Source organism: Dipteris shenzhenensis, chromosome 5 (genome assembly GCF_047967505.1).
Source record: "Dipteris shenzhenensis isolate YYH24624 ecotype China chromosome 5, Dip_SZ_1.0, whole genome shotgun sequence".
Classification (NCBI taxonomy): domain Eukaryota; kingdom Viridiplantae; phylum Streptophyta; class Polypodiopsida; order Gleicheniales; family Dipteridaceae; genus Dipteris; species Dipteris shenzhenensis.
The window spans coordinates 3419539-3562059 of record NC_141600.1 but is presented as its reverse complement, the minus strand read 5'-3'; the positions used below and the strand labels follow the sequence as shown (position 1 = coordinate 3562059).

At 42.0% G+C, this 142521-nt stretch overlaps 4 protein-coding genes, 1 long non-coding RNA gene and 1 pseudogene across 12 annotated transcripts; 3 read left to right on the top strand and 3 right to left on the bottom strand.

Annotated features, from left to right (window-relative positions):
* Positions 1 to 14090: 14090 nt before the first annotated feature.
* On the bottom strand, positions 14091 to 15096 carry LOC147901511 (uncharacterized). Its single transcript, XR_015540964.1, has 5 exons — positions 15034 to 15096; positions 14820 to 14882; positions 14596 to 14725; positions 14397 to 14489; positions 14091 to 14308 (listed from the first exon to the last, which is right to left on the bottom strand). It is a non-coding gene; the product is annotated as an uncharacterized LOC147901511 (long non-coding RNA).
* A 12082-nt stretch (positions 15097 to 27178) lies between these two features.
* On the bottom strand, positions 27179 to 76149 carry LOC147901509 (E3 ubiquitin-protein ligase RGLG3-like). 8 transcript variants are annotated; one of them, XR_015541049.1, is made up of 16 exons: positions 75939 to 76147; positions 75697 to 75819; positions 58033 to 58239; positions 39165 to 39249; positions 38553 to 38693; positions 38289 to 38402; positions 37971 to 38068; positions 37795 to 37874; positions 37458 to 37563; positions 37244 to 37371; positions 36875 to 37091; positions 36694 to 36753; positions 36453 to 36553; positions 32891 to 32944; positions 30993 to 31175; positions 27179 to 28052 (listed from the first exon to the last, which is right to left on the bottom strand). XR_015541049.1 is itself a non-coding variant. In XM_087375324.1 (14 exons), the coding sequence occupies exons 3-13, from the start codon at positions 58183 to 58185 to the stop codon at positions 36473 to 36475; spliced, it is 1263 nt and encodes a 420-aa protein (XP_087231450.1). In that variant the 5' UTR covers positions 58186 to 58239; positions 75697 to 75819; positions 75939 to 76147; the 3' UTR covers positions 27179 to 28052; positions 36453 to 36472. The 8 variants fall into 8 exon arrangements, 4 of the variants coding, with proteins under 4 accessions (XP_087231450.1, XP_087231449.1, XP_087231451.1 ...); XR_015541052.1 differs by lacking the exon at positions 30993 to 31175; XR_015541050.1 differs by lacking the exon at positions 32891 to 32944.
* Positions 73608 to 74081, top strand: LOC147901510 (secreted RxLR effector protein 161 pseudogene; annotated as a pseudogene).
* Positions 76150 to 92873: 16724 nt separating the features above from the next.
* Positions 92874 to 96172, bottom strand: LOC147901508 (uncharacterized). Its single transcript, XM_087374309.1, has 5 exons — positions 94535 to 96172; positions 94292 to 94354; positions 93563 to 93724; positions 93334 to 93442; positions 92874 to 93233 (listed from the first exon to the last, which is right to left on the bottom strand). The coding sequence occupies exons 1-5, from the start codon at positions 95891 to 95893 to the stop codon at positions 93118 to 93120; spliced, it is 1809 nt and encodes a 602-aa protein (XP_087230435.1). The 5' UTR covers positions 95894 to 96172; the 3' UTR covers positions 92874 to 93117.
* A 25245-nt stretch (positions 96173 to 121417) lies between these two features.
* Positions 121418 to 122627, top strand: LOC147901507 (heme oxygenase 1, chloroplastic-like). The gene is made up of 4 exons (XM_087375156.1): positions 121418 to 121511; positions 121978 to 122156; positions 122269 to 122349; positions 122454 to 122627. The coding sequence occupies exons 1-4, from the start codon at positions 121418 to 121420 to the stop codon at positions 122625 to 122627; spliced, it is 528 nt and encodes a 175-aa protein (XP_087231282.1).
* A 6252-nt stretch (positions 122628 to 128879) lies between these two features.
* On the top strand, positions 128880 to 134507 carry LOC147901506 (pentatricopeptide repeat-containing protein At3g02330, mitochondrial-like). Its single transcript, XM_087375155.1, has one exon. It carries the CDS (start codon positions 128880 to 128882, stop codon positions 133140 to 133142), a length of 4263 nt encoding a protein of 1420 aa, XP_087231281.1. The 3' UTR covers positions 133143 to 134507.
* Positions 134508 to 142521: the final 8014 nt, after the last annotated feature.

Sequence of the window (142521 nt, the reverse complement as noted above, 5' to 3'; positions counted from 1 at the left end):
ATCCCAAACAATGTATTCAAAATATTTTGGACTTTTTCTCTTATTTTGGACTTTCTTCCAAATCAGTCAACTTCACATCATCTTCACCTAGTACACTCAAAAAATGCAAAGGAGATGCTTGGAGCTTGAGATATTATAGGTGTAAGCTATGAAACTAACACAATTATATGAAAATTTCTTAAGTCCACAAAGTGTTGCTTAAACTTTTTAGTACCACTACCAAGAGCTTGTACTGTGAAGCTTGCCGAACAAGAAATAAATTACCATGCTAAAGGAATGCTTGAAGGATACTACTCTGTATGACTTAACATAGTCAAAGCTACTTGGTATTCATGATATGAATGTGACTAATAATGTTTACTTGGATAATTGAAAGGTGCATGGTGCCTGAGGCATAATACATGGTCAAATTCTATAGACTAAGAGAGATGGTAATAATAGTTTTGTATAATTTTCAAATTATGCCTTATCCTAACAAGCTCATCCTTTATGTGATTTAGTGAAATGGTAAGCTAGCTTTTATAAACAAATTTATAAACAAAGTAGACAAATTTATTTGGTCAAAGGGTTAAGCCAAAGAGATTAAGCATTTGCATCATGAACAATTGTTTGAGGGATATACACGACTTCTTGATCCCACATATGGTGGCTTGTTGCATTTGAGACTCTAGAAAGTTTGGTCTCAGAATGCGCATGCATCCCAAACAATGTATTCACGAAATTTTGGACTTTTCTCTTATTTTCAACTTTTTTTCCAAACCAGTCACCTTGACATCATATTCACCTAGTACACTCAAAAAATGCAAAGGAGATGTTTCGAGCTTGAGATGTTGTAGGCGTAAGCTATGAAACTGACACAATTATATACAAAATTTTGAAGTTCACAAAGTGTTGTTTAAACTTTCTAGTACCACTACCAACAACTTGTGCTGTGAAGCTTGCCAAACAAGAAATAAATTGCCATGCTGAAGGAATGCTTGAAGAATACTACTTTGTATGACTTGACGTAGTCAAAAGCTACTTGGTATTTATGATATGAGTGTGACTTATAATGTTCACTTGGATGTTTGAAAGGTGCATGGTGCCAGAGGAAAAGTACATTGTCAAATTCTATAGATTGAGAGAGATGGTAATAATAGTTTTGTATTATTTTCAAATTATGTCTTATTCTAACAAGCTCATCCTTTATGCGATTTAGTGAAATGGTAAGCTAATTTTTTAAATCAAAGTAGACAAATCTATTCCGTCGAAGGATTAAACCAGAGAGATTAAGCATTTGCATGATGAACAATTGTTTTCAGGGATATGTAGGACTTTTGATCCCACATATGGTGGCTTATTGCATTTGAGACTCTCGAAGAGTGTCTCAAGACATCAGTGTGGGTTGCAGAATGAGCGTGCATCCCAAACAATGTATTCAAAATATTTTGGACTTGTTCTCCAAACCAGTCACCTTCACATCATCTTCACCTAGTACACTCAAAAAATGCAAAGGAGATGATTGGAGCTTGAGATGTTGTAGGTGTAAGCTATGAAACTCACATAATTAAATGCAAATTCCTAAAGTCCACAAAGTGTTGCTTAAACTTTCTAGTACCACTACCAACAGCTTGTACTGTGAAGCTTGCCGAACAAGAAATAAATTAACATGCTAAAGGAATGCTTGAAGGATACTACTATGTATGACTTGACATAGTCAAAAGCTACTTGGTATTCATGATATGAATGTGACTAATAATGTTTACTTGGATAATTAAAAGGTGCATGGTGCCAAAGGCATAATACATGGTCAAATTCTATAGACTAAGAGAGACGCTAATAATAGTTTTGTATAATTTTCAAATTATGCCTTATCCTAACAAACTCATCCTTTATGTGATTTAGTGAAATGGTAAGCTAATTTTTATAAACAAAGTAGACAAATTTATTTGGTCAAATGCTTAAGCCAAAGAGATTAAGCATTTGCATCATGAACAATTGTTAGAGGGATATACAGGACTTCTCGATCCCACATATGGTGGCTTGTTGCATTTGAGACTCTAGAAGAGTGTCTCAAGACATTAGTGTTGGTCTCAGAATGAGCATGCATCCCAAACAATGAATTCAAAAAATTTTGGACTTATTTTTCAAACCAGTCACCTTCACATCAGTAGTACACTCGAAAAATGCAATGGAGATACTTAGAGCTTCAGATGTTGGAGGTGTAAGCTATGAAACTCACACAATTATATGCAAATTTCTGAAGTCCACAAAGTGTTGCTTAAATTTCTAGTACCACTACCAACAGCTTGTACTATGAAGCTTGCCAGAAAAGAAATAAATTACCATGCTAAAGGAGTGCTTGAAGGATACTACTATGTATGACTTGACATAGTCAAAAGCTACTTGGTATTCATAATATGAATGTTACTAATAGTGTTTACTTGGATGCTAAAAAGGTGCATGTTGCCACTGGCATAGTACATGGTGAAATTCTATAGACTAAGAGAGATGGTAATAGTAGGTTTTTAATGAATTTTTTATTATGCCTTATCCTAACAAGCTCATCCTTTATGTGATTCAGTGAAATGGTAAGCTAATTTCTGTTATCAAAGGAGACAAATTTATTTGGTCAAAGTGTTAAGCCAAAGAGATTAAGCATTTGCATCATGAACAATTGCTTTGAGGGATATGCAGGACTTCTTGATCCCACATATGGTGGCTTGTTGCATTTGAGACTCTAGAAGATTGTCTCAAAACATTAGTGTGGGTTTCATAATTAGCATGCATCCCAAACAATGTATTTTGGACTTTTTCTCTTATTTTCCACTTCTTTCCAAAGCAGTAACCTTCACATCATATACACCTAGTACACTCAAAAAATGCAAAGGAGATGCTAGGAGCTTGAGATGTTGTAGGCGTAAGCTATGAAACTGACACAATTATATGCAAATTCCTGAAGTCCACAAAGTGTTGCTTAAACTTTCTAGTACCACTACCAATAGCTTGTATTGTGAAGCTTGCCAAACAAGAAATAAATTGCCATGCTAAAGGAATGCTTGAAGAATACTACTATGTATGACTTGACGTAGTCAAAAGCTACTTGGTATTCATGATATGAATGTGACTAATAATGTTCACTTGGATGTTTGAAAGGTGCACGGTGCTAGAGGAATAGTACATTGTTAGATTCTATAGACTAAGAGAGATGGTAATAATAGTTTTATAATATTTCCAAATTATGCCTTATTCTAACAAGCTCATCCTTTATGCGATTTACTGAAATGGTAAGCTAATTTTTGTTATCAAAGTAGACAAATATATTTGGTCTAAGGATTAAGCCAAAGAGATTAAGCATTTGCATCATGAACAATTGTTGTCAGGGATATGCAGGACTTTTGATCCCACATATGGTGGCTTGTTGCATTTGAGACTCTCGAAGAGTGTCTCAAGACATTAGTGTGGGTTTCAGAATGAGCATGCATCCCAAACAATGTATTCAAAATATTTTGGACTTTTTCTCCAAACCAGTCACCTTCACATCATCTTCACCTAGTACACTCAAAAAATGCAAAGGAGATGCTTGGAGCTTGAGATGTTGGTGTAAGCTATGAAACTCACACAATTATATGCAAATTTCTGAAGTCCACAAAGTGTTGCCTAAACTTTCTAGTACCACTACCAACAGCTTGTTTAGTGAAGCTTGCCAAAGAAAGAAATAAATTACCATGCTAAAGGAATGCTTGAAGGATACTACTATGTATGAATTGACACAGTCAAAAGCTACTTGGTATTCATGATATGAATGTTACTAATAGTGTTTACTTGGATGTTAAAAGGTGCATGTTGCCAGAGGCATAGTACATGGTCAAATTCTATAGACTAAGAGAGATGGTAATAATAGGTTTTTTATAAATTTTTTATTATGCCTTATCCTAGCAAGCTCATCCTTTATGTGATTTAGTGAAATGGTAAGCTAATTTTTGTTATCAAAGGAGACAAATTTATTTTTTCAAAGGGTTAAGCAAAGAGATTAAGCATTTGCATCATGAACAATTGTTTTGAGGGATATGCAGGACTTTTCAATCCCACATATGGTGGCTTGTTGCATTTGAGACTCTAGAAGAGTGTCTCAAGACATTAATGTGAGTTTCAGAATCAGCATGCATCCCAAACAATGTATTCAAAAAATTCTGGACTTTTGTTCCAAACCAATCACCTTCACATCACTAGTACACTCAAAAATTGCAATGGAGATGCTTGGAGCTTGAGATGTTGGAGGTGTAAGCTATGAAACTCACACAATTATATGCAAATTTCTCAAGTCCACAAAGTGTTGCTTAAACTTTCTAGTACCACTTCCAACAGCTTGTATTGTGAAGGTTGCCAAAAAAGAAATAAATTACCATGCTAAAGGAATGCTTGAAGGATACTACTATGTATGACTTGACATAGTCAAGCGCTACTTGGTATTCATGATATGAATGCTACTAATAGTGTTTACTTGGATGCTTAAAAGGTGCATGTTGCCAGACGCATAGGACATGGTGAAATTCTATAGACTAAGAGAGATGGTAATGATAGGTTTTTAATAAATTTTTTATTATGCCTTATCCTAACAAGCTCATCCTTTATGCGATTCAGTGAAATGGTAAGCTAATTTTTATTATCAAAGGAGACAAATTAATTTGATCAAAGGCTTAAGCCAAAGAGATTAAGCATTTGCATCATGAACAATTGTTTTGATGGATGTGGAGGACTTCTCGATCCCACATATGGTGGCGTGTGGCATTTGAGACTCTAGAAGAGTGTCTCAAGACATTTTAGAATGAGCATGCATCCCAAACAATGTATTCAGAAAATTTTGGCCTTTTTCTCTTATTTTATACTTTTTTTCCAAACGAATCACCTTCACATCATATTCACCTAGTACACTCAAAAAATGCAACAGAGATGCTTGGAGCTTGAGATGTTGTAGGCGTAAGCTATTAAATTAACACAATTATATGCAAATTTGTGAAGTCCACAAAGTGTTGCTTAAACTTTCTAGTACCACTACCAACAACTTGTTTAGTGAAGCTTGCCAAACAAGAAATAAATTGCCCTGCTAAAGGAATGCTTGAAGGATACTAAGATGTATGACTTGACATAGTCAAAAGCTACTTGGTATTCATGATATGAATGTTACTTATAGTTTTTACTTGGATGCTTAAAAGGTGCATGTTTCCAGAGGCATAGTACATGGTCAAATTCTATAGACTAAGAGAGATGGTAATAATAGGTTTTTTATAAATTTTTTATTATGCCTTATCCTAACAAGCTCATCCTTTATGTGAATTAGTGAAATGGTAAGCAAATTTTTGTTATCAAAGTAGATAAATTTATTTGGTGAAAGGGTTAAGCCAAAGAGATTAAGCATTTGCATCATGAACAATTGTTTTGAAGGATATGCAGGACTTTTCGATCCCACATATTTGGTTTGTTGCATTTGAGACTCTTGAAGAGTGTCTCGAGACATTAGTGTGGGTTTCAGAATGAGCATGCATCCCAAACAATGTATTCAAAACATTTTGGAACTTTTCTGTTATTTTGGACTTTTTTTCCAAACCAATCACCTTCACATCATATTCACCTAGTACACTCAAAAAATGCAAAGGAGATGCTTGGAGCTTGAGATGTGGTAGGCGTAAGCTATGAAACTGACACAATTATATGCAAATTTGTGAAGTCCACAAAGTGTTTTCTAGTACCACTACCAACAGCTTGTACTGTGAAGCTTACCAAATAAGAAATATATTGCCATGCTAAAGGAATGCTTGAAGGATACTACTATGTATGACTTGATGTAGTCAAAAGCTACTTGGTATTCATGATATGAATGTGACTAATAATGTTTACTTGGATGTTTAAAAGCTGCATGGTGCCAGAGGCATAGTACATGGTCATTCTTTATAGACTAAGAGAGATGGTAATAATAGTTTTGTATAATTTTCAAATTATCCCTTATCCTAACAAGCTCATCCTTTATGCGACTTAGTGAAATGGTAAGCTAATTTTTGTTATCAAAGCGGACAAATTTATTTGGTCAAAGGGTTAAGCCAAAGAGATTAAGCATTTGCATCATGAACAATTGTTTTGAGGGATATGCATGACTTGTCGATCCCATGTATGGTGGCTTATTGCATTTGAGACTCTAGAAGAGTGTCTCAAGACATTAGTGTGTGCTTCAGAATGAGCATGCATCCCAAACAATGTATTTAGAAAATTTTGGACTTTTTCTCGTATTTTGGACTTTTTTCCCAAACCAGTCACCTTCACATCATATTCACCTCGTACACTCAAAAAATGCAAAGGAGATGCTTAGAGCTTGAACTGGTTTAAGTGTAAGCTATGAAACTCACACAATTATATGCAAATTTCTCAAGTCCACCAAGTGTTGCTAAACTTTCTAGCACAACTACCAACAGCTTCTACTATGAAGCTTACCAAACAAGAAATAAATTACCATGCTAAAGGAATGCTTGAAGGATACTACTATGTATGATGACTTGATATAGTCAAAAGCTACTTGATATTCATGATATGAATGTTACTAATAATGTTTACTTGGATGTTTAAAAGGTGCATGTTGCCAGAGGCATAGTACATGGTCAAATTCTATAGACTAAGAGAGACGATAATAATAGTTTTGTATAATTTTCAAATTATGCCTTATCCTAACAAGCTCATCCTTTATGCGATTTAGTCACATGGTAAGCTAATTTTTGTTATCAAAGCAGTCAAGTTTCTTTGGTCAAAGGGTTGAGCCAAAGAGATTAAGCATTCACATCATGAATTGTTTTTAGGGATATGGAGGACTTCTCGATCCCACATATGGTGGCTTGTTGCATTTGAGACTCTAGAAGAGTGTCTTAAGACATTAGTGTGTGTTTCAGAATGAGCATGCATCCCAAACAATGTATTAAAAAAAATTTGGCCTTTTTCTCTTATTTTGGACTTTTTTTCCAAACCCATCACCTTCACATCATATTCACCTAGTACACTCAAAAAATGCAAAGGAGAGCTTGAGATGTAGGTGTAAGCTATGAAACTCACACAATTATATGCAAATTTTTTACATCCACAAAGTGTTGCTTAAAATTTCTAGTACCACTACCAATAGCTTGTACTGTGAAGCTTGCCAAACAAGAAATGCTAAACAAGAAATAATTTTTTATGCTAAAGGAATGCTTGAAGGATACTACTATGTATAACTTTACATAGGCAAAAGCTACTTGGTATTCATGATATGAATGTTACTAATAATGTTTACTTGGATGTTTAAAAGGTGCATGGTGCTAGAGGCATAGTACATGGTCAAATTCTATAAACTAAGAGAGATGGTAATAATAGTTTTGTATAATTTTCAAATTACACCTTATCGTAACAAGATGAACAAAGTTCATGTGGCCTGTTTTTTTGGGGGTTTGCATATTGGAGGGAAGTATAAATTATTGAGTGGTCTGGGAGATCCATTTAGTATAATATACAAGCAGGGCACTGTTTCATCATAAAACGGATACCATCTTGAAGATGGGTATGTTTCCAAGTCGATTTAGTAGAGAGGCCATCTCGAAGATGGGCAAGATGGACACGAAGCCTTCTTTTTTGTGTGGGTGGATTATTAGAGGGAAGTATAAATTATTGAGTGGTCTGACCAACATGCGTAGTACGTTCCGTGTGTGTTGTTGTTTATTGTTGCCCTTGCCCATATGTGGTCAAGAGTGGATCCATAAATTGTTGTTGGTTCAGTAATAAGTTGTATCATATTGTTTTGTTGCATTAAATTCACCAATTAGGTTTTGTTATGGTTGTTTAAGTTGTAGTCAATATTGAAGTCGCCTACAATGTATGTTTCTATGTTTGTTGGAATGTTGTTATATAATTCTTGCAACATATTTATTAGGGCACTTGTTTTTACATGCGGTGGTTTGTAAATGTTTATGATAATGAGTTTTTTTGTTGATCACACTTGCAGAGTCGTGACTAGGCATGCGCATGCGTTACTATAAATTGTTTGTGTTTGAATGGGTTGGTACTTTTTTGTGAAATATGTGGTTAGGCTTTGCCCTTGTGTCGAGTTGGTGTTGTTGAACCCTGGCAATTCGATGTTGTCGGAGTTGTTGTTCTTGGTCTCTTGCAGGAAAAGTATGGAGGCTTTCATGATCATGAATGTGCTTACAATGTTTTATTTGTGTTAATGAAAGAGCATGTGTTCAAGCATTGCAATGTCTGTTTGTTGTTCTGTTGAATTGTGGTTATTCCATTTTCAAAAACCCATGCTCTTTTTGTTCGTAGCCTTTCAATCTCCTCCAAGACGATGGTGTCAACTTTTATCATGTTTCTCTCTATTTTGCATGGCAAATATAAATTGTTTGCACTCTTGATATGTGAGAGGGCTGTGTAAATGAGGCCATGTGCTCGCATGTTAGAAGGATCAAATGCTAGTGCATCCATGGTGAGGCCTTGTGCACGATGGATTGTTCTAGCCGATGCTAGTTGTACCGAGAATTGCAGTTTACAGGCGCTGTTCAAATGGTTTTTTCCTATTCGAAACTCTCTTGTTATTTGCATTATTGGTGTCCAAGTTTGTCCACAGTCACACTACTGTATAAATCTGTGTTTTCTTTGTGAGTTCTTTCCCCTGTTTTTTTGTTCGCGAATTCGATCCACATTATTTGCAGTTTTTGTTCCATGTTTATACCTTTGAAAGTTCCATCTGCCCCATTGACGATGCCATCATCAATGTCCAGGTTCCCCGAGCATATTTTGCCACCAATCATATCTGCGCTTGTACTATCAGTAGTGTCGTAAAAGTTTTCCCTGAACCAGTGTTACCAGAGAGGAACAGCTTGATTTTTTTGTATGGATACAACCTTTTTTTTAGCATGGTGTCATCTATGATTTTCCCTTGGTTGTTGTTTATGTGTTGCAACATGTTGTAGTATACCTCATTTTGTAGCAATTGGTTGCTTTGATGTTGTAGAACTGGCAACTTTGTTTTTGTGTTTCTTTCTGTCATCTCTTTTGCAAGGTCGAACTTTTGTGGTTCTGATGTGGTCATTGAAGTGGTTGTTGTTGCAATCGTTTTGCTAGAGATAGCTGCTTTTGAATACTGTTAGTGATAGCTGCTTTGACTGCCTCATTTGTCTCTTTGTCAATTTTGGTTATGTAGGATGTGCAGTACGATGCTACCCTGTGTGGGTTTAGCACAAACTAGATATCTGTGTTTGCTTCCCAGAGTTTTGTAATTGAGGGGTTAAAATTGTTTGTGTACAGATCTTTTGGTTGCCTTTTCAAGAACACCATTGGTTTAGATATGTTTGATCTGAGAGCAAGAATATAATCTTCTTCATGCATTTTTATACGCTCCGAGAACATGTTGTAGGTTAGTCCTAGTGTTTCTTGTTCTAGTAGTATGGATGACAATGCTTTAAAAGCTAATCTATGTTTTGCTTTCTGCACTTCTTTTCTAAGTGGTAGTAGTATTTTTGTTTCCCTCATTGGAGGATGTGGGAAGCCAAAACGGCAGGTCTTGCTCTTCTTTGTGCATGTCTTCTTGTGGCCATGGTACTGGATATCTTGAAGTGGTACTATAATAAGTTGTGAGCTATCTGTAGTTATGTACTTGTCTACTTAATATTGTACTTCTTTGATGGTTGAGTGCCCATATGTCGGTGCTTCGTCTGTCCATAGCAACCCATGATTGTGCTGGCTTCCATGATTTTGGAATTCAGTAAAATGAAGAAAAAGTTATTGATTTTGCCAAGGATGTCCTTGTCTTGTCTGGCAACTGGGATTTAAGTGCTTGAAATTTGTGTGTGTAGTACCTTGTTGTTGTCATGGGGTCCGAGCTTGGGCAGGTTTGCATTGTTCTTTGGTAGTTTTTTGTCATTGTTGTTGCTACTTTTGGCTTGTAGCTTTTGTAGACATTGTAGTAATGGCTGTCATCGTTTCTCTGCTACCGAGAATGTGACGAAGAAGGTGGGTGCCTCGAGTTGTCTCAGCATTGCAAAAGCGTTTCTTTTAAGTTTTTGCTTGTAGTCTGTTGATGTGCGCAATGTGGTGAAGTTGTGATAAACTATTTTCGAATGCAATAGTTGTTCGATGTTCATGTCCAAACACCAAGGCTGTTCTTGCTTGCAAGCACATTCCTTGGATCTGTTCTTTTTGCATCATCACCCAGCTCGAGCCAATAACTTTCTTTACAAGTACTTTCATTGTCTTGAAGAATAAAATTTCGATTGAGAGTGTGAAATGATGATCTTTATGCTTTAGCTCCCACTTCACTATGTCTTGGTATGTTCGTGCACGTGTTGTCTCGTACATGCATTTCTGCCCATAAAAAAGTATCGGGAAAGAAAGTTCTTCGCAATGCTTGTCATAGAAAAGGCTTAGATGACTGAATCCTTCAGACGGTGCCATAGCCATTAATTTATCATTGAAATCGACAACTTGTTGTGAAGTGTATATCCCATGTACAAGTGTGTCAGTTGGATTTTCCTCATCATTGGCTTTGGCTGCACAATTGCTATCTAATCCATCGTTGGGTGCACCGGTTTCTTTGGCTTATTGCAACTAGGTGATATGTTGAACCCATAGCTCGTTTAATTGCACGTTGTTATCCTTGTATAGAGGTGTTTCCAACATTTTTTTTAGTGCCTTTATTGTCGTTGTTGGACAGACCAACCCGTCAGTTGCATTTTCCTCATCATTGGTTTTGGCTGCACAATTGCTATCTAATCCATCGTTGGGTGCACCGGTTTCGTTGGCTTATTGCAACTAGGTGATATGTTGAACCCATAGCTCGTTTAATTGCACGTTGTTATCCTTGTATAGAGGTGTTTCCAACATTTTTTTTAGTGCCTTTATTGTCGTTGTTGGACAGACCAACCCGGTAATGAAGTTATGTTTGTATTGCATTTTCCTATTTATTGCCACCATAACCGTTGCGCTGTCATCAATAAAACGCGACAATATTTTTTGGGCTCTTTCAATGTCTGTGAATACATGGACAACACTACCGTGGAGGCCTAGCTGGCCTTTGTATGTCAACTCATGGATTTGAGCAAATGGGATTATGACTGAGATTAGTCTTTGCTCAACTTTGTTTAGGCTTGAAGTGTGGCATGTTGGAGTTGTGAATGGCATACTTGGTTCTAAGAATTTATGCATGGTGTGCCTTGCCAAGTGCCTGTGACATAACAAGCATAGGGAGATATTCTCGAAAGGGAGATTGTCATCCTGTAGCAGTTGATCTTTCATGAATTCTTCATGTTGTTTTGTGGCTACTCTCAGTTTGTTGCAGAATGTCAGGCATCCGCAACAACCACATTCATAGCATGGAGTGTCGTTTATTATTAGAGGTATTTTATTTGGGCTCTTGATGAAGGAAATGTTGTGTCCGCAAACTGTTGCCCCCTTCTTTCTTTGCCTTTTTTCATTTCTTGTGTGGTTTGGGGATTGGGCATGGGGCTTTGCGTTTGAGTGGGCACCTAGCCTGGCATTGATGCTGCTTCAGTGTTTGTGTGTTGGGATCAGCAAACCCTATAAATTTTATTGCAAATTGGAATGATGCTAAATTTGTTTCCTTGTTGTTGATTGTTGTAGATGGTTGCTATTGCCATTTCTGCCTTGTCTTTGTTTTCGTTGATAATTTGCAACAATTGTGTTTCCTCTTCTGTTGTCTAGATTTTGTAACTTCTTTTAGTACTTGCTGGGAGAAGTGGTGAAATGGTGTGTGGTTCCAGATATTTATTCAGCAAGAGCCCTTTGCATGCCTTTCTCGAAGGAAGGCCAACATTAAAGAGGGGACCAATATTTCCATCAATAGACACCAAAACTTGAAAAGAGTCATTGAACCTAATGTGGAAGAAATGCAAAACTTCAGAGAGGAGTGTATGCTGAGATTGGGTTTCATATGTTGTGTTAGCATTTGCAATGGCACATTGTACTCATATGTCGGGTAGAAAGTATTTATGCAAGAAATGATATTACTATTGTTTGGGTAAGAATTGTTGAAGTCATTGTCTAACCTAAAATTACCCTCCTCTAGTGTTGCCATTGAACAGTTTTGAAGTTTTTTTTTTCGCAAATACAAGATAGCCTTTTTTACAAAATCAAAGAAAAGCGTGAACAAGAAAGTATATGCAAAGAAAGTACCATCTATATTTACATTGAAAATAAATGCAAGCAAGAGAAGCTTAGCTTTTTATGCGAGCCTTATTTGAAACAAAAATATGTACAAACATGGAAATGACTTGGCTCGTCAAGCGCTTCTCAAAGGAGCATGCAAGGCTTACACGCTCGGAGTGAAAGCAGTGCGAAACCGGCACTATTCACTTTGAACTCTCTAGATGGCTTTTTGTTGTAAAGCATGTTCCGTGTAGCAACAATGCTTCGGCTATGGTATTCCATGAAAGGGCAGTGCAATTTCAAAACTTCATCAACATGTACATCACGTATTTGGAGTGCCACTTGGGAGCCATCGCGAATCAAGAACATAGCCTTTCAAACATGGCACTTGCATGACTAGGTGAGGGCTGGCATGTGTAACAAAATGCGCTATCCCTGCTGACTCGAGGACCACCGCAACTACTATACTAGGATTCGACTAGGGGGTTGTTTAGGCCAACAAAGTGAAGGACTTCTACAACCTATATGCAAAATGGATTATAGTAGATGCATCCTTGCTCTTAAGCGAATTAGAGTGCACGGTGTAGATGTACCTTCTTCCCATAACCAAGTTGCGAGACTTGATGTATGAAGGTATTGTGCGATGTCTTTCATAGGTTTCCTTCTAGTACAGTACCTACAATGGTAAAATCAAATATGCCTAGAGCGTGTCGAGCTCGCATGAAAGATATATTTTTAGCGACGTACATCACAATGCCCTCATCAATGAATTCTTCTACTAGGAGGGCTAGTGTATGCCTTCATTCGGCCATAAATGTTAACTGTTTCAAGGGAGTGAAGAATATTATGTTACATGTGGGGAGTCCCTAAAGTTTAGAGGTGCTTCAAAATTTAATATGTACACAAGCAACTCACCGTAGCACAGTCTTTAGGATTTGGACCGTCTGCAATAATTATTTAGTCTATTGGTGGGCCGTCCAAATCAACTTTGACTATCACAAAAGCAATGGTGTCCATCATAGCCACAAATGAGGCCCTGGTTGTCTCCACTTAGCTCGCGGCCCATGGTGCATATACTCGAATGAATTTCTCTGGCACAAAAGAAATATCTCCCTCAAACGGTTCTCCTTTCAGTATAGTTGTTGTAGCATATACTCTTAGTGAAAGGAATGAAGTCTCGCCTTCACCGGCTACTCTTTTTGTAATTGTGGGGCCCTCAATTCGGTAAAAATCGTCCACTTGCAAGACGTCTTTCAAGTCCAAGACATAAGTGTGGGGGACATGGAGAGTGATGGTCTCACATCACTCTTCGGTGGTGAAGTCTACTCGCATGAAAACGAGGAAAGCGGCATCCTTCACCTTGAAGGTGCCGTACTTTGCAAGGGCTTTTCCGTGGAAAGCAACCTATAGGGAATGTACTCTGACAATGTGCTTATAGGCTGGACAGGTAGGTTGTTTGTAAGAGTGAGAGTCGTGTCCAGAAATCCTATCGCATTTGAGTTGTGCGGTTCAAGCATGATATCACTCGCATGCTCAAGCTTTGCAATTTCTTTATCCTTTGGGCCCTTACAAAGAGTTGCAGAGCTCGCTGGAATCAACAAGGAATGGGGCATGTTCAGTGGAATATCGATTAAGCGTTTACATTATCGGTGGAAACATTGCTACCACGAGAAAATAAAGGAGTTTGGTTTTTTCTTGCAACTTGAAAGTCTAGTGAACGTGTATGTCGAGATCAGACTTTGCATAGAGGGGATGCAAAGTATTTCAATGTCTTGTAATTATGTTTTCGTTGCATCGCTAAATTGAAAATAACAAGTTCTATTGACTTATATAACAAGATATGGAAAATTGAAACAAACACCAAGAGTGGTTGGCTTGAGGACGCAAGTTAAAAAAGAACTAAAATTTGCACTCCCAGGAATGTTCAAGTTATTACTCATGCGAGGAGATTGTTCTTCCATCAAATTCCAAAGTGTGATATATAGTGGCGCAAACTAGATTGACCAAATCAAAGTACTTAATTAGAAAAATTATTCATGCTACACACTTGTTATTTCAAAATCAGATTCATCCTCGACGAACGGGAGCTCAATGTCCATGTCTATCCTGCATCGCATAGTCAAAAGACACCCTTTGCTGCGTACCTCTTTTCGAACTGGCCAAAAGAAAAAAGTGAGTATTTCTTAAGGTAGTGGTGGCTTCTTTACGATGCGGTGGGTCAAAGCGCAAGGAAGGAAAATTACCTTCAGCATAAGCCTGCTCTGCATCGGCTTGGAAAACACCTTTCAAAGTTTTTTTGGTGCTCTTTTGGAACACAGCCAGAGTGGAGTGAAGATCTACGGCGCAACGCGAATTTTAGAATGGCCCAGACAGAGCGATGTGGGAAAGCGAGTAGGCAAGACTAAATAAGAAGTAGGCTAACAATGGAAAATCAAGGAATACCTTCAGCTAGTTCGTGCTGCATATTAGCATTTGCTTGTTTAGTATGGGAAGTGCTCGTTTGAGCAGAGTCACTGACTAATCGTTGGCTACTTGCAGGTTAGCTTGGGACGTTGCCGCACCTCTCGTGCTTCTGGAGAGCGGTCCAACACAGGCGAACATAAATTTTACAAAACATGCTAATTGTGATTAGCCTTACGAGATTGGAAGAAACGAACTCTATTTACCTTCCATACGTGATGTAGCTTCGTCGGCGTATCCAATTTTCAGCTCCGCTATGCTTGTCATATCTACAGAACCAAACAAGAGACGGACGTTTAAAATAATGTAAAGGTGCCAACGTAGAATGGACAAATCAATGAGTAAATGAAATTGGAAATTTAGAATCGAGGAATGAATGTGGAAATGAAAAACGTGACTAGTGAATTGAGAACACCACACCTTTTTCAAATTGCCCGCTGCTTGTGTCCATTTAGTCACCAAAAAAGCTGCTGCTCTTCATCAACGCCTGCCATTAGAGTAAGCACTTTTGCACACAGAATCACGAAAACAAGCGTAGGTTGAAATGGTTGTTTTAAACAAGGCGCAACGCGGCCAACCTGGCAGATTGATTTAGTATAAGATAAAAGCAGGGCACGGTTTGGCCATAAGGGTAATACTATGAAAAAGATGGGCAAGTTTCAAAATGAATTTAGTATTGAAGATGGGCAACATCGACACGGTGCCATGGGTACAATCCAACACGAAGATGGGCATGGTCCCTCAAATTTGATTTCCAAATTCAGCACCTAGGGACTGATCTATCGAAATTTGGGCTGTCGAGGACGTGGCACAACGCAATGTTTTCGCTGTCTAAATTCAAGCGGGAGAACACCAATGAGAAGCACCCACGCGAACCATTGCCAGCATTCAGCACCATGTGCGTGCAAATTGACGTGATGTAAAGATACACCATTTTTTTAAAACGATGCATAAGATGAGAGTGCTCTCAATGGAAGCAAGAACGGAAGAGGGAGAGAGAGAAACAGAGAGCCACACAAGTTTTGGTGGGTGCAGAACCACCCTAATCTTCTTTTTCATTCATTTATATATGTGTTTGAGTATTGTACATAACCAGGGTAAAGGCATAGTAACCTTTAACCCCCACAACTTCCCACTAAAAGGACAATGTGCCTTTAAGGGAGAACAATCAGTGAGCATACTATCCAATGCCCATCAATACACGACAATACTCAAACCGCTAACTAGGTAGACTCTTCGTCAACATATCTACATGGTTATCATTTGTATGAAACTTGACAAGCTCTATGCACTTGTCCTTAGGTACCTCCCTGATGAAATGGTACCTGACCTTAATGTGTTTGGTCTTAGCATGAAAGATCGGATTCTGTGCTAGCTGAAAACCACTCATGGAATCACTATGCAATGTCAGTACACCTGTATGAATCCCCAAATCTCCCACTAGCCGATCAAGCCATATAGCCTCCTTGCAACCCTCTATGGCTGCAACATACTCAGTCTCTGTGGTAGACAAAGCAATGCACTTCTGTGTGCGAGACATCCATGACTCTGCAACACCTGCAAAGGTGAACACATAACCAGAAGTGGATCTCCTACTATCCACATGCCCTGCATAGTCTAAATATGTGTACCCAAGTACATGCATGTCTCCTTTACCAAAGCAGATGCACATCTCCTTGGTACCCTTCATGTACCTCATGATGCACTTAACTGCCTCCCAATGCCTCTTTCTTGGATTAGCCATATACCGGCTAACAACTCCCACTGCAAATGCAATGTGTGGTCTAGTAGCTATCATAGCATACATAAGACTCCCAACTGCTGATGCATAAGGAACCTTGGCCATCATGGCCTTTTCCTCATCTGATTTGGGACTATCTGTATGACTCAGTTTCACATATGGAGGCAATGGAGTACTCACTGCCTTCCCCCCCTCCATATTGAAATGCTGCAATACTTTTGTAACATACTCTTTTTGTGAAAGCCAAAGGAGTTTCCTACTCTGATCACGCGTGATGCGCATACCAAGAATATGACCTGCAAGTCCCAAATCCTTCATATCAAAAGCCTCATACAACTTGGCCTTTAATGCATCTAGCTCATAAGTATTCTTGCTAGCCAATAGCATATCATCCACATATAGTGCCAAGATTATTAGGCTATTATCCTTAGCCCTTTTAGTGTAGAGGTAGTGATCAATTTCACTCCTTCTAAAACCCTGGGACCGAATGAAAGCATCAAACTTCTGATACCATTCTCTAGGCGCTTGCTTAAGACCATAGAGACTCTTCTTCAGCTTGCAAACTAAATGCTCTTTACCCTTTTCTTCAAAGCCTTTCGGTTGCACCATGTAAATTTCCTCATGCAAATTCCCATGCAAGAAAGCTGTCTTGACATCCATCTGCATAAGCTCCATATCCTCTGATGCCACTAGTCCAAGCATGCATCTAAGTGTGGTCATCTTCACAACCGGAGAGAATATCTCATCAAAGTCCACACCCTTCTCTTGCTTGAACCCTTTAGCGACCAAACGGGGCTTGTACCTAGGCACATCATCACCTATGACCTTCATTCTGTAGACCCATTTACATGGCAATGCTTTCTTTCCATGTGGCTAAGAAACCAAGTCCCAAGTCCAAGCATGCATCTAAGTGTGGTCATCTTCACAACCGGAGAGAATATCTCATCAAAGTCCACACCCTTCTCTTGCTTGAACCCTTTAGTGACCAAACGGGACTTGTACCTAGGCACATCATCACCTATGACCTTCATTCTGTAGACCTATTTACATGGCAATGCTTTCTTTCCATGTGGCAAAGAAACCAAGTCCCAAGTCTTATTCTTTATAAGTGAACTCATCTCTAATTGCATAGCATACTCCCACTTGCGTTGATCCTCGCGCATCATAGCGCCTCTGTAGCAAGAAGGCTCCCCGCAATCAGTAAGCATCACATAGTCTACCCCTGGAACAAACCTATCAGGCGGTCTAGACACTCTAGATGATCTTCTCAAGGGCATTTTAGCTTGTTGTCCCACCTGTTTATCAGCCACATTTGGCTCATCATTTCCACCAATAGATGATCCATCATCTACCCTTGATTGTATACCTGTGGGAGTATTTGGTGGTACCATTTCTTGCATATTTGGTGCATGGACAACTTGCTGTCTATCAACATATGCAGGTGGATTCACATCCTGGAAAGTGATCCTCCTCATTTCCACATCCCTCATGTGTGCCTTATGCATCTTCTTCTCATTGAAGACTACATCATGACTGCATATGATCTTCTTTGCTTCTCGATCCCAGAGACGATAGCCCATCTCTCCACTTTTACCATAACCTAGAAAGATGCATTTCCTAGACTTAGGATCTAGCTTCTTTCGAAGCTCTTTTGGCACATGTGCATATGCCTCACACCCAAATATATGCAAATGAGAGTAAGAGGGCTTCTTGCCACTCCATGCCTCTTCAGGAATACCACCATCCAAACTCTTACTAGGTGATCTATTGATCACATGCACTTCAGTCTTCATTGCCTCAGCCCAAAAACCACCAGAAAGACTTGCATTGGAAAGCATGCATTGCAACCTTTCTTGAATGGTACGGTTCATCTTTTCTGCAACTGGATTTTGCTTTAGAGTACGAGGGGATGTGAGCTCCCTCTTAATCCCATGTGTATCACAGAAATGCTGAAAGCCATGAGAGAGAGACTCTCCACCATTGTCAGTCCGTAGGCATTTAAGCGTTCTACCTGACTGATTCTCAACCAAGGCCAGCCATTTCTGAAATACCTGGAACACATCACTCTTCCGAGCTATAGCATAAGCCCACACTTTCCTAGTTGCATCATCAATGAATGTCACATAGTATTCAGCCCCACCTAATGACCGTGTAGGCATGGGACCACATACGTCTGAATGCACCAAATCAAGCTTTTCAAACTCTTTCTTCCCCTTTCTTTTATGGGCTGATTTAGTCTACTTCCGATCGAGATAGTGCTCACAAATTTCAAAATCAAAGAGACTCAAATGCGGTACATAACCCAAACGGCATAAGAGTTTCATTCCATTCTGGCTCATGTGCCCCAACCTGTAATGCCACAAAGAAGTGCTTGGCTGCTCGGTTATTGCAACAACATGATCAAATACCCCTGATACATGTAAGGGATACAAAGTCCCACACTTGGCACCCCTGGCCAAAAGCATAGAGCCCTTCTGAATTTTCCAACTCTGAAAGCCAAAAGTGGTGTGAAAACCAGCATCATCTAGCTGACCCACTGAAATAAGACTCTTGGTCAACTTAGGCCCATGTCTCACATGTTTCAAAATAAATGCAGACCCATTTGCAAAAGAAAACTTTATGTCACCTACTCCCACTATGTCACATGCATAGTCATTTCCAAGATGCACACAACCTATCTTTCCACTGTCATAAGTGGAGAACCATTCCCTATGGGGAGTAACATGCAATGAAGCACCAGAATCCAAAATCTAATCCTGGGAATATGCATCATCTGAAGTGGTAAGCAACTCTGCAGATAAACTAGATATGAAGAGAACGTCATTGTCACTATCATGTGTGACTGCAAAGATCTCCTCGATCTTCACTTTTCCTTTGTCCTCCCTTGGACTCTCTTCCTTTTGATTTGCACCCCAATTTGCATTCTTTTTCTTATCCTTTTGCTCTCTTTTCAGCTTGTAGCAATCCTTTTTCATATGGCCCTTCTTGCCATAGTGGTAACACTCAATGTTCCGTGCTCTGGATTTGCTACGAGACTTCCCTCTTTCTTGGGACTTCCCCCTGAACTGTGATCTACCCCTTTGCACATTTAAGGCTGCATCCTGCTTGTTGCCATCCATAGACTTTCGTATAATCTCCTCAGCCAACAAGCTACCCACAACATCATCAAATTTTAGTACTCCACCAGGTGCAGAGTTACTGACAGCTGTACGGAAGGTATCCCATGAGGATGGCAATGAACATAAGAGAAATATTGCCTTAGTCTCCGCATCAAAATTCATCTTTTGAGCCTGAAGCTGGCTAAAAATAATATTGAATTCATTCAAGTGAGAAGCAATGGAGACCCCTTCCTTCATCTGCAGCTCAAACAACCTCTTCATGAGGTAAACTTTATTAGAGGCAGTTTCCTTTTCATAAGTGGCACACAGTTTCTTCCACAAATCTTCCGTAGTCTGCTCATTTACTACTGTGAAATAAACTGACTCTGCAAGATGAAGTCTAATAGTAAATTTTGCTAATGCATCCAACTCATTCCAATCATCCTCAGACATATTTGCAGGCTTAGCTTCAATCCCTGCCAAGGGTTTAATCTGCTTCTTTTGAATAAGCACATCCCTTATTTGTTCTTTCCACAAAGAAAAGTTTGTCCCATCAAACTTTTTAATGCTAGAAAACTCCTTTTCAGACATGGAAGAGGATGCCATGATGCAAATGAAGCAAAAATCCCAAATGCTAGTTCCTACAAGAGAGAATCACACCAAATACCAGGTGCACCCAAATGTGTATGCCACAATAGAGTGAAATATCACCAAAACTCATGTCTCAAAGCATTTGACTCGTGCATATACTATGCATCCATATGAGCAAATCTGGCCCAAAAGAAAATGCCAACAGCAATGGCAATCCAAAATGCCAATAAGTGCCAAATGACTCAAGCATAAACACCATCCACTGGCATATGCATTAATAATATCTCATCCAAGAGAGCATAGCACTATCAGTGCATCACCTGCAATGTGTCAAAGCTGTCCCTCAGCATAAAATAGCATCCATGTGCAAAGCATCCATAAAAATAGCATCCAACAAGGCAATTTGGGCCTATCAGTGCATCCAATAAGGACCGCAATGCATCCAAATGGCCTATGAATCATCCACTGTAACCCAATGCACACCACGAATGAGTACACTACTCAAACTGCAACCAGAGTGATCTGCATAAGGTATGCTCAAGAAATCATAGTCCCACGGTAATGATCGCTACTGAAAATAGAACTGAGATGCCTCAAAACATGGGCACCATTGCATAATCGGACTCAGTAAAAAAATCTGCAAATATCTCTCTTCTGTCGGAACTCCAAAATCCCAACCGATGAGTGAGAAATGGGAGTCAACACTTATCCACTGCCATGTGGCATAAATCTAAGGTTTCAAAACCTTAGAATGAAAAATGCATAACAGAGAGATGAAATCAAATACACAGAGATCTATAACTTTGAAAATCCTCCACGGAATCGCGTAAGAACTAACAGGTAGGGGTTTTTGGGCATCCGAAACGCAATGGGCCACCGGAGTGCGAATGATGAGCAACATAGAAGTTTTAGGACCTCTCGAGTCCACCGGAACTGGCAGATCTATAAATGGTTGCTCCAAACTTGAGTTCCAACACCCGGGCAGAAAAACGCAGAAACTGACACAGTGAGTCAAAAATCTAATGAAATGATCCCAGATTCAAGAATGAAGGTGTTTCCAAGCTCCTGAAGTGAAGTGGATACCAAAAGCAAGCAATAGTTGCCTCTACAAGTCAATACGGAGTCTTTGTCATCGAACGGAACAGGGAAAAGCTCAAAAAATGACTTTTTCTTTGAAAACACTTAACAGGCTCTCAAAACCACTTCGCAAAACCAAAGTGACTTTTCCAAAGGTTCCTCCAAGGTCTCTACATACTCGGATGCAAGTAAAGTCACCCACAAAGCTTCCCACAGAGCTTCTTCTTCCTCCCACAGAGCTGCTGAGCTTCTAGGCATTCACGCATGCTTAGCTAGATCACCTGGGCTCTGATACCAGTTGAGAGTGCTCTCAATGGAAGCAAGAACGGAAGAGGGAGAGAGAGAAATAGAGAGCCACACAAGTTTTGGTGGGTGCAGAACCACCCTAATCTTCTTTTTCATTCATTTATATATGTGTTTGAGTATTGTACATAACCGGGGTAAAGGCACAGTGACCTTTAACCCCCACATAAGATATCTTCTCTTATGCCTCTAGATCTCTTTCGAAGTCATTAGACTTTGTTGCAACCCATTGATGCACAATTGGAAACTTAATAGCCCATTGATGCACACTTGAACACTGATGTGGAGTTAAATCCTATATTCAAAGAAGCAAAGATTAGCAATGGAAATGCAAGGTAGAATTTAATTGCTTCTAAAATAATTTGCTTGACAAGCAACCATCTCTCAAAATAGGAAATAAAACAAAATATGCATGACTATGCTTCTAGCTTTATGTGTGTGTCTCTAATGGGCATAATACTTTTCGCAAATGTAAGTTAGAATCATAGCTCTATAAAATATCAGATATTTTTTGCATGGTTGGACATGCATATTTCCTGGTTTCTTACCATGAATCATGCATGAGTATAAAAGAATATTCATAAGTATACTTCTAGCCTTTGTTAAAAAATATATATACATAAGTATACATAAGTATAATTCTAGCCTTTGTATCCATCTCTTATGGGCATAATACTTTACACAAGCCTTAATCTAAGCAAGATGAAGGCCTATGCAAAGCATCATATCCTTTGGATATCATTTTCATGGTTGGATATGCATATTTTCTTGTTCTCTTACTGAAACCTAAACCCTAAATCCTAAACCTTAAACCCTAAGCCCAAAATGCCAAACCCTAAATCCTAAATACTAAACCCTAAATCTTAAAAGCTAAACCCTAAACCCTAAAATGTAAAATAAGTTACTTTGTTTAAGATCGGGGGTTTCCATATTTCTAGCAAAAACCCCCGAGCGACGAGCGGACAAAAGGTGGGAGGGGTCAAAATATATAGGCTCAAGTCATTTTTGAAGAGCAAAAAATTTCAAATTATTTTAAGGAATATGTAAGTAAATATGAAACATTGATAAATAGATATAGATATGAATATACCTTTATATAATATACATATATAATATCCAAGTGATGACTTATTTTATGACTTTCAAAAATCCTTTCTTTTCCTTTCACCATTGCTTGGATCATGAAATTTTGAGCAAATATTCTCTTTACGATTCCTCGGGATGACCTAAGAAAAATAAATAGTACCTTTTTAATAGACCCTCTAAGTGTATTTTTCCAGAGGAATATGGTTTGAAGAGCTTGCCCCAACCCTATTCCGCCGGCGAAATACCCTTGGAGAGCCTACGCAGAAGGGGTCATAACTTTTGCTCCTTAGCTCAGATTGAGGAGCTGTAAAAAGGAAAAATGTTCAAAATTTAATGATCTATGCAATGGTAGGCTTAAAACTACACTTTTTATAGTTATAAAAGAGAAAAATTAAAATTTTCAGATGTATATGAGAGTTACAACTTCTCCCTAATTCATATTATGGTAGGAAGGAGTTCAATAGAGACCACATTTCCTTAAAAGTACCTAGGTTTAGAGAATTGGGAATATTTTTAAAATCCCTACCTTGCCTTCCCATATTTGATAATGTATTAGAGATTAATTTATGATCGATTATAATGGCTTCAAGTATGAGGTTTCTAATATCTTTTTCCTACTCATCCAAGGAATATGGTATACATCGTTATATGAGAGCTTCAAATATGGGATTGCTAAAGATTAGGGAAAGTTTTTTAAATTGATTGAATTATCATAATACTCAAAAGACAGTATGGTAAGGAGGCATTTATAGGAGTTTCTAAAGTGTGTACTATTTGTTCATATATAGATGATGTTCTCTAAAATATGGGTTATAATGAAAAATAAGTAAGTATATGGTTCCATAAATGAGAAATTAAGAAAGAATTGTATATTTCTTTGAGAAAAAAAAATACAAGCATGGCTGGTGTCAAAAACTATCGCTCGGACTTTTCTGCTCGTAGGTTTTTGCTCGGAAACTGTGCACATCCATTTAAGATTTAAACCCTAGACCCCGATTTATTAGAAAAAAATCAAATTCTACATGCATTTTTTTTAGAAAGCCCATTTTTTGATATTAATTTGTTAAAAAAATCAAAACGTGAACAATTGTTCCTAAAATCCCTCACTTTGAGGTCCAAATCTTAAAAAATATATCAAATGTGAAAATAAGTTTTTTAGGGAAAAAAGGCAAAAATTTTCAAAATCTAGAAACTTTTTTGAGAATTCAACCCTAATTTTATGCTAATAATTTGAAAAAAAAAATCAAAATGGGACATGGTTTGAAAACTTCATTTTTGGATATAGATTCGATTAAAAGTTAGAAATATGATTTTTTTTTAAAAATTAGAGAGGAGGGGAGGGTAGACGACACATGTAGGTATAATAAGGAGAAGAGGGAGGGAGTGATAGGGGAGTAGGGAGAGAGGGAGAGGGGAAGTGCTAGGGAGCAGGAGATGGAGAGAGAGGAGTGAAGGTGAGGGAGGGGGAAGTAGGGAGAGGGAGGGAGGGAGGGGGGAGTATGGAGAGGGAGAGGGAGAGGGAAGGTGGAGAGGGTGAGGAAGGGGAAAGTAAAAGAGGGGATCTCTCTCTCTCTTCAAGCCCCCCCCTCTCTCCCTACTTCAAGACCCCCCCCTTTCCATCCCTTTCCACCCGACATGTGGCCCACGCCATATGTTGGCCACCCCCACACAAAAAAAAACAAACGTTTTTTTTTTGGTGGGGGGGAGGCCAACATATGGCCTACGCCACATGTTCTTTAGGGGGGGTTATTGAAGTGTGTGTGTGTGTGTGGGGGGGGGGTTGAAGTGATGTGGGGGGGAGGGTCTCTCTCTCTCTCTCTCTCTCTCTGTCCCTACTTCAAGCCCCCTTCCCCCCCCCCCCCCCCCGCCCCCTTCCCACCAATACTCCTCCCTCTCCCCCTCACCCACACCACATGTGGCAAGAGGAGAAGGAGGGAAAGAGAGAGTAGGGGAGGGGAGAGGCAACATGAGAGAGAGAGAGAGAGAGAGAGAGAGAGAGAGAGAGAGAGAGAGAGGAGGGAAAGGAGGGAAGGGGAGAGGCAACATGAGAGAGAGGGGAGGGGAGAGGTGAGCGACATGAGAGAGAGTAGGGGTGGGGCTACGTGAGAGAGAGGAGGGGAGAGGGGAGGGGCGATGTGACAGAGAAGGGGAGAGGTGAGAGACATGAGAGAGAGGAGGGGAGGAGAGGAGAGGCTGGCAGAGGGGAGGGGCGACGTGAGAGAGGAGGGGAGAGGTGAGAGAGATGGGAGAGAGAGCAACAGAGAGGTGAGCGACATGAAAGAGAGGGGAGAGGTGAGCCATATGAGAGAGAGGAAGGGAGGAGAGGAGGGGAGGGGAGAGGTGACATGAGAGAGAGGAGGGGAGAGAAAGGGAGGAGAGGAGGGGAGAGAAAGGGAGGAGAGGAGGGAAGGGGACAGCGAAGGGGCGACATGAGAGAGGAAAGAAGAGGTGAGTGATGAGAGTTGAGAGAGGGGAGGGGAGTTAAGGAGAGGGATGGCGGGAATGTTTTTGAAATATCAAGGAGAGGGATGGCATAAATTTTTTTGAAATTTGTTTTAAAAACTCCAAAAATTTCCCACCATCCCTCTCCTTCCCCTCCACTCTCTCCTCTGTCCTGCCATAAATTTCAAAATAGGAAAGAGAGGGATGACGGGAAATTTTTTTCAAATTTCAAATTAGGGAAGCGAGGAATGACAGGAATGTTTTTACTTTTGAAATCTATATCCTCAAGACACATGTCTTTTGGAGGGGGAACATGTGGCTCATGCCACATGTTTTTTTCCTTTTTTGGGAGGGGGGTCGGAGCACATGTGGTTCATGCCACATCTTGGGGGAGGGGGGGGGGGGGGGGGGGAACATATGACATATTTATGGGGAGGGGGGAAGGAGGTGTGTGTGTGGGAAAGGGGCACATATGGCCACATGTTTGGGGCGAGGGGGGGACAGCACATGTGGCTCAAGCCACATGTTGGGGGGGAGAGGGCACATGTGGCTCAAGCCAATGTTGGGGGGGGGGGGAGGGGACACACAGTAGGAAAAAATGGAGCTCATTTTGGGGCCTTTTAGGTTAGACAAAAAATAGAGATCCTCCAATGAGAGAGACCAATGTTACGTTGGAAATGCCGATCTTTATTTTTTTAAAAAAACTCTCTAGAGATGCTTGACACGCTCTTATTTTCTATTGTCATAAATGCTATACCAAATCCTGAAACAGATAAATTGATATTTTGAAGTTCACGCTCGAGCATTTTTTAGGTCATAAATGTCTTTCCAGTGAGGTCAAAATGATCAAAGTAGGCACCTGACAGGAGTGTGCTTAAGAAAGCGATTTGGGCACTTGGACTTGCATATAGGTGCAAAGATGAAAGCTTATTTATTGAATGGAAAAATAGAATGTCATAGTCCTTTTTATCAATGTCTAAGGTCTTGCATAGAACACTCAAAGGGATATTCGCATTATCATAGTGATTTGAACAACATTGAGGACAAAAGTATGAACATAATAGAGTGGGTTGTACAACATGCATCATGAGATGGGAAATGCAAACTTTTATTAGAAGAAAGAAAACTAGAACACATTACATGAAGGCTTTTTATCATCCACGATGTGTACCACCTTCCTAGATAATTTGTGCCCTTGCTCTAAGGATAACTTGTGGCTACTTGGCATTATTAATTAGTGTCTTGTCATACACACTCTAGGAAAGTGATTTGGGCACTTGGCCAAATCACTAGAACACATTACATGAAGGCTTTTTATCATCCACGATGTGTACCACCTTCCTAGATAATATGTGCTCTTGCTCTAAGGATAACTTATGGCTACTTGGCAATGGCCAAGTGCCCAAATCACTTTCTTAGAGTGTGTATGACAAGACACTAATTAATAATGCCAAGTAGCCACAAGTTATCCTTAGAGCGGTACACATCGTGGATGATAAAAAGCCTTCATGTAATGTGTTCTAGTTTTCTTTCTTCTAATAAAAGTTTGCATTTCCCATCTCATGATGCATGTTGTACAACCCACTCTATTATGTTCATACTTTTGCCCTCAATGTTGTTCAAATCACTATGACAATGCGAATATCCCTTTGAGTGTTCTATGCAAGACCTTAGACATTGATAAAAAGGGCTATGACATGCTATTTTTCCATTCAATAAATAAGCTTTCATCTTTGCACCTATATGCAAGTCTTATTTGAATCTGTGTGTTTTAGAAATTAAGGGTCGCATCTTTCTCATCCTTGTGTAATATGTTATGTTTTCTTTTCTTACAAGCTTAATTCTGTGCCTCCAATGTGCAAGAAAACATCCTCTCCATCAAAGTTCCAACTACAAGCTAAACAGGAGCAATGTAGTCTCTCATATTTGAAAATATTTCCAAAAATAGAAAGTTTCTCAATAGATTCAATAACGTACTAGTGTATCCCAAGATGTGCAAATACATGTCACCTATGCTTGTCTAAAGTGACGAGCAAATTTGCCAAGACAACAATGATTTCTTCTCCTTTCCTCCCAAGTGCGCCAATATCACCTGTGCTCTTGAGCCTTGGCTCAATCTACTCTATATGTGTAGGCCCTACCAATCTCTCAACTCCTCCTTCCTCCTCTTTGTGTCCTTCTAAGTGGTATACCTAATCCAATTTCGCTCCTCTCATAGACAATGGTCTCAAATTCGTATCGACAAGTAAATGTTTGTCATGATAGCTCTATCAAACTATGAAAACAAGGTCTTGGTGATGCCTGTATGGGATAGCCTTAGAGGCTCCACCACTTGGGAGCCTCTATTACTAGCAATCTTGGAAAGGCTCTCAACAATCTGCAAGGCAATATCACATATTTGCTTAATAACATAGTAGAAGTTGACCTTGACAGGCAAGAGGGATGTGTGAAGAGGCAAGCAACATCAGAGAAAGAAGAAACCATTTTAAAAGCTATTGTAAAAGAAATGATGAGGGTTATAGAAGCTCAAAAAGCATTTGTGAAACAACAAGCAATTTTGTGTGTGTGTGTATTTCACAAAAGCACTTTTGCCCAAGCAATTGTTGTCTTTCTAAACTTTTAACATAGTTATTTTCCTAATTGTTCTAGAAAACAAACATTATACATGTGGGAATCTACAATTAGCCCTAAGCATACAACTTACACTCTTCTCCTTTAACTAACACTATTAGAATTTTTCATGAAATCGTTTTTGAAGTTTTCATACTCATCATCAATCTCACCTATGACAATTTGATTTGGTGAGTTCCAAATTGTTGATCTCCCTAGAAATTTTAACATTCTACTAAAGGGGGTATGTCTTGTTTATAGAAGCAAATGGTAACTAAGGAAAGATACCAAACACAGAACTTACACAACAATGTGTAAAGGATCTACTTGCCGACCAATATGCCTTCACTCCTCAAGCATTGCCTTCTTCCCTCTGTAAAACAAAACTATGGAAACTATATACAACAATAACAATACGCAAGCACATATGTACACGTATGTACACATATCACCTTCCCATGTAAACTCAACATAACACCCCTCCATTGAACCTTGCAACCACCAAAAGATAAAAAAATTTCAATTGTTAGTTTGGCATAAATCAAGTATAAAAAACACTAATGAATTTTAAAGAAAGAGCCACTCATCAAGTTGAGTTACCACTTTTCTTTCTTCAACACATATAGCACTAAGGTACATTTTCCTCTTCCTTAAAACAAGATGCCGTTGCCTTCAAAACGTGGACATTACTTGGTTCCTAATATTTATTGCCTTCTTGGAAACAAACTCTACTTCTTTCATTAGTCTTTTCTGCACTTCTAAAACTTGATAAAATGACTATTTTGAAAAGTGCAAGATGATTCCCTGCATTGCAAAATCTTCTATTGAGAGTATCTCCTTACTAACTACTTTTTTTTAAAGTTTACATGTTTCAAACTTAGTTGGTTGAATTGACATCTACGCCACAAATTTGTTTGATTGTACCAAATGCTTTGCAAATAAGAAATAAGAATTTGTTGTAGGTTAACGACTATGACTAAGAGAGGCCACAACTATAGACCACTAAAAGGGACAATTATAGAACAAAATAAAGACGAAAGCAATTGTGCCTTAAGGAAAGAAGGTGGACATCTATTTAAATATTTAAAATTAGCATGCATGATGCAAGACTGCTCGTTAGCTAGCTAGCTAGCTTGCTTGCATGCACTTATCCAATAGATGGTTGGCACTTGGCCTAATTAGTGTACTATTTACTTGAGTAAACAAGTTGGGTGATTTGTGTCGTCAATTGTGTCCGCAAAGAAATAATTGGATAAATGGATCCCTCTAAGTTGAAAAGTGTGAATTTTATACAACACTATTTTGGATATTATAATCTTGTCAACTCATTGGATTATTCTTGCGTGACTTATTAAATTTGACTTTCTTACATTTGATTTCCTATGCTTCTCTCTTGTAAGCCCATTAAAATTTTTTGGGAGACATTTTTCCAAAATTTTGCACCTTTTATCACTTGCCACCTATCTTAGTGCCTAGAATCACTTTAACTTTTATATAAAAAGATTCTAGATGTAACTTCTTCTCCGTTGTAATCATCATAGAGGCACTTTTGATTGTCTAATTTCAATGTGTCTCTATTGATATGTCTTTAAAAGATAATTTTAGCTTATAAGATATTTGAGCCAACACTACAAGAGAGTTGGAGCCCAATGACACCTATGGTAATGGGCATTATACGAGATTTATAAAAGAGCTAAACTAGGAATTTCTTGTATGAGCCTTGCTCCTAACCAAGCGACACGCAACAAAATTCATGCACACTCGCATGCATGCATGCACACACTACGTCAAACCGTCATCATAGTAGCAAGTATGTACCTATGGCTTTTCCACATTGGCCCTTTGATTGACAATCAACTAGATGCCTATGGCTTGCTAACACATATCGTGACTTTCTTATGCATTAAAAAATTTCTAGGTTATAGCTAATGGTGATGAGATCGCTAGGCCACTATTTTTTTAAAAAAAATTGTATTCTTATGTAGGCATCTCAAAGGATTTCAACGGTTATGGAATAAAATGCTTCTTACGAGTTTTATTTGGGTAGCAATATATGTCCTATCAACGAGGCATTGCTTCTATAGCAACAAGTGCACGCACACGCAGAGAGGGAGAGAGAGAGGGATTCCAACCCATAGGACTTAAAGCACCATTGCATCAACTACCACATTATACTTTCCTTTGTGATATCTTAATTGCATATCCGACAGCTACATCAATTCAGCCCATTTGGCACCTTTCGACCTTTTAACACAGTGGTTGCCCAAGCATTTGATGCCTCTTAATTAAAGAGAATCTAAGACTTAGCACCATACAAATAATGCCCCCATGTTTTCAAAGCATGGATAATAGAATAAATTATTTCTCATATGTTGAATGAAGTTTCTGAGCTAGGTTTAGTTTCTTGCTTTCAAAAGCAACCAATCGTCCATTCTAAAACAATGTAGCACCCATAGCTTCACCACTTGCATCACTTTCAAGTATGAAAGGTTCATTAGAATCAACAATTATTTAATAAGCTGAAAACTTATTTCAGCTTTCTTAGTCCATATAAAGGCGCCTCCCTTTCTCTGTCTATCCTTAGCATAATCCTTGACAAATCTTCAGTAGAAACCAGAAAGAACAAGGAAGATGTGAAGTTCTTTCAAAGTAGTCAAACTTGGCCACTCTAGAATAGCTTTGCCTTTATCTGATCCATATGTATCACTTCCATAGATATAATATGACCCATCTACTTGACTTCTTTACAAAAGAAGCCACGCTTATAGTTTGGCATATAACTTACGATGCATGAGCAACTCCAAAACTAATTTCAAGTGCTCCAAATGCTCCATTGTCTTACTACAGATAAGAACATATTCTAGAAAGACAACTACAAGTTTGGGTCTGGGCTCAAGAGCATTAGTTAATGTAAAAGAAATTACTCTAAATTAATAATGATTCTGACGGGTTCTAAAAGCTATTTTGGATACATCATCAAGATGAATCCTTATTTGGTGGTACCCAAAACGGAAGTCCATGTTGCTAAAGTTAGCTCCTTGCAATTGGTCAAAGAGCTCATCAATGCAAGACAACGGATACTTATTTCTAATTGTCACCTTATGAAGGACAGGTACCTCTGCATAAACACATTTATCCGTCTTTCTTTTTAACTGAAAGAATTGAAGCAGCCCATAGAGAATACTGGGCTGAATCCACCATTCCTAAGATACTTTGACAACTACTGCCCTACTTCCATCTCTTTTGTTGCTTAAACAGTAAGGTGCGTTGGAAACAGGAGCACTCCTATGATCTACTGGAGATAAACCATTAGGAGGTCTTCGAAAAAAACATCAATGAGCTCATACAATAGAAATTAAACTTTTTCTTTTTTCTTTTTTAACCAAATGTAAAGAACTTTGAGCAGCAAAGGAATGATCACAAAGAAATACCTTGGGCCTCGTCATGTTCAATTAAGTGCTCCAATTACATACAATAATGAGATGAGCGTCAGGGATACCATGTTTTGGATCCACTATCCATCCTCCTCAAAATCAAGGGCGTTATTTAAATAACTCCTCCACAGGGTATGGCCCAACCCATAGAGCCATTCCTTGCCCAGGACTACATCAGTCCTGTCAACATGCACAATTCGAAAACCATTACCCTTGCAATTCCAAATTCACATTATCAACCATCATATACCTATGTGCACTAGGACTCTCTGGTAGCTTGCATTTCTTAATGAGCAAGTAGTTCAAGAAATTATGAACCTGCTTTCTAATAAGAATTCCATGCATCCAGAACAGATCATGAGGACAAAAAGTGGATTGCCACATAGCCGAAGCAATATAGCAAGCATGCTTTTCTGGCAAGATCTATACAATATGAACTTGCTTCATCGATTGCTTACCGTACTCAAAATAAAAACTAAAATCTCATGTGGTTGATTAGGGCAATTTGCTGCTATGTTGTAACACTTCAAGCATAGCCAATGCTTCATTATAGTGGTCAGGAGGTAACATAAACCTCTTGTTCATAAAGTCCTTCTATACTTTTTGAGGAAGGAAGGCTAAAGATTTGGCTTTTGTTTGAAAGAGGGTTGTTAGCTTGACTAGCTTAAAAGACGTGACTTTCAACTGCGGCTTTATACCTTGCTACACAATCATCATAGATCTAAGAAAATCTAACAGCCTCGTCCATATCCAAGAATTCTCAGACATCTTTATGGACTTCTATTTTGTCATCATCTCTAAGACCACGTAGAAACCCCCTAATTTTGTCAAACTCGATAAGGTGTTCTAACTTAAAAAGAGCCTCACGATACTCGGTGACATGTCTTTAACCTATTAACCATGGACACCCAAAAAAAAAGAGAGGACACGTGGTAGCTTGGAGGAGAAGACCCTGCCACGTGTCACAAAGGAGGAGCTCTTGGATAGAGGCTTGGAGGGGGGAGGAGATGGAAAGACAAAAGGCACCTTTATGGGCAAGGAGGAGATAGAAGATCAATGGAATGGAGGAGATGGAAGGTCACCTTCGGGAGGAAGGAGGAGATGGAAGGTCTCAGAGCCATGGGTTAAGACTTCGCCAGGTGAATTGATTAGCAATTTAAGATTCAAAGATCCACCTTCAAATGGGGAGTTGTTGAGAATGGTCATGCATCTTTGTCCGTGCAAAGCACGGGTTCAGTATTCGTTGATTCAATTGGGAACTTTCCCATACTCAAAAGAATCCCATGCTTGTAAGCACTACTGAGACTAGTCAACACTGAAGTGCTCCCACCATGTGGTACTACTGGCATAGTACTATGTGCAGATGAGGTAGGAGTCATCCTTTGTGTATCCCACCTAGCTTGAGCTTCAAATAACTTATTCAATAACAAAGTTCATTTAGTAACTTAGTAGTCATCTAGCAAGAGACTCAGTTTTTGAGCTCAAGATGGCAGGATTCATTGTAACGAACTGCATAGAACTCCTCAAGAGAGTAGGATCCTCTTGTAAAGGTTCTACACTAGCTCTTAGGATTGGGTCTAGATGGATTATGCTCTAAATGTAGCAAATGGCCACCCTCCTTGAAAGCACGCTCAACACTAACGCGAAGTGGGTGAAAAGATTGGATACATTTAAAAAAAAGAAATTCAGATTTAAAGACAGCTAATAAAATTCAAACAATCATAATTTTTTACCCAAGTTTCTATCCAGATCTAATTTTCAAAAAAATTTCAACTTAACTATGAAGTATTGACAATTATGATTCAATGTATGCCCAAAACAAAGGGCTTCTCGATATGAACAACTTGATTAAATACCAAATTTATTTGTAACAATAACACATTAGATTTACTCACCCCAAATACGTCCACCAACAATAATCCAAACAAAGGGCTTTAGGTAAAATCTACCTGAACAATCACAAGGTAGTTATTAAATGAAAAAACAGCAGGTTTCCAATAAAATCTGCAACCCACTTTAGAACGATTAAACAGCCCCAAACATTGTCAATTAATAGCAATATGGACAGATAGCAACCCTTACTACTTTTTGTCGCTGCAATCTCTATTCAAACAGCTCACTGGCAGGTAACAACAGTCACAAAATACTAGCCTTTGAAATGACTTTGCAGCCTGTTAAACGTCAAAGCCTTACAAGCAGGATCTGCTGTTCAGCAATAACAACTCCCTGCCAGTGACAACTCACAGACTAGCAAATGCAAATAACTCACCTGCCAATGAGAATTACAGATTGCACTCTCCTGACAATTGCAAACCGGAGCTTGGGGATGGTAATCCCATGCAGACAAAGAGGGATTTACAAGCGACGATTTCCCGTGCACATGTGATTATGTTTGTACAATGTAGGCGGCTGTTTGCCAATTGTCAATACTTGCACTGTGACCCTCCAATCATCAACAGATCGTCTTCGTATAATCACATTTACCCATTACAGGTTGCTTTTTGTCATTGGCACATGTACATTAGTGTGGATTCTCTATCTCGCATGCAGACTCAGACAAAAAATTATCATTGATCGCATTCAGCAGATGAAACAGTAACTAAACCAAAGAACAGCCCTCAAACCAATCACAAATTCCTCCTGGGCTCCTGGGCACAGCTTGCACGTGCTTATGAGCTTCAATCCACGCGTAGAAACCAAAATCGCAGCAAAGGGAACACTCTGGCACAGAATCGCAGCAAAGGAAACACTCTCGGGCTCAAGATCCTGGCATGCAATCCAAGACAGGCTCTGTAGAAGAAATCACAATTTGCTCCTACACTAGAATCTGTAACCGGAACTTGAACAAAGTGTGGGAACTTTGAAGAGCTTGTTGAAACGTGATTGCCGACAAGTAGAGTAGCTAGGAGATGAGGGAGAGAAACAAGAACACAGCACTAGGGGCCAGAAAGAAGGGCTGCCCCCCCCCCCCAAAGGTCTTTATTGCAATAGAAAATAGTCTTTGTACAACTGGCTCTTCACAAGAGCATGAACTGAGTACAAAACTGAATGATCTTGAGCTCTTTGGCTCTTCTTTTATAAACTTGGCCTAGCAAAAAGCTAAACCTGCTTTCTAATAGCTATTTCTAGCTTTAGTGCTTTTTAAAAGCTATTTTATGCTTTTGTTCTTCCTAAAAGCTACTTTTATACAAAAACCAAGCTTTCTAGCTTTTTTTGCTGCTTTCAGGATTTTTCTTGAGAATTGCGCTGCTTTTTCTGCTTGTCTGCCTAGCTGGGGCCCCCCTCCATATAAGCGCCCACTTTTTGGATGCTTTTTGCATTTGGTAGGACCTACTTTTTGCACTTTTCCCCTAATTCTAGGGCTTCTTTGCACTTTCCTTGGTCCTACACATTGCCACAAACAACATTCAACACTTTAACCCGTTAAAGGTTAGTCTAATGCATGCATTCTAGTTCTTGGACTATTTCTAGTCCCTTGAGGGCGTCCCCACAGTTCTCTTTTTACTGATGCAAAGCAAAAGTAAAACAATAAAACTTATTCTTGGTTAATTAACTTAACCATTCTTTGACCAAAGTCAATTCTAAAAAAGATTATTCTTTATTTTCTTGGGAGAAGCCCCAACTGGAGACAGCAGACTTCTGCTGCACCACTTAAATCCTGCTCGCTGCAGCATACATCCACTTCCTAGCCACTTGGAACTAGCCCATGCTAGACCGTCATCAACTACCACCAATTGCTATAGATGGTTCTTCACCAATAGGCCAAGTGGTTTGCCGCCAATGCCCTATCACCTGACAACCCCAAATCAAGCTTTGCCGTTCGAAGTTGTCAAAGGCACTGGCAATACTTAGCCAGCCCGTTGTGCTTCATAAGTCTAGCTCGTCATTCTACATAGCCCCTCGTCGAAGTCCTGTAAATTCTCTTGCCAATGAATGACAAGATAGGAGACTCGCCACCTAAGCACGGCTAATCACCCCCAAAGGTTGCACCATTCCTGCCTCTACACTCAGTAATCACTTACTATTTAGTGTGCCAGTCCACGTAGGAAGCTAGAACCCCTTACCATAGTTCAGCATGAAACCGGTAACTCAGGCTAGGCTAGCTACAGGACATGCGTCACTAGCGAGATTGGAGAGACTGTTTCCGGGCACACTTTCAACATGTACACATAAAATCCTTCCTCTTTGACTCCCTAGTCAACTGACAACTTTATATGTGGGAGCCTTTTGGGGAGTGGATTTCAAAGGATTAGATAGGCTAGCTTTGAGAGGCTACAAGTCGTGATCCACGGGAAGAGGTGCACACCAATGACAACACATTGGCTGAGTTCACAGCCTGTCCCATGCTCGCCACCTAACCACGGCTAACCACCCCCAAAGGTTGCACAATTCCCGCCTCTACACTCAGTAACTCAAGTTAGGCTAGCTACATGACATGCGTCACTAGCGAGATTGGAGACTGTTTCTGGGCACACTTTCAGCATGTACACATAAAATCCCTCCTCTTTGACTCCCTAGTCAACCTGCAACTTTATATGTGGGAGCCTTCTGGGGAGTGGATTTCACAGGATTAGATAGGCTAGCTTTGAGAGGCTACAAGTCGGGAAGAGGTGCACACCAATGACAACACATTGGCTAAGTTCACAGCCTGTCCCATGCATACACACCTCTGATTCCACATCATCACATACTTGGACAGGGTCCAAGCATATGGCAAGATTGGGACGGGAAGACAGTGCGGCTACCATGGAGAGCCCTCTCATCCTCTATGTAGCCAACATCCAATGGAGGGTGCTTGTTAGCTTTCTTCTGCTGCTTGTCTTGGGGCTTTAAGATCATGCCCTTGACTTGCTTGTAGATGGCACGAATATCCATGGTGAACTCATTGGCTAGGAAAAGACAATATTTGTCTTTGAGCTATCTCATTAGGAGTTTTGCCTATGGAAGAATAAACAATGCTGTTAAAGGCAAACTCCATCAAAGGAAGATATTGTTCCCATGGGGCGTTCTCTTCACTAACATAGGATCTCAATAAATCCATGTTACAGCAAGTTCTTGAGGTACGGTCGGCCCCAGATGCCTAGGGCTGGACTATGCTCTTAGAAGCTTTCAATTGTTTGCCTCTGAAGAATTAAGTATGAGTTTTAACTCCTAAGTGGCTACCCATGGAATTCAAAGCAACCTTGACATCATAAGCTTTCAAAGATTATATTTTTATGGTTATAGAAATTGCAGCTCTATGAGTTCATTTTACATTTAAAATTGGTACACTTTGTATGGATCTAGAATCATTCGATAGGTGTGACCTAGTCTCTCTCACAAGTATCTCAAGGAGATTTGAAAGATTTGAAACCTTCCCTTTTAGCTTTATTTCCTAATGATAGGCTAGAATTCCCATTCTAACGTAGAACTGATACAGCTTACACAGACGAATGACCTTCCAACCTTTTAGCATACCTGTCAAGTGCTTCATGCATCTAATACAATCGTAACCTAGATGTGATCTGCTGCCGGCACAGTGGGCAAGTTACCAGAGCTTCTGCACATGTTCTGCATGTCTGCAAATACACAAATCCCTTACCACTGTAGTCTCAGAATGGAAATCTTCACTTCTATTGATACAGAGGATTTTGTAAAAAGCATCATAGCTTGCGTATGCTATGATTTGCAGATGTCAGAACAAAAACTTCATACGGACCTGATGACCACAACCAAATGCCATGTCTTTCGGTTGTGTTAGACACACTGGGCAGGACTGCTGAACAAGAAAAAAAGAAAGAAAGACAATAAAAACATCAGAGAAATAAACAATCATCAGCTTGACATGGTCTATTGTTAAGTATCAAGGATACATCGAAATTGTAAGGCCTGAGAAGTACTTGAATATCTGAACTTGCTTGTGCACTAGTCTGTGCTGCGTCTATTGGATTCCAGCTGTTGCCCCTAGCAGTGCCAGAAGCAGTCCCCTGAGGTTGATATGAGCCAGTCAGGTTGAAGCTGGTGGCATGTGGCACTCCTGCCATATAGCTGTCATACTGGGAAACACTTGGTGGAGGTGGCAAAACCAGCTTGTTTGTCTTCCTACCTAAAGGTCGACTGCAAGGCTGACATTGGGTTAAAAAATGTCTTTTGAATGCATATTTCAATTATAGATCCAAAACTGTCAAATCCTTACAGCATGATGCCTACAGGATCAAATCTTTATCAGCTAAGAAAAACAGTATCAAGTGGACCCTTGGAAATCTTACTTTAAAATACCCAGTTCAATTGTGGCTTTGTACTGCGTCGGTATCTCCATAAGTGCAGCAAGTGCAAATGCAGCCTCCTTTTGAGGTGGAGGCATGTTCTTTGACATGATCTGCGTGAAATTTACAAACTGCAGTACCAGGACACAATTACCCATATTCCAGAAGCTTATAACAACTGAAAACATAACATATACTTAAGTAAACCATACAGTACCTGAAAATTGTCAAAGCTACGACGTGGAATATTGTCATCAAATTGTTTCATCATGTCCCAAGGGCCATCACCCACTCCTACTAACACTATTGATAGTGGGTGCTCACTACAATCATCACCACAAGAACAATTAAGCAAGGTCTTGCAAGGTAAATAGTAGAGCTTTGCAGTCTGATGAAGAATAAAAATTCTTTAATAGCAGAAATCTTGAATTTATTCCAACTCAGATCATGCGACCTTGCTGCAACATAAATAAGAGTTTTGCAGTCTGCTGGAAAGTCAAAACTCCATAATAGCAGTACTAATATCTAATATATTTCAACTCAAATTATACTACCTTGCTGCAACAATAGCATCTATAGTCTTCTTTTCTTGTGGACTCTTTTGACCAAGGCCAGTATCGACACTTCTTGTAACCTGTGACAACCAAGTGAAAATTTTGTGTCTTTCTCCTACATAACAAGACATTTTGACTTTCATAACTTAAATCTTATGACCCCAAATAAGTCAAACCTGCCCATCTGCTATTATTAAGAGAACATGGTACTGGCCTCCGCTCGCTTCCACCAGGTCGATTGCAGCTTCTATTATGGGAGCAAAGGAAGTTGGACCTGTAAGAAAATCATTGGACTATGTTATAATTTTCCAAAATCTAGATAAGAGATCACAAACCTAGGCTTTATTTGCATTTCAATTATCCAAAACCAGTCAACATGTTCATGCCTGCATATACTGGAACTAGTTCTGCTAAAATACTAAAATGTCCTCAAAATTCAACACGCACACAGTTATTGCCTCCTAAGATAAAGAAACCAATTACCCTGTTCAAACCTGCAAGACGAATATGTGGAACTATTTCCTTGTAACGTGCCAAAGCCCCTTCAAAGCCCACACAAGGCTGTCCACCCGGATAAAAACTGAACACGTACTGATCGTGTGTAGATACTGTAGGGCCAAATTTGGAATACCAATCAAAAGAAAAAAATAATAATTTTGACTAAGATATGACAAAGCTTTGAACCTTGATCCAGTTTCAACAATATCAGCAAGCTCACGATGAAAGGAAAATGAACTCAGAATAGAAAGGGCAGAAACCATCTCCAAATCCAAAGCAAGGAATCAAATTATCATCATCAAATGCAGACAGAGTCCGTCCAAGTATGGAAATGGCTTGCTCATATGGATTCGTCGTGCTACTGATTGTGTGAAGGCTCTTCCCATTGAAAGAATGTTTTCCTGTAATTGCAAAGGAAGTAAGTGAGTGAAGTCGCAAGTAAGCATACATAGTACATGCACATTCGCTTGAAAGGTACAAGCGTCAAAGACAACAGAGAAGCCCACATGCATCACAAATGTGCACAAACAGTTTTTCCTCTTGCAGATGCAGCTCAGAATAATAAAATTTTATAATTCACATGAGCAATCACCCAGAAGCAGCTCATAGATGATATGAAGCTCCAATAGTTTCTGAATTCAAACGTGATCGAAGGCACATGAATACACATATACAAACAACAACATGAAACATATATACCAAGAAGTGGTAAGTGTGAGGGTGAACAAAAGGGTTCATCAGAAAGTTTCTCTTGATCGGTTTCTAATATTAAAAAAATGCTTATAATATATCCATGGCCGCTTCAAAGGACAAGTCTAACATAACATCGATTAAGGCTAGATGTGAAACAAAAAGTAAGTAATGAAATCAACCTGTCCATTCATTGCTCTTGGTGAAATCAATGCCGACAATCAAGTTTGATGACTCAAGTCCGGCAGTTCTGAGTGCTTCAGTCACCTAAACACAAAAGACAGTTTGTCGTGTGATTCCATATCTGTAATAAGTGGTGCAGCTATTTAAGCTGCGACAAAATTTTAGTATATAGGTCCTGTTGGGTCTACTTAAAAACATTTATAAAACATTTCATTCGCCTCTCTCTCTCTCTCTCTCTCTCTCTCTCTCTCTCTCTCTCTCTCTCTCAGCCCCTCTAGGCCCCTGCAGGCTGCCTCCTACCCTGCGTGATCAACCTCGGCCCCCGTGGGCTGCCTCCTAGCCCCCCAGCGTGGGCTCCCTGCTGTTGCACGTTTGGTAACAGGCCATCGGGCCTGCGTGATCAATCTCAGTCCCTGTGTGGGCCACTTGGAGCTGCTGCACCAACCCCGCCACCTGTTGTGCCACCCCCGCCATCTTCTACGCCTCTCTATCTCGCCACCCCCACCTTCTGTCAGCAATAGCAATGAAGCCCACAAGGGCCTGCGCATGCCGCACGGGCTACTAGGCTCCCCCCGTACCTAGTGTCTAAGCTCAAGCCTGCTCCATGCCCGCCAACGTCAAGGGGCTGCCACCAGTCCCTCTCTAGCCAGGACGAGGTCTCTGACCAAGACAGGGTTCACAGCCCTTACAGCCCTCATGCCTCGACTCCAGCCCTATACCTCTGCTTCAACCAGCTCCTGACCTGCAAAAATCAAGAATCAAATCAAGAAAGACTTGCTATGGGCAGCCCTTAGGTGGTGGGCAGTCCAAAGAGCAGAAAAAATCAGAGAAAAGAAGAGGCCATGGAAAGCTCACCCGATCAGAAAACCAGAGGAGACAAGGACAGAAAATACAGCGTAATTTGGACCAAAGGGCAGAAAGTAGAGGATGGGAATGTCAAAGCGTGCCTATCTACTGAGGCATGTAAGCTACAAGATGCTGAAATTGAATGCCTACAAAAGAAACTGGAAGAGTACAAGAAGGATAAGATTTCAAACATACGTGCTCAAATGAATGACGACATGAAGGGATGGCAAGAAGAAATGCATGCAAAATGGGCAAAACAGATTGGGAAAATGCAGATGGATATGATGCGGGATATGGACGTGAAAACTGCTCCACCTTTGCCTCCATCGGCAATCTGATAACTCATGTCGCCAAACCACACACCGGCTCCTCACGCGTGAAGCTCAGCTGAAAGTTCACCTCCACACCATGGGCGTACCAAAGATCTAGTCCATGTGGTCCCATTCACTCGTCCATCATGAGCATAATCTGATTACCCAATTTAGGATCAAACACCTCCGGGGACCACTTCTCCAACCTTGTGAAGGCAAACGAAAATCTCCAAACGGGGTGTGTCTGAGATCCCACTGCATTGATCAAACTCCCCTTTCGGGGCTGAAGGACCATGAGCGTGACCTCCAATGGTAGAGGGTATGAGTTCGGAATCTCCAGATAGTTCCAGGGTCCTAACCTCCAGAAGTCCCGCGGTAAGGGATGCCCAGGCTAGAGGTTGGGAGCTGCTGGCCGGGAGGATGACCTCGTCCCTCAGGATCCCTCTCTGAGCAGACCTGCTGCTGCAATGAGGAAGCAGAAGGGGGCGTCGTCGTTTCCTTGCCTGATGGTAGGGGTGTCGAAGCGGAAGAAGCTGCTACTTAAGCGAAGAGGGGGGTGGTGGGAGAGGGAGAGGTAGGGACGCGGGGGACAGAGGGTGGGGGGCGGGTGGTGAGAGTGACCATAGAAGGGGGGGCTAAGGGGCGGGGGGAACCTTGGAGGGGGAGGGGGAAGTGAAGAGGAGGAGGGGGAGGGGTCTAGGAGGGAGGGAAGGAGGAGGGAAAAGGACGACCTCAAGCCCCCCCTGCTGATCAGGCTCGTCGGGGCTCTGGATCGGCTCCTCCACGGCCCTCGTCGAGCTAGCGTCTGCGGCTTCCGCCATTACCGCATTTGGAGCTCCTGGGGCTCTCTGCTGCTGCAAGGGTGGGTGCAGAGGCTAAACTTGAGGATCGGCTGGATGGGCAATGGCCCCTGCTGCTGGGGGAGGTGGCTCCTGCTGTTCCTCTTTCGAGGCCTCTCGGTCAACCTTGTCCCTCTCCCTACGGTTGGCCCTATGTCTGCGGTGTTTGCGGACTTGCTTGCTTGGTTTCTTTTTCTTTTTAACCTGTATCCAGTTCCCTTCCGAGGGGGTAACCCATGGGGTCTGAGACTCCTGTTGCTCTTGCCTGAGAGGGTGCTGAAATCGGGCCTGCTGACTCTGCCTACTCTATTGTCATGTGCACGGATTGGTATCTGACGTGTACTAGTTACACAGAACTAGCTCAGGTTAGCCTGGGGAGGCTTAGAGCTAGGCAGGCTTGATTCTCGGGTTGAGTGGCAAGGGTACGAACTATTTATAGGTCTTCGCTATTTTTGGCGCCGGGACCCGAGTCTATAAAAGAGGCCCAGGGGGTTCAGTTCTCAGTGTGCAGTTGGGAGCAAGTCTCGTTCCCAGGTGCTAGGTCTGATCCTGGATTGTGTCGCGGACGCGCGCCTGCATCTTAGCGTAGCCCAAGGCCCAGTGGCAGATCCAGGGCTTCACAGCGCCACCTGGTGGTATGGGACACCAGGCTGGTTTGGATCTGATTGGGGGTTCGTGCCGGTAGCTCAGCTCGTGGCTCGGGGGGACATCTTCTGATTCGGGATCACATCCCGTAGATGTCACGGTTGGGTGGTGAGCAGCCTGCTCAGTTCTGATGTTGTGTGTGGTTATTTTGCAGATCAAGGGTTTCAGGAGTGCTGGGATGTGTCATCTATGGAGGAGGGGGAGGGAGGCGCACTAGGGAGGCCACGGGGGCAATCTCTGGCGAGGTGACCCATCTGTTTGCATCGAAGACACTGGCCTAGTAACCCTGAGATCTTCACCCTCTGGCGAAGTGTGCCCCCTTCTAGGGTCTCGAGAAGGATCAACTCTGGGAGGGACTCCGGGCTCTCCACCACCAGCCTGATCCTGGGGACTCGATCATCTGTTAAAACGGAGGCGGTCGTCTCTGGCAGGGACTCAAGCACTGTGCCAAATGCCCGACCAATGGAAGGGAGGATGGCTCGATACTCCTTGGGCAGCCCTGGGAAGTAGAGTGTAACCAAAAACCGTGGAACATGGTGTGTCGTATCCATGTCCTCCACTGTGAACCCATGATACCAAGGAAAGAGGTAGACAAGGTGTGGACCAAGGAGTATGGGGCTCTACCTTACAAGTGTCGAGGCGGTGTCAGGGGAGCTCAACTAGATGAGAAAAACGCCTCATCCTTAGATGTGGTCGCCCTCCAATGTCAAGCTCGCTTGGATCCACTCTCGCACCTGTCTCCGTGTAGGCGTGAGGCCCACAATTCTTCCCACAAGCACCTTGTCCTGGAGGGACTGAACTACCTGCTGTACATGTTGCTTGTCAGCTGGGGAAAGAAGAACCTTAACGGCTGTGGGAGTCGAGGGTGCTGCCATAGAGCCCCTCTGGCCAGACCAAAGGTCACCACCAAGATTTTCTTTCACCGTAACGAACATGAATGCTCCCGTTGCAGGGAGGTAAATGAAAAAAAGAGAAAAGAAAGAAGGACGGCGAGGCGAGGCGGAGAGGCGAAGGAGAGAGAAGCAGAGGGCGGCAGGGAAAGTAGAGGGGAGGAGAGGAAGGAGGGAGCAAGGGGGAGGAGAAGGAGGAAGGAATGAAGAAGAGGAAGGAGGGTGGGAGAGGCGGGAGGAGGAGAAGAAGAAGGTGGGAGGGAGGCGGCATGACGAGGGGGGTGCGCTGACGGGAGGGCAGAAGGGCGCGAGGAGGTGCGAGGTGGCAAGGAGGGGATTGGGAGGCAAGGAGGCGGAAGGAGGGGTGGAGCGGGGGCAGGGGAGCAGTAAGGGGAGGCGGAGCGGGACGGAGCGGGAGAAGGCAAGGCAGGGACGGAGGTGGAGCAGGGAAGGTAGGGCGGAGTGGAGAGGGAGGAGGGGCGAGGCGGAGCAAGGGCGAGGCAAGGAGGAAGGGCGGCGAGGAGGAGGGGGCAACGGGCGCAGCAAACAGGAGCCGCGAGAAGCCTACAGGCCGCCGCGGGCAGAGGGGGGGGAGCTCACTGAGCAGCTCCTCCATTCCATCCACAACACTTTTTCTCAGCTCTGTCTCTCAACACAACTATTTCCACGAAGTGTTATTGGATAATCATTTGTGGGGTTCTAACATATGATTGATCAAGTAGATGATCAGTCAATTGCCAATTGGTTATCAAATTCGGAGCATTGGTCGAAAAGAAGGGTTAACTCACCAAGGAATCGAATACCTCTCACTAGAAGGGTATCGTAGTAATGATCGATGTAACCCCGGTTGTGTAACCAGTCCCCAATGAGACAGGTAAATGAACCCACAGATTGTTTGGTAAAAGGATCAATAAGGAATTAAATAAATATCGAAAGGGGTGCCAAGATTGTTGGGGCCAATGTGGTGTCTTGCGTTGGATTTCATTGAGCAAGGGCACTCTAGCCTCCATCTAGTTTCTTTTTAAAGTTATTTCTAAGTGGTTGTACTTAATGAAGTAGCTGAAAGATATGCAATATGGTTGTGAATGACATGGATGCTACGCTAGTTACAATTTACTGCCCTTTAGTTTACTGAAGGCCGGTTTCAGTGGTTCCATTGCTGGGATCGTCACCATCTTTCTACAGAGGTGGGCCCTGGTAGTGTTGGGTGAAGAAAGCCCCCATTGCATCCCAGTTACAACCATAGAACCAGCAAGCATGTCACACAATGAGAGGTCATTGACTATCTCAGAGCAGGAGGAAGACAGGTTGTCTTATAGCTTGGAGGAGGACCATAGCATCAGTGGGGGTGATGAGAGTGGGGAACATCATGTTCTTCCTGAGCATGCCACTGAGGAGTCACAAGATGAGGCTGAGGAGTTTGATCCCAATGCCCTTTTTCAGTTGCGAATGCAAAGTGCAGGGGGAGCCTTGTCTCAGCTGCAACAGAGTCTTATGGAGATTATGCAAGCTCCTCCTGGCAGTAATGCTCCTCCTGGAAGCAAAAAGACATCTAAGAAGAAGCGCAGAAAGCAAAAGCTTACACATAATGATGCACCTCCAAGTGGACAGCCACTTGTGACGACTCCTGTAATGCCCTCAATTGCTCCTGGCATGGGGGATGCCCCACAAGGCAACAATTTTCAGTCAGCGAATTATGGACAGCAACCCTTTTCTCCTCCAATGATGCACGTGGGATATTTAGGAGGAGGATCAGTTTTTCAAGCAATGGTGGGACAGCCCACAGAAGGGCTTAGTATGCCTCGTACATACTTGGGCAGTTTTCAGCTAGGAATGCAAAATTTCCATCAACAAATGATGGGGGGTATGCCGGCTGCAAATGCAAACATGATGTATGCAAACATTGGGATGCAGCCCGGAATGCAGATGGGGATGCCAGGAATGATGAGTGGTTCCATGAATGTGCCACAGATGCAGGGAATGGGACCTGGAATGGTCAATCCAGCTATGGGAGTTGACAATAATGCACAGAGTTTGGGCCAGATGATACCACCATCTTATTTGCAGCCACCTTTGTATAACATTGCACCCAAGGACAAATTGAAAGACTACAAAGAGGGTGGGACTGCTGTAAAATTTGAGACATTCAATGGGACTCAAGACAGGCTGAAAGCATTGACTTTTGTGCAACAATTTGATGCTGCCTATGCCAGTGGGAACTTCACGGAGTCATCAAAGGTCAAGAAGGCAGCCACATTCCTCAAGGGCAATGCACTTCAATGGTGGACCAATTTGCTCTTGCAGGGTAAAGCCCCTAACACTTGGGTTGAGTTTAAGCAAGTTTTCTCATCTGCTTGGCTCACCACCACTTTTGAAGTGGATATAATGACAGCATGGCATAAGTTGGATGCCGCAAACTGTAAGAACCTTGAAGAGTATAATAAAAAGTTTTGGGAAGCCTTGCTGCCCGTGAGCTCTTACAAGCATGTGACAGATCAAGAAATATTGTTGTGGGCTGCCAAAGGAGATTTGGGACTACTACACCAAAACCAAAGTTTCCAATATGTCCCAACTGATAGAAAATGCCACGACAGCTTATGCCCTATTACAGGGGAAGACTTTGGGCTTCAAGGGCAGCCACCAGGAAGCACAAAAGTTTAGGGGCAGCAAGCAGGAGGCCATAAGCATTTCAAAAGATTTGAACACCATCAGGTCTAGATTTGTTACAGGACAGAGGCGAGGATCGCCTCGAAGAAGTTCTCAAAGGAAGAGAAGAAGGTCCTCTATGATGACGACAAATGTTTCATATGCAAGGAAGAGGGCCATTGAGCACATGAATGCCCACACAAGAAGAGAAGAGAGTTTCCCTTGTCGGATCAGAGAGAACAAGGAAGAAAAGGGGGATGACCAACAGGGTAAGAAGCCCAAACCTACTGCTGGTCTTATGCCAGATGTCACTGAAGCTATACAAGATGTGGATGCCATGGAGTTAGGCGCCAAAGCCAATTTTATATTGCCAGAGCTGGCCGGAAAATTGGGCATAAGGGCAAAAGAGATGGGGCCACTATGTGACGTAGATATGGCTTGCCCAGGGCATAGCAAGTCAGTTACACGATCATTGGGAAGCTCAGCATGCACATTCAGAGCTACGTGGACACTGAGGAGTTCTACATTATACCACTGAATGGGTGTGATGTTTTGCTAGGTATACCTTGAAACCACAGGAAGGGAGCACTTTTGGATGCCAGAAACATAACTCTAACTTTGACTCACCGAGGGAAGACTTATGTTTTGGATGCTAAATTGAAGGGAGAATCCATTCCAGTTGTATCGGCTTCGGCCATTTCAAATGTAATGAAAAAGCATCTTTCTGCGTACTTGGTTTTTGCAACTGAAAAACAGTAAGCTGAAGAAAATTCTAACTTTTCTAAACTGGATAAAGAGAGGACAGATTTCCTTTTTCAGTTTCACGAATGTTTTCCTGACTCCCTACCACAGGAATTACCCCTAGAATGCCCTGAGGACCATGCCATGGATATAATTCCAGGTAACAGCCCGCCAAACAAACCTCCTTATAGGGTTAGTGCAGCACAACAAGAGGAGATAATGAATAAAGTAAAGGATCTCCTAGAGAAGGGGCTAATTCAGCCCAGCTCCTCGCCCTATTGTTCCCGCTTGTGCAAAAGAAGGATGGCTCGTGGCGGATGTGCAAAGATTATAGGGCTCTGAATAAGATAACCATTAAGAACAGATTCCCAATACCCGAGATTGATGATACCTTGGATAGGTTAGAGGGGTCTGCAATGTTCAGCCGGATAGATTTGAAGAGTGGCTACCATCAGATCAGGATATGACCAGAGGATGTGCACAAGACAGCTTTTATGATCACATTTGGCTTGTATGAGTTTCTCGCAATGTCATTTGGATTCACAAACGCACCTGCCACCTTCAATTAGATGATGGACAGAATCTTCAGAGAGCACAGAGCTTTTGTTGGGACATTCTTTGATGACATCATAGTGTTCTCTAAGAACGAGCACAAAGAGCACTTGGCAATTGTTTTTGCAAAGCTCAGGAAGCATAAGTTGCTGATTAATTCCAAGAAGAGTGAATTTTTCATGCACGAAATCCACTTTTTGGGGCACATAATATCTAAGGAAGGAGTCCAGATGGATCCTGCCAAAATGGAAGCCATACGGAAGAACGAGCACAAAGAGCACTTGGCAATTGTTTTTGCAGAGCTCAAGAAGCATAAGTTGCTGATTAATTCCAAGAAGAGTGAATTTTTCATGCACGAAATCCACTTTTTGGGGCACATAATATCTAAGGAAGGAGTCCAGATGGATCCTGCCAAAATGGAAGCCATATGGAATTGGCCATTGTTGAAAAACATCCATGAAGTACGGAGCTTTCTTGGCTTATGCTGGTACTACAGGCGGTTTATCCGCTATTTTGCTGAAATAGCATCACCTTTGCATGCCCTACAGAAGAAGGGAGTGTCTTTCAGATGGGGTACTAAGGAAATTGCAGCTTTCGAAGAGCTTAGGGAGAAGCTATGCGCCGATCGTGTCATAATCTTGCCAGACTTACGCAAGCCCTTTGCTGTCCAGTGTGATGCCTGTGGGAACAGCATAGGAGGAGCACTTATCTAGGATGGTAGAGTGGTTGCGTATGAGAGCTGAGTGCCTCACCGATGCTGAGATAAATTTTGGGATATATTACTTGGAAACATTACCTCTTAGGTGCTGATTTTTTTGTCTAGACGGATCACCAGTCCTTGAGGTACTTTCTCACTCAGAGAAAGCTGTCAGAAAGTGGGCAAACTTCGATGTTTCATTTTCAGATTTTGCATGTGCCTGGCAAGAAGAATGTTGTTGCAGATTCCTGATGCAGTGTCAAAGAAACCGCAAGCTTCAGCTGTCACCATTGCATACCGCAGTGAATTGATGCCATGAAGGATCAATATGCCAATGATGATGATTTTGCAAGGGTTTATGATCAGCTTAGCTGGTTGAGGGCAATCGACATGAGCACTATATGATGGATTTCTGATGATGCAAGGCAGACTTTGTGTCACAAAGCAGTTGAGGAGAGTCATGCCCCACCATATGCAGGACATCGAGGCATTGAAGCCACACTCAAAGGTGTGGAGCACTTCTTCTACTGGCCGACTCTGAGGAAAGATGTTGAGGCTTATGTGAAGACATGCATCACCTGTCAGAAGGTAAAGTATGGCAGGCAAAAGCCATCTGGAGTGCTACAGCCATTGCCTATTCCGGATAGACCCCGTCAAAGTATTGCCATGGACTTCATCTTCGATCTGCCTCATACACCATCACGACATGATGGAATTTGGACCATAATTTGGAGATTCAACAAGCAGGCCCACTTTATTCCAGTGCGGAAGAAAATTACAGCAGATCAGATGGCGATATTATTTATGTCTCATATTTTCAAGCACCACGGGATGTCTCAATCCATTGTCAGTGATCGGAACCCCCATATGACCAGCCTTTTCTAGAGAGGTTTGTTTGATAACATGGGCAATACGCTGAATTTTTCATCTTCTTTCCACCCACAGTCAGATGGACAGTCAGAAGAGGCAAACTCTACTGTCCTTGATCTTCTCAAATGTTATATTTCAGACCACAATGCATTCTTCCACAGGGAAAGCACCCTTCAAGATTGTGGAAGGCAGAAGAAAGGTACCTCCCATTTTTCACACCAAAGAGAATATCTTCGAAGCGGACAGATTTGTGGAAAGCTTAGATGCAGCCTATCAGAAGGTAAAAACAGCCCTCCAGAAAAGCCAGGTCTACTAAAAGCATCAGCTACTAAATTCTCCTTTCCAAGCTGATATTCAATATTTGGTTGCCCAAAGGATTGAATATTTGATTTGTCTTGAAGAAACACTTGGTTGAGAAAACAAGTGCTTGATACTTTGATGGTCAGTCTTAATCTTGAAAGCAGAACCATATAGATAATGCTTCCATAACTTCAAAGCATGAATGACTGCCAGTAACTCCTTCTCATATGTGATATATTTCAATTCAGACCCTTGAAGCTTTCTACACTCTCATAAGCAATGGGATGTCCTCCTTGCATCAACACTGCACCAATCAAGGTACCACTCGCATCCGTACATACAACAAAGAACTCTTTGTCCATATCCGGAAGTGTTAACACTGGTGCAGTGACCAATGTTCTCTTAAGCTCCTCAAAAGCTACTTGGTGAACCTCTCCCCACTCATACAAGGAATGCTTCTTCAACAAATCTGTTAGTGGAGAAGCAAGACGTGCAAAATTCTTAATGAATCTGCGATAATAACTACACATCCCTAGGAAGGATCTCAACTCATGTATATTTTTGCGTATTGGCCATTCAATTATGGCCTTGACCTTTTTAGGGTCAACCCAAATTCCCTCAGCAAACACAATGTGTCCCAAATACTCTATTTCTGTCTTGAAGAACTCACTATTCTTGGTATTTAGGAACAATCAATCCTTCCTTAGGAGCTCCATCACCTTAGCAAGGTGATCCTTATGCTCTTCCTCAGTCTGGCTGAAAACTAAAATGTCGTCAAAGAAGACTATGACAAATTTTCCCAAGTAGGGTCACAAAACCCTTCTCATCAGCCTACTAAAAGTGGCTGAAGCATTAGTTAGGCCAAAAGGCATGACCAAAAACTCATAATGTCCAATGAGAGTGCGAAAAGCAATCTTATGTTCATCTCCAGCTTTCATCCGAAGTTGATGATAACCAGATTTCAAATCCAATTTGCTAAAAACTTTAGTACCTTTAAGCATATCCAATAAATCGTCCACTCTTGGAATCGGATACCAGTTCTTAATCATAAGTTTATTCAAAGCACACGGTAATCTATACACATACGATATTATCCATCCTTCTTGACCAATAATACAGGTGCTCCAAATGGAGAACTGCTTGGTTGAATCAGGCCTTTTTGCAATAGATAGAAATACCTCCTCTATTTCTATCCTATTCATCCTGTATGGGGATCTATATGGAGGAGAAGCTCCTAGCTCTAAGTCTATGGCATGATCATCTTCTCTCTCCATAGGCAATTCGACTGAGTCATCTCTTGAAAATTGATCCTCATAAGCTCTAAGGAACTCATTTCTCTCCTGATCTTCCTTTGAGATATGAAGATCTCGTGAATCTCGTATATAAACAAGATTACAATCCATCCCTCTTTTTATCTATCTTTGTAGGAAAGAGGGAGAGAGCAAGAGAGTGCTGAACGTAAGTTGCAATAGATGAAGTGAGGAATACAAAAGCAGGGAAAGGTTTTGCCTAAGTGACAAAACCTTATCCTTCACTAACCATAGTTAGTGAACTAACTGGGGTTAGGGGAGCCCCTAACCTACTTATTACATTGCACTGCTAGCTAACCTACTTATTACATTGCATTGGTCACTCCTAGAATATAATAATAATTCTAACACCCCCCTGCAGTGCCAATGTCATGTACAAGGAAATGATCAATCACCAAAAGGAGATAAGTTCAGGGCACTGCGAAATGCCTCAAACTTTTCACGTGGAAGTGCTTTGGTGAAGATGTCTCCAACATTGTCATGTGTTGACACAAAGATCATACTGATCTCTCCTGCATGCAACTTCTCTATGACATAGTGATAGTGAACCTCAATGTGCTTCGTGCGAGCATGAAACACAGGATTCTTTGCCACTGCTATAGCACTCTGACTAAGAAATGAGAATTGGAGAAGGACCCTCCAATGAAAGACGAAGATCAGCAAACAAACGATGCAGCCAAACACATTCAACTGTCGCTGTGAAAGCTGCCATGTACTCAGCTTCACATGAGGAGGTAGCCACTGTAGATTGTTTCTTGCTCAACCAAGAAATGCAAGCATGTCCTAGAAAGAAACAATTCCCACTGGTGGACTGCCTAGTATCATAGTCTCCAGCCCAATCTGAGTCATTGTAAGCATGCCTCTACAAGTCACCCCCCCTGGGAAACATCAAGCCAAAAGACTTTGTACCTTGCAAGTAACGGAAGATGTGTTTTACAGCCTGCCAATGCATAACCTTTGGGCTGTGCATATACCTGCTCAACTAAGAAACTGAAAACTGAATATCAGGTCGTGTATTGTAGAGATAAAAGAGGCATCCAACAGCTTTCTTTTGACTTTGAAAACCCATATGGCTTTCTTTAGACTTTGAAAACCCAACGTGTACCTATGGCATTTTTGCCTAGTGGCAAATCCACGACATCCCAAGTCTGATTTTTATGAATGGACTGCAATTCATCGTGCATGGCATTCATCCAATGCACATTATCCTTTGCTTCTTCAAATGTCTCAAGCTCCTCCTCATCAAGAAGAGTACCTGCATAAGCTAATTCAACTGAAAGAGCCCCCCCCTGCGTGCCTTACTGCACTACGAGTCCTGCCAGGCAATGGAGCCTCAAGCTTACTCTCCCTGAGAGTCTGAAGCAACCAATTCGGGACTGTTTTGGCTGCGTGTATCTCTTGAATTTCTTGCCTGACAACTTCATCCACACCCTGAGGTTGTACTAAATCAGCTAGGGGCTGAATCTGTACATGTGGATCTGGCGGAGGTTGCTGTAAATTCTGAGTTTCAGCAGCTGGGGGAACCAAATGCTATAGGAAGCATATAGTTGGCACACATGAGGCCTTCTAGCCAAAACCTATGAGGCAACTTCTTACTTGTGAGCATGCATCTATCCATTTCCATGACAGTGCGATTCTTCCGCTCAACTTTGCCATTCTGTTGAGGTGTAAGCCTCACTGTAAGCTGATGCATGATGCCTTTTTCTTTCAAAAAAGTCTCAAATTCATGAGACATATACTCCCCCCCTCGATCTATTCAAAGTATCTGCACCTTGAGTCCTATCTCATTCTCAACCATAGCCACAAAGTGTTTGAAATACATAAACACTTTTGATTTTGCCTTCAGACCATAGACCCAAGTGTAGTTGGTAAAGTCATCTATGAATGTAACAAAATAGAGATAACCCCCAAAAGCAGGTGTCCTCATGGGACCGCAGCCATCACTGTGAATAAGCTGTATTTTGCGTGTAGCTTTCACTGCACGCATTCTGCATCGCAACAGTGGGAGTGTTAACTGATAATGCAAGATGGGATCTTCTTTTTTCATATAGATCAAGCTGAAAAAGACCCCGATACAAAGTGCCAGACAACATCAAAGCATAGTCATTCTCTTTGTCTCTAACTGCACACTTGTCATCATCAAAAACAACCTGAAATCCTCCTCTATTGAGTGAGGACACTGAAAGCAAATTCTTCTTTATCCCAGGCACATAGAGAACATCTGAAATTCTGAAATCTGTGCCATCAGTGGATGTGAGAATAATGTCTCCCACTCCACACACTGAATAAGAAGAATTATTCGCACAAGTTACCTTCTTTTTGGTGGGTGGAGAATGCAGAGATACAAACAGACTCTTCTTGGAAGTGATGTGCTTTGAAGCACCACTGTCAAAATACCAAGTATGAAGTGTCTCATTGACTCTAAAAGAGCATGCATCCTTTGAAGGATCATAACTGCAAGTTAAGAAAGCATATGGGTCATCACTATTAGTGGCTGTAATATTAGAACTACCCACTGAAAAATATGAAGTGCAAGACAGAAAGGCATAGTGCTCTTCAATAAAGTTGGCTGCAACATCTCCTCCATCATGAGAATGTGGAACTGATGCATCTGACACAGCCATACCAGAATCCCTTTTCTTCTCTTTGGCTATGCGCTTCTTGCACTCTCCAATATAATGACCTGGCTTCTTGCAATAATGACAGATACCCTTCTTTTTCTGCTTATTTGTATCACCCTTTGCCTTATAAGAAGGCTGTCCAGAATCAGCTTTATGCTGATGTGTGGGCTGATTGACATGTGGCTTTTGCTGCCCTTTACCCTTGGGCTTGAACTCGGAGAGCATAGCATGCTCGCCAGCCCGGGTTGCCATATTTCTGCGAGTTTGTTCCTCCTGCAATAGAAGTCCTACCAACTCGTGAAAAGAGAGAGGATTGCTGCCCCCCCTCAATGACAAATTCAGCGAGGTTTGGAAACCGAGATAGGACTCAGGAAGAGAGTTCAGAGTGGTGGTGATCATCTCTGAATCCGAAATGACTTCATCAATATTCAGCAATTGTTCCCTGAGGTCCTGAAGCTTTGTGAGGTGAGAATTCATGGAATCTTCCTCCTACATATGCATATGGGAAAGTTCTCGCTTCAGAAAGGAAACCTTGGCATCATTTCTTGCTGCAAACATACTCTCTAATATCTCCCAAGCTGCCATAGATGTCTTGCATGACCAAATATGAGGTATAATGAACCTCTTGACAGAAAGAGAAATTACTGAAAGAGCTTGTGCATCTCTAGAGTCCCATCTTTTCTGCTCTGCTGTGGGAGTTCCTGTTCCAACTACTTGTGCTGCATTTGTACCTCTACCCCTGCCTCCAGCTGTAGAAGTGACAGGTGTAGTCACTGTATCTAGTCTTGCTTCATCTCCATTGACATAATCCCAAATATGTCTGCCGACCAAGATATTGCGAACCATGGAACTCCACAAGGAATAGTTGGTGCCATCCAACTTATCTTCTTGTGTGAGAACCCTGAACACCTCATTGGAGTTGTTCTGAGCCATTTTCACCAGATAATCTCAAAAAAATACAGCAGACAGACCAAGTGAAATCCCTTCCTGGGATATAAAATGCACAAGTAAAATCTGCAAAGAAAAATCTGCCTACAGTGACAAATAATGTCACAGCCTGTCAAAGGCTCAGAATGCACTTCAATTATCCTGCAAATGCTCTCCAAAACTGCTTGCAAAACTCTCAAAATGCTTTTACACTGCCAAATTGCATCCGAATGCCAAAAGCCCAAATTTCTTCAGGGAAATTGCATCCAAAAAAGGCAAATTGCTTGAAAGCCACAAAGATGCAAGAAATTGCAGTGCAAAACTAAAAGCCCCAAATTTTGAGCTCAAATTGAGCCAAATTTCACCCAAATAGTAGATCTCCTGCAAAAGTCCCAAATTCTTGGACAACCAGCAAACCAAATGCAATGTCTGTCCACAGATACAAAATGCACCAAGTTTTCTGCAAGATCTGAGCCAAACAATGGCTATCTGCAATCAATGCCTGCAAAAAAAAAACCAACTTCTAGAGTATGCCTGCAAGAATGAAACCTGCACAGAAGGCCTGAGGTGTACGGTCACTGTACGAAATTCGTACAGTGTACGACTGACTGTATGTCAGAATGTACGGAAGCAGCAAGTCAAAATGCAGGACAGTACAGACTGTCAGTCCGTACGTTGTACGGATGTCCTATGGCGATGTACAGAAGCAGTACAGACCTGGAGCTGATGTACTGAATGCAAGCTGTACGGCCGCCACGAGTCTGCTGGCGCATCTGTATGACAGTACGGATGAAAGGTGCATCTGTACAGCAGCGCAGATGTACGGGTTGGCGCAAGTACTGTACGGGCTGGCAACTTGAATGCAGGGCCAAAGTACGGATGTCGTCCAATGTACCGACGGCGTCGTTACAAGTGTACAAATGGAAGGTACGGGCGATGCACAGCAGCTGTACGGACTGCGTTGCAGTGCGTTGCAGGTGTACGGACGAAAATCCATACAGTCGTACGAACTGTACGGACGTGCAAGAGTGGAAGCTGTGAGCAGGGAGCAGGGAGAGCTTGCGGGCAATGGAGTAGTTGAAGCACGAGCTGTTGAGCAAGGAGCGAGCTCTTATACCAAATATAGGAAAGAGGGAGAGAGCAAGAGAGTGCTGAACGTAAGTTGCAATAGATGAAGTGAGGAATACAAAAGCAGGGAAAGGTTTTGCCTAAGTGACAAAACCTTATCCCTTCACTAACCGTAGTTAGTGAACTAACTGGGGTTAGGGGGAAAAACCTCTAAAGAGGGAAAAGTGCCCCTAACCTACTTATTACATTGCATTGGTCACTGCTAGAATATAATAATAATTCTAACAATCTTTTCATTTGGGTAGGAGTAATCAATGGAATCGTATACACGTCTCGATCCCCTATGATCCTTATGTTTTCATCCTTATGTACAAAGCAACAATGATGAGTATGAGGATGAATAGCAGGATTAAAATCATACTGCCATGGTTTACCTAGAATCATGTCAACGTCTTGTAAAGGAGCTACTAGAAAATCCCTTCAATCTCTATATTTTTGCATACGAAAAGGGATATTGCATACTGTGGATGGACTTTGAAATACGTTATCGTAAAGGTTCCTTGAATAGCGTGACTGGTGCTTTAAGTAGAATCAAGTTTGTAAATGTTTTGTCATTTATAGAGATAAGATTGGCGCTCAATGATTGACCAAAACTTAGCAATTCTGCCACCTACTGTACAGGTGGCAGGAGGTCAGTGGATGATTCAGAATGGCTTGTTGTTCCAAAATGATAGAATTTGTGTACTGGATGTGTGGAATCTTCGATCCAAGATTCTCTGGGAATGTCATGATGCACCTAGTGCGGGACATCCTAGAGTACACAGGACTCTGTCTCTTGTGAAACATACTTTTTATTGGACTAAGATGCAAGAATTTGTTCAGAATTATGTAGTAGATTGCCGAACTTGTCAATTGACCAAGGCTGAACGCCTTCAAAGCACGGGGTCATTACAGCCCTTGGAAATCCCTGGTAATAGATGGGAAAGCATTTCCATGGATTTTATCACAGGATTGCCACGAACCTGCAAGGGTCATGATTCCATATGGGTTATAGTGGACCGATTGACAAAGATGGCTAGATTTCTACCTACTAGATCAACCGTTACAGCCAGTCAATTGGCTCAGCAGTTCATTGACCAAATATTTCATCTGTATGGGTTGCCTACTGACATAGTCAGTGATAAGGATTCTAAGTTTACGAGTGAATTCTGGACACTTGTTTTTTACATGTTAGATACCACTCTTAGTTTGAGTTCCTCTGAACATGCGTAGTCTGATGGCCAGACAGAAGTTGTAAACTAACTTCTAGAGGATATGCTTCGTGCATATGTTTCCAAGAGGCAACCTTCATGGGAAGAATATTTACCCATGGTTGAATTTGCTTACAACATTGCAAAGCACTCAAGTACAGGTTTGAGTCCTTTTATGCTTATGTATGGGTTTAAACCTAAGTCACCAGTAATGGTTGGATTCAAGCAAATCAAGAATGATATTGCTAAGAAATTCTTGCCAGACATGCAAGAGATGTTGCAGTTTGCGAAGGAGTCTATTAGAAGTGCCCAAGACAGGAACAGATTTTATGCTAATAGACATCATTCACCTAGGTAGTTCTCTATTGGAACGATGGTATATTTGCGTATTCCCAAGGAATCCAAGAGCCTAGTACCGGAAAGGTTAGGAAATTATCCCCTAGATAATAATTGGCCAAGTTACATATGAACTAGAATTGCCTCCTTATGTAAGAATTCATCCAGTCTTTCATGTCAGTAGACTAAAGGAAGTAATGGGTGCTGAGGATCAAGTAGTAACTCCTCAAGAACTTATAGAGGTTGAAGATTTGACCTTTGTACCCCGGAGATAATTATAAAGAAACTGCAAAATTTCATTTCGTTGTAATGTTGCTAGCACATGTTGGAAGCTTTAAAAGCCCAATGTGAAGAACCTAGTTCATCGAATTCTTTTGCCCAGTTGTTAAGACTACAATTTTTACCTCACCACTTTAAACACGAGTCCTATCTGTTGAGACAAAAATCATTAGAGTGCGAAGGAATATGTGGATAGGCTTTGGCAACTTTCTTGAAAGTAGAAGATTTTACACAGGTTAGGAAGCATGACAAGATGAGAAATTCAACTGACCCAGCTGCTAAAAGCTTGTAGCAACTCCAAGATAATTCTTTTTTATCCAAGAGCTATTAACAATCTATTCTCCAGTCATCTGACCAAAGAATTAGGATTACGCAATGAAGAACGCAATGAAGAGATGGAATTGTCGTTGGAAATTCAACAAGCACTATAACCACGACACGGAAAGGCCATGAGCTGTTATTCCATATGTTGGAAAGCTCAAAGTCTGGTTAGCCAAGTTTGTAGACCAGAAGAATTCCCTTGATTGCTGACTAGAAAGAAGTTGATGTGATGTGCATAGATGTTTAGTATCTTAAAAGGTAGAGGTTTCTACACACTCCCTCCATGGGAATCTATCACTGTGGATTTTATTTCCATTATTCCCTGCACTCCATGTGGAAATGACCAAATAGGGGTTATTGTGAACAAATTCAATAAACAGGGACATTACAAACATTGCAAAAAGACTCTTGAAGGCCCTGAGGCAGCCAAGCTTTTTATCAAATATGTGCTTGTACATCATGCAATGCCTTCTGAGATTGTCTCTAATCGAGATGATCGCTTCACCTGCAATTTTTATGAACTCTATCTAAAAGGCACTACTCTGAAGGTCTCTTCTTCCTTCCATCCTTAATCATAGATGCTAAAGTTAACCATTCTTAATATGCTTAAATCTTATGTCCGTGACCAAAAGTCTGCCTAGAAAATGTCATTACCTTTATTGGAGCACTATTCATTCCACCACAGGGAAGGCTCCTTAGGAGATCAATATAGGATGTTATCTACAGAAATATTTAAGACTAAAGAAAAAGTTTTAGCCGTACATGAACTTGTTTCTGACTTAGCTAAAGTGCTATTAGGCGCACCTTACTGTCACAATTGTTTAAAAGATCAGGTAGTGCTTTTATAGGGTGACAATGGAGCTATGGGCCCAGCCAACCTTGACCTTACCCGTCACTAGGTCTTAAAAAATTAGTACAAATCCTAGTAACTACTCCCTCTTTATTTTCGAAACTTAACGTACGCATCCAATCAAAATTGCATCAGATACGTGCCATGCTTTGAGATGGTCAAAGTCGTTGAAGGACCATGAAACTTGTTTGAAACGAAATCAAAAGACTCAGTTGTACCTCAGGGTCTTTTTGGAAGAACTCTATCAAATGTTGATTTCGGGAACAGGGTCACACCCTGTTCCCCTTTTGCCTGATTATTTGACACTTAAAAAGACCTCGCTCTGCCGAGAACATACCACCACAATGATGATATCCATGAGAGAGAGAGAGAGAGAGATCATAAAGCTTCAGAAAATTACCAAAGAGATTTCTCAATATCTGGTCCCTAAATTCATATTTCCTCATCATGATTTGGATTGCAATGTTATGAAGACTCTGAGATGATCTTCTCCGTGAATACTAGGCTTCTCTCATTACAAAAGTATAAAATTTGACCATACCAAGTATTTATGGGTCAAAGGAAGAACCTGTTCAACAGTGCTGTACTGATCAGCAATAAAAGAATACTTTTTGGAAGGCTTTGTTGGCAATGAGCTATGCCCAGTGTTTCCAAATGGTGAGCTTTGAGAAGTATGTGAGGGTCTTGGCTCTGAAGCCTTCTTAGAAGCAAGGGCTCCCATTTTATTTTTAGTTACTCCACTCGCTTTCCAGCTTTAGACCCAACTAACTTCAACCTGCAATGACAACAAAATTCAGCAATTGCACTTTCACAAAAGACATCTCAAAACATACACAACTTTTCAGCCATAACTTCAATGATCATAACTACAGCTTCATTTCAACAAGTAATGCATATCTCAACAAAACTAGAACACTTTGAAGCCAAATAACAACAGAGGATTTTAGAATGCTGGTCAGGAATATACCAAAACATGAGACAAAAGGGGCCAGCTCCCATAAAACTTATCAATAGTCTTGCTATGGCCTACACTAAATAATTCAATACAGAAATAACAATGGTAACTGTTTTTTAGCAAAGAGGCCCAGCTTGCAATAACAAAGTTTAAGCAAGCTCATACTATGGCAATCCTGGTTCTTCCCAATATGAAGTGTCAATAAAGGAGAGACCAAGTTGCACGTGTCTAGACTTTGAAGAAAGGGTAGGAGCTAGAAAATCATACTTGGCTTGCAAGCATATTTATTTTGTGTTCATGCGAGCCTTTGGCCTTGATCTAGAGCAGCATAGGTTTACCCATCAGCCTGTGTTGAAGATGCAAGAGGTGAGGCTTGCCCTCATGAGAGAGAGAACTTCTTTGTAGAAGGCCATGACCATGCCACCGCGCTGGCAGTTTTGGGTTTTTGTGGGTTTTTTTGTCTATGTAGGCTTCAATGCCTCTTCTATTTAGTCATGTGGATTGCATTTCAACAGACTATTTACGGATTGCATTTAGCTGATGTGCTCACTTGCAGGACGCTGGTTGCACTTGGAGGAGGCTCGTTTGACTGATCGTGGGTGCGTGTCTGAAACCACTTGTAACAGCATTGCACCTTTGACTTTTCCAAATGGTGAATTATAATTTTGTACAAGCACAGACTGTCCAGCCTGAAATTATTTCCCAAATTTGTATATTCTTTAGAATCCTTGATTGGAATGCAGATCAGAGGACACCAATCAAGAACCAGAATAGTCTAAGGAACTGGGACCTGTTTAATCAAGCTCGAATAAATACCAGATAACCAACCAGAAACACTTTTTCCTGTTTTGGAATATCACAAGCTGGGGGAAAGGCAAGTAAGGAAGCATAAAATAGACATCCAAACAACACTTAGAAGAGACAAATTGAAGCATCTTAAAAACTACCAAACACAATTCAAAGTTGTTCTAATCAAAAGTAGTAAAGTAAGGTGAAATATCCAAATTAAGAAACATGTCATCCTAATTAGAGCTTTTTATAGGGTGAAACTATGACACTAAAACAAAAGGTAAAATCAAATTAGTCAATAGTGAAGAATCGATTGCTCCCATAAAAGGGGCCAGCTCCCATAAAACTTATCAATAGTCTTGCTATGGCCTACACTAAATAATTCAATACAGAAACAACAATGGGAATTGTTTTTTAGCAAAGAGGCCCAGCTTGCAATAACAAAGTTTAAGCAAGCTCATACTCTGGCAATCCCTTTCTAAACAACTGAATCTGAAACCACTTGTAACAGCATTGCACCTTTGACTTTTCCAAATGGTGAATTATAATTTTGTACAAGAACAGACTGTCCAGCCTGAAATTATTTCCCAAATTTGTATATTCTTTAGAATCCTTGATTGGAATGCGGATCAGAGGACACCAATCAAGAACCAGAATAGTCTAAGGAACTGGAACTGTTTAATCAAGCTCGAATAAATACCAGATATCCAACCAGAAACACTTTTTCCTGTTTTGGAATATCACAAGCTGGGGGAAAGGCAAGTTAGGAAGCATAAAATAGACATCCAAACAACACTTAGAAGAGACAAATTGAAGCATCTTAAAATCAAGCCCTGGAAGAATAAGGGAATTGTAAGATGGGGACTACCAAACACAATTCAAAGTTGTTCTAATCAAAACTAGTAAAGTAAGGTGAAATATCCAAATTAAGAAACATGTCATCCTAATTAGAGCTTTTGATAGGGTGAAACTATGACACTAAAACAAAAGGTAAAATCAAATTAGTCAATAGTGAAGAATCGATTGCCTCGCAAAGTTCGACAAAATTGGAAGTTAGAAAAATTCAATGTGATACTGATTTGTGCTCTTCTCATAGTGGTTTAAATTAATCAGCAATCATGTGAATATCAATACAACCTTGTTGCGCAGGGAAAACCAACATTAATCAGACAAAATCTTCCAGTTCCAGGTAGTATCTCTTGGTATTAAGATATTCAAGGATCAAACGGGCTAAGTAAGATATCTTTCCCAGACAATGGACGAGCTTTGAGAGGACATTAGGCTTCATACTAACAACATCGCTCTCCTCCATGAGGAATTCAAACTGAAAGAGAGACAAGTAAACGAGTCAAAAAGCGGCACATGCAACTCATACACGTGCATGTACATTACTGCATTTGGGCACATGTGCATGTTCCATCATGCAACCAAACACAAGCATGCGCTTGAACGCAAGTTTTCCAATGCCAATGCTAAGCATGCAACTGCATGCATCCACAATACCATGCAGATTCAGCCAGCAGCTTCTATCAAGAAGTGGGTCAATTGCCAAACAAGTTAGAAACACTTCCAGGTGCCAACTTACCCAAGATTGCAAAACGAGCATTTGGTTCTCAACGAACACTTCAAGCTTTGCCCAAGTTCTGGTATATCAACTGAAACATCCTCCAAGGCGAAGGGTAGCTAAGCCCAAGCCGAAGAAATCTTCTCTCCAGCTGCAGCAAGGAGGCCTCTACCTGGAAAAGTTGGTTATATAAGGAGGCAGCCAAGTTCAAGGACCTCCTGTGGCTCCGTGTGCATCTTGTCCTCACCTCTTAGACAATAGAGTTGCGTTTTGTGTGATCTTGGCCTGTAGTTTAAAAGGAATCCAAGTGTCATATTGTCTTGGACAAGTGGAAGCAGTCCACAACATGCAGGTCTATTCGGGCCACTCTCTTCCAAGCTTATCCTCTGCAAATATATATCTAGATGGATCCAGGAACATGCCCAAACTCATCCTCTAAAAACACAACACATAGTGCAGTTTCAGTCTCATGATAGTCACTCATAACGTTGAAAACCATAAACTCCATCACGCATACTATGGCATCCCTATTGACGTCATGAGCGCAAGTTTTGAAGTCCAGTAATCCACCTTGGGCAAGTGGCATATCCAAGAACAATCCCTCCTGTTGTCCTTGGTCGAAAACATTTGAAGCCAATGCAAGACAAACATATATGCACATCTCATCACTGCTAGAGACTAGATAGCGTGACCTTGTCCTTTGAGAAGACACCACATCCACAAATGTCTCTGGCTGAAAACATGTGCTCTTATAGCATCGTGTCCTCAACTGCCAACAGAGCAAGTTGTAACTCTTGTGGAAGAGCCAATCTGTGTGGGTATATCAGGCAAGATCATTGAGATTCCAGCTTTGAGTCATAGGTAGGGTTAGGGGAGTCAAATAGGGCTCTCTGTGATCCCAAGGCCTGTGACAAAGCTTGCAATGGTGAATCAAAAGGCTGGAAATATCAAGCCATCAAAGTCAAGGGGCCATGCCGAATTTCTAGGCTACATGGGCAAAAAGACCAAAAATTAGCCTCTTGAGTCCTAATGCCATATTGCTCCAAACGCATCAAAATCAAACAACGCCCTAGATCATAATGGTTAGCCTGTCGATGCAATATCCAATGGGTACAACTTGAGGGGCTATTCCACTCTGCCCTAAGAGACGCATCAACTTCGTATAAGAAGCAACAGAGGGTGGAGACAAGTCGAATGCCTGTAGAGTTGCAATGATGATTGTGAACATGGTTATTCGGTGTGCGCGCCTTAAGGTAAGGTGCGATTCAAAGCGTTCCGCAAGTTTTGAAACACTAAAAATCGTTTGGTGCCCCCCCCCTTCTGTACCTTTTAAAATAAATTAACCTATCTTGATTCTTCACAAATCCGTCGCCATCACATGACTCCAGGCTCCGCCTGGCATTCAATTTCGTTGTTCTACATCTCGATTTTGCACTGCTGCTCTGAAGTCACCAGTGGTGACTGGTCGTTGCCTTTACATCCCTCAACCCCTTCTCTCTCAAAGCCCCCCAGTCGGCTCAGTGGTGCAACCTGCTGCCTCTCAGCCCTCTCTCAACCATACTCTGTCCACTATGTCTGCAAGATCTGAGTGTTCTCGTAATATTCTATCGACTACATCTTTTGGGGATAACTCACAAGGCCCTACACCCTCACCTCCGAGCTTGGAAACATGATGGAGTACTTGGGTGATAGAGCTATTCCCTGTCGAAAATTAGGGTCAATTGTCTCACCTGTAAGCTCCCGCATGAAGAGATCACAGGGACATGGTACCAAGATAAAATTAGGGGGGTCTAGAGTCTGCTGTATGTGCATCAAATTTGGATGCCACGAGGTGTAAGAAAACATTCACTGAGCTGCAGACCTGCGCAGCAAGCAAGAGATATAAGAAGGTGTTCCGCAGATCAGGGCAAGCTGCAACCATGCAGCAGACGGGAAGTATCAGAGCTCCCAGATGGCGCTTTTGGGGCGGGTTGTGTCTGCACAAGCAGGTTGGGGTAGCAACTACAAGGTGCTGCAGACATGACATGTGGCTGGAGCAGCAGCAGCAGTCTGTGCAGGGGGGAGGACAGACAGGTGTTGGGGCTGATGCAGGATTGCAGGAGGTACAGCACATGTCCAAGTTTAGAGCAGAAGGCCCTGTGGCAGTGCATCAATTATGGGGTGCTTGGTCATTTTTCGGGCTGGCCTGAAGTCGTTTGTCTGCACAGGAACCACAGACTGGGTCAGTACAGTCTGTGAGAAAGTTGGGCAGTTTCCCAGCCCTCCAGCTCTATATAAAGGGCCCAAGCCCTTGTCATTTTGATCCACAATAGGCTGTCCTGGAGACTAGCAAGAAGGTCAACATCCATAGTCAGTGGTCCAAAGAATGCCCAGCAGTCTGGAGCAGCAAGGAATGCCACGCAACATTCAGTCCTGCCTGCAGATCATCTGAGGCGTGAAAAGCAGAACACTGCAGGCTAACAAGTTCAAACTGAAAGCAGCTGTTACCTCTTGGAGCAGTTCTTAGTGCATACCTACAGCCAATAGGAGAGCACGCATCTGCGGGATGGTACTGTCCAAGGAACATGCACTACAAAAGTCACTGAAGCTCACTGAGGAGCACACAACCAAAAGAGTGCGTCCATCAGGAAATACTATCTGTATACTGCCAATCCCTGCAATCTGACATGCATAGTTGTTCCCAAGATGAACAACTCCATGAGTACCTGTGTAGGAAGTAAACCACTCCCTATGAGGAGTAACATGAAAAGAAGCACCTGAATCCAAGAGCCAGGTGTGCATGTCATGGCCATCAATAACCAAAGCATGTGCTATTACAGCAGAAGAGCATAAAACATCATGTATGTCACTGTCACTGTCCTCTGCTGCAACATTCACTGCATCCAAGTCATCTGCCTTGGCCTTGCCTTTGCCTTTGCTTCCATTGCCTGCATCCTTTGTTTCAGCCTTCTTGGCTTTCTGATCCCGTATGAACTTGAAGCACTTAGACTTCACATGTCCCTTCTTGCCACAATAAAAGTATTCAATATCCTTTTTGCCACGGGACTGACTGCGAGATTTGGACTTACTAGCAGATCTCCCCTTCTGCTGAGTCCTGCCTCTATCCTGTACCTGCAAGGCATTTGAAGACTTGCTGCTCGCATTATTCTTCCTGCTCATCTCCTCCATAAGGAGAGAGCTCTCTACATCAGCATACATAAGAGTGACATTCGAATTTGACAGGGTGGTCTTGAAAGTGTCCCAACTCTCAGGGAGGGTACACAGCAAGAAAGTAGCCTTGAACTCCTCATCAAGATTCAATCCCTGTGCAATCAGCTGTGTAAAGATGGCATTGAACTCACTCAAGTGTGAGGTCATAGCTGTACCTTCCTTCATGCGAAGATCAACCAGCTTCTTCAACCAATAAACCTTACTGGCTGAGCTCTTTTGGGCATACAATTCTTCTAGCCTTTGCCATAGACCATAAGAGGTCTTTTCAGCCTGAACATTGAACACAAGAGTGTCTGAAATAGTGAGCATGATAGCTGCCCTTGCGGACAAATCAAGCTCTTCCCAGTCATCAGCTGCCATGTCAGATGGCTTGACACCCTTCACCCTTATGGGCTTAGAAATCTTCTTTAACAGAAGTACATTCAAGCACTGTTCTGCCCATAATGCATAATTGTGTGCTCCTTCCAGTTTCTTTATGTTCAGAATTGAAGATTCACTTCCCCCTGATGCCATATCAGATAAGGAAAGTACCTGACTCCCTGGAAGTAAAAAGACTGAATAAAAATTCTGATTTCTCAGAAAAAACCTGCTCTATCAAGAGCCAGGAGCACTCACAATAGTGCTGTTTTTTTTTTTTACTGTCAGGAAAATCTGCAGCAAAACAGTAAATGTCCCTGCAAATACTGTACCTTCTGACACACTGTACCGTGCTCAAAGAGGCATAAACAGTAATTTCAGAATGCTGCAGCTGCTCCACAAGTGCTTTAACAGTGCATAATCAGCTGACAAAACACAAACACTGCTGTAAACACTGCTGTACTGACTGTACTGATCACTTCTCCCACCTCAGATGAGGTATTGCACTGAGTTAATATGCATAAACCACTTGGCAAACACCCCAAAAAAAAAAAAAACACTTCAGCCTGTCACAAAACCTGCAACAAAAAATGGGATAAATCCCAAGCAATCACCCTACTACCAAGGGGATAAAATGCATCTGAAGATCTCTGTCGGTAACCCAAGTGCTATCAAACAAAGTCTGGGCAAAAGCCTCTTGATCTGACACCTGAACCAAGTGAAGAACACCTCAACACTGAGGTAGCATGCAATATGAAAATCTCTCTGACAAAATCATCCAACAGTGTAATGCATATACTGCCCTGTGTAGAAATGACATACACAGATCCCAACGTACAAACACTCAATGAGGAACCTTTTGAGCACTGTCAACGATGGATAGTTAGGGACCGAGTAAACTCGATGCGCCCTGGCCAAGCGTGGCTCAACTGAGGTTCTCTGAGTGTTGCACAAGAAATGTGACCTGCAAGAAAATGTCACCTCGACATTGCGGAAATCGAGGCAGATGTGTGCTCTCTGGCACCACACTACCTCAAGGCATACAAAGCATCAACTGCCAGGCAAAAGCCCTATGATCTGCTCACCCGGAAACTGAGATTCAAGCCCAGTAAAAGCATAAAAGTCCTCTGCAAAATCAAGGCATTTCCTTCACGAAAACAGATAACTGTGCAATCAACCACACACTGTGGTTCTCTTCACCTCAAGCACGAGGTAAATGAAGGTACTTGCTGTACTTTCAAGAAAAAAAAACACAATTTTGTGAACTGAAAGATGATCCTGAAACAAGAGCAGAGAGCTCTTTCTCCTTCTTTCTCTTCCCAAAAAAAAATTCTGCCTGCTGTACTTGATGTACCTGCGCATGTGTGCAGAATCCCAGAAGAGAGAAGAAGAAAAAAAAATTTCGATGGTCTCCCTGATGCAGCTCCCTGTACCTGCGGAGTGTAGATCCGTACGGATGTATGGCTCCTGTACGGAGCCCGTACAGCAGGTACGGATGTCCGTACCTGAGCGCGCGCTGCGCGCTCTGGTTTCGCGCAGCCTGGTGCTGTGCACAGGCTGCCCCTGCGCAGGCTAGCAACTAGCAGCTGCTGCCCTGCTCTACGCCCGCGCCCGTGCCGTGCCCTGCTCTACGCGATCGCGACCGCGCCCGCGCCCTGATCTGTGCCCGCGCCTGAGCCTGCGCCCGCACCCGCGATGCAATGCCGTCGCTGTGCTCCGCTTGCCGCCGGTGCGACGCCCGTCCGTACGGATGTACGGACGACGTACGTCCGTACGGCGCTGCTGCTTGCTGGCCCGTTGGCCCGTGAAGAGGCTAGGTAGAGGTCGAGGGGGGTGGGTAGGCTAGGGTAGAGGGAGAGAAGGCTCTGATACCAGTTGAAGGACCTGAAGGGGGAAGAAGAGTAAGAGGGAGAGAGTGTGAGAGAGAGAGAAGACTCAAGTGTGCGGGTGTGAAGTGATGAGCCACACCACAAACTCATTAGTTTTATTAGGATTAGGTTTTACCCTATAACTGTCTTAAGACAGTCATAGATGTCTTATCTTTAATAAAGGGGTGGCAACATGCCTTTACCCCAACACCCTACATCATCAAGATCCATATAGATCGATGGCAATATGACTCTTTCTAGAGAGAGGCAAACGCTCTCCTATGATGCCTTGTGACTCTTGAGGCTTAAGCTATATACCACATGGTATAAATTATAAGTCGTAAATTATGAAATTTGAATGTTGTATTGAAGCATTCACATTCTCTTTACTCTTTCTTCTTGCTGAAATACTCACATAAATAGGAAATGACTTCCTTTTTCTTGACAACTTCCCAAGCCCATCTCCTATACCTGACCACTTGGAACACAATTTAAGGCTTATTGATGTTGATTTTGAGTATTAAATTTCAATGACGTGAATACTCTTTTGATGCTATCATAAAGAGCCTTTTGACGTTTTTTGCAAGTTGGCCAAGCATGGCTTTCTATATAGGAAACAGAAAGGGGGCTAAAGAGCAGCAGTATATACCTGTGTAAGTTGTTCTAGAGTCCAAAAATCTACACAGAAAATAAAAGAGAAAACAAAAGAGAAGGAAAAAGTGAATATAATTTTTTTTTGAAAAACGAAAGGAAGACATACTTAGCAAGCAAAGCAACACTTATGTCGTCCTCATAGACCTAGAATCAGAAAAAAATCTTTAATCCAATCACAAATGGGGACTTTTAAGCTGGCTGAGATCTAATAGCATCCCATTCTTTCTATTGCTGCATTTGAGAATCCTACTCAGCCCTGTCAAATGCTTTTGTGAACTCCAATTTAATGTAAGCAAGCAACTTCATGCCATCTGAGGCTAAGATACATCGGTCTAGGAGGTGTTTTTCCATTTTGGGATTCTGTAATGATTTTTGCAAAGATTAAGAGCCATACTGTCACCTTCTTATAGAGACCGTAAGAAGAGTTAGGTCTGCAGCATTGGAGATTCTGCATTCCAAGTCTCGCTGTCCATTTTCGCGAGGTTTTTACTCCCAATATCCTAAATTCTGTTGTCAACTCATCTACTCCTGGGCCTTGCCACGTTGAAGCTACTTCATCTCTGACTGAGGATAGCCTCCAAAAATTTACTTTCCTCTTTGTTGTCACTAAAGGAACAGCTTCCAACCAAGTCTGCATAGGTGTCATCCTCTCTTTGCTTCATTTTCCTGTCTCCTAAAGCATTACATAAGCGTTTCACAATAATTTGATAAATCTTCAAACTTGATAGGTCCTTTGATAACTCCATCATTAGAAACTGTTCTTTGAATTGGAGAAAAGAAAGAAAGAAAAGTCTTCAAAAGACCGATGGGTCTATGAGACTATGAAAAATCCTGATACAAACAAGCTGTGTGGGTTGAGCTACTAAACGAGCCTCCACTCCAATGCAGAATGCAAATGATAAGTGTTGAGTGCTACATAGTCATGTCAGAATGATAATCCTCTGCTCAGTCGAACCTGCATCCTAGGTCTCATAGTAAAGATAGGTCTAGAGAAGAGAACCCCTAGATATGTATATGACGAAACAACCTCAACCGGCGACCCATCAAAAGTGAACAGCTCTCGGTGCATAGCGGCTCGGGATGTGTTGAAGATCATGACCTTGATTTAACCAAGGTTGACCTTCAAATCATGGGAATCACAAAAGGTCTGTAGTGCATCTAGGTGTCTCTCGAGACCCTCTGCACGGGAGATTTGTCTCTATCTTCATGTGGTGAGGAAGATAAGAGTGGCATGTCATCTACGTATAACAAGATTTGAATCAGAGTGCCAGCGAGAGAGCATCCATCTCCCCCCAGTGTCTGCATAAGTGTCTCAAGCTCATCAATGTATAGGCCAAACAAGGTTGGTGATCAAGGACACCCTTGTTTTCTAGGGTTGTCCGAACTCTAGCTCAAGGGTGATTCTTGTGAGGATCTATGGTAGGGTTAGTGATGTGATGTGTGTCCCTATGTTTATATTCTAACTTCTCTTGGTGTATGCAGGTAGCTTATGAATAGAGGATTACGTTGGTCCCTTAGGTTAGTAGTGGCCAACCTGTAAGGGGTGTTTCATTTGGTATCAAAGCCTAGTCTATCTGATTTCTTCAAATTGTCTACTTGCTTTCTATACGTTCGGCTGCTGGCCCTTAGTCGGAGTCATCCAACTCCTAATCGATGCTGCACCTTCAAACCTTTATGGCCATGCCGCACCTATCAGGCCCTTTATGGCCATGCCACATAACTAAGGTTAGGACCACCGCCTTAGGCGTTTTAGCGGTCAATAGTTTAAATGTCTCTAGTTTAAACGCCCGGCATAATTAGACATTAGAGGCTGCGGTCGAAATGTCTGTCATGATAAGTGGTGTGAGTGATCTGTGGAGTGGGAGGTGCTATGTAATGCCGTGTAAAGTTACTAAAGAAGAGGTATCTGTGATCGGCCCCAGGAGGAGAGGGTGCGATAGTGAAATCAGTGATATGAGAAGCGAAGGCAGAGATCCCTTGATGTAATCAACAACGCTAGAGCCCCCTCCATGTGGGAAGCAAGTAAAACCACATGAGGAGGGCCATCTAACAAGACCATTAGAAATTATAAGATCATGCATCCTATCTAGAGAAATCTAGAGTGTGTATCTCTCAGCTCTACTAAGATGGTCCCCAAAAAGGCAGACCTATAAAGAACTGCTACTCCTCCTGATCCTCGTACTCCCCTTGTGTCCCTCGTCACATCTCTGTAAGCAAACTCCCATGTGTACCCATTGACTACTGGTAGTGTGCACTCTGGACTCTGATGTGTCTCTGTATAAAAGACTATGTCACGACCAGTATAATATTCCAAGAAGCTCCCTGTGTCTGACCATAAGGTACCATTACAATTCCAAATGGTACAAGACAAGGTCTCAGTAGGCCAAGTCTCATAGACCCCGCCTCCCTATGTGGGAGGAGGTGCCATTTCCTTCTAGCTCTGATTCTAAGTGTGCATTAGGACGTGCATGTGTCCATGACACTTGATCCAATATGTACCTTGGTTGGATGATTTTTACTCCACAATTATGCTTCATCGCACTACCTTAAGTGGCATGCAAACCACTTGTGAGGTAACGCGTGCATAAGCTCACACATGGCCTGCATGCAACTGTTTTATGCATGCAAAAGAAGCCCTTGAGCTTCTAGTTAGCCACGCATGAGTATGCTTAAGGGCTGAATCAAGAGTGGCAGTTTCCTATTGATTTTCGTCAATCCTTGTATGTATGGCCAATCCTAACTTTCTATGCTCAGCTCAATCTGTTGGCAAGCCAATTTACTCATTCATACACATGTGCTTTTGCTGCTTCCCTCAAGTGCTCGAATCGCTTCTGTACACTTGCTTGAGCATTCTCTTCTCTACTCCTCATGAAGAATTCATGGCTTCCTCTATCCATCTTCTGTCGTACTCTACTCCCGTATCATGCCCATTATGACCTCTATGGAGAGTGCCATGGAGGGCATTCAACATGATGAAGCACCCCCTCCACAACCACCTTTGCTTGCACCTATATGGCCTAGGTGCTATCTCAAATCTCGTATATGAACCCAATGGTGGCTTATTTGCAGCAACTTTAGCAGTTGGACATGTTTCAAGGGCATCCACCCCTTTCTCCCGAACCTTATGCAGGGGAGAAAAAGGAAAAGAAGTTGTACTATGTCCAATCTTGGCTTAATAGATGGGATGCCCACTTTTAGTTGATGACTACCTTGAGGTGCATCGGGTCACAATGGTGGAGGCTTTCTTGCGTGATAATGCAAGGTTCCATGAGCTTGTTAGCACATAGCCCTGGTATGGCCTTGTAGGCTAGTCTTAGGACTCAATCAACCCTTAGGTTGACTTCACTAGTCCCCCTTATAGTTGACCTCGGGGCCATTTAGGCCACCACTTTGTACTTTCTCACTATCCATTTGCAAGTAATCGTGTTTGCCTCAGCTTGATGTTTGCTCCCTTCCATTCCACTCCCTTTCCATCGCTTCCCGCACCCAATAGTGGTATCAGAGTAGGTTCTCTTGCTCCTAACTGCCTCTCCTCGTGCTCAGCCATTGTTTCCTACCTACCATTTTGCTCCAGCTGAGTCTGGTGCCTCATTTCGTCCCCGAAAACCTGTTTTTTGAGCTGGAAAAACAATCCAGCAGCTGTTTTTTGGCTTTTTCAAGTTCGCTTTCGACGTTTTTCAAAATTTTGAGCTGTTTTTACACTTCCCGCACCATTTCAACGCCGTCCGTACAATTGTACGAATTGCCATACGGCTGCACGGACCTGTGCGGACAGGTACGCAATGCTGCCAAGAACTAACTGTAGGTGACTTCAAGCATTTTTGGGCTCAGATTTTCACTTTTTCAACCAGCCATTGTTTCCTACCTACCATTTTGCTCCAGCTGAGTCCAATGCCTCATTTTGTCCCTGAAAACTGTTTTTTTAGTAGGAAAACAATCCAGCAGCTGTTTTTTGGCTTTTTCAAATTCATTTTCAACGTTATTTGAAAATTTGAGCTGTTTTTACACTTCCAGCATCATTTCAACGCCGTCCGTACAATTGTACGAACGTCCATACGGCTGCACGGACCTGTGCGGACAGGTACGCAATGCTGCCAAGAATTAACAGTAGGTGGCTCCAAGCATTTTTGAGCTCAGATTTCCACTTTTTCAACCAGCTCTAGCATCATTTGGCTGGGATTTTCTCCCTCTCGACTTAGATCTGCCTGGTACAGTTGGATTTCAAGCTTTCCACCCTCTTTTGTGTCACATTTGAGGCTGCATGGGACACTTTGGCAAGTCTTTATTAGGTATGCAATGAGGCCAGAGTTGCTTATTTGCTTGACAATTTTAAGATGAATGAATGCCTATTTGACTCAGGTCAAGGACTTTAGAGAGCAACTCATCAATGTTGATGCGATTATACCAAACTCACAAGTTGTGTCCACCACACTTGATGGACTCCCTGGCTACATATCAGGAATTTGCTGCAACACTTAGACTAGTGGCCATGGGTAACCCCAACCATTAATCTTTTGATCAACTTTTTTCCCTACTCCTATAGGAGGAGCACAGTCATCAAAACAAGGCTGCTTCTACTCATGCAGATCAAGCCTTTGCTACTGATTATAGGGGCGAAGGAAAAGGGAGGGGAAATTAAAGCAAGCCCAAACCTACATCTGGTACCTCATCCTCTTCTTCTCCTTCTGATGGGAAGAAGAAGAAACGCTGCAATTATTGCAGAAAACCAGGTCATGACATCTCTGAGTGCCGGAAGCGCATTGCTTCCGAGAAGACGAAGCAAGGACAGCCAAGACAGCACGGGTCTTTCTGTCACAAATACTCCACCTGCTCATGTCACAAATACAGAGGCAGCCAATGATGAGTGTCATTATAATCCTACTCTGCATGATTCAGCTTTTGCAGTCTCAGATTCTGCCTTAGACTGGTACTTTGATAGTGGTGCTTCCAAGCACATCACTTCCTACAAAAATCTCTTTCACAAATTGAGTGGCGTTCCAAAGGAGGGCACTGTCACTTAGTGCAAATAATACAACATATACCGTGAAAGGGATTGGTCAAGTGATTGTCACTACATTGTCATGTGATACCATTACACTTGTAGAAGTTTTATATGTTCCAGGTATAAAAAAGAATCTGATTTCTATCTCACTCACCTCCACACATGGCTTCAGAGTTCTTTTTGACGGTTATTGCTGTGCTGTTAATGATAATCGGTACGATAAGTATATTGTACTTACTAAAACACTTGATAGAGGGCTATATCATCTTGACATAGTCTTAGACCAATAAATTCTGGTTGGATGCAATTATGTGTGCCAACTATGTGCTCAACCGAGCACCCACTCGGGCATTGAAGATCATGACTCCATAAGAAGCATGGACAGGTCGTAAGCCTGTCATTTCTCACATGCGGGTGTTTAGGTCTCTTGCGTATGTGCATGTACCCTCTCAGTTGAGGCATAAGCTTGATGATAAGGCTGAAAAATGCATCTTCATTAGCTACATCTCACCAAGAAAAGGTTACAAGTTGTTTCATCCTAGCACAGGCAAGGTGATCGTCAGTAGGGACGTGGTTTTTGTTGAGCATGCCCCTTTACCTTGGCTGGACTGTGGAACACAGCCTTTAGAGGAAGCCTCTAATGTGTTTAATTCTATGTCGCCTTTCACAGATACATATGACACAGTGCAGAGCACCATGCTTCATGCTTCATGCTTCATGCTTCTAGCAGCTCCAATCCTCCTCTCGTTGCTCCTGCTCAACCTGATTTTCCACCGCCAGATGGCCATGCTTTCGAGCAAGCAGTTCAAGGGGAGAGGGCTGTCATGAGACAACAAAAATCAGTCCCTCGTTGGCTTTTGAATACCATGGCTGTAGCTTTGATTGCCACTGCCTGTAATGAAGAGCCACTATGTCATAAGGATGCTTTTGACAACAGAGAATGGATGGATGCTATGAATACTGAACTTGAGTCCATTCATGCAAATGGCACTTGGGAGTTGTGTGACTTGCCTGCAAGCAAGCGTGCTATAGGCACAAAATGGATTTAAATGGAAAGATGATGGCCGCGTTGACTGCTTCAAATCTCATCTTGTTGCAAACGGTTATGCACAGCAATATGGCATTGATTTTGAAGAGATGCACAACACCATGGCATTGATTTTGAAGAGACCTTTGCTCCCACCTCACGCATCACGACCATAGCGTGCATCATTGCTCTGGCATTCCACAAACATTGGGAGGTGCATCATTTGGACACTAAGACCGCCTTCCTTCATGGTGATTTACAAGAAGATGTCTATGTCACTCAGCCTCCTAGGTTTGAGAAAAAGGTTAGGAAAATCAGGTTTGCCAGCTCAAGAAGGCCCTTTATGGATTGAAGCAGGCACCCCAGGCATGGTATGCCAAGATACATGCATATTTGACAGCCAGTGGCTTTCGGAACAGCCAAGCAGAAGCAACTCTTTATGTCCAAAAGAGTGCTGCAGAGTTTACGTGGATGACATGTTTGTCACTGGCCAGATATGGACAAAATTGCAGATTTTAAAGCTGATTTGCAGAAATCATTTGCAATGACAGACATGGGCTGGTTGCACTTTTACTTGGGCATCCAGTTTGCATATGTTGAGGGGGGTATAATGAAGAGTCAATCCAAGTATTGGACAGCTCTTAGACCAATTCCAGATTGAAGATTGCAAGCCAGTTTCTACACCATTGGAGCCTGGCTTTTGTTTCTCCTCCGAGGATGGCAATGCATGATTTGATGCCACCCTTTATCAGCAGGCTGTGGGCTGCCTTATTTATTTATGTCATGCCCGACCTTCTTCAGTATGCCATCTCCCAGTTGAGCAGGTACATGCACATGCCTAGTACACAGCATTGGCAAGCCGTGAAGCGGGTCTTCCGTTACTTGAAGGCCACACAAAATTTGGGACTGTTCTATGGTGATGAGTCTCCATTGGTCTTGCATGCTTTCACGAACAGTGACTGGGCAGGTTGTTATGACACAAGAGTGTCCCATAGTGGCAACTGTTTCATGCTTGAACCTGCATGCATTTCGTGGTTCAGCAAGAAGCAACCTACAGTTGCTACTTCCAATTGTGAAGCTGAATACGAGGCAGCCTTCACAGCTACAGTAGAGTGTGCCTGGCTCCATAAGCTACTCGCAGATGTTGACATCAGCCAGCCAGCTTCTACTACCACCTACACTGATAGCTAGAGTGCTTTTGCTATTGCAAGAAACCCCGTGTTTCATGCACGCACAAAGCACATTGAGGCTGCGACTGTCAACTGGAGACATACAGTTGTCCTATGTTCCCACGGAGGACAACTTAGCAGATCTCTCCACGAAGGCTCTACCACAGCCCAAGTTTGAGGCTTTTCGACATGCCTTACACTTGGCACCATTTGTTACGTGATGTTGATCTCCTTGTACTGTCATAGGTTGCTATATCCATCTTGGAGGAATATGTGCAACCATGATATAGTTTCCAGGTATACCTGAGATGTATCCAGGATACTTCAGCCATACCATGGAGGGGAGTTTGTTAGCACTTAGCCCTGGTATGGCCTTGTAGGTTAGTCATAGGACTTAGTCAACCCTTAGGTTGACTTCACTGGTCAACCATATGGTTGACTTTGTCGCCATATAGGCCACCACTTTGTACTTTCTCATAATCATTTGCAAGTACTCACGTTTGCTTCAGCTTCTTGTTTGATCCATTGCATTCCACTCCCTTTCCATTGCTTCCCACACCCAACAGAACTCTAAAAGACTTCAAAGGTGCCTCTTACTTCAGCTGAATTCAAAGTAAAGTTCATGCTCCAAAGAGCCTAATGAGTTTGAAAACTCCTTCAAGCTGAAGAGACTCATCATTCAAGGCAAGGGGTTGGAGGGGTATTCTATTGAATTCCTCCTCTTGTAGCGCAACTTTCCCAACTTTTCAAATATGGGATTCAGGGTCATTGGGTCTTTCCTCATTAATGAGCAACTATATTGAATGAGGCACATACACGGCTCACTGGAGGACATTTCATGGAGAACTCATACCTTGGAAAGCTATCCGAGATGCTCATGCTCGTTGTGTGGAATGTGATGTATGTGATCGCCTGCTATCACCACGTCGCATGCCCCTATAGCTAAGCCAGCCTTGGGAAGCATTCAACTATGGGGATGAGATTATATTGGAACATGGCTCATTACACACAAAACAAAGATATTATGGTTGCTATAGATCATGCCATCGAGTGGGCGAAAGCTAGGGCACTAATAAGGTATGATTGTCCAATTGAGTTTGTAAGTGACCAAGGAATGCATTTCATGAATGACATTTTTACATCTTTTACAACTGAGTTCATGGTTATACACCGTGTAGCAACTACTTAAGCAAGTTCAACTAATAAGGCACTTAAGTTCATTCTTGGCGTACGCACTTGGGCACGAACTTAGTGCCATTATGGATGCCATATGGCCTAGAAGCTGGAGTTCCTTTGGGGTTCCTTGTTTTGAGTCATAGCATACATAGTGAAGACGAACTTAACCCCATTCCGGATGCCATATAGCCTGGTTCCTTTGGGTAGGTGCCAATCATCAGCTCGGAGAGCCAAAAGCGTTTGCCAAGGACTACGATGACAATATTGCCTCCCGAGGCTACAATGGTACACCACATGTGTCATTGAAGAGTAAATTTTAGGGATGTCTATACCAAGAGGCCCTTGACCACTTCATCGTCTGCTGCCAATTTTCTAGACTCAACTGAAGCATCTAAAAATAAGGAGTCCCTCTGCTTAAACTGTCGTAAGGCAGGGCACAGGCGCATCGTAAAGAATTGTACCTTTGAACGCATAGGTTGAACCGCTCGCTGATTCGAGCTTGCGCGAAGAAGCTGACAGGCTGAATCGGATTGCACACCACTATTCGGTCCAGATCAACGCGATCCCCGTCACATGCAGACGTTCTAGGGGCAGAAGAATGGATAATCGTCAAAGGGGTCGTTCGTTTAGGAATCACAAATAATTCGGAACGAGACGAAATCAGCGCCTCAGTACGACACAAAAGCAGAGTGAAATTCCTTACCTTGCTCCGACTCCTAACTTTGAGACCTGAGTCTGTCCACGTAAATCGTTGCCAGTTTCCTTTCAATTGCACCGTCCTCGACCACTGTAGCCACTCCTGAGTAAGACAAGGGATACTTGTTTCTCGGGAATTTGGAGTATTAAAAATTATTAGAAGTAAAATCCCATAAGAATGGACGTCAAAACGTGATAGCTAAGTCTTCCGTGGTTACCTAGAAGCATTGAATGCACTATTGGACTCAAGGGAAAACCCTCATAATATTGGGTGAAAATATAGATTTTATGTCATTTCAACCCTCAAATCCACAAACCCCTTACCTCGAGAACTCACTAGTTTTATGGGAAAACAAGGGCGGCCCTACTTTGATTGAAAGTAAGGGAAATAATTTAACCTAATAGTTGTCATCTAAAATTTTAGAATTCTTATGTTTGTTCTCTATGTTCTTGTACGAGTAGTATGTGATATTATTTATGCATGTATATAATGATTTGTCCAATGTGCATAAGGATTTCTTGCATTCCTTTGGCAGGATGCTCCATATGTGGTTCAGTTGGCTACCATACGTTGTTGTTACATCTGTAACATGCAAATGATAGTTAAAACTTTACATTGTTTTGTGAAGCATCTTTGAATATGTTGTGTTTTAGTTACGTCCAAATTAATAGAGTATCTTGTTGTGTATTGTGTTCCTTTCTGTATATCTATGTGGGAATTGTATCCACACGATATGTTTACCATTGTATGCTGACATGGTCATGAAAAATCCATCAACTCCATGGACTAGGCCATCTTGTTGGTTTATTTTTCCTGAGCATAATTCAAGTAGTATTCCCTCTTTTGTTAGCACTGCCTCCTTTTTATCTAGTTTTGTTTCAAATTGCCATTTATGGAGATCATCCTACAAAAAATTGTTCTTTAATAGCCCAACCTTCTTTTAAAAATCATTTGCTTTGTCTTTTGCATCCAAAAGCACTTGCTTTTACCACTATACTAGGAGGCAGAGCCCACACGGACTTGTGCACTCTTGTTAGCACTTAGTGACTGGCTCCTTAGAGGTAGTGCTACAGTGGAGAATTTTATTCTCCTCTGCGAATTTCCACTGTGTCACACGTGGAGGAAGCGCTAAAAAGTGGTAAAGTGGGGAGGACCATAACACGGTAATGCTTGGCCACTCATGGATGAAGATGGATCACGGGAGGTATGGATGGCCTTTTATAAAGTTTTTTTCCTAATTGTTTTTACACTCACACACCATGGTCCATTACAAGGAGCACATCGACCTGAGACCTATGTTGCTAGGCAGCAAACAAGGAGTCATCCGTTAGGATTCAAATGAACACGCCGTACCGCTTGAGATGTTGCCACTTCTCATGAAAGGATGTTTGGAATGCCCCTCCTAAGAGGTAGTGCTTTAGTGGAGAATTGGATTCTTTTTAATTGTAATGTTTTTTTAGTTTGCTAAAAGCATGATTTCTTTTGTGAAAAAGTTGAGCGCTTGCTTTCTTCGTGCCTTCTATGGAGAATACAACACATCCTTTCTTTGTGAGAGTGAGCACTTGCTATCTTAGTGCCTTTTATGGAGAATACAACACCTCCATCTTACCAAAACGTAGTTAGGTATCTGCTTTGTAATTAACTTCTAAAAATATGTTGCCTTACCCTTTTTGCTTTAGATATGCAATCCCGAGGTAGCACCCACGTGCACTCATGCACTCATTTTCTATGATTGTTCATAGTCTATCAATTTTTTTGGGATCTTGTAATAATTTTGAGCTATGACACAATGTCTTAGTGAACTGGCCTATTACTTTCAAAACATATTTTTTTCCTTTTTAATATGCAAAATAGTCTCATTATGTTTGTTCATTTATGAATTTGTGTAGAAGAGGTGATGGTCTTGTGGTTGTTCAAGTAGATAATTATTATTGATGTAATCTATTTGTTATTGTGTATGAATACATTTTCTAAATGAGTTTAAAATGTTAATGTAAGTCAGAGTTTTTTTGTCTCAATGTTGTACTTAACTCGTGGCATTTTGGTCTAAATTAACCAATATGTGTTAGCCATGCAATCCAAGGCGTCCTCCATTGTTTCATGCATCTTTTATAGTTTTCGCTTGAAAGAAGTCCCCACATGTAATAACATTAACATTTCCAAAGTATTCGCATTGATTTCTTTTCAAGGAACACATATGTAAGTCTGCAAAGTTTAAATTTCTCCTTCTAACTAGGGATATCTCATTAAAAACAAGTAGTTCTACTTGTTGATAAATGGAGGTCAAAGTGTCAAGTTTCACTCTCGATAAGGATGTGAGGTCTTTATTGTGTATTGGCAAGTGCAATGCAGAATATATAATTGTACCATTTATGTTATATGTTGCCTTTCCTATGTATGCAAGCATACGAACTTTAGGTAATACAATGTCAGTGTTTAATGCTTTTTAATTAACACTATTTTACTTGCATGAGAAAAGATTGAGACATTGAGGTGGTGGAAAATGATTTTGCATGGTCTAGAAAGAGAAATCGTGCGAATACTTATTTCTTTATGGGGGGAGGGGGGGGAAGGCAAAATATGCTTGGCATGGGGAGCCAAAATTGAGACCCTCATTTGGGTTGTATGTAAAAGCTCTTTGAGGTTGTAGCATTGAGGAAAGGAGAAATCCATGTTTAGAATGTAAGGGTGAAGATGCCAAGATAGATTGCTAGGTAGTTTAAGATTCCAAGCTTGGTAAAAGGGTTTAGAGTATGCTAGAGTGTTGCAAGTACCGGGAAGAGTAAGTATAGAAGGAGCAGCGTAGGGTTTCAAGAAATTAGAAACTCTAGTGATTTCTAAGTGCTATGCTGATTGGGTTTACAATTGCTCACATCTCTTCTTCCTTTTTTTGAACATAAATGAATGCAAGTCATAGAGCTAGTCTAACATCTTCTACTTTGTTACACATGTAGTATGCACGCTAGGCTCTTAAGTATGTGTTGTATACAACACATAGGTCTTGGAGACTCACATTCCAGTGCCACCATGTGTGGTTATGTCCCAAAACCAAGATTAGGTGGCATAGTTATGTGCCTAGCTATAGGCATTAGAGGTATAGAGTTCGGCTGTGGTTGTGGTTGAACCTGTTCTTGGACCTTGAGCTTCACGGACCTACTCTGATGTAAGACTCTCAGTCCTTCCACTTATGAGACTTTGTGGTGGGATCTGTCCTTGTTCCTAAATAATATCAACAATAGGTTTGCCCATGGTATTGGTTTTTTGAGGGCACGCCTGTATACATTGATGATCTTTAGAGTGCGTGTATACATTGATGAGCTCTGTATAAAAGTGTTTAGCCCAGTTCGTCTCCTCTGATTGATGTAGGCATGCAAACAGATTGGGCAAGATGACATTATGATGCTCACTATGGGATATCTGTGCTAGTAACATGACAGCTCAAGTGGCCTTGGTAGTGGTTGCATTGCTAATCAAGCTTATAGGGATTCCACCCTATCGATTTTTTTATCATATTGTACAAGCCCTTGCAGTCTCTGATCCATGCATCGGAGCGTTGCATATGGTTTGGAAATATTGGATAGCCCAAATGCATTATGGACTATTCTTGAAGTGAAATGATAGAACTTCTAATCTCCATCTGCATGGAGCCTGTCGGTTGTCTATGTGGCATTGTTGAATTCGTCGATAAAATCCACCACCTATCAAAGATTAAGGTTACACGGTGTCCGCCACTGTCTAAAGACCCATGGCCTTGATAAGGGGAGCCAAATATGGAGCAACTAGTAGCTCATTGCATTGTGGTAGTAGAGGCGAAAATCCTTAATATTGCATATGAATGGAGAATGGATCACCACTCCTTGGACTTGTTCTAACCAGTCGGCCCCGAGTGGTGAGAATTTGGTCACGTGCATATTGTGTTCCAAGTAGTTTTCCACATATTCTATATGTGCAAATATGCACTTCTTCTGAGGCCTTGAGGTGGAATGCTGAGCTAAGTGCTCGGGCTCATGTGGGGATGCATTTCAGAATGTTCCATTTGCGAGGGAAGAGTGGCGGAGGGAGTGCAAAAACTGGATGGATTAGTAGAAGGTGGAAATCCACGATTAATAGTTCATGTAAGCACCAAATGTTTTGTAAGATAAAGTAGACAAGTAGGAGAGAATGTGAGATAGGCAATATGAGATCCGCCTTGGAGCCATATGGGCACAAGTGCTTGTAAAAAGAGAGTGAGAGAAGTGAAAGAAAGAATAGGTTTGGCCCTCCCTTCAAAAGGTGGAATTTATAAAAGGCCAAAAGTTTGACTTTGGTCTTCATTGTGTACATGCAACTTTTGGGAATGGTCGCTACAAAATGTCCCCTCCTCCTCTCTAGGAGACTAACAATTTCTAAGGATAAAAGTGGTTACCTCTAACAAGCCAAGTTCATGCAAAAGCAAACATGGTTATTGAAGTAGAAGATGACACATGATACAAAAGGCAAGCAACCATATAAACTTGTGCCTTTTGAGCACTCTTTTGGTTAGTGCTATGCATATGTGATAATACATGACGTTTAGATGAATCCTCAACACCTTCCCTTTTTCAAGATCAACATCATAAAGTAGGCCTTCTCTTAAGATGATGATTATGGGGAATGGAACAAGGACTGAACATTACATTCCAATACACCCCTTTAATGGGAATGCCCTTCCTTTGAGTCGGTGCTTCTCGAAAATCCCTTTCCCAAGTGGTTTGGTAAAGATATCTACAACATTCTCTTTGCTGTCACAATGTTGCAATGTGATGTCACCAACAAGTAACACTCTTTCTCTGATGAATTTCTCCCTGACATCAATCTGCTTTGTTATGGAGTGATATACTAGATTCTTGGTAGCTAATGCTTGAATTGACTGATAATCATAGTATATTATTGTTGGCTTTGACTCATCAAAGTAGTCTATTTTTTACAATAGTCTTCTGAGCCATATAGCCTCACATGCACTTGTTGTGAGTGCCCTATATTCTGCTTCAGTTGAAGATAAAGAAACACTTGACTTCTTGTTTGTCAACCATGATATAGCACCTTGACCAAGGAAATGTTCATATTCTTGTGTAGATCTCCTGGACTCATGCTCTCCTACATAGTCAATATCATAGTATCCATGCAGCCTTAGATGACTTCCTCTGTATTCTATTCCAAACTGTCTTGTACCTTTGATGTACATTAAGTATCTATTGGCTACATTCCAATGAGATTGTGCATTTGTCATAAACTATGCAAGTGAACTTACAACATAACAAATACATGGCCTCGTGATAGTCAAATATATAAAAGATTAGATGAGTTGCTGATAGTACTTGTCATTGACTGTAGGATTTTCTAAATCTTTGGTAACTTTCAAACTCTATTCCATGAGAGTGGTTGCAATCTTGCAATGCAAAAATTTGGAAGGACAAAGGAGATACGTATCTATTCCCATATTTTTATTTTTTCATATTATCATTTTTCTTAGTCTCATAGAAGTACTCATATAGAGACAAGAAAGAATGGTATGGTGACGGAAGGGAATAACTGAATTTGAAGAAGAGTGATAGATCATATTAAAATAGCATGAAAAAGAGAATTAAATATGATAGCCTATATAAAGATCTAGGATAATCTAGGTGAGCTAAGAGTTCTTTATGATCAAATAAGCATGATTATGTGAATTGATAACGATGAGAAGACAAAATACAAATACTTAGAGGGCTTGTATCCTCATAGCTTGCTTGAGTAGATGCCAATCCTAGCTTAATTATAGATAACAAAATTACTATTGTGTGACACATGTGGTATACTTCGATAACGTGTTTTGCTAATGTGAACTGAAATGGAGAAAATTAAAGAGAAGTAAAAGCATCTGAATTTTTTGCTAAGCATGAGGGAAGGCATGATTGTTCCTTGGTAGCAAGCTTTTTGCTCTAGTAGTTTCTTTACGAAATGGTTTTTATAGATAATGAAAAACAGTTAGTATGTCAAATAATATCTTCTATGTATTTTCTAGCAACTGAAGAAAATACATATTGGATCATTACTAGCTACCAAGTTAAATAAAAAACTTTGATGTGTGATTACACAATGACGTACATATACCCTTCTGTTGATTACATAATAGTATATGTGACTTATTTCTACTCACATCATAAGGAAAAAGAATTATGCTTTGTATTTGTTATTATTTCTCAATATCATACTGGTATGGGACGGTATAGATATTGAGGAATATGACAAATATCATGCTTGGACTTGTACGAAATAACATAAGCAATGAATGGATGTGGTATAGTACTTTCTCTTGGTACAAGATAAGAATAATAATAATCTTTCATAAGTTTTGAATTGGCTAAATTCATTATCCCTTGGTTAATGAGAGCTTAGGATCTTTTTTTTTGACCATGATGATACTTGATGAATATCCAAGAGAGTACTCTTCACATCTCTACTCATTGACTCGAAAAGTCAAATACACAATTGAGGTTAGTTTGCAATCCAAGCAAGAGGAATGTTCAGCATTGTATTTTTGATATTCTCTTGCTATGGAAATTATTTCATTTTAACCAAGTGTGACTATGGCAAAGTATTCCATAGGAACACATCGGATGCAACGGGGGTCCTAGTGGATGCTTTGTGGGGTTTGGTTGGGACGCCTAACTACTTGTGTTTTGCCAAGCTAGATGGTTAGTATTGTGGGTAATTCCATATTAATACTAATGTTGCTAGTGTTATTGGTGCTATTGCAATTGGTCGTAAGGTGCACATTTTGATGTCAGTATATCAAGCGTACAATTGTGTTGGGATTAGTTGGTGTGATGATTCATCAATTGATTGTAAAAACTAACACAATTGGCGGCTTGAGTACAGATGATGAGTTGAATAATGAGGAACGGAGATGGTGAAGGTGATTTGGATTGATCAAAGTATCGAATGGTTGCCAAAGGCCATGGGCCATATTGTAAAGAAATGAATACTAAGCCGTGGGCTAATTTATTTTATTAATTATGGATGAGGGCATATTAAGACTTGTGATATTTTGAGCTCGTGGAGCTATGTTGATCAATCCCTCTAATTGTGTACAAGGGATGCTTTTGGATGTACTATTGTTGGCTCTTTGCTTTCTGGAATTACAATTATAAGTACTCTAGATGGTGTCGCTCTCTCTTTCTCTTCTCTCCCCCACTTGTTTCCTTGTTCTTTGTTTCTATGGTTATGGTAAATCGTGAATCTATGATCATGTCTAATTTTAATTTTCATAACACTACTGGTTGCTGCATATAGGCTTCCTCATCTAGGTAGCCATTGAGAAAAGCATTTTTGACATCTAGCTGGTACAAATTCCATCTAAGTGTGGCTAGTGATATCAAAAACCTTATGGAATCCATCTTTGCTACTGGAGCATAAGTCTCATCATAATCTCGACCATATTGTTATGCATATCCTTTTCCAACTAGTCTGCATGTGTCTTTCAATGCTTCCATCCAAATTGTACTTCGCTTTGTAAATCGATTTGTTTTTAATGGCCTTCTTTCCTAGTGAAAGGTCACATAAATCCCAAGTATTGTTTTTATACAAAGCATCCATTTCTTCATTCATAGCAGTTTGTTATTCTGGCTTCTCAACTACATCTTCAAAGTACACTAGCTCTTCCATAGCCATGATGGTAGTCATAAGAGCATAATTGGTGGTTCTAATCTGAATTGGTTTGCCTTTTTGAGCATCTATCAACCTTGGTGGTGGTCAGCTTTTTGCTACTGCTCTTCTCAAGGTTCCTCTTTGCTCTTCTTCATCAACCTTTTCCATAGGTGATTGAGTAATTGGTGTGAACATCTCCTATGTATTTGATGTTTTCCATTTTGATTCTTCATCAAATATTGCATTTGTGGAGATTATGACTTTTAGGTTGATGGGATCATACAACTTGTATGCTTTGGTGTCTTTGTTGTATCCAACCATGATGCATTTGCGTGACTTCACATCCAACTTTATGTGATGATCGTCATTTATGCTATGCAACCAAATATGTGGAGATGCCCAATGTGTGGCTTGTATCCAGTGAATGCCTCAGAAGGTGTCATACCCTAAATTGATTCGGTTGGAAGCTAATTACACCAGTAGGTTGTAGTGGCAATTGCTTGTACCCAATACTGATTCAAAAATATGCTTCTCAGTGAACATTGCTCTAGCACTGTCTACTAAAGTCCCATTCTTCCTTTTAGCTATTGCATTCTATTGAGGAGTATCTGCACATGTGAATTGCCTTTGAATGCCATTGCTTCTACGAAAGTTCATGAATGTTGAAGCCATGTATTCACCTCCACTTGTCTAATCTCATGACTTTTATCTTTCTGCCTATCTGGTTCTCTATCATGGCTTTGAAGTCTTGACATCTAGAAAAGACTTCAGATTTCTCTTTAAAAAAGAAGACCCAACAATGTTGTAGTTGTTATGAAAGTCAATTAGTATACAGAACCATTAATGTTGTGGGTCTGCACATAACCCCATACATCTGTATGTATCAATTCAAGTATTCTTTTTACTATCATGGATGCCTTGTGTGCTGCTCGTCGTGGGTCGAGGCTGCTGGGTGGTTGAGTCTAGTCGGCTAGCATGGTTATGTGGCTATCAACTACTCGTTGGGACTGCGCATTGCTTGACTTCATGCATTGATTGTAGAGGCTCTATGTCGTTGAGGTCCATTGGCGTTGTATGCTTCATTGGAGATGTCATTGGTTGAGTCTAGTCATTGTTGTTTGTTGTGGCGCTACAACTTGATTGTTGGCTACATTGGCTATGGAGCTGCCTTGGGCTCTGCGTTGATCCGCTAAGTTGCAAGGGTATTTAGGAGTTGCATGGGTTGAGTTGTGGTGAGTTAGAGCTACGAGGCTCTCGCGTAGTCATTAGCTTGCGAGGTTGATGAAGGCATCGCTCTGAGCCTGCTGTGTGTAGGTGGTGGAGACTGCTTGAAGAGGTGTTGTAGAAGAGCTCGTAGTTGATAACGCCTCTTGGAGCAAAGTTTTCTCTTGCTCTCAAGAGTAGAAGAGCTTAGAAGTAAGTCTCTCTCTTAGGATACAAGGAAAGAGTGTCTCTCTCTCAACTAAACCTATCTCCCACACATAAAGGAAAGAACAATGAGTGGAATGAATACTCACACTCTCTCTCACAACACAAGAACACTTAGTGATTCTCTCACAGAAGAATGAATGGAATAAGGACTAGACAAAATTCTCTCAAAAACTCTCAAGAAGATGAATGGAAATCTCTCTATGAAAGAGAACACTCAATAACATCTCAATATTTCTCATGCTCTACACTCTCAAGGATGGCGCCTCAGCAGGAAGGCAAAACCATGCACTCTGATACCATGACCAAATATGGAGAGGGGAGGGGAGAAGAGTGGAGATGACAGAGGGCACATCTAGAGAGCACACCACAAATGACTAACTGTACACTAGGTTTAGCTGAAAATAATGAATATATACAAACCCCTTTAGGGTTAGGGTTAAGGTTTCTAACCCTTGTGCCTTTTTAGCACTCCTTTGGTAAGTGCTATGCACATGTGGTAATACATGATGTTGAGATGAATCCTCAACACCATCTCCAACTTGATCCTTGTCCACATGGTGTGATTTGCTTATATATCATGTGGACACTCTTTGTTAGTATCCACACAAATTTTGCCTTTGGTTGGTCAAATTTATCGCCTAATATGGATTGAAGTGATCTTTGTTGATGGGTTGATTGATGTGATTTTCCTTGATAGGTCCATATTTTCCTTGTGATTTCTATGGATTGTGTAGATCTAAGATACGGCCTTGGTGTTATAGAACTTCATGAGTGAGACCCTTCAAGCTTTGAACCTCATTGTCTTGTTCCAAATGGCATGAACTAACTTTTGCTTTTGTTCTTGTTCCTTTGTAGCTTTCTTGAGTTAGTTCATCTATTGTTGCCAAGCTCTTTCATTTTCTATATCTGCTCTTGGAAAAAATCTTGGATTACCTCAAGATTTTAGAACCTTATGTTGCATGCTTCCTACTACCTTTGCATGACCTAGAATTTTCTTTGAAGCCCTCATAATTCCTCATTTTTTGCCTCCCATTCCTACCTTCCTCACCTCATCATGCTCTCATCTCCCTCCCATGTATATGGGATAGCTGACTTTGTAAGAACCTTGAATGTGTAAAGAAAGAAACAAAAGTTCTTTATATATTAAAGGTTTTGTTTCTTTCTTTACATATTACAGGTTTTGACTTTTTAGAACCTTACATATGTATAGAAAGAAACAAAAGTTATTTACATATTCAAGGTTCTGGCTTTTTGAGAACTTTGAATATGTAAAGAAAGAAAAAGTTATCTCTATTCATTGGTCTAGATGTATAAGTGAACCAAAATTGTTACCCTTTTGGATTTTTTAAAAAAAAGTTGACTATTCTTTGCACTCCCCAATTCCCCCCTACTCTTTCAAACTTCTAGATATTTAATAATCTCCTCATTACTACTATATCAAACCTCTAGCATAAGAAAATAAATCTTTTATAGCTTTTGAGACTCTAATCTCCCATGTGTTAAAATTTAAGCTCTTGATTCTCATCGATTATGACTGATAAAGTTTTATAAATCCCTCCTCATTACTCAATTACTACCATACTCCATCCCTGACCTCATCATTACCTAACCTCCCTTTAGCCTACATGGAATGGGTGACCTCCCAAGAACCTTAACTCAGTCTTCACTCCCACTCTCCATACCACTCTTTTAAAATTCTAGCTTAAGCTAGATGTTTATAATCTCCCTATAGCTCTTTCAAATCTTTAGCCATGGCTAGGGGTTGTAAGCTTTAGCTATAGCTAGTAATTGAAATGGGATCTAAGATTACAAACTCTAGAGGTTTGGAAGAGTAGTGGTGAGATTAAGAACCTCTAGCCTACACTACATGTGCAACCTTCAACCTAGGCTAGAGGTTGGAATTCCCAATCACAACTAGAATTTGGAAAGGGAGGTGAGAATCTGACCTCCATCCTAGAGGTTGCAACTTCTAGCCTAAGATGGAGGTTTGCAAGAGTTGTGGGAAATAGAGAACGAGACCCAAACAAAAAGTGGAGGGACTCTTATCCAAGAGGTCTCGTACAAAAGAGGTCCCACCCTTGAGGTTTCTACAAAAAGTGGAGTGGACTCTTACCCAAGAGTTCTCCTACAAAAGAGGTCCCACCCTTGAGTTTTCTACAAAAAGTGGAGGGACTCTTACCCAAGAGTTCTCCTACAAAAGAGGTTCCCACCCTTGAGGTTACTACAATTTTTGTAGAGACCAACATGTATAAATCTCTCTCAATGGAATCAAGCTCCCATTCTCTATGGTGTTCATGTACATGATCTCCTTGGGTCTGTGCTCCCTCACCACTAGCATGTGATAGCATGCCCTAACCTTGCGATCTCCCCTTCTTCTCCTCCCCCTCCTTCCTCCTCCTCCTCCTCCTCCACCCTTCTCCTCCCACCTCTTCCTCCTCCTCCTCCCTCCACCTCCTCCTTCCTCCCTTTATCTTCCTTCTCAACCCTTCGCCCGTTCAAGTCGTGAAGGAGATGAGCACTTCACTCCTTAACCTTGGACTCCTCCTAAACCCTGCAACCCTTTCTAAACCCTGGAACTCCTAATAGCTTTCTCAACCCTATCACCCTTCTCAACCTTACAAACACCTTCTAAACCCTTGAACTCCCCTGGAGGCCAAAGCCTCCATCCATCATTGTGATCAAGCCCTCTTTCTCACCTAAGAACGCATGAGATATACTTTCCATGCTTTAGCCTACACCTCTCACTGGAATACGAACCGAGAGGACCTATGCTACACTTATGAACACCTATGCTACAATGAGCCAGCAACATGACAATAGGTGACCAACACCCTCAGAACCTGGATGTGGAAAAGACAGGGACAACAAAGCTACGATGCAAGCAAGAATGAAAGACAAAGATTGAGCAAAAGGCAAGCTTCTTATTTTTCTTCATGTGCAATTCCTTCTTTGGATGGTAGTGGAAAAGGCAATAGCTGTGGGACGGATTGTAAGTCAAAAGCAACACTTCCATTGTTGCAAGTAGGGTACATATCAACCAAGACATGTTGCTATTGGTTCTCCAGCTCAACATAAGTGCTTTTGTAGCACCTTTGGTCCTTGGCTCCACTAGTGTCTAGATAAGTCAACAATGAGCTACACGTATGCTCTCTTGTTACTACATGTGCCTCTTGTAGATGTTCAAGATCTTGAGGATAAATCTCACATGAAAATGGATCACTGGTGGAATAATGCAACCATTGAAACTATGATGTCAGAGAAAATTGGGATACTTTATATACATACATGCTATGTAATCCACACAACAAAGATGTTGGATATCTAGCATAGTCCTTGAAAGCTTGTAGATGTGCGAGTTATTTGTTTGGCCAATGGGATTTACTTCAACTTTAATTTAAAGAATTTAAAATATTATACAATTAGTGCATGGTCTATGGTGGAATAATGCAACCATTGAAACTATGATGTTAGAAAAAATTGGGATACTTTAGATACATACATGTTACGTAATCCACACAACAAAGATGGAGTTGCTCTTCAATATATCTTCACCAGGATCATGCTCCACTAGTTCAAACCTTTGTGTTGGCCATTGTTGCAGAAGTAGTTCGTATTCCTCATTCTTATATTTGAAGTGTAAATGGAAAGTTCTTGAGAATAAGTAGTGAAATTTGAAGCAAACTCTTGATTTACATTAGTAGGAAAATAGTTTTATGAAATATTACAAGAAATAGAAAATCATGAATCTTTTTGCACAAAAAGACACTACTAAAATTTTACAAGTTAAGAAGGAATTAAGAATCTATGGATCCCATGTTTCAACTAGGTTTTGTATTGAAGATGGGTATTGATTCTGTATCTTTGCCATGTTTAGATTAGATAATCTCTTGACATCAGTTAATTGAATTCACAAGCTTCCTAGATTTTCTTCTTCCAAAATTGGTCCTTAAATTTTTTTGCAAGTAACTCAACATACATGTATGATTTAGCTAAGATAGAAACGTAATTCTATTGTGAGAACAAAATTTTATGTAAACAAGCTTTCCTTTTAAAGGCAAATGGGATACTCTATATACATACATGCTATGTAATCCATACAAATTTTCCCAAGGACAAAGATGTTGGACATCTAGCATAGTCCTTCAAAGCTTATAGAAGTGCGAGTTATTTGTTTGGTTCTATTTCAACTTTAATTTAAAGACTTTAATTTTTTCTACAATGAGTGCATTGCCTTGGGAGTTTTCTTTGCATAACAAAAATCTAACTTCATCCTCATACCTTTCTAATTTGTCTTTTTCTTCTTCTTGTATCTATTTGGGTTTTAATTTTACATTTTTCTTGGTTTACTTGTTTTATTGATTGAGAAGATGAATATATGAGACTGATTAAATGAACAAGGGCTTTGTCTATAATGATCCTTTTTAATCTATTGATGAAGTAAGTTCCTATAACCACTTTCCAGTTTTCTAGAGTTGCTCTTCAATTGCTTCACTACATCACACTCCACTAGTTCAAACTTTTCTGTTGGCCATTGCAGAGGTAGTTCATTGTCCTTATTCTTATATTAGAAGTGTGAATGGAAAGTTCTTGAGAATAGGTAGTCACTCTTGCAAAATACTTTTTGAAATATTGCAAGAAATATAAAAATATGAATCTTTTGGCACTACTAAAATTTTACAAGCTAAGAAGGAATTAAAAATCTAGGGATTCCATGTTCATGCTAGGTTTTGTATTGAGGATGGGCATTGATATTTTTTCCATGTTTAGATTATATAATCTCTTGACATCAACAAGCTCATGACATTAATTTTTTTGCGTGCAACCCAACATACATGTATGCTTTAGCTAAGATTGGAATGTAAATGTGTTGAGACAAAATTTTATGTATATAAGTGTTTTTTAACCCACTTGCTTATAAGGCAATTCTCTGTGCGTGCACATGTGTGTGTGTGTTTTTTTAAAAGAAGAAATTAAGAATCTAACGATCCCATGTTCACATTAGGTTTTGTATTGAGGATGGGCATTGGTATTTTTGCCATGTTTAGATTATATAATCTCTTGACATGAAGTGATCGAATCGACAAGTTCATCACATTAGTTGCAGCTGCTTCATTGTTCAAACACTGGTCCTTAAATTTTTTTTGCCAGCAACTCAACAACATTTATGCTTTAGCTAAGATTGGAACCTAATTGTGTTGTAAGAACAAAATTTTATGTATATAAGTGTTTAAGCCACTTGCTTAGAAGGCGTTCTGTGTGTGCGTGCAATTAGCTGAATGTACATAATGTACCTATACATGGCTAAAACTATGACCTTATTTACAAAACATTTGGAAAAATGGCAATAAGAGATTGGTTTTAAAAAATCATTCCTTTTCCGTATATATTGTGGTTTTAAAAAGTTATTTAGAGAATTGTTTAAAACATGGAAAGGAAAACACATGTATTGTTGCCATTTCATGTACTGTGCACAATATTATGAAATCTCTATGATAAAATATTTGTTCGCATTCTATGGAAGGCTTTAAATGCACATTGACAAGATCAAACAATCAATTTCTCTTCTATACTATTTCTTAAGAAGAGAAATACCATACATGCCATGTGGAGAGGATTTGGAGGCTTGGGGAAGCATTCTAAAGATTCGGGGGAGAAGGATGGAGGTTTGGGGGAGAGAGGAGGCTGGGGGAGGGAGAGAGGAGGCTTAGGGAGGGAGTTTCGTGCTCCACGTGGAGGCGGGTGGGTGGTAGATAGGGGTAGAAGGAGCCGATCATACCAACGCGGGCTGACACGTGGCAGCCTAGATAGACTTGCAGCAACCGAGACAAGAGGCAGAACCAGGACCGGAGGCAGACGCGACACGCGGCAGCTGACAGCAAAATCGCGACCAATCACCAAAGGCAAAAAGAAGGGCAGGTCTGGACTAGTGACGAGTCAAGGGGAGGTTGACACGTCGTAACGTGATCAAGAGGCACCATCAAGCCTCGATGATGTGGCAAAGTGCAATCATTCAACACTCAACTTTCATTCGGTCAGATCTAAGGTCCCCTACCCATCAAGAATGTGTGGGTGTGTACACGTTCACTGGTACCCATAAAGAAAAGAACTTGAGCTTGAGATCAAGCTTGGATGATGTGGAGGCGCGAGGGCACTAGATGTAGGAGCAGGCGAGACAGATGGAGCAACCACGTGGTAGACGGGGAGTAGTCAGGGACCGAAAGACGGGTTGGGAGTCCACTCATTACAGTGCAGTGACTGGACTGGCAGATAATATATTAGATATCTATAATATAAATATAAATATAATTATATATATATAGAGAGAGAGAGAGAGAGAGGATGATAAGGGGGGGAGAGAGAAGGGGGAGAGGGAGTGGGAGAGAGAGATAGAGAGAGAGAGGGGTAGCGAGAGAGCGGAGGAGAGAGAGAGAGAGAGAGAGACGCAAGAGGGCGATAAGGGGGGAGAGAAAGAAGGGAGGATAGAGAGAGAGAGAGAGAGAGAGAGAGAGAGAGAGAGATTAATCTTTAATATTTATTAGATATATTATAACATAACATATTGTATAATATACTGTATAATAGATTCTATTTATATATATATATATATACATTATATTTTTTTTTGTGTAGAGAGAGGAGAGGTAGAGAGAGCAGAGAGAGAGAGAGAGAGAGAGAGAGAGAGAGAGAGAGAGAGAGAGAGAGAGAGAGAGAGAGAGAGAGAAAGGGGGGGAGGATCTCTGTGTGTGTGTGTGTGTGTGAGAGAGAGAGAGAGAGAGAGAGAGAGAGAGAGAGAGAGAGAGAGGCGGGGGGGAGGGAGGCATACCATAATATATTGTATAACAAAGAGAGAGAGAGAGAGAGAGAGAGAGAGAGAGAGAGAGAGAGGGCAATATTAGGAGGGGAGAGAGAAAGGGGGGGGGAAGCAGAGAGAGCAAGAGGAGAGAGGGCAATGTGGGGGGAGAGAGAGAGAGAGAGAGAGAGAGAGAGAGAGAAAGAGAGGTATATACATACATATATAAATATAAATAAATGGAATATATATATATATATACACACACAATATGGAGAGAGAGAGAGAGAGAGAGAGAGAGAGAGGGGGGGGGGGGGGGGGGAGGCAGAGAGAGAAAGAGAGAAGTAAGGAAAGAGAAAAAGAAAGACTCAAGTAGGTGAGAGAGAGAGAGAGAGAGAGAGAGAGAGAGAGAGATTCCGATAAACGAAAATAAATAAATAAATTATATTTAAATGTAAAAATGTATATATATATACATATAATTTATTTGTTTATATATATTTACTAAAACAAAATATGTATTTTTAATATAAATATATATTTATATATAAATTTTTCTTTCTATATATATAGATATAATCAACTATATTTATAGATATATATTTTTATATTTTATATTTATATGTATATATATATAATTTATTTAGATAAACAAAAAAACATATATATATATAAAGAGAGAGAGAGAGAGAGAGAGAGTGTGTGTGTAAAGTGAAATTCCTCAAAGTTTGAGATTCAAAAATGAAACCTTAAATTTAATTAAAAGAATCTATGATTGCAACTTTGAGACCCGACGGAGTGGGTCTTTAACTTGGCGTAGACGCGGGTCAGGGATCGTGCTTGCACAAAAATCTTGCATGAGATCGCCCAACATTATTGAAATAGAAGAGCTTCTACATAATAGAATCGCACAAAGCGTGAACACATCTGTGGTTTACTATATTGATAAGCATATAATATATAATATAACGGTGTTCCCAAGCATATAGGCCTTTTTCATTTTATATGTAAAACATGATAGTTGAGTTCGCTGCATCAATGATACAACATAGTGCTCACCAAAAGTTTAAGTTTAGGATTTGCTCGTATGAAAAGGTGAAGATGTCATTGCACATAAAACGGCACTTGACATACAAGAACATGGATCACTCACTCACATGTGTAGCCAGCTGAAATCATTGTCATTAAAAGTACATGAACATATTGTGAAAGTTATATACATCACTATTAACTTTTCTTAACATGGTATCCTATACCCTAGGGACTGAAAACTTTGAATCAACAAGACTTTGTACAATAAAGGAGAACCTACCCACCTTAAGGGGTAATAGTTTTCAGGATGGATTCATAAAAGATCGGGCGAGCATGCCATCCTTCAGCCACTGTGAGCACCATGATCACATCATCTGTTATATCCAATTCTTGAGAGACTCCTGCAAAAAAATCAACTTTACTTTCAGAACTGCAACTCAAACAAGCACAATTTGAACCAATGATAGAGTGAGCTTGGATGACCAAGCCTCAAAACCATACCTTCATATTCTTGTTGCAAAATGTGTGCAGTCCCTTGTGTTTCACACCACACGTGCAAAATGCATTGAGAGAAACTATGTCTCTTTGAAACCCCATGCCTTGCAACCACCTTTTCAAAAATAAATCAAGGTCAGATCAAATATTAGAAGAGCAAGCATAAGAGGGATGAATATTGAATTCCCTATAACAACATATGAAAGACTCTGTTGAAGCAAAGTACTTCACTTACGAGACCAAATAACTTTTTATACAAGAGCCTATAAGCCATTTGAGGAGAGAAATCCTTGGGATCCGGGAAGGACATTGCACGAGTCACAGACACTCCAACCCGTTGGCCATAGAGAGTGCATATGTAGTCCACTTTTTTCCAATTGAGAACACAATATTCCACCTGAAGGCGCAAAAGGAGAGATGTGCTGTTAGCATAAATTCGTGAGGGGGCAAGCAAGCTGTTTGCCTATACTCAAAACAAAACAAAACAAACTTGTACGTAATAGAACAAGATGAATTTCATTCATGTTGCCTACCCTACATGGTGAGCGGAAAAGGGGACGAATTGGAAGCTTAGAGGGGGAGACACAGAAGGAGAAGAAGAAGAGAGAGAGAGAGAAAGAGGGGAAGAAAAAAGTGGAGGATTGAAGGGATGAAGAACAAGAAGAGGAGAGAGAGAAAGAGAGAGAGAGAGAGAGAGAGAGAGAGAGAGAGAGAGAGAGAGGTGGAGAATTTCATGGGATTCTCACATGCTCCAATCAATGGATGCCAAAAAAAAGTGAACATAAAAAGAACTAAATACTTATTTTTCTCTTTCTAGGCCAAATGATTACTAAGGCATACCCATTTGGGGCAGGCCAAAAATGAGTGTACAAACTAAGGTTGTGCCAATTCTTTTACTAGAACGTCTTATGCCAAATGATAACAATAAGCGTAAAAAGATGCTAGAACTATAAAGTGGACACACCTCCATCTCGGTGACGATGTCTTTTGCTTGAAATCTTCGTACAAAGTATTCCACGGACAGAGACTGTGAGATTCAACACGACACACCAATGAGCATCATTCAACATTGGAAAGGTGAAACAGAAAAACCCAGGAATTGTTAAGGGGACAGAGCTGAAATAGATCCCCAAAGCATCAATGCATGCAGTCTAATTCACAGGTAGAAATTTGAAAGCAAGCAAGAGAGCAAGGAGGAGAAGAAAACCTCAGAGATGGTAGAAGTGCCACCAGCATTGCATTCCGTGCGAACTCTGGTGGCATCCCTTCCCAACACGAATTGTAGGAATGAAGAGAAAGCAATGAACTGCCCAACCAGAATTTGGCGCCTCTGATCTGATGGCTCTCTGGTCCTCCCATGACCACCCTCCCCATCGTCAACTGCTGCCTCTGCTGCCTCATGATGATTCTGATTCCTCTCCGTCAAAGCCAATGTGAGCAGCAAATTCTGCTTCAACGGAGATGTCACGATGAAATCCTTGTTGAGCATCAGCAGCACTGCAGGCATCCCCCCCACACTCCTTTGCTGCTCTCCATCTTCATTGCCCTTCTTCCCCTTACTTGCTTTACTTAATGCTGCTATTGTTTCTACCTTGTCCGACTCCTTCTGCAGGATGCTCCTCCATGGCTGCCAGTTTTTCTTCTCCCCAATACCAGCCACCTTGCAGTACTCCCCATCTTGCTGGGAGCTCACCTCACCATCTTCATCAAAGTGCCCCCCAAGCAAACCATTCTGCACACAATGCTGCCCTCTCACACATGCCTCCCTCAAGGAAGGCCAGGCCTCCTCATCAAGCACACCTTGTTCACTTAGCGTGGTCAACCCAACATCCCTCTCATAACCTGCACTGGCAACTTCCTTGAACGAAGGCCGCCCGTTTTGGAATGGTACTCTCCCTACTTTGAGCCACGACGTTTCCTCAACGACAGACGTCCTTCCCTGAACGTCGCTCCAGGCTGGGAAGGACGCAGAGAGCTGGTCGCCCTGCGGCCGGTCCCCTCCTGGCCTATAAAACCCTGGTGGAACTCGATGACACGCCTCTGTACAATTCGGCTTTCCAAACCCTGTACAAACTTGCTTGCTAAAATTCACATAATTATGAGTTCTACACTCTGTACAATTTCGTCTTCGATCTTCTGTACAGCTGTGTCTTCTAATTTCTGTGCAATACTGTCTTGTGCGATCGCTCCTAGATACATTATTGTCCACAAAGCCTTTAAGAGCATTCGGACTGGATGCAAATTCCGCACCATCCCTTGCTCTTTCTCTGATCTGGCCGTCAATGAAGACGCCAAATTCGTGTCCGAATGGAACAGGGATATCGTTTCGCCCCAGATTCTGAATCCCCGCTACTGTCGTCCTCTTTTTGCTCCCCCTTAAGTCTAAAGGAACACCGCTTTGCAGACGAGGAGCAAGGAACGCTATGGCAGTTGGGGGTGGAGCCTTGGGATCGCCAATTGTCGGAAATAAGATAGCGTTCGGACCGGAAATCGTAACCTCCTCTTCCCTGCCATTGATAGGAACAACAATTCTGCCTCCTTTGGTTGCGGAGGCGTTGGCCTCCATTGAAGATGTTGCCAATCGTCCCGTTGTCACGGTCGCCGCGCGTGGACCTCCGGCTGCCCATGGTTCTGGTTTACGTGGGAACGTGAGGATCAAACCGATGGTTCGATGAGGGAGGGGGAAGGGAGCGAGTCAAGCCACGAGAGAGATGGTAAGCATGGTCGAAGGGAATTGTGGACGAATTACGAACAAAAGATCAGAGGCTGAAGCGGAATTGCTGCTCCGGAAGACGGAGCAAAGATCAACAGACGGAATGTTTGGAAGCAACCAGAGACTGCAATCAGCGAGACGAACAAGAAGAAGAAGAAGAAGAAGTAGAAGAAAAGTATTTGTTAGTTTTTTAGCGATCTTGGAGCGCACGTCAGACGCTTCCCAAAAGCGCCGCTAAATTTGGCCTCTCCCCCTAATTCTTGTCCGCGTGGCAAACAGCCGTGCCTGCTCGCCCAATTTAGTTGGCGCCTGCTGCCTGCCCCAAATTTGGCGGCTCGCTTCAGGGGTGTGCTTTTCGTGCTTTTTGGTTTTTTTGGCAGTTAGCTTTATGGTACATACATCTCTCTCGGGTATATCCTAGCATGATTATTACAGATTCCAAGTATATCCTTTCCCTTATCTTGAGCATGACACGTGGCCTGAAGCTCCTAAAATTTCAAACAAGTTCACTTGCATTCATAGGGCTCTGCGCTAGCATAGAGATGTGAATAGTGTTAACCTGAGTTGGTAGATTGATATTCAATCATTCATAAGGCCTACCCAAGATCAAACTAGATCCGCGGTGAGCCCTAATTCTACTCTTTTTTGTTTTTATTTTTTTGATTGAATTCTAAGAAAGTGTAGACAGCGAGGCATAATTTTTGTACGATAATCTGTTTCCACAATAGAACAAAGGACGAAAGTTTTCTCTAAAAATAATGAACTGCATAGCAATGAATTATAAAGGTTTAATGTTGACCAAAAACAGAAGATTTTCCCTCCAAAAAAGAATTGCATAGCAATGAATTATGCAAGTTTAATGTAGATCAGTTAAAGCAGAAAGTGTGAAAAGTAGCTGAAATTGTTGATATCGAGTCAATGTATTTGTAAAAAATATTTGAAACGGTGTAACAAAAATGTAGGCTTGATTCGAGCCCTCTCAATAATGCAATCAAATTATTTTCCTCCTCTTCAAAGTAGTAATACTTCCTAAGGCATGCTAGGTTTCCTTTTATGTTATTGTATCCCCTAGAGATTGATGTTGTTCCTAGGCGTAGAATGTGTTGGCGCTCCAAGATATTTGCCTCCTTTTTGCTTGCCGTTGACGCTATTATGTCCATCTTGAAGTGGCTTTCAAATGGGGCGTACATGTGTACATCATCGATCATTTTATTTGGTGGGTTAGTCTTGTGCTGTGGTAGTCGTTTTATGGTGTTTGTAGTTTGCCCAATGTATTTCTTTCCGTTGTCAAGACAAGTGATGGAAAAGATAAAGTTAATTACCGAAGTGTCATTTTCGTTTTTCCCGCTTTGTTCTGTCTCTGCAAGGTTTGTGGATATAGCGGAGAAAAGTGCAAGTTTAATCTCATGTTGTTGTAAAAGCAAGTTTATAGACAATTATGTAAACTCTAGTTTACCTTCAGTTTTGAACTTTGTTGGTGCCAGGAAGATAGTTTCCGCCTTTCCGTAATGTTCTTCAGTGAACCCCAATTGAGGTCTACCTTGTATGCCAATTTCTCAATAGTAATTGGCCACTAACTTGCCTTGATACCGTATACATCTTTGAATTCCTCAAGTATGGTATCTGCCTCTTGCTTGTCCAATTGGGCAACCTCTTCGATGTCGGCGTTGAATGCGAAGTGTAGCATTATCATGTAGTGCATTGATATTCCTTTGCCATATTTGTCAAGTAGCATCTGCGCCATGGAACGAGTCATCTCTTTATTGACCGATTCTTTTCCATCTGAGAGTTTGTGTATAATGTGCTTAATTAGCCCATCTGCGAGGTTGTTTGATCCTCTTGGTTTATCTAGCAAGATCTGGGTTACTCTTTGTTGGCACAGAAGGCACCACGTGTGCATCGGGTGTGGGGGGTCCCAAACCCCGCCCCCTAGCCATGCCACAGAGCTTCTCTCTCCTCCCAAAAAGTCCCAGGAGGGATTAGAGAGAGAGGAGGACAAGTCTTTTTATATTCAAGCCCCTTGGGGGGGCACCAATGCATATGGGATTAGTCTCCCATCAAATTACCATGTGTCGATAGCGCGCTAGCTCCACACACAAACCACGCTCCATTTTAGCCAACCGAGGGGTGAAGGCCACCACCTCCAACACCCCCCTATGGACAAACCTCGAGGTAAACAAACCGTGGAACTGACCAAACCTAGTCACGGACAAACACAAGATCGGACCCCCAAACAAAGGCCAAATGCCACCAAACACCACGAGTAGCATAGATGCCAAAGTCCACAAGGAGATACATGTGTCAGTAGTCATGAAGAGCGGCTGTCGTCGCACTTCAAGTCATCGGAAGGATCGCAACAATTCATCGCCAAAGAGCCCACGACTGCCACATGTCGTCCACGCGGGGGCCGTCTTAAAATTTCGCACAATCCGCAGTCTGATCGGCAGCTCTGATACCATGTTGGCGCAAAAGGTGCCACGTGTGCACCGGGTATGGGGGGTCCCAAACCCCACCCCCTAGCCATGCCATAGAGCCTCTCTCTCCTCCCAAAAAGTCCCAAGAGGGATTAGAGAGAGAGGACAACAAGTCTTTTTATATTCAAGCCCCTTGGGGGGGCACCAATGCATATGGGATTAGTCTCCCATCAAATTGATATGTGTCGATAGCGCGCTAGCTCCACACATAAACCACACTCCATTTTAGCCAACCGAGGGGTGAACGCCACCACCTCCAACACTCTTGTCATGAGTGGATGATATTCTTCGTGAGAATTGAATCCGTAGATGTACTCTGCTGGTAGTACTCTTGCTATGTTAGCTCTTCACATTTGTTTGTCATTGAAGAATATCTTTGTTCCTTTTTTTTGCGTCTTGGAGGCGCATTCCTGTTCGTTTATCTTTTGTACTGCCGACATCATACCAATCCAAGTCATGTCGAATGCCACCAACATTGATGAACTATAAGATTGGATCATGGACCCAGATTTCCACGAAGTTCCTCATGTGGCAATCGGGGCAAAAATCATGCTAACAGAGTACATCAACCTAATGATCGAGGTGGCCAATGGAGCAATAGGAACTATTCAAAGACTGGAGTGGGACGAAGCAACATCCACATTGGTAAAGATTCATGCCATCCTCTCCTCGACAAGAGAGCGTATAATCCTTAGACGCTCAAAGAACACTCGAAGGGTGCTCAATGGAACATGGTACCACAAAACCACATTCCCAATCACGCTCGAATATGCCATGACTAGCCACAAGTCACAAGGTGCAACACTACAAGGGAAGGCAATAATCACGATACGACAGTCGTTCGCTCCAAGACTGACGTATGTCGTGCTCTCTCGAGTGACTACTCGTCAAAATCTTAGGATCTTGCATGGCATAAAATTGACTGACTTTGTAGCGATGCCATACATCACACTACCTGAATAAATGAGATATTTTCCTTTAAAACAACCATCACATCCACTCTTACGTTTCCACTAGTAGTTTGCTACGAATAAATAAAAAATATGTCATCACGTTCACTCTTACGTTTCGACTAGAAGTTTGCTAAGAATAAATCAAGCAAATGTTAAAAAACATAACTTTAATAACATTCCTCAGTTTCACAGATCAAGCAGAACCAAAAAAAAAAAGAGACCTCAAAGTAATGGCTAGCGCAAAAGAGGTAAAGCTATATGCTTTTACATTTCTGCAATCATGATGTCAATATTGCCTCATTAAATCAATGTGCATCCTGTCTGTGAGTGCATAGAATAGTCGTGTCTGTGTCCATGAATGTTGATGCCTCCTCTTCTGTGATCATGAGACCACCGAGGTATCGTTCGATCTGCTATTCTATTGGTGGTGTTGTGTGAATGATGTTTAAGAACGTATTGAAATCTGGATCTTCTAGGTGCCGTATGGAGGCGTGCATGTAGTGAAATCTTTCTCCAAAAGGGCGAATTACTGATGTGGCATTTTCGGCAATAGTCCTTTGCACCCTACATTTGCATACCGGTGGTAGTTGTTGCATGTCACCGAAAAGAATCACCTTCTTGGATTGGAACAGGTCTAGCATACTGTTCTTGCAAATCTCACATAGTTATCGAACTACCAGATTCATCATGTAGGATGTCATCATAGATATCTCGTCGATGATGATTGTGTCTGCTGCAAGTAAAGCAAAGTAGCGTTCATCGGAATTGGCAAGTGTGCTACGAAACATATCATTCTTCTTTGGAAGGGCAAATTGATGATGGATTGTTGTTGCTAGGCGGCTCAAGCGTAGTGCTAAACACCAGTTGTCGCTGACAAAACTCTCACAAAACTATGGATTTTTTGTGCAAAATGTGATTGTATGTAATGTACTTGATCATGAATGTCTTACCTGAGCTTGGTGTTCCGCAAACAATGTGCAGCCCTCCTTCTATCTCGAAGATGTTTTTGTAGATCACACTTTGATCTTCTGTTAGCGTACTATCTCCCATGCTTTTGAAGTCGTCTAGTAGTTGCAGAATCTTGATTCAGCTCCTCTCGATTGTGTTGTTGCTCCCATCCTCGCAAATGGTTAGAGAAGTATTGTCCATGGGTCACAGAGGGCTCTTTTGCAAGATCATGTTGGTAATTTATTGTCTTGTCTCGTCTACAAGCATATGAATCTTACAGTAGTTCGAGATGAGTGTATGGATGTCGTGCTCTGTTTGGATAATCCCATGCATGTGACATTCCAAAAAGTACGACCTTGTCTGATTGTATGTCGAGAGCAATTCGTTCTCATTCGTGAAAGGAACCTTCTTTAGCAACTCGTTGAAGAAGAAGCCCTCAAAGTGGTAGGCAGGATGGTAATCAGTGAAGTGTACGAGTCGTGTGTTGGGATATACGTAGTTCTTGAATAAATTCTTCATCGTTGCATGGGTTCTATCGAGCCTTCGTTCCTTTTGGGGGGTGAAGGATTTCCAATATTCCTGAAATGTGAGGTGCTCTAGTATCACCGAGCACGTGCAGTAAGTGTCAATTGGATGCATTGTTGGACCACAATAGTTTCGCAAGTATCTTTGGCAAAGCTCCAAAGGGGAGGAGTCAATCAAGTACACTGCTTTGTTGCGATGGATTGTTGGTATTTGTTGCCTTTGTCAGTGACATCAGCTTTGACAAGATGTATGCTAAGATCATCTTTAACTTCAATGGATCTAGCGTGTCAAGGCCCAAGCGCTTGGCGTCCTCGGTATTTAGATTTAGTTTTCCTATCGGTTCTGTTTTCATAGCATACTTCAGCAGAGAGTACGACAGACCGGTATTTGTGATTCTTTGAATATTCGTATGTCCTTGCCATAGTAATACTACTGTAGCATGATACAGGATGACATTTCGGTGCTTTTGATTTGGGCAGAAATACAACCATCGATGTGTCTTTGGATCTACTGATGGCTTTGTGTTCCCATGGTCATCAAATGGAAAGCCATACTTGCATTTTCCTGAAATCTACAGATCACACCTGCAAGAACTGCTGCAATTATGGATCTGCTTTCTTTGCACCAACCTTTGTAGTTTCATCATTGCTAAAGAAGCATGTGAAAGCTGTGGAACCCTGTCTTCTTCATATGGAATGTGGGCATCTATTTCTTTGTAACTTGATCAACATCATCATCATGGAGCCATAGCATAATGTGTGCATGAAGTGATCCACGATTTTGGATTTCATACCTAATCAAGTAATGTTTGACTCTTCCCAGCAAGTTGTTGTTGCTAAAAATGTATTGGTGCAAGAACTATTGCAACCTGAGGTGGAAAATCATGGCACACTTGACAGGGCAATCTCTCCAAGTGAACTGTGGGTTGTACTGCTTTATGAGTTGCTCGGAGATCGTCGCTCCAGCCATCACATGTCGTGGTAACCTCATCAGCCGTTAATGTCAAGAATATATGCGGTAGACCCCAGTGATCCACCATTGCCATTAGATCCTTCAAGTTTCTTTGATGCCAGGACGAAGAACCTGGGATTGTTGCTAGGATTTCAAATTTGATCATGTCTCTTATCAACTCCTCAGTTGTTGTGTTCGATCTTTCACAGCGCTTTTGATCGATGTCTCTTTGAAGGATAGCTGTTTGTGTCCTGTTTGCTACAGCAAATGCTTGACAGAGTTGATACATTAGCAAGATATATGGCTTGTACAATGTGAATAGCGAGAAGAATGTAGACACCCTCATTTTTAAATACTCATGGAAGAATAGACGACCATCGTGCCAACCGTGCCCAAAAGGGAAAAGAAATGGAAAGAGGGCACTCTCGATCATCAACTCCTCACCTTTTATCATTCTGTTTCTTGAGGCGACAGCCGCTTGCTCCCTTGGATTTTCTTCTGTACGTAGGACGATCGACCCAACCTCTCTAGTTGCAGGCCTAGAGAACTGTGATTTATTGGGAACTTGGTCAATGCGTTCCAATATAGACAAGTAGTTCCTTTCATGTGCAGCACCCATCGCTTCGAATGGAGAATTGGCAGAGTGTTTTTCTAGTATTGTTGCGATAGCATCTGACGAGACAACACTGATCCCTAGTCTTAGATGAGGTCTTTCCAGCATTGTCTTGTATTGCTTTAACAACGGGTTCGACGCGAGATTCAAAGAGAGGATGTCTCTAATGGGCATCAAGAAATGTTCAGTGTTTTGAAAAAATTGCTCTTGTCGATTCCAGCAAATAAGAGGATTATCTAACAAAGATCTTGATGTCAGCTGCCCTATTGCTAACGACTGCATCACTTTGGTGATATTTATACTGACATCTAACATGATAGCATCTGCATGCGGAAGAGATTTGTGCGAAGGATGCCTTGTATATATTTGACCTCGTATGGAACAGAGTATAGCTTTCGAAAAGGTTGAGAGATGCACCCCTTGCAAAACATTTGTGATGCCAAGTCACCATGTGCTTTCTCTGCATGCACATGAAGTAGGATATTGGAGAAGCAATAAGGAAGGACTGTTTGATTCTAGCGCGTTTTGCAATTGTGAAAGTTTATGACTTTTGCTAGTCCAAAGCTCACACTTTCCACACGTAGTGTAAAATTGGAGCTTCTTAATTTGTTGAGAGCAATCATTATTCCATTTTGCCAGTGTTTGATCTAGAAAGATCCAGTTTCTTGTCGATGGCTGTAATTTACGTTTTTTCATATCAAACATTCTTCGTATGGCAAGGCGACATCTCTCGATAATCGACTGCCTCATGTTTGACGTACTTGTATGCGTAGCTATCGTATTGCTTGGTGCAAGCATATAGGTTAAATTTTTTTGATTTGTTAAGCCAATCGATACACATTGTAGGCGAAGTTTATTAATATCACAAACGTGCTGTGTTAATTTTGTAGAATTCAATAACAATTGCGTGACAAAGTTAGATACAAGGAAAGTACCTTCTTGGCTGCTGCTGCTAGAACGTTGAGACGATTGGAACTTCGAGGAGAGCAAAATGGCCTCAAGCAATGCAATGAAAATAAGTGAGATCATGAAACAATAAGAAGGTGCCAAAGAACTTTATTACGGTAGTTCTGCTTATTGGGTTGACTCTCAAACTTCATTTTCATCTTCTTCGGAGCTTGTAGATTCTTTTTTTTAATTGTCTCCATTTTCTTCTTGTTTGAGGCCTTGAGCTTTGGTTTATTGCTAGACTCTTGCATGCTAGTTGCTGAAGTCATTATTGAATGCTTGCTCTTGAGGAGCTTACTATCTTGAGAGTGCATGCAAACTGCTGCCGTTGCGGATGTCCAGTTAAATCACGAATTTGGAACAACAACGAGAAATAATCTCAGGAATTTTATCTACGATTAAAAAACAAATCGTTTGTTACGCTAGCAAATTGTTAAAGGAACAGGTAAAAAATTTTATATCTAATAAAAGAACGCGCAAAAAATAACACATACATGTGTATTAATAAAAGAACGCGCAAAAAATAACACATGCCTGTGTATTAAAGTAATGATTCGATGTTTTTTTATTTGAAAGACCATCATACATTCAAAGACTAAACACCCGCCGCGAAGCTGCAGGGGGAGCAAATGCTGCAAGCCCCTTACGCTTCCACTCCTACTTTCGTCGGTTATGAACATAGTCTAAAGCATCGTTACGACGACGAAGTTAAAAGCATCGTCACTCAATCATCACTACGCTACTCTCGGTCTCACGAATTAGTTAGTTCTACCACACTCTTCTCGTCAACCTCTCCTCTACCACTTCCTTCTTCTTCGTCGTCGTCGTCCTCCTCCCCCAGCTTCCCATCAACCTCCTCCCCTCCCCCTCTCTCCTAGCATATCATTGGCGTTTATATTTGAGATGGGCAGCTCCCACACTAATCGTATGGTCTTGACGGTGGATGGAGAGACGTGAAAGGCTGGAGCGAGCGAGCTAGACCCCCCTAGCGACAGCTTCCCACGGTAGCAGCAGCCTTCTCTTCCACCCCACGCTTCCACTAGGGGAAAGGGTCGGCAGTGGAGGTTGAAGAGAACCGGCCATGCGAGTTGAAAGCTTAGTTGTAGAGGCAAAAAAGATGTGTTACGGGGGCCTCCATCGCGCTGCGTTGCTTCTGCCAATTGATCAACAAAGTCAGCACACAGGAAGGTTGGAGAGGAGAGAAGAGCCAACGAGGAACAACAGAATGGGTTGCTTCAGCGCACGTGTTAAAGCAGCTTGAGCAATGGTTTGCCTCGATTTTCAACACAACAAACATATCTTTCGTCTACCATCTACACACCGCAATATCTCCGCGAGTCGAAAAGCTTTCCTTCTGTGGGCGGGACACTGGCCAAGCCAGACAGAGTAATCAGGGACGATGGGAGCAAGGTGATCATGACTCGATATGCCGACTTTCGTTCTGAGTCCTGGGAAGTCTTGAAACTCGCCTGCGAACTCGAAGATGCTGTTGGCTCCTGCGTGCTGGGCCAACAATTTCTTCTACAGCTACTAGTTCAACAACGTGAACAGGGCGCTCTTTATGGTAGTTAACATAGCCTACCCATTTGTAATTCGAGAGGGTGCGTCGGTTCTTGCAAGCAGGATTGCTAAAAGCTCGGCTGCAAGGTACACAGGAAGTGATGGGCGAGATCAAAGAGGTGACATCAAGATCGCAATATGCAAGCTACCGCGCAAACTGGAGGAGTATCATCGTAAAGCGTGAGCGATTGGATAAAAATGATAGGAACGCCGTCGACAAGGACAACATATGGAAGTTGGACACTTCCAGCTTGGTCGAAAAAGATGGAGGCCTGAGCTACTCAGTATGTGATAAGAGGCCACTGCAGCTAATGCAGCATGATTGGAACGACGGAGTGAGAAAACCCATGGATGTTGTGTTGGGAAGAACGAAGCTTGTGAATATCATTGCTGTATCAAGCGAGAGAGGCGACGTGGTGCCTAGGATACTGTACACGCTGGAAGTACAAACATAATTGCAACAGAAAAAACAGAAAACCAAGGAAAAAGACAAGAATTGCCGACTTATATGAAAGGTCAAAAAACAAAATTTAAAGAAAAAAGAAACATCCAACTCAAAAGGGCATACTACCTTAAGGCTTATATTACCCATGACAAGCAAAAACTCTACCCTCCACTTGCTCCTCCTCTCAAGTATCAAACGAAAATCCAACACATTCCTCTCAAGTGAAGAAACATCAAAACACCACAATCTCTCTGTGGCCCTCCTCCTCAGACACCATCCAATTCCATACACACAAGATCAGGATAGGAATGACGGTAACCATGGAGTGAGAATCCCCAATAAGCACAGATCTCCAAGTAGGAAACTTGGTCATCAACCCTGCCTTTTGAATAGAACCCTCTGGCCACTTCCAGATCCCCCTAAGTGCAAACATTCCTTAGCACTCTCCACAACATGTGCCTGGGCATATCAGAGACACATTCACCCACCTGTTATCGCTTGTGGACAAGCAACCAATGGTCACCCTTTAGAGCAAAAACTTGACTTGCCAACCCCTTCTAGCTACCATATCACACTCATAAGTGAAGGGTTTATAAAAAGGCTACCACCTAACATTTACCTATAGTAGTAGTACAAGCTAACATTCTAACATTTCCCTAGTCATAGTATAAGCTAACATTTCCCTAGTCGCAGCACATGCTAACATTTCCCTAGTAGCAATATGTATGCTGGGCCTTTTGAGCAAAGTCAGAGGCAAGCTGCTCTGGGCCACAAGCCTAAAGGTAAGTGCCAGTAGCAATGCCAGTAGTGCCAGCTATAGGTAAGGCGGCTGGAAGGAGGCCCTTCGAACAGCCATGCTTTCATCCTATCCTTAGCTTCCAACTTATTCCTCCATCAATAAACACCTTGCCAAAAATTCTACTTCAATTAATGATTTGCCGAATAATACAACCCTATACATCGCTTTAGCAAAGTTTTTCTCAACGTGAACAAATATGAAGAGGGAGAGGAGAAGAGTGGAGATAAGGAGAGAGCACACCACAAATGACTAACTGCACATTAAATTGGTTGAAAAGAATGAATGTATATATACCCCTTGAGGGTCAGGGTTAGGATTTCTAACCTCGTACCTTTTAGCACTGTTTGTGTTAGTGCTTTGCACAATATGAACACACGATGTTGAGATGAATCCTCACAACGTAATGCACATCCCCTAGCAGGAGACCACTAATTCACAACCCAAATAGAGCTTAATGCCTTCGCTAAAACCACCAAATCTCCATGATTACACTAAAATTACACCATAAAGGACTCCAACGGCTTCAACTTAGCCTTATTGCCATCCTACAATTGTCCCCATGCCATCGGTCCTTTCCTTGGTATTTTCCTATCTTTAGGCAAATCAATCGTTGCCACTGGCTTACCCTTACAAGCCACTGTACAACTCCACCATAAGACCTTTACTATCTTTCCATGCAAAGAGTGGGTGACCTTCTAGGTCAAAACCAGGCACCCTCAAAATCTTCAAAGGGAAATATGACATTAGCTCATATCCTCCAACCACCCACCCATACACCCTTGCCCTTATTAATTAACCACTTCACAATTCCAACCCAAGGGGCATCGCTTTCAAATAACCTCAGCAAGCAATTACTAACCATGGAGAGATTCCTCACCCCCACATCTCAACACCAATCCTCCTCTACTCTTGACAACCTTCAAGTCATCCTAAGGAATGAAATGTAAGCCACATATATTGTAGCAAGAGCCAGAACATGTTAAATAATCAATACATTGACATTCTGCCTCAAACCTAGACCATGCTAACCATATAATTTCTCCCTCAAATAATCACAGAACCAATAAAACCATTGTCTCATAGATAGCCCAAACCCAGTGGGTCCCTTGGATACCTCACAATTCCATTGAACAAGGCTAGATCCTCTAATCCACCCAAATTAGTCCAAAGGGCAAAAGTTAAGTACACACAAACCTTGAAACCTCACAAAACAACTAAAGCAACCCACATGGAGTACTTACCTTTCCACACAAATCCACAAATAGAGCAACTATATTATCTGCAAAAAGCTGCCAACCAAAAGCACTCCGGTCCTCACCTAGACCTTTCTTATGCGGGCTAATCAAAGATATAGTGTCAATAGCAAAAACCAATAGGACCAAAGTGTACCCCTATTTGATAGACATTTAAAGCTCAAGTTGCCCCACCATTTGAACGAAAACTTCCCCAAACCTCAGATGCTACAAGGCTCAACAAATGTAGTCCCAACGAATTCTATCATAAGCTTTATCTAGATAGAAACCAAAGAGGATGCATTTCCAACCCAAGGCATGTGCAAAATCAAGGGTAGCCGAGACGGTCATAATATTTTCAAAGGCATCCCTACCCTTCACAAATCCATTCTACTCCCTATCCACCCATGAAATGTAGATTTTTCTAATCTTCATACAATGCAAGAGCCTTGGGTACAATCTTATAGGAACCATAGTAATTGAAATCCAATCTCCCACCTTCAACTTGTTTTGTTGTAAAAAACCGTCCCTAGCCCAACATTCACATCCTAGCCCACCTTCAACATTGTTTTGTTGTAAAAAACCGTCCCTACCCCAACATTCACATCCTCAGATAGAGACCCCCTCCAAACACCTCTCCACAAGATTTTGCTTTACGACTTTTGAAAAGGCAACAAAAAACTCAATGGCTAAACCATTAGGGCTCTAGAACTTCTCTTTCTCCATGAAACTTAAAGCCTCTCACAACTCTTCTATAGAAAATTGTTTGGCCAAATTAGCGTGTTGGACACCAGACACCCTACTCCCCATATTCAAAAGCACTCCTTGGGACTTAGCCTCCCAGCCATTATCAACCACAACTGGCTCCCCTATAATTTCACCCAACTCCCTCTGGAAAACATCAACAATATATTAACATTCTTTCACCATCACATCATTGTTATCTTGTACCCAATCCACCAAGTCCATGTTGTACTTTCTTCTAACACCTTGGAAAAAAGACTGAGAGGAACAATCCCCTTTAGCCAACCACAATTGCCTCCTCTTCAATTTAGCATCCTTAGCCTTCTCCCTCTCCCATACCTTCAAAGCCTCTTCTACCTCCATAACTAGAGATCCCGATTCCCACTATTGCATGCTCCATGGAAACTCTAAGGCCGCATAAAGGTTTTTAATAACCAACAATGGATTTCCCATATTGATTCATCGAGCCAGTCTATACTCCCTATCCCATTGCATCACGCACTTCATAACATCTATGATTAGCTGATCCCATTTCAAACAAGGATGACCAAAATTCACCACATCTTTGCAACACAAGCACAAAAATCCTTTCTCAATAAAGACCTCCTATCAAACAAATGAAATATCCAAAGGCCTACAAGACACCACAGGCATAGAGAAATACCATTTCATAGCCGACAAGCCAGACATGAATAGGTAACAGCTTCCCATTGAGGCCTTCATCCACCAACCTTTCTCTAATGCATAAAACCTATCAATCCCCCTAGCTCGAACCTCTATCCCCTTGTTTGTTGCACCCCAAAAGCCACTCCAACCCCTCTAAATCAACCTCTGCACAGTCCACAAGTTCCCATGACAATACTAATTCTTCCACTCAACCGCAAAAAAGCTCTTCTAGCAAAGTCATATTCTAACCCCTCCAATTTCCAAAATTTCCCCACGATCTTCTCAGTAAGCAATTTCCAATGCCCAACCCTATCATTAGCTCCATTTGGAGCATACAAGGAGACAACATTAAAGACCATTTATTCTTGAAACTTATTTTGCCAAGAACTACCCCTTCTAATCTATAGATGATTCCATTGTGATCTCTTAAAACTTCAATTGCCATGAATTGGCCCTTCTCATCTCTAAACAATTCCCTCACTTGCAAATTCTGCTTAGCTAACATAGACACGCCCCCAGTGCCCCTACCTCGGCAATAAAAAAACACATCAAAACCAAATTTTGAGCCATTTGTCAAGTAAAATCCTCCTCCCTTCACATAACTAATGTCACCTTAGCCTCATGAACTTTTCTTAAACACCCTCTTTGCTTTGCTCTACTATAATCCACATTGAATTCCAAGACAAAATTGACATGGAAATCTCTTGAGACCACTTGTTTGTTAGTGTCGCGCAAAAAAAGCAATTTCTATTTTCCTTCCCTTTCCAAACCCAAACTGCTTCTAGCTACTCCTACTCGCTCATCTAAATTAAATTCTTTAATTTGTATGAGTACTCCCCCTTATCCCCAATTAATCTAAGGTCATGCTTGATTGATCTACCTCACCGCCTCTCCCCTTAATCTACTTTCCTATCCCTCACCACCTCTCTTCACCCTCACTAACTCCCTCCCCACCCCTCTGCTTCCTTCTCTCCACTCCTTTAATCCGTAATCCTGTTCCCTCTCCCTCACTGCCTCCTCCTCTCCCTCACCTCAACCACCCCAGTCTCCCACTCTTCCCCCCTCTCACCACCCCATCTTTATAGCCACTCGGGAGCCTTAAAGCTTTTGGAACGGTGGTTCTAGAACCAATGTTCTGGAGCCACTTCCACCGCCTTAATTTTTTGCCATCAGCATTAAGTTAAATGCACTTTTAGCCCTGCACTCCTGCTCCTCTTAATACAAATGCATGAATAAAGTACATCATGGGTGCCTACTCAATACTAAGCGTAGCATTATTAACAAGTTTAGGAACCATCCTAGATGAGTGCGGGACTTTATCAACATTCCCAAGTAGCTTCTTCCACTAGAACTTGTTGAATGCTCTCTTCATATAATAAGCCTTAACTATCACGTCATCTTCACCACATCAGAAGAACAACAGCATGGGGACAAATTAATTGCACTAGACGCAATGCTGGAGCTTGATAGCTCACTCCAGTATCCACACTTTACATACCCACAAGAGAGGACTCAATATTTGGAGCATCTTGTTCCATCAAAATAGCTTTACTTTCATTTTGAAAAAGCTTCCTACCTACATCAATTGATTCCACAGGCCCAACCTCCCTTGTCTTAGACCTTGAAGTATCATGTGAACCTGATCCATCATCTTGTCTTTCCCCACACCAACTTGCTCGGCTCCCCCTCAACAACATGCATCCCATTATTCACTTCTACCAGCTCCCTACATCCTTTAGAAGGATAGTTATATGCAAAATGACAATTCTCCTTGCATACAAAACATGTATTTGGAAATGAACTAAAGCGTGGACCTACTATGTATACACCAAATCATTCAAGAGATTGACATCTAGGTGGTTACCAATCTCTTAGGCTTAATCCCATAGGATCCATGACTTTGAGTGCAAAATGATGATCTTGTAAATTATGGAACCAGAAGAAGCTTCCCCAATGCACATGCAAGATACTCCATAGCATCCCTAAGCCATAACCAAAGATTTGGAAACACCACCCACACTAGACAATCATTAAAAAGGAACTCATCCACATTGAACGATGGATGCCATGGAATTACTAGCATAGTGACACCCACAAACATGAAAGAGCACCTCACCAAAGCATTTCTAATAGCCTTCATAGCACATTGAAGCATGTGTCATCTTGACAATGACTCACGTGTCGTGGGGATCTTGAAGGAATGCCGATGGAGCCTCCACTCCAAGCTACTCCTTGTGAGAGCAATACAAAGCACGAGTCATCTGCTTGTGCACTCAAGCGGCTCCCGGATTTTCACAATGTGTTTCCACAAGAGAAAGAGGGAAAGGGGAGAGGGAAGAAGAGAGGGGAAAAGGGAGGGAGAAGGAGGAGGGGAAGAGAGAGTGAAGGGGGATGGAGTGGCAAACACAAAGGCACTACGAAGGAGACAAGATAACACCTAAAGACACTCTTGAAAGAGAAGAGGGAGCTTGTATTCCAAACTTGTGCATACTGCTCAATGAAGACCAAAGTCAACCATTCGGCCTTTTATACAAGTCACCTTTTGAAGGGAGGGCCAACCCTTATCTCTTTATACCACTCTCCCGTCTCATTATTTTACCATCCTCTTGGGCCCACCATCTAGCTCCAAGACACAATCTTGGCTCTATGAAATTGCCACTGTCCATCAAATCACATCACTTAACCAACGGTGGCATAGTGTTAACCAATCTGTTAACATTCCCCCCTTCCTGATCTCAATTCAGTCCTCTGGATCGTGCAGCGTGGATGGTTGCTGGAGTGTTGTCCATGAAGATAATGCAAAGTAGTCTTTCAAGTGCAATAGGCTGAGTCTTCTTTTGGTCCATTGTAGTAGAGGGATGTAGTGGTCCCTTTTGTTATGGATGAGTGATTCTTCTGGAACTAGCGCCTTAGGGTTTGTGTGAGCCGAGTTCAGTACTTGTGACCATTCAAAGAAGGAATAAGAAAAATAAAAAAAAAGTATAAGGCGTAAGTTATTAGGAAGAAGGTGTTAGTAGGGATTGATGTAAGATCCTATTGGTGTTAGTGTTAGCAGAGTAAGTAAAGTGCATTCTCATGCTCCTCTTAGGTCCCATATTTTATTTGAGTGGGACTTCTAATGGATTCTCATCAGACTATGTCTTTGTCATGCCATGTTTAAACGTCTAAAGTTGTGCATAACATTTTGTCTTGCTTCTCTACATTGAAGTTCCTTTAAAATCCATTTCATCGAGGGCTTTGCTTGGAAGTATTTGAGCCCAATAAGATTATGGCACCATCTGGAGCTTTATTTTTCTTAGGCATCAAATCAAGAGGAGTCTGATAATACACCATACAAACCCCTAAAATGAGGACTATGGGTGAAGAGGTTTATAGAAGGGGGATTCTAGGAAAGGCTTCTAAGCGAGAATTGAAAGAAAATAAAAATAAAGAAAAGAGGATGAGTAGAAGTTAGATAGTTAATGGTGATTAGGAATGTGAAAAAAGCTTTGAGGGTCACAAAAAACTCATCCAAACCCATATTGGTGTAATCACCTTCACCCTAGAGTTGAATGCATCCTTGAGAGTTGCTTGTGGAGAACCACTTGTCATTCCATGTGTGAATTCAAATTCAAGACGATGAATTAGGCATGAGTCAATGCCCTATTCTGTTTTGGCTCTGCTAATGGGATCTGTTGTTGATGCTGATTGGTGTATTGACTTTCCATAGAGTTTGTAGCTTATCTTCTTGACCAAGGATCCCTTAGGTTGATGTACTTGTGATTTGCTGAGTGTGCCATGCTGTGAGAACCTACAAAGGACTGATCGCCTATTTTCACCTAGTCTTACATTCACCTAGGACTTCCACATGTGAGCAGAGAGGTAGGACTTCCACATGTTATAACCTTATTGCTCTTATGGACACACCTAGACCTAGCACTTGGAACTGAGTTCATGTTCACTTAAATGGCCTTAGTACCTATGAGTACATCGGAAGGTGAGTGCAGTGACATATTGACGAATTGTGACCCAAACCTAGCAGGAACATCATTTTGTGGACCACCAGAGGAATATGAATTGTATAGCTATTCAGGACCTCATGTAAGTCTGATAATCACTTTGAAGGAGTGTCACTAAGACATTACTGGAGATCTTTGTTGGCGCGAGCAGTTGTCATTCCATTGGCAGCAATGTTGCTTGAAGTTCTTCGAGATCCTTGATTGCAGCAACAAGTTCTTATGGAGCTACTCCATTTTTAGAAGTAGGTTCTTGTGGATCTACTATTGGCATGTTTCTTATTGTCGGTGTTGCATCATTGAGCATTGTGATCTCCCACATGTACCAATTCTATGATACTCATCGTAATAAAGTGATATATGTTCTATGTATCAAATGTGAGTAGGATTGCAATGTCTCAAAGATATTTTGCTTTTGTTGAGCCCAAGTTTCAGTTGAGAAAGTTGTCAGGGACTAAGATAATTTGTTGCTCACATTGGAAGGTTCTTGTGGGACTTCCATTGTGATGGGCATTACTTGTGTGGCTGATTCTTGAATAGCTACCCTAATGATAGATGCCAAATTTCTTTGTAAGGAAGGTTTTTTGTGAGGCTCCCAATGTGGATTCAGCTTTTGTCTTGGCAGGTTCTTGTATTACTATCTCTTTCTTCAAGACAGGTTCTTGTGTTACTACTAGTTGCCTTGAATATGATGCAATAAATTGACATCCCTTTTGATAGACTTGTGAAGATCAAGCAGGTTCTTGTGTTATTGTCTTTCTTTTTTAGACAAGTTCTTGTGTAACTACTCAAGAGGAGGTAGATGAATTCCTTTGCGTATGATCCTCCTGCATTGGTGCTTTTCCCTTATCCTTGAAAGCAGGTTCTCATTGTTCTTGGCATCTTTGCAGAGTACATTCTTGTGTGACTACTACTAGTGCATCTGCACTTGTTGATGCTTTTGTATTGATAGATTTGGGGCTTCGCTCCTGCTTTTGCGATGGAGATGATGTACATTTAGGCTTAGGGCAAGCGTGGATGGGCTATTGATTGCTCTGATAAGGCTTGGGTACCCATATATAAGAGCTAGCAAGGTAATATCCTTGGGCCTTGAGTAGTCTTATGGGAACCCTTTGGTAATGTACCTTCCTTGTTGGATGGCGTCCTCTTCTTCTTTGATATTGAGGTTTGTTGTTTACATGAGGGGGTGGCTAGCGATGGTGAGGCTTGATGTTTAGAGGAGGGGGTGTCTTTATATGTTGAGGTTTCTTTGGAATCCAAAAATATGATTCACCCTCAAAGTATCTTTGAGCCTTCAATCGATCCTTTCGAACCCATATTTTATTGGTTGCCTTTTATCTTCATCTTCTTCACTGGTGGCATCCTTGTTGAGGTGGGGAGGTGGAAGTAGTTGCTGATGTTGATCCTTGGCTAGCAATTGGTGAATATTGATGGGATGATTCATCACCAAATAACCCTTTGTAAGTGTCTTGGATCCAGCTTTTACCAAGAATGGCGGCTTTCGTTAAGGTACCTCTAGGAGCTACAAAAAACTTGTAAGGCACAATGTAATTGTCTAAGTTTGATGATGTTGATGATGATGCTGAGTTTGATATATAGTCAACCGTCGACATGACTATGTTGTACTTAGGACTTAGTACTACCATTCTGCATTTTTGCATTTTGCATTTTGCATTTTGCATTGGTATGGATGCTCGTTTAGTAGCTCCACTACCATAACTCGTTGTATCAGTATTTTCATAGTCTCATAGACCCATTGGTCTTCCGAAGACTTTAATAAACTTTCTTTCTTTCTTTCTTTCTCCAACTACATGTGCACTTCCTCTCTTTCTATCGGTGATCATGATTTTCTCTCTCTCTATTGTGGTGATCTATATAGAACCTGACACCTCTACAGATAGAGGACATAGGGATGCGGGCTGCAAGGAGGGAAAGTGGGCAGTAGTGTGGGATGGACGTCTCATCACCAGGCCCCGTCCACCCTCCCACATAAGAGGAGGAAAGGGGGGGTCTATGAGACGCAGGACACTGAGACCCTCACTTGTACCATTTGCAACAACTGTAATGGTACCTTATGGTCAAAAGCTTGGGAATTTCTTGGAGTCCTACACACATAGTTTTCTATATAGAGACACATTAGAGCCTAAAGCGTCCCTTACTCGTAGTCAGGGATACACGTGGGAGTCACCTTATAGGGAGAGAGGAGGGAGACAGGTGGAGTACACGGTTTTATAGGAGTGGCAGTATTATATAGTTCATCCCTCATTGGGGCTATCTCGGTTCAGAGGAGGGGCCCACACTCTAGATTCCTTTGGATTCGATTACGATGCATGTGCTACTTTCAACCAGGGACATCACATTTTGCCACAGCAATGCAAGAGGAGGCTGAGACATCATGGATATCATGGATTTTTCAAGTTAGTTGGGGGGGTCATTCTGTGAGACGCATGATACCGAGACCCTCACTTGCACCATCTACAACTATAATGGCACCTTATGGTCAGAGCTTGGGAATTTCTCAAAGTCTAGTTCCGACGTGATGATGGGATTATGGACCACATACTTAAACTTAGGAGTGTAATAGAGGAGGCCAGGGCATGGTAGCAGAGGGTCTATTGCTGCTTTAAGGAGAGATAGTGCTTCCACTCAATTTTCTAAGATTCATGGACCAAGGTTCTCCTCTTCGACTCCTTGGTTTGACCTACACTCATGTATGGCAGCCCTTGCTGGGGGTCAGACCTCTCCGATATAGAGTGGACTCAAGTGGAGAGATTACATATTCTCTTGTTATCATGGATGATCGGTAGTAAGCCATCGGTTCCCCATCAGATCATTCAGGTTGGGCTCAGGGCATCTCCATTGTAGTTAGATGCAGCATTCCAGATTATGATTTATTTATACCGTGTGCGAGACTATGGCTCCTATAGTACAATTTTCCGAAAGAGATAACATAGGAGGGATTTTGCTTCTACCTCCAATCCTTCAACAACACCTACGCATCTCCGAGTAGGGTTTCATTGTCCCGCCAGGGTACACTCAGATCCACCTACCACACTTGCTTAGGATTGCCATTGGGTAGTTTCGTGTTTCATCGCCTCGACTCTGTATCGAGAGTGGAAGAGTAGAGGGGATCCTTAGAGAGAGTTGTATCTACACATTGTGTGACTGGCATGAGGTCGAGTCAGAAGAGCACTTAGCCTTCTATTGCCCAGTCTACTACGAGATTCGTGAATGATACCACTGCCTCTTCATAGATGGCTTCGAGCCCCTTTCTAGACTTCTCTCATACCTAGACCAGAGGTGCCTCGCCACTTTCACTCAGAAGGTGGTCCGACATAGAGAGCGTCTCATCAGATCACAGAGATAGGGGCGGATGGCTTATCAGACCCATCTCAGAGTTCTTCTAGCTAGAGAGTACTGCCCCATGATCATAGATAGCAGGCATTTGTCAACATAAGTTATCACAAACTTTTGCTGGAATTTACGCAAGACTATCAGAGGTGCGAACCAAAGGAACTTCTCTTAGTTTGGAAGCAACTACATTCAAAACTATAGTTTTCCAATGTGATAAGACCTTGGACCCCTAAAGATTCTTCTACTTCAATAGAAAAATTGGAGACTCCTTTTTCTATGGCTTTTAATAGGCATGAATCCTTAGAAGAAGAAAGTCTAAATTTTGTGTCTTTTAAGAAGGGGCACTTGTTGGGTAGGGAATATCTCCCATGTTTTGTTGCCAAGGAGGCATCATAGGGGATTCTAAGGTGGAGGGTCTTAACTATGAGCCTTCAAGGTTACTCCTCTACCATCTTTGCTCTAGCATTTTGGACCCTTGTGAGAATGTGGGTCCAACTCCATCCCCATAGCATTGTCTATCATCAAAGAATTGGTACGATGGGCGTTGATTGCCATTAGGTATCGTGGAACTTGGCTCCCTGAGTATTACCTCTGACATCAGTGGTTGGGCTGGCATTTGAGCCTCTGACACTGCCCTAGTCTGTCGAACAAACGGGTTTAGCCACTCTACTGGGTCTGTCAATCCAAACCTTCCCATGATATTGGAAAAGGTCTCCCATAATGTAGATGTTGCTGTAGATGGGGTAGGAGAGTGGAGATCGGGAATGAAGTTTAGAGTCACTGAGGATCTAACATTAGAGGGTTCACCCATGTCTCCATCCTGACTCAGGGACTCTTCCGAGAGCTAGATAATTCACTTGGTGGTGGTTCTTGCAATGAGTGAGAACTGACTTTTGAGCTTATTGACCCTAAGGATGCCAAGCTAGGTATGGAGGCATTGTCTTTAGGCTCTAGGTGAGCTTGTAGGACTCTTCCTGATCTGAAGACCATGTGTTCATTGGCATAGTTGAGGGCCCAATTCTAGGTTGAGTCCGCCTCGATGCAAGGTCAAGGGTCAGTGGCCCCTTGTGGCTTCCCTTCATCATTTCTTGATTCTCGAGGTCCCAATTTTCATGTGCTTTTTCCTATTTTTTGTGTTCCCAAAGCTATCCCTACAACCGTGGGGATAGAGCTATGGCAACGATCGATGGGATAGCAAGTCGATGGGATAGAGCTATGACAACGAGTCAACACATGTTTGACCAATGGGATAGAGCTATGGCGATGACCCATGGGGATAGGGCTAAGGTAGTAACCCATGGGGATAGCAAGTCGACGGGATAGAGTTAAGGCAACGCGGGATAGAGTTAAGGCAACAGCCGACGGGATAGAGCTATGGCAATGAGCCAATGCCTATTTTATCACTATGTAAGTCAAACAATGCCTTACTTTCACAATTTATAGGTATGGCAAGTGCAAAATGAATTGTAGATCCATAAGTGCTAGTTCCAATCTATGCCCTTTTTGGTATTTTTATAAAAAATGGATCCATGTTACACTTTTGCAATATATTTGTAATAAACCTTGAATAATAATATGTATTATTGTGGTATTCTGTGTACCAACATTTCCACTTTAGAAGACATAGATTGGACTTCCAAGATTATTTTATTTTTCCAAACATAATTCTTTGCTCTTTGCTCAATGATCAAATTTGTGAGTGATGAAACTTCTATGTTACGTAAAATTTATAGACCTTGTGCAAATTGAGGATTTTGATATGTTATTTTTATATATTCAAAGCTTTTAACTTTTCATCTTCCATGGTCACAATTGTGTCTTTTTTTATTTCCATGTAGCTATATCTAAATTGTGCATCTGTATTTGCTTCCCACAATCTTGTAGGTAATTTTGCAAAAGTAGAAGCCCATTAGAGAAGTCCTACAGGCCATTTTTCTAGAGAAATAATAGGTAGGAAATAACATAAGTAGGTTGATGGTGGCCATCACTTTTAGAGGGTTCTTTCAATTATGCTAAATAATGTTGTAGTGTTGGAAAGAAGGTAGAACACTTCAATTAGATAGAATACCTCATTAGCTAGTACTTCCTCTTAAAACAATTTTAAGAATGGAGGCTAGAGTTTGTCGATCCAATTAAACCACTTGTAAAATATATTTAGAACCTATATATTTTGGTAGCTATAGAATATTGCACTAAGTGGGTCGAACCAATGGAATTCCAAGATAACAAGCCAATAGTGTTGTAAAAATTCTCTACCAAAATATTATGACCAATTTTGGTTGTCCAATTAAATTAGTTTTTTATCAAGGAGTCATTTTCTTAATAAGATGATTACCAAATTAACACCTTTGCATATGATTATTCATAAGAAATCAACAATATATTATCCCATTAGCTAATGGACAAGCAAAAAGTCCCATAGGATTTTAAAAAGACAAGGTTTAAAAAGATTGGGATTAGAAGATTTAATTTTACTTAATGGGTATTCAAAATAGCATTTGACGTGACCATAACCATGACACCATTTAGGTTAGTATATGGCCTTGAAGTTGTAGTACCTATGGAATTCATAGTACCAAGTCAGAGGGTGTCAATGCAACATAAATCATCCCTTGGAAAGCCCTAGAATGATAGACTAGAAAAACTACTACAAGTTGAGGAAGATAGAATTCAGTTAGAGACGCAGACAGGGATGGGTAAACAAAAACATCAAGTTCAAGATATTCAAAAAAGGCGATTTTGTAATGATGTATAGAGTTTGAAAGGTCATATTCGACTAGGTTTGTCTATCACGGTGAAATTGATTTCTCAAATTTTTAAATTGCCTTTAGCTCAAGCACAAAAATGGAAGAACTATTCTGATGACTGAAGTAGAAAATCCACAACGTCGCAATCAATTAGCTTAGTTTTTGGAAAGAGTTCTATTACTTCTTCAAATTGACCATATGCCCAAAGACAACTTTGCGCTTCTGCATGTTGCAGAACAAGGTCATAAGATTTTTAGGGCTAGCTACATGCATTCCAAAGTCATGGGAGAAATACTCAAAAGAGATAAGAGGAGATTTTGCCAAAATCCTCGTCTTGCATATTTTCTTCAAGCTTTGTTTGAGCATCAATTTATGGGTACTTCAGATCCTAGTACTCCATTGAAAGCAACAACTAGCTCAGATGATGAGCCGCCCACTTAATTTGATCCAACATCAATATTTCAAGAGGTAGTGACAACATTACCACCCTCTAAGCTAAGAAAATCATGAAGTGGTCAAGAAAGGGGCTAAAATGGTACTTAGAACCTGTTCCCCTACTAGTTAAAGGACGAGTTAAGTACTTTAACAAAATTTTGCATTCTAATTGGGATTAAGTATTCTACTAGTTAGAAGGACTAGTTAAGTATTTTAACAGAATTGGGATTCAAGAGGGATATAGCTATGTGAAATCTCTTTAATGCAAATGCTAAAGATGCTTGAAATTTTAACCTTGAGGAAATATGTACTTCAAGGACCTATTGTGAAGGGATACAAGTTGAAATATAGAAGATAAATAGTGGATAGTGGGAATGCTACTACTTTACTTAAGATTTTTTTAAAGTAATTTAAGGCTCTGGACTCAACTGTACTATACAAGATGGGTACCCTTGACAAGCTAAAGCCATTATGATTGAGATCCCAAGTTTCTTGTTAGGATAACTTTTATGACCAATGGAAATAGGTTAACTTAGATAGATTAACTAATATAATGGGTACCAATGGACATATGTTAACTTACATATAAGTGAAGTAGTCCATAAGAGTAAGTGGGGAAAGGCACAATTTGGATGCTGTGTTTTTAACCCTCCACACACAGCTTGTGAGATCAATAACTACCCAAAAGCGAAACACACAAAGGGGCATGTGGTGCATGTGAGCATAAAACATAGGACCAACTACGAGGGGCACGCGGCACATGGCCTAGTTGAGAGGTAGGAGGTATCCTTGAAATGCTATGCCGGGCCCCATTAGGACATCTTTATGGACATTTTAATGCTTATAAGAATGTTGTAAAAGATCCTTATTAGGTAGGTAGCATTATGGAAAGAAAAGAAATTCTAGCTTCTCATTGAACCACGTGTCCATTTCTTAACCCTTGGATTATAATATAATAATAGCACAACATTACATAATCATAACCACCTTGTTGTTCTCTTTGGTCGTCTCCTTTCATCTAGCTATGGCTTTCATGCTTGGACCTCATCAGGGGATAATTTTCCCATCAGCATTCTAACTGTTCCTTTGCACAATCTCGGTGATCGTACTAGTTAACATTGAGCTCTCAATCCAATTCATCTTCTATGGCCATCTGGATAGGGTTTGTTCAATAATATTTCGATTCTTGGGCTGCCAATAGTGTGATCTTGTCGCATTTGTTGCTCCTCCTCTGCTGCAAGATTGTAACTTTGTCAAGCACTAAAGGCAGAAGATATGGCTCCACTATATCCTATTCGGCGCACAGTGAATCTGTAAACATCCCTGCATTGTCAGAGAATTCTTGAGCAAAAAGAACTTCGACTCGGATTGAGCGATGGCAAGCCACAACAAATCAATAATGAAGAAAACAGGTGTGACATACTTACTTAATTTTGAGTTGGTGAAAATGAGGGGAACCTTTGAGGTACGTCTGGCCATTCTGTCATTGAGATCAGAGCACTCCTCCTTAGCTGAGCTCGCTCACAATGAAAGAGTTAGCATAGCGCCTGGATCACCACCATCTCGCACCTAATACATAGCTATCCATGCCCTCGTAGAGTAGCATGACATATTCATCCTATTATGCATCGTGCTTAATGCAACAGAAACTCCAGAACCGCCTCTCGACCATTTCTTCTGAATTCAAAGCAAAAACTTATGGCTAATCTTCAGGATCGAGAGTCTGAGTGCCATGATTCTAGTTGAATGTGTCTACAAAACTGCACTGTTACAAAGCATATCCTCGTGGGATTTCTCAAGGTTTCGGTCAAATTCCGTTGGTGTCAAAGACCCGATATGCTGAGGTGGTACAAGCCATAAATATATCAAAGTTGAGTTTCGATAGGTTTTACAATCTTTTAGACAATTGAACTGGCTCACTTTCATTTTAGACAACATACTTGAATGAGAGATTATGGTTGATCATAGCATATGTAACCGATCTGATCATGCCAGTTTGGTCTTACCCATCTGATTCCTACTTCAAAGATGGAGATTCTTGTGATGAAGGTCAGATCGTTGAAGATGGAGTCAAGTACAAAGGCAATCAAGTCCCAAATTTTAAAGCAGTGGTGGCAAACACATGGCTAATCAAAAGGTGTGATTTTTTGCGATGCTTTTTGCTCTTCTAATGGTGGAAACAGAGAAACATCAAGCTTTGAGTTCTAGGCTTTTCAGCCACTTGTGGCTTTGCATATCCTTTCCTTGTGGCATCATTATTCCCTTCAGCTATTCCATTAGAAAACCTCCCCGCCTTCTGAAGCAATGGGCAAAAAACACAAAACCTTGATTGTCGATTATGAACCTAAATGTGCAGTATTCAATGATTCATAATCAAGTGGTGTTTCATCCTGGGCTTGTTATGCCTTGGCCCAAAAAATCTACGACCTTGTTTTGCCATCATCTTCTAGGGTGTGTGTGTGTGTGTAAGGGGCCAATAGGTAGGCTTTGCTTGTCAATGATTTCTCCATGATTGGAATCGTTTTTTGAGCTATTGCTCATATTGCAGATGCAAAATTCAAAAATACATGGATGGAGTGGGCTAGTGCTCTAGCAAAAGATCTGGAGTGGTTCAAAAGTCAAGCGAATGAAATTACCGAACCTAGTGAACCTAGTCTATCATACGCAAGTTACCTAAATGAACTCACTGAGGCGGATCCACCTACCTTCATTTGTCACTTTTACAATGTGTATTCATGGGGGGGCGAATGATAGGTGAATACCATCTCAATGCCATTCGTGTTAAATTTTTTTTAATTTGCCCTTATTGCACTTTGGTCAGGTGGTGCTGAAAACATAGGGAGCTCAATTTTACAAGTGGGATGGCAATCTCAAAGTCTTGCTAGGAGGTGTGAAGGAAAATTTGAACAAAGTAGTTGAAGTAAGTCAGTGGTCCACTAGTATCCATTCGAATGGAGACATGATGTCGTGGTGTACACACTAAATTTACCAACTAATTGTAGTGTGTTTGTATTGTACTTTCAGGGATGGACACGAGAGGAAAAGAACCATTGCTTGCTAGAGACTGAAAGTTCCTTCAAGAGATATAGGAAACTTGATTGTGTCATGATGGAACATGCATCTACACATGCTGGGAAACTATTACTGTTGATTGTGTCTGAGTTCTTCCTCTCTTTCCTGCTGTACTTCTTTGAGTGAGGTTTTAGCATGTGTGTGCACCTACTTTGTGTGAGAGATCAGTGAGAGTTACAGTGACCCAACACTCATCCAGGAGCAAGTGTGTAGCCCACTTAAGCTCACTGGAGAGCATGCAAGCTGACAGGGGATTGAAGGTGTTAAGAGGAAGTAGGAGACAACATTTTGGGGGACACAAGCGTCTAAAATGCAAATGAAAGGGACCTTGTTATCATCAATGCTTTTAGCTTGCATTTGACCAAATAGTTGTAAAACCTCCTCACTATGCCCTTCCTAGAGACAACTTGTGATCATGGTATTCCTTGAGACCTGAGCAGATGTTGCAGCAAGTGAAGCGCATAGAATCACAAGTGGATCAAATCTATTTGCACAGCAAAGCTTATGTAGTGATTTTAATACTCTGGGAATGCTTTGTTACACGGGCGGATGTTGGGATGTATGGGAGCATGTGCGAAGCAAGGAGATTGTTCACTATAATGCCTTATTGCAATGGTCTCCTAGACTGCCATGGTTGTGGCTTTTGACCACAATGGGCATTGCTTGCAGGCATTAGATAGCTTCCATCAAAGGGAAGCAAGTTGATCAAGGTTACAGCAACCACTGCCTTCTGGCTCTCCACAGGGAGAATCTGGGCATCCTACTCCCTGTTTGTGTCGTAATCATGGACTTCTCCATTCAGTTTATGGCAAGCACTCCTCTAATTTAATTCATGGCCCCTTGTTGCATCTATTCAGCTGCTTCTACAACGTTTGTCTCCTATGCCAGGGTTCAAACATGGTGGCTATCGTTATCGGTGGGAGGTTGCAAACAAGGATCTGTGGTTTTGTACTGCCCCATAACAAGGCCCCATTAATGGGGCCAAGGTATTATCTTGTGCGCAGCAGGAGGCCAGTGATCAACATCCATCTTGCCTTAGGTTTGGGCTACATCGAGAGCAGCAGGGAGGCCGGGGGTACTTCACAACACTCTCTGGAGCTTGAACACGCAAGTAAGCAAAGGCCAGAGGATATCTCGAGAGGCTTACTAAGAGTGCAAGCCCAAGAAGGCCACAAACTAAAATAGAGGATTGCTCGCCACAAACTGAATGAAGAAGTCCATGATTATGACATAAACAGGGAGCCGGATGCCCAAAGCCAGGGCAAATGCCCACCTGATCTGGCCAGCCACAATCTGTGTAGATACCCGACAAACGAGCCCTATGCCTATGGCCTACTACATGACAGGAACTTGCTGGCCCAATGAAACTCGTTACTCCTTGCAAACTACTCATGTCAATTATCTGCAGTCTGCCAACCTGTCCTCCTTCTGCAAAGTACTAAGCATCCTTGGTTTGTTTCAACTCGGTCATTCTCGAACATCTGCAAACTTGAGCCTCAGGACTTATAAAGTGAGAACCTTGGAACTGCTCTTATAGCTCTTCCCAACTGATCCCTTTCTGGTAAATCTGGGACTCCTCACAGCTGTCTTAAGAACCAACCTATTGTTGAGCTCCATTTAGGTCCCAATCCCAAGCCTTCCAAGGTAACATGTGATCCCTTCTGTTCGCTGTTCAGAATCATGCCGTTGGTCCACTGCAGCCCGAGAATATTTTGAACAATTTGCACTATCTCGGTTGCGTGCAGCTCCCAAATGGCTATCTGGGCAACCCATCCATTGTGCGGGCCTGTATGTAGTGTCTTTAGAGTGCTTTGACTCCTTTTGTAGTCCGTATGGCTGTGTAGGGCAGCTTTCTTTAGCCACAATCTGAGTCAAAACAGCTGCAAACTGTTTTGGGTAGGAAAGAGGAGAAGATACCAGACAGTGGTGGTAATGGTATAAATGGATGCAGGTGGAGGGTGTACCTCCCATTGCTGTCACATGTATTTGCATCTTGAAAGCTTGTGGTAGCATCCGATCCATAGTAAAAGTCCAAGAAACACACCTTGAGAATGATAGACTAAAATTGGAAAGAGGTCGTTTTGTTGGCAGCAACTTGGCTAGTGTGTATGCCAAGTTTGGATTCCTTGTGGGATCAAGCGATGTATTTTGATAGGCTTGTGCTCACGAGGTAGTCTTATGAACTGCAATAATTGAAGCATATGTTGAACATGGGCTTTGTGAGGAAGCGCTAAACTGTTTTGAATGTATGCAACTGGGGAGTGTCTCGATGAGTGATCCTAGAGTTCTCTCCCTTGTTTGGGCTTTGTAGGCTGCTGTGCCTGGCCATGTGGCAAGTTGCCACTAGTCTAGGCTCTCTTGCTGTGAGCCTGACTTGCTTCAGGTCCATTTTACTAGCCCAATCCTTGCCCCTTTCCATTGCATACCAACCCAAGCCACATCTGCCCTTGTACTAGCACTTGTGCAGCCTTAGATCTAATGCTCTGTTTTTGTGCAGCCATTGGTGCTGATCCATACCATAGGTATGTCCGATCCTGGCTGTGGTCTAGCAACTCCATGCTGTTGTCTCCTCCAGACCTGCCACATCAACAAACTGAATCCATATGGTTCTTTTTAGTCTTCTCTCCCAAGTTGTAATAGTTCTAAGCCATCTATAGGAGTTGGCACGTGTTGGTTTACTGATTAAACATCATCACGAGGAGGTGCCTATGGTATGGATGCCTATATTGAAATAGAGCAGTAGATTCAAGGTTGCACAAGTGTAGGCAAAAATCATTGAGTCAAAAAATATTACGTTTGACTCGTATGCTGGTATGGAAACTCTAGAACAAGGTTAAGAGATCCATGCAACTATGACTAGCAACAAATAGGAGTCACATGAATGTGTCCAGGGTTCGAAAATGGTGGCTGACGTTATCAATAAGAGATTACAGGCGGGAATCTATGGTTTGTTACAAGCTTTGGGCATCCTGCTCTCTATTTGTGTCGTAATCATGGACTTCTCCATTCAATTTATGGCAAGCAGTCCTCTATTTTAGTTCATGGCCCCTTGTGCTATGTCTATTTAGCTGCTTCTACAGCGTTTGTCTCCTATGCCAGGGTTCGAAAATGGTGGCTATTGTTATCAATAAGGGATTACAAACAAGAATCTATGGTTTGGTACTGGCTTTGGGCATCCTGCTCTTTGTTTATGTCGTAATCACGAGAGATCCTCTGACCTTTGTCAACCTGCGTGTTCAAGCTCCAGAGAGTGTTGTGAAGTATCCCTGGCCTCCTTGCTGCTCTCAATGCAGCCCAAACCTGAGGCAAGATGGATGCTGATCACTAGCCTCCCTGCTGCGTGCAAGATAATACCTTGGCCCCATCGATGGGGCCCTGTTATAGGGCAAATGCCCACCTAATCTAGCCAACCATAATCTGTGTAGATACCCGACAAACGAGTCCTATGCCGATGGCCTGCTACATGATAGGAACCTGCTGGCCCAATGAAACTAGTTACTCCTTGCAAACTGCTCATGTCCATTATCTGCAGTCTACCAACCTGTCCTCCTTCTGCAAAGTACCAAGCATCCTTGGTTTGTTTCAAGCCGATCATTCTCCAACATCTGCAAACTCGAGCCTCAGAACTTATAAAGGGAGAACCTTGGGACTGCTCCACGTAGCTCTTTCCAACTGATCCCTTTCTAGTAAATCTGGAACTCCTCACAGAATCACTATCACTTTCTTTGGTGAAGAGATCCGATGATAGAACGTTTAGGAGCCACTCTTGTCCGCACATTTTGGCTAGCTCACCTTCCTTCGCTAGCACCAGTCCTCCATCGGTTTCAGTCTGCACAGTCGGGGAGCTCCAATCTGTGCATTGAGAGTTCTTGATCTCTTCAAGTTGATCTAGCTTCAAGTAGTCAAGTAGCTCTTGTGCACCAAGTTGCTCCTAAAGGTACTTGCACTTGAAAACCTTGTGGAGGCAGCTTGGTGATTCAGAGTTTTCAATTGGCATTAGCTTGTTGACATTCTTCTAACTCATCCTTGTTGCTTCGATGGGCATGCACTGCTACGCATGGGTGATTGCCAACAACCTCAAAGTTTTTTGTACTACAAAATTGATCCATTGAATTTTCAAAAATGCAAAATACTATGTACAAAATACGAAATCATACATTTCTAAAAACAAAGTACCATGTGCAATATGCAAAGTGCTATGTTTTATATCCCAAACTCAAATTGCTACATACTATATGCAAAATGCAAAATCATATGAACCCAAGGAAGGACACGTTCCTTGGTCTTATAATTTTTGGAGAGGAAATGTGCCGACTCTCCCCCCACATGAATGTGTGGTTAAGTTTATTTATTTATGTGTTGGATACAAAGTGCTATTTGCTAAACACAAAAATGGAAGTTGATATAATGCTAAGTGCTAATTCTAAATGCAAAATGATATGTACAAAATTTAGAGTGCTTTTTCTCAAATTCAAGTTGCTACCAAATATATACAAAGTGATAAATGAAAACTGCTATATCCCAAATTCAAATAGCTACAAATGTTTGGCTTAAGTTCCCCGTCCTTTGAGTTAGAATCACTATCACTTTCTTGGATGAAGAGATCCGGTGATTGAACAATCAGGAGCCACTCTTATCCGCACCTTTTGGCTAGCTCACCTTCCTCCGCTAGCACCAACCCTCCATCGGTTTCAATCTACATAGTGGGGGAGCTCTAATCTGTGCATTGAGTGTTCTTGATCTCTTCAAGCTGATGTAGCTTTTGAGTAGTCAAGTAGCTCTTGTGCACCAAGTTGCTCCTAAAGGTACTTGCGCTTGAAAACCTTGTAGAGGCAGCTTAATGATTCAGAGTTTTCAACTGGCATTAGCTTGACATTCTTCTAGCTCGTCCTTGTTGCTTCGATGACTAAGACGATCAAAGCATAAACGGAAGGTATTAAACTCAATATGGTATCACAAAACAACTTTTCCAATCACACTAGCATATGCAATTACGAAACACAAGTCACAAGGATGCACACTCAAAGGAAAGGCTCTTGTAGTAATACAAAAATCATTTGCACCAGGACTAACATATGTCATGCTTTCATGAGTCACCACTTGAAACAACTTAAGAATTTTAAATAAAATCAATCCATCTGACTTCATTCCAATGCTTACATGAACTTTACAAAAAAAAGATCAATAGAAAATCCTTTTATTAAATATTCATCAATATAAGAGAAAAGAAACTTTTGATAATGTTCTAAAGAGATGATAAAAAAAAAGCAAAAGAGTTGCCATTTACCATAGAAGGTATAACTTCCATTATTGATTTAAATTTTGCAAAAGAAGCATATGGAGAACATTTTGAGTTTTTCCCGACTCCAACAAAGAACAATATATTTCAGCCCCCTACAAGTACATTCTTGACTCCAAATCTTAAAATACATACAAACTTCATCTTCTAACACACAAGAAAAACTCATCGTACTTCATTTTGCTATTTCAAATAGAAAATCGCGAAGAAGACAAAGAAAAAGGCACAAAAGGCCCATATCACATATATTCTATTCTATGTATTGCTACAGAAAAAAGATATATTGGACAAACTAGAAATCTTGAAAAACGGATAGCACGGCATCAAACCAATCCTCCATTAAAATTGAAACATGATGTTAACAGATACAAATCATTCCACTCGAACTTCAAAACAGAAATCCTAGCCACCACAAACTTTAAAAGCAAAGCGGAGACACTCGAAGAAAAATACAGAAGAGAACTCAACACAATGGACTCGAAATATGGCTACAGTAACCTCACTCGAAATCTAGCATCTACAAAAAAATTTTACTTTCTAAAAAATAGAGACATAATCTAGTATATTTAGGTAGAAGCCCATTTTCAATACATGTAAAGGACTTCCTATTTCAAACTATAGTTAAATCGTACTCTTGGAGGACTCTTAATTCATAACATAAATTACTCAATTTTTTACATTTTCAAAGCATTACTACTTTTTTTCAATACACATAAAATAATTCATGTATGAACTGTTATTAAAAAATGCTTACTAAAACGTCATGTTTATAGTGATATATAACTCCATTTATAACAATTCCAATAATAACCACTTTTAGGTATACTAGATAAAATTTCATCTATTGTTACTCTTATAATAATATTATAGTGTATTTCAAAAAATACTACTATAATAAAATCTAAGTTCTAAATTCACTTTAAAAATCAAGTCAAGATGGAAAAATTATTTAACACTAAATTCATTTATATAAATTCTAGCTCAATACAGCTACCTGCCCGCATCTAGTTTCTAGCTACCTGCCAGCATCTAGTTTGTTTTGTCCTGAAGGATCCATCAATGCTGGTCCTTGGTTGGTTATGGGTGCACAGCTGAGGCTCCCTCCACGCTTTGCTGGAAATGTAGCCTACAAGAGGCTGCCTCAGCTCAACAACCAGGTCAAGGAAATTCATCCCCTCGCGATGGAACGTTCCAATGGACTTTCTTTGTTCGAGACAAATAATCTGATGCAAACGTATGTTAAGCAAGGACGACTGATGGATGCACGTCACATATTCGACAATATGCCGAAGCGCAATGTCGTTTCATGGAACATTATTATCCTGGGCTATGCCAATCAGGACGAGGGTGCGTGGGCTTTGGAGTTGTATGCTCGGATGCGCCAACAAAGCGTTCACCCGAGTGACCGAACCTTTGTAGCCGCATTGAAGGCGTGCAGTAGCCTGGCAGCTTTGGAAGAGGGCAAGCAAGATGATGGGATATCTATGAAAACGGGGTGCTTGGAGAAAGGTAGAGCAATTCACTCCCAAATAGTAATTATTGGTTTTGAGTCAGATGTATTTGTCGGGACAACCTTGGTGGATCTGTACGTAAAATGTGGGAGCTTGCAGGAGGCTCAACGTGTCTTTGTACAACTGTCTCATCGCAATAGGGTTTCTTGGAATACCATGATCCTGGGGTATGCCCAGCGGGGAGAGGGTGTACGGGCTTTGGATTTGTATTCACAGATGCACCAGGAAGGTGTCCAACCTGATGATCGAAGCTTTGTTGGGGCATTAAAGGCTTGCAGTAGCCTGGTAGAATCAGATGACGGGCAGCAAGTTGAAGAGAATTTTGCTAAAAAGACACAATGTCTGGAGGAAGGTAGAACCATCCACTCTCAAGCTGTAAAGAGTGGCTTCGAGTCAGATTTGTTCGTGGCAACTACCTTGGTGGATACATATGCAAAATCCGGCAGTCTGGAGGATGCATTGCGTGTTTTTAACAAATTGCCTCATCGTGACGTGGTTTCTTGGAATGCCATGATCCTGAGCTATGCTACTCAAGAAGAGGGTCGGCTGGCTTTGGACTTGTATGTACAGATGTTCAAGGAACGTGTCCAACCCAATCATGGAACCTTTGTTGGTGCATTAAAGGCCTGCAGTAGCTTGGCAGCACTGGAAGAAGGGAAGCCAGTTAAAGGGCAATCTTCAAAATTAGAATGCCTGGAGAAAGGTAGAGCCGTTCACTCCCAAGTAGTAAAGGGAGGCTTTGAATCCAATGTATTTGTGGGAAATGCTTTACTGGATATGTATGCAAAATGTCGGAGCTTGGAGGATGCACGGCGAGTCTTTGATGAATTGCCTCATTATGATGTGGTTTCCTGGAATGCCATGATCCTGAGCTATGCCAAACAGGAAGAAGGTGTCCTGGCTCTGGCTTTGTATGCACGGATGTGTCAAGAGTGTGTACATCCAGATGAATGGACCTTTGTTGGTGCATTGAAGGCTTGCAGTAACCTTGGATTATTGGAAGAGGGAAAGCAAGCCACTAAGAAATTTGAGAAAATAATATTGCTGGAGAAAGGTAGAGCCATTCACTCCCAAGTAGTAAAGAGTGTCTTTGAATCAGATGTATTTGTGGGAAACACCTTGGTGGATATGTACTCAAGATGTGGCAGCTTGGAGGATGCACGGCGCGTCTTTGATGAATTGCCTCATCGTGATGTTGTTTCTTGGAATGCCATGATTTTGGGGTATGCTCAGCAGGAAGATGGTGCGTGGGCTTTACAATTATATGCATGGATGCATCAGGAAGGTGTCCAACCATGTGAACAAACTTTTGTTGGTGCATTGAAAGCATGCAATGGCCTGGCAACAATGGAAGAGACAAAGCAAGCTGATGGGAAATCTGAGAGAAAACTATGCCTAGAGAAAGGTAGAGCCATCCACTCCGAAGCAGTAAGGACTGGCTTTGAGTCATATGCATTTGTTGCAACCACCTTAGTGGACATGTATGCAAAGTGTGGAAATTTGGAGGATGCACGATGCGTCTTTGACAAGTCTTCCACTCATGATACAGTCTCTTGGAATGCCATGATCCTGGGCTATACCAAGCAGGAGGAGGGTGCATTGGCTTTGGACTTGTATACACAGATGTGGCACGAAGGCATCCAACCATCTGAACTAACCTTTGTTGGTGCATTGAAAGCTTGTTCTATCCTGGCAGCATTGGCAGAGGGCAATGACCTTGATGGGAAACTTGAGAAAACAGGATCCCTGGAGAAAGGTAGAGGCATCCACTCCCAAGTAGTGAAGAGTGGCTTTGAATCAGATATATTTGTGGCAAATACTTTGGTGGATATGTACGCGAAATGTGGGAGCCTGGAGGATGCAAAATGTGGCTTTGACAAATTGCCTCAACGTGATGTGGTGTCCTGGAATGCCATGGTCCTTGGGTATGCTAAGCAGGACGAGGGTGCACAAGCTCTGGACTTTTATGCACGGATGTGCCAGGAAGGTGTCCAATCGGACCAGCGAACTTTTGTTAGTGCATTGAAAGCTTGCAGTAGCCTGGCAGCACTGGAAGAGGGGAAGCAAGTGGACAGAAAACAAGAGAAAACAGGAGGCCTGGATGAAGGTAGGGCCATTCACTTCCACATAGTAAAGTGTGGCTTTGAGTTGGACATATATGTGGGAACCACCTTGGTTGATATGTACGCGAAATGTGGGAGCTTAGAGGATGCACAGTGTGTCTTTGAGGACTCACCGATTCATCAGACGGTTTCTTGGAATGCCATTTTATTGGGGTATGCCCTGCAGGCAGAAGGTGCACGGGCTTTGGAGCTGTATGTACGCATGCACCATGAAGGTGCCCAAATGTGCGAAAGAACCTTTGTTGGTGCGTTGAAGGCTTGCAGTAGCCTGGCAACACTGGAAGAGGGCAAGCGAGTTGACCAGAAATTTGACCAAACAGGGTGCTTGAAAAAAGGCAGAGCAGTCCATTCACAATTAGTAAAGAATAGATTTGAGTCAGATGTATTCGTGGCAACCACCTTGGTGGATATGTATGCGAAATGTGGGAGCCTGGAAGATGCACGGCGTGTCTTTGACGACGTTCATTATCATGATGTGGTCTCCTGGAATGCCATGATCTTGGAATATGCTAAGCAGGAACAGGGTGCATTGGCTTTGGATTTGTACGCACAGATGATCCAGGAAGGTGTCCAACTGTATGAGCAAACTTTTGTTGGTGCATTGAAGGCTTGCAGTAGCCTGGCAGCACGGCAAGAGGGGAAGCAAGTTGACAGAATATTTGAGAAAACAGGATGCCTGCAGAAAGGTAGAACCATCCACTCCCAAGTTCTAAAATGCGGTTTTGAGTCAGATGCGTTTGTGGGGAACACCTTGGTTGATATGTATGTAAAATGTGGAAGCCTGGAGGATGCACGGCTTGTCTTTGATGAATTGCCTCATCAAGATGCGGTTTCATGGAATGCTATGTTGCATGGGTACGCCAAGCAAGAAGAAAGTGAGGAGGCTTTTAGACTTTATACACAGATGCAAGAGAAAGGTCTGTCACCAACTGACGGCACCTTTGCTGCTGTTTTGAGAGCATGTGGAAAAATCGCATCTTTGGAAACTGCAAAGGAACTCCATTCTCAAGTTAGTGGTGTTGGTTTTGAGACTACTGCAACTGTGGCACATAGTCTTATAGACATCTATGCTAAATGTGGGAGCATGGTAGATGCACAACAGTTGTTTGATGCATTGTGCACACGGGATGTTGTACCATGGAATGCATTGGTTGCAGGATATGCTCACCATGGAGAGAGCGAACTTGTGTTTCATCTGTTTGAGAGAATGAGGGGGGAAGGCATACAGCCAGACGAGGTGACACTTCTTAGTGTTCTCACTGTGTGCAGTCACGTCGGTCTAGTGGACAAGGGAGAGAAGTATTTTCACACCATGAGCAAACAGTACGGCATTATTCCGAATATTGAGCACTGTACTTGCATCATTGATCTCCTTGGTCGTGCAGGCCAATTGCACAAGGCAGTGGCAATGGTGGAGAAGATGCCTTTTCAACCTAATGTTGTTGCATGGTTGACGGTATTGGGTGCTTGTCGAAAGTGGAAAGATGTGGAGACTGGAAGGCATGCCTTTGAAAATGTAGTAAGATTAGATGACAAAGTTCCGGCAGCATATGTCTTGATGGCAAATATATATGCAGATGCTCACATGCATGAAGATTGTGATAGGGTTGCGCTAATGATGGAGAATGCTCAAGCATGGGAGAATCCCAGAAAGAACTGGCAAAGTGATCTTAGTGGGAATGGTGCATACATTTGTGGTGGCAAATAGGAGACATACCTAAAACAAGATGTAGCTGCAAAGTTGAAGGATATTCCTTTCAAAAGGAAGAAGAAGGATATTTGCTCACTTTTCACTGTGTGCTACACTGATCTTGGGATGTGAAAAGCCAAAAGCACTGTGTGAGCATAGTGAGAAGCTGACTGCAATTGGCATGGATACCCAAGTGCATCAGGCTATTCATCCCATAAAGCTATCACAGTAGAAAGTACTGTTCACATTCAGAGAAAGGATTGCCCAAGCGGCAGACTGAACAAAGTGCTTTTGTGCTTCACTTGCCCAAGAAGCATGTAACTACAAAAGTTACATCATCATTATGAATGGAGAGGAAGGACCCTTGCATGGACATAATTGTTGGAGATTAGGGTCCACTTGTGCACCCTCACATGAGGAGAGCACAGGCATAGTACCAATATAGGATTGGGGGGCATGAGAATCTACTGTGTGAGCATTAGGTAAGGATGCCACATTGGTAGATCGAGGTGGAGGGAATCATCTACAGGACAGTCACATGGGCATGTAGTCCAATCTTAGAGGTGGGCAGAAGCTCAGGAAGAAAGCAAACCTGTAAGCAGCATGCAGCAAGAACAGGGTGTGAATTACAGGCTGTGGGGCGACATCTGCAGGTCTTCCTGGAGCATCTCCAAGGTCCATGGATAGGTTGTGTCGTTGCTATGCAGGACTGTGCAGGAGCGGGTGAGAGGCTGCTGCAGAACAGGCGAGCAGAGGCAGCACACAAAGGAGTCACAGAAGCAGTACAGGCTGCTGGAAAGGCCTGGTCAGGCTTTGGTAAGTCGCTGGTGGACTGCAGACAGCCAGTATTAGGCGCCTGCAGAAGAACTCATATACCACAGACCAGGTCGGCTGGTCTGTGGCAGTTTGGATGGCTGGACCAGGTCAGTTGGCTGGGGGACTGGGACGGCCAGTTGACGGAGTTTCCTAGCAAAAGGCCCCATTGTGGGGGGCATTTTGCAGTTCTGTCTCTGAGCATTCCACCCTACTCGAGTGTGCAGATCAATGATGTATTGGAGAGCAGAGGCGTGGATGAGTACAGCAGCAAAGGTTCTTACATACAGCTCAGACCGGAAGCAACCCTTACATCTTGGAGCAGATGTTGGTGCATACCTACAGCCGGTAGGAGAGCAGACATCTGCAGGAGGGTGCTGTCCAAGGAGTTCGCATTATGAAAGGTGATTGAAGCTCATTGAGGATGACGCAACCTAAGGAGTGCAAGGACAGAAGTAGCAGTGTTTGTACTCACATACAGTGCAGTGGACTGCTGCATGTTTTGGGATCTCTGGTGAAGCTTTTTGTTAGAGAGTTTGGCTTAGATTTGTGCATATATTATGAGACATTTTGAACTGTTCTACTGTTGTCTATCTCCTGAGTTTGGTGCTTGTGATTTCTATCTTGTGGACACAAAATTTGTCTAAGATCTTTCCACTGTGTGGAGAAACTAGCCAAGGTGTAGGTTGTTCTATATGGTATCAGAACCACGGCTGCCTATTTGGAGAGCAGTGTGACGGTGGTGTGCTTGGAAGTGAGATCTGAGAGACTAGGGTTTCATTGGAGGCAGAGATCTGAAGCCAGGAGATGTATGCCTTGGTAATCATGTCATCCAGTAAAAGATTGACTTCGACAACTGAAAGAGGAAGGTGACTTCTTATCAGTAAGGTGCAACAAGAAGGTCAGTGTGTGTGTAAGAATCCCCTTTGAAGTAAAACTTCACAGGTGTAGATGGTGACCCACATGCCGATGCCAATTCCAAACTTTGGTTCGATGCTGGACAGGACAAAGTACCCGATCGGGAAGATCAAGAAGGACGAGATTCAAAACCGGAGGATTAGAAGGACGCGTTGGGAAAGACAATCTAGGTGGCAGATTCGGATGACACGAGAATAGATGCAGAAAGATGTTGATGGATTGTGGGATTTAACTGAAGGATGAGATTCAAAACCGGAGGACTAGAAGGACGCGTTAGGAAAGATAATCGAACCAGATGACACCAGAATAGATGCAGAAAGATGTTGATGCATTCTCAATGATCATTGGGACGAGTGCAGATTCTGTGCTTCCACACACTGAGACCACCTCACTTGAGACATGGATGATCCTGAAAGACTTGTACAAGACGGTGAATACAGATTGCATCCTAATGCTTCAAAGTCAGCTCTTCATTTGAACTTGGAAGAAGGTGACTAGGTGTGTGATCATCCAGTCAAGGCCAGAATGTTACAAGATCAATTGGCTGCTGTAGGTCAGAAGGTGGACACAATCAATTGACCACTCTAGTGCTAAGTAAACTGCCAAGAAGCTTCAAGAGGTTGGTAACAAACCTAATACTTGAAGAGAGATCAAAGCCATTGACCTTTGAGGAGCTTGGTTCCTTGTTGATCCAGGAGGAAGCGAGGCACCAGCTGCATGAGCATGAGGGGCGATGAGAAAGCGTTCAATGCCATACTAAAGGTAACATGTCGGGCAAGCCAGGGAGAGGCAAGCCTAGTAAGAAAAGGACACTTCTGAAGATGGAGACTCTTCTGGTAGGGATGAGAAGAAAAAGTGCTACGAGAAATGATTGGACAAAGAGATTGGTGGAAGAAAAAGGCTAATCAAAAGAGGAAGTAAGAGGAAAAGTCCGAGGGAGAAGGTCTTCAGAGCTCCCGCGTGAGCTGCTGCCCTCGTGGCCCTTGGCTGATCCTGCTGCCCCGCCATCTCTTCCCTCCCACATCCTCGTCCGCCTGCCCCTGCCATCTCTTCCGCCCTCCGTATTCTCCTCGGCCTCCCTCCTGCCATCTCCTACGCCTCCTGTCTCCTCTCCTCCACTTGCCCCCCCCCCCCCGCCATTCCTTCCACTCCCCCTGCCTTCTTTTTGGTCTCCCTCCGCCTCCCGTTGTCCCCCCCTCTCCCCTTCTGCTGCCCCCCACCTCCTCTTCGCCTTCCCTACCGCCTTCTCCAAGTCTTTCCTTCCCGCCTCTTCGCCCCCTCTTCCATACCATCCCCCTCCGCCTCCTTTCCCGCCATCTCTTCCCTCCCACAGCCTCCTCCGCCTTCCCCTCGCCATCCTCCTCCGCCTCCCTCCGTCAGCTCCTCCCCCCTGCCATCTCTTCCGTCCTCCGTCTTCTCCTCGGCCTCCCTCCCGCCATCTCCTATGCCTCCTCCCCTCCGCCTGCTCTTCCGTCCCCCAGCCATTCCTTCCCCTCCCGTTGTCTTCTCTTTGGTCTCCCTCCGTCATCTTCTCCTCCGTCTCCCGTTGCCCCTCCCTCTCCCCTTCTGCTGTCCCCCGTCTCCTCTTTGCCTTCCCTGCCTCCTCCTCCCCGCCTTCTCCAACTCTTTCCTTCCGCCTCTTTGCCCCCTCTTCCCTGCCATCCCCCTCCGCTCCTTTCCCGCCGCCTTCTCCGCCTTCTTCCTCCTTCCCTTAGCATGTCCTTTTTCGCTCCCCTCCTCGCCTCTTCTCTGTCTCCTCCTCTGACTTCTCTCCGTCTCACCCCACCTTTTTATAAATTCTCTCCTTGCAGCGGGAGCATTTGTGCTTGTTCGGAGAAAGAAAATCTTGGTGGTGACCCTTGGTCTGGCCAGAGGCGTTCTATGGCTGCACCCTCAAATCCCACAGCCGTTAAGATCCTTTCCCTAGCCGACAAGCAACAGGTACAAGAAGTAGTTCAGTCCCTCCAAGACCAGGTGATCATGGGCAGAATTGTGGGAGTCACACCCACGAGGAGATAGGTGCGAGAGTGGATCCATACAAGCTTAGCACTAGAAGGTGACTTAGGAGGTCACCATTTATAGAAAAGGCGTCTTCCTCATCCAGCTGAGCTCCCTCGATACTGCCTCGACACTTGTGGAGCAGAGCCCCATCCTCCTTGGCTCGCATTTGGTGTACCTCTTCCCTTGACACCATGGCTTTATAGTGGAGAACATAGACACGACACCATGTGTCCGTTTTTCGGTTACGCTCCGTCTCTCGGGGCTTCCAAAGGAATATAGAGCTGTTCTCTCCTACATTGGGTGCAGTCTCTGTCAGATTCGGTCGCATCAGTGGTAGCAGATGAGGGGGTTTCTAGGATCATGCTGGTGGTTGAGAGCTTAGAGTCCATCGTAGAGTTGATCCTCTTAGAGATCCTTGGAGGAGGTACACTTCGCCAATGAGTGGAGATTTCTTGGTTACCAGGTCAGTGTCTTCGTTGCAAACAGATGAGTCACCTAGCTAGAGATTGCTCCCGCGGTCAAGGTCGAGCTTCTCTCTCCACTCTGCAGAGCAGGTTAGAGCTCAGCATCTCCTAGACAGGAGCAATAGGAGTCTTAGACTCCCGGGGTGACCCCTTCAGAAGGGGATTGGACCTAGGTTAAAAAGAAAAAGAAACCAAGCAAACAGGCTCGAAAGTGCCATAGGCAGAGGGATAGATGCAGAGAGTATTTTGAGAGGCACCTTAGGAGGAGCAACAACAGCAGGAGGCCACACGTGGAGACCCACCCTCCCAACGGCAAGGACCATTGGTCAGCCAGGTGATCCTCTCAAGATGGAGGTCCAGCGTTCGCATTCACCCTTGTATCAGCAATGAGCTTCAGGATCTCATGATGCTACGATGGCAGAAGTTGCGGATGTTAGTCCGGCAGCGGTTGAGGAGCGGATTCTGAGCCTCGACGAACCTGATCAGTAGGAGGGCTTGTGGTCGTCCCTAATCTCCCTCGTCTCTCTCCCCCTCCCCCCAGATCCCTCTTCCTCTTCACTCCCTCCCCTTCCTCTTGGGTTTCTCTCGTCCCCTCTTTCCCCCTCGTCCCTCTTGTTATGGTCATCCTCACCACCCGTCCCCCTCCTCCTCCGTCCCCTCTCCACCTCCTTAGCAAGTTCTTCAGGCTTCCCACCCTCCCCTGCCAGTAGGCAAGGGTAAGACAACGTCCCCTTTTGCTTTCTCATCGCAGCATCCTGTCCCGTCTCTTCATTTGGGAGGGAGCTAGAGGGAAGGGACTCGTCCTCCCGATTAGCAGTTCCTAATTTCTAGCGTGAGCGTCCCTTACTGCGGGACTTCTGGAGATTGGGACCTTGGAATTATCTAGAGATTCTGGACTCTCTCTCTATCCTTGGAGGTAACGCTTGTGATCTTGCAGCCTCGGAAAGGGGGTTTGATCAGCGTAGTGGGCTCCCAGACACACCCAGTTTAGAGATTCCAGTTTGCCTCCACAGGGTTGGAGAAGTGGTTCTCAGTGGTGTTTGATGCTATGTTGGGTGATCATATTTCATGCATGATGGATGAGTGGATGGGACCACAGGGATTGGACCTTGACATGTCCATGGCGCTGAGGTGAATTTTCAGCCGTGCTTCACACGGGAGAAGTCGATGTGTGGTTTGGCAGTAGGAGTTATCAGACTGTTGCTTGAGGCAAAGGTTGATCAGGCATACTACTAGCCACTCTAGAAGTGTGCAGAGTTGTTCAGGGTGAAAGTCTCCTTCATGATGAAGTGGGCACGGAAGATTGGCATTCAGCGAGTGTCCACCTCAGTACACCGACGTACAGACACAGACTACTCATCCTCCAAACCCCCGGTAAAGTCACATCAGGCAGTCTTTCTAGATTAGACACCCACTCACAGGAGTCTTGTTTTTTGCATCCTCGTCCTCATGAGCTGGACCATAGTGAGTTGGAACTTGTACGGGTCCATGATCGTGCTCGTAGTCAACCACAGTACTTAATTCTTTGACAGGAGTTGCAGAGGGCAGTGGTAGGACGGGCAGTGAACTTTTTGATTCAGGAGCATATGTTCTCAGCATCAGACATTAGACGACGATACCACCTCTCGAGGAGAAGTCGAGAGATGTTTCCCCTTGCAGTAGGACGGAGCAGAGGGGTCTGCATTTCGGTTCACAGATAGTGGCTCCATAGGTTTATGATCAAGGCGAGCTTATCCTAGGACGGGCAGTTTGGATAGGAGAGTCTAGGATTGGGATGCTGAACGTATATGTCTCACATGCAGACATTACCGTCCGACCTTTTGGAGGAGGCTGACAGAGTGTCTTCCGGATGTAGACTTTTTTATTGTTGGAGGAGACTTCAGCAACCTAGAGTTGGGAAGGACAAGCAGGGCAGTGCCTCTTTCTCTAGGATGCCAGTAGCAGAGCGGAGCACCTAGGAGTAGTTCATCTTCATGATCAGTGGCAGAGACCCATGGCGAAAGCCAGAGTTTGGGTAGACCTTGGCAGCCTTCTCTTCTCTTTTGGGTAGAGGAGACATGATGGACTACTTGAGAGGCTAGACCGCTTCTACGTTGGGGACTGGGCACTACACGGAGGCGGCTCTATTGAGATTCTGGCAAGCACCATGATGTTAGACCAGTCTCCAGTAGTACTCCACTTAGAATAGCCCCGTCTAGGTCTTCCCCGGAAGGGAATCCGCATTTCAGAGGATCTCCTGCAGGATAGGGAGATTCAGAAGGTCATGGCAGAGATTTGGCAGTAGTCAGAGACGGCACCTTGCGAGGGCTAGGCTTCGTGGGTGGCTGACGCGATACAGAGAAGTAGTGAGGAGTGAGCCCTTAGACAGAAGAGGGCTTTTCAGGAGCGCGAGCGGGCACTGCAGAGAGACCTTGCTTGCATAGAGAGGCTCAAGGAGCAGGACCCAGGATCCCAGTGGCTTAGTGGCAAGTTTAAGAGCACGTGCCTTGAGCTTCAGATCACAGACATTCGGGGGGCTGAGTTTTCCTATCACTCCTCCCGGGCTTGGTGGGTATAGCAGGGAGACATGATGACGAAGTAGTTCTTTCAGACCATTGGGCCAAGATCGACATGCACACAATTGAAGTGTCTATAGGATTCGTTGGGCATAATGCACTGCTCCGCATGAGATTTTAGACCTGACTACAAGATTTTATAGCCAGCTCTTTCAGACGAAGAGGATGACTCCAACTTGTTTTGTGAAATAATAATATCATCAAAGTTTTGTTGTGTAAATAATAATATCTCCAAAGATTATAACTCAAAAGAAAATTCCACATTATGTTTCCAAACAGCATATCTAAGTGCATGTCTACATATACATAATATGAGAAGATAAAGATTATAAGTTAACTCAAAAGAGAATTCTACATTAGATTTTTAAACACAACATCTAAATGCATGTCTACATGCACCCTCATGACTCCAAAGGCTCTTATTATTCCTTACCAAGCTTGATTTTGGGACAGATATTGTCTGCAAACTTTATCTTCTTAGTTACCCAACTATAAAAAACTTTATCTTCTTAGTTACCCAATAACACAAGAACTTTGCGAAATTTTTGTGAATGTCTTAACTTCAAGAACATAAGGAGAAGACTAATGTCATCCTAGCCTTCCTTTCATGTCAAGTAGAGGAGAGGATAAGATCACGTTGAAATCGATCTTAGCTTTTCATACCTAGTGGAGCATGAAAAGCTAAGATCGATTTCAAAATCGATCTTAGCATCTCATCCTCCACTGAGAAGGAGAGGCTAAGATTAATCTTAGTCTCTCATGCTTGCTCTCATGCTCCACTGGCATGAGATGCCAAGATAAATTTTAAAAGGGATCTTAGTTTTAAAACTGATCTTAGCCTCTAATCCTTTAGTGAGCTTGAAAGCCCTAGATCAGATTTAAAATCGATCATACCCTCTCATGTTGGTGGAGTATGAGACACTAAGTTCAACGATAGCTGTTAAGTAGCCAATAATACAATAACTTGTGAAAATCATATCAATGATTCAACTTTATGAACTTGAGTAGTTTCGAAGACGCTTTGTAGGAATAGCCAAAGAAGTTTATAAACAATTCAAAAGATGTATTTACAAAAACTTTTGAAACCATTGAACATTTATGCCTTTTGACCTGCTCTTTGGGATGCAAGCAGCTAGTGGGCTATTTTCTCAATATCCGATAGGGTGTTTTGATCTTGTACAACAGCCAGGGTTCCCAATCTCTGCTTGTTTGAAATCTGTGTGTCTGCACCATGTGACTCCTCTCGGGTTGTATATAGTATCTTTCTCCAAGTTTTCCCACACTCTTAGATCTTTGGATTTGGGGGCTAGGTTTGAGCACTTGCCATTCACCTTAATCTCATCTTGATGCTTGCTCACAAATGCAACTATCTTTCTTTCAACTTCAAAGACTCTATGGCAGCCACACCATTTGTGAATGCATCCATAACACATTGATCTAGTTAGCAAAGGCAGTCAATGCAAATTCTACATTCCACAAGTGCAGTTACACTTATCTAATAAATATTAGACTTATTGTGGTCAAATAGTGCATGTAAGAAGAATGCAAATGAAGAACAAGTGTAACTTCTAGTCTCCATAGAATCACCAAAAACTTCAAGTGCTACCATTGCATTAGCAAAGTAACAAGAACAACTAACAATAGTTGATGCCATCCTCCTTAGTCTACTTAAATAGTTGGTGCTGATCATCTTTCAACCTCGACAACGAAGCCATTAGTCAGGCATGTGCACACTAACATATAAATATTTCATGACAACATTGTATTAGTAACTTTGAAAAAATCTCAATATTTTGGGAAAATGAAATGGGGACAAAGAGCCTTACAATCTATTCTTCTCATCTACCTAGCCCATCTTCATCTTTCATCAATTTTGGGCATCTCTTGTTTCATCAATAGTGGCTCTTAAACTAAGAATTTGAAATCCAATTAATTTTGGTTTTGTTGCTTTAGAGAATTAATGCAATGTTTTGTTAATTTTGGGAATTTAATATTTGTTGTGTAACCTCTAAATTTTTGCTCAATTGCAACAGTAGTATAGAAATCACCTACACACTGTTAATAAATAGTACTTGATAGTGAAAACATGAAAACATATTGCATGCTAGAGACTAAAGAGTTCGTTGAATTCTCAATAATGTCATATTATATGGTTGGTGGAGAGATAAACTACTTTTTTGCAACATTGCCTTGAGTGTGCTAATTTTGTCATTGATCAGGATAATGTCAAGTATTAAACATTCAACCACATTACAAACAGAAAGACAATGAGCTGAATTTCTAAATAGCCAAATTTCAAAAGACACCACCACCTTACAACCATTGAATTGTTACACTAGCTCAATCTACACTCTTGTTGATAACTTCATCGACCCCTAGTAGGCTTGCTTCTGCTTTCTCAAACATAGTAGGTGGAATTTTAATCTTCTTGGGCTTCTTCCCTCCTTTTGGTGTCCAACTCCATACGATTGAGTTTGCTTGCTTCCAATGCATAGGATCCTTCTCATTGCGCATCCAAAACTTCTTCCAGCAATTTTCAAGCAACTTCAAGAAAGGTTCTTCAAACCAGTTGGATTTCTTTACTTCTGAGTTCTTCTTCTTTCTTGATTCATATATCACTCTTACTTTTTCTTTACTATGTTATAG

Excerpts from the sequence above, each read along its gene's own strand:
- LOC147901506 (XM_087375155.1), top strand. The coding sequence starts at position 128,880 with ATGGGTGCACAGCTGAGGCTCCCTCCACGCTTTGCTGGAAATGTAGCC.
- LOC147901509 (XM_087375324.1), bottom strand. The coding sequence starts at position 58,185 with ATGGGAGCCCTTGCTTCTAAGAAGGCTTCAGAGCCAAGACCCTCACAT. Across the intron at positions 38,069-38,288 it reads TCCACATATTCGTCTTGCAG|GTCCAACTTCCTTTGCTCCC; the intron begins GTTTGAACAGGG and ends ATTTTCTTACAG. Across the intron at positions 36,554-36,693 it reads CATTTGGTTGTGGTCATCAG|ACATGCAGAACATGTGCAGA; the intron begins GTCCGTATGAAG and ends GTGTATTTGCAG.
- LOC147901507 (XM_087375156.1), top strand. The coding sequence starts at position 121,418 with ATGCCAGTTTGGTCTTACCCATCTGATTCCTACTTCAAAGATGGAGAT. Across the intron at positions 121,512-121,977 it reads AGATGGAGTCAAGTACAAAG|ATGCAAAATTCAAAAATACA; the intron begins GCAATCAAGTCC and ends CTCATATTGCAG. Across the intron at positions 122,157-122,268 it reads TCATTTGTCACTTTTACAAT|GGAGCTCAATTTTACAAGTG; the intron begins GTGTATTCATGG and ends CTGAAAACATAG.
- LOC147901508 (XM_087374309.1), bottom strand. The coding sequence starts at position 95,893 with ATGGAGGCCAACGCCTCCGCAACCAAAGGAGGCAGAATTGTTGTTCCT. Across the intron at positions 93,725-94,291 it reads ACATCGTCACCGAGATGGAG|GTGGAATATTGTGTTCTCAA; the intron begins GTGTGTCCACTT and ends TTGCGCCTTCAG. Across the intron at positions 93,234-93,333 it reads TTTGCAACAAGAATATGAAG|GAGTCTCTCAAGAATTGGAT; the intron begins GTATGGTTTTGA and ends ATTTTTTTGCAG.